This window comes from Pseudonaja textilis, chromosome 17, assembly GCF_049901715.1.
Source record: "Pseudonaja textilis isolate UNSWEBS1 chromosome 17, rPseTex1.2, whole genome shotgun sequence".
In the NCBI taxonomy this organism is placed as follows: Eukaryota; Metazoa; Chordata; class Lepidosauria; order Squamata; family Elapidae; genus Pseudonaja; species Pseudonaja textilis.
Genome location: NC_142006.1, coordinates 368,579 through 470,515, shown reverse-complemented (window position 1 = coordinate 470,515; position 101,937 = coordinate 368,579). Strand labels below are relative to the sequence as shown.

Sequence of the window (101,937 nt, the reverse complement as noted above, 5' to 3'; positions counted from 1 at the left end):
TGTTGGAGCCCAGCTCATGCGGTTTTCTTTTTCTATAATTGTTTCATTGCGTCCTTCCTCTGTGGTAATGTTTGAACACCTAGTGTGGTGCAGTAGTCTTCCCCCACTCCCAGTTGACGCCCCTGGCTCCTGGGGGAAACCGCTGTCCTTCGCATCAGTGTTGTTGTAACCACAAACAAGGAGGGTGGAGAAACCTGTGGAAGAGTTGAATAGAAATGCAACGTTATGGCCAAAGACGGCTAGAGGTGGGAACTGGACTGGTCCTTGTCCTCCAGCAGCCATGCCTCGGGGGTGGGGGTGTTCTCCACCAAGGAAAAGGCGTAGGTGGAGAGACTCCTGATTCTGCAACAGAATCCAGTCCTGGAAGAGAAATTGCCTCCAAACTGGGCGCCATAAGCTTGCCCTCTTCCTGGCCTGGGGAGGTGAGGACTGGGAGACCTGACCTGTGAGAGGGATCGTGGAGTCTTGGTAGACAACCAGTTAAATGAGCCGTATGTGGCAGCAGCCAAAAAAGCCAAAGCAATCCGAGATTACATTAACAGAGGGATACAATCAAGATCAAGGGATGAATACCACTCTATAAAGCCTTAATAAGGCCACACCTAGAGTACTGCATCCACTTTTGGTCACCACACTATAAAAAAGACATTAGGAAGAGGGCAGAGAGGAGCAACTAGGATGATGAGGGGACTGGAGATGAAAACATACAATGAACGGTTGCAGGAACCAGGCCTGGCTAGTCTAGGGAAGAGAAGGACCAGGGGAGACAGGAGAGCAGCCTTCCAATACTTGAGGGGCTGCTCCAGAGAGGAGGAGGAGGGGGTCAAGCTGTTTTCCAAGGCACCCGAAGGCCAGAGAAGGAAGAATGGATGGAAACTGACCAAGGAGAGATTCAACCTGGAAATAAGGATGAATATCCTGACAGGGAGAGCAATCAACCCATGGAACAGAAGTTGCCTTCGGAAGTTGTGGGAGCTTCATCACTGGAGGCTTTCAAGAGGAGATTGTTGTGCTTTGTAGCCTTGCTGACAGATCAGCGTTAAGTTTGGCCTGACAGTGCAGACTGCTGGGGGGGGGGGTGGGGTGGGCATGGGGGGCAGCCCTTGCTTAGGGAATGTGGAGCCCGGGACAGCGGTGGCCTTGCCTCTCTCGCCTGTCGCTTGTTGGTCTTGGTTGCCTTGTGAAACACTGGGGCTCTTTGGCAGCTGACCACCAGGGTGCTTGGCCTGGGCACATTGGGTGTCCCTCCACGGGGTGGGGAGACGTCCAGCTGCTCCAGAGGAACCAGGTGAGCCAGACACGAGGGTGAGAAGGTCTTCAGCCCGGCTGGCTGCAGCAGAACATGTCCTTGGGGTGAGGAATCAGGCCAGCTCTGTGCAGCTGGACTAAGCCGCAAAGGCTGCAGATGTTTCAAAGTTTAGATAAGTGGCAGAAGTTCAAAATGACAAGAGGTCATTCAATGCAAGGGAGTGTCTGGTGATGCACACTGGTGCCAAAAAATCCAAATTAATTAACAGGATCTGAGCTGATCAAGAAAGAGATCTCGGAAGCTGTTCTTTATTCGTGTCAGAAGCTTGTAGGTATACAGGTGAAACTCAAAAAATTAGAATATCGTGCAAAAGTTCATTTATTTCAGTAATGTAACTTAAAAGGTGAAACTAATATATGAGATATACTCATTACATGCAAAGCAAGATAGTTCAAGCCGTAATGGGTCATAATTGTGATGATTATGGCTTACAGCTCACAGCTCATGAAAACCCCAAATCCACAATCTCAGAAAATTAGAATATTGTGAAAAGGTTCAAAGTGTCCCACTCTAATCAGCTAATTAAGCCATAACCCTACAAAGGGTTCTTGAGCCTTTAAATGGTCTCTCAGTCTGGTTCAGTAGGAAGCACAATCATGGGAAAGACTGCTGACCTGACAGTTGTGCAGAAAACCATCATTGACACCCTCCATAAGGAGGGAAAGCCTCAAAAGGTAATTGCAAAAGAAGTTGGATGTTCCCAAAGTGCTGTATCAAAGCACATTAATAGAAAGTTATGTGGAAGGGAAAAGTGTGGAAGAAAAAGGTGCACAAGCCTGGAGAGGATTGTCAGGAAAAGGCCATTCAAAAGTGTTGGGGACTTTCACAAGGAGTGGACTGAGGCTGGAGTCAGTGCATCAAGAGCCACCACACACAGACGGATCCTGGACATGGGCTTCAAATGTCATATTCCTCTTGTCAAGCCGCTCCTGAACAACAAACGTCAGAAGCGCCTTACCTGGGCTAAAGAAAAACAGAACTGGTCTGTTGCTCAGTGGTCCAAAGTCCTCTTTTCTGATGAGAGCAACTTTTGCATCTCATTTGGAAACCAAGGACCCAGAGTCTGGAGGAAGAATGGAGAGGCACACACTGCTGGTGTTGGTCCACTGTGCTTCATTAAGTCCAGGGTCAACACAGCCGTCTACCAGGGGATTTTGGAGCACTTCATGCTTCCTTCCGCAGACGAGCTTTATGGGGATGCTGACTCCACTTTCCAGCAGAACTTGGCACCTGCCCACACTGCCAAAAGCACCAAAACCTGGTTCAATGACCGTGGGATTACTGTGCTTGATTGGCCAGCAAACTCACCTGACCTGAACCCCATAAAGAATCTATAGGGCATTGCCAAGAGAAAGATGAGAGACATGAGACCGAACAATGCAGAAGAGCTGAAGGCCGCTACTGAAGCATCCTGGTCTTCCATAACATCTCAGCAGTGCCACAGGCTGATGGCTTCCATGCCACACCGCATTGAGGCAGTAATTGCTGCAAAAGGGGCCCAAACCAAGTACTGATGCTTATCCTTTTCAGAAGTACGATATTGTTGTATGTCCAATCCTTGTTTTATTGATTGCATGTAATATTCTAATTTTCTGAGATTGTGGATTTGGGGTTTTCATGAGCTGTAAGCCATAATCATCTCAATTATGACCCATCACGGCTTGAACTATCTTGCTTTGCATGTAATGAGTCTATCTCATATATTAGGGTCATCTTTTAAGTTGCATTACTGAAATAAATGAACTTTTGCACGATATTCTGATTTTTCAAGTTTCACCTCTATAACCTTTAATATAGAGCAAATAAAATAAATATAAAATAACTCATAAAAGTATACCACGTGTAAAAATTATGTAAATAGGATTTAAACTAAATGATTTGCCCAATATCACATCAACAGCATTTTCTCTCTCCAGCATGAGGTCTTCCTCCGTACATGTTGAAGGACATTGTATGCACTTAGGATGAGTGTTCAACGCAGGGGATCGACAGAGTCTGTATCCACTATAAAAAAAAAGGTCAACAGTGTATTAGGGATAACAAGAAACAATACTGGAAATAGAGATGCCAATCTCATAATGCCCTGATAGGCACCAAAGGCGCATCTGCATCAGGTGTGGCTACACCTCAACGAGATGGTGGAGCTGGAGAACGTTCAGAGGAGGCCACGAACCTGATCGAGGTGGCACAGCTCTTGTGTGAGGAAAGAGGGGTGACGTTTGGGGCCTTTTCGCCTAGAAAAATAGGCAAATCAGCTCCTTTTGATGTGTCGTGACAAATCAAGGGCATGATTGAGGCATACAAAATTATGCATGGAGAAAGAGAAGCTGTTTTCCCTCCCAAAATGCTAGAACCAGGGGTCACCCCGTGAATGTGACTCTTCGAAGAAGCTGGACAAACCGGAGACATTTCACCCAATGCAAAATTAAACTTTGGAATTCAAGGGGCTAGCGCTGGCTACCAACTTGTCTGGCATCAAAGGAGGGCTGGATCAATTCAGGGAAGCCATGGAGATAAACGGGGACTAGCCTCCAGGGCGGTGGGACTACCTCTGAAGGCCACCTGCTGGGAGGTTTGTGGGCTTCCTTGTGCAGCTGTTGGCCACTGTGAAAACAGACTGGTAACTTAGATGGACCAGGGGTCCAATCCAGCAAGGGATGGCTTGTGTGCGTATGTAGTCACCTTCCAGTTGGCTACTGCAATGCACTCGACCTGGGGCTGCCCATGAACATCCCTGGGAAGCTACAGCTGGTCCAGGAAGCATCAGAGTAGGCAGTGATGGGCATGCCTTGGTCATGCCCAGTTGCTGGGGTGGGGTGGGGGAGGCTTCTGAGTACAATCAGAGATTCTGGTTTTGGTCAGGGGAGTTCCTTCCTTCCGTTTCCCCTGGCACAGAAATGGAAATTAAGGCGCTCAGGTGTCCTTCCTGGCCAAGGCAGCATCTGCTGTGCACGGAGTCCAGCCACAGTCCAACCCTGGCCCCTGCACTGTGACACGTGGCCTTCCCCGCCTGCACACACTTGTGAGGTTCCCACCATCAGGGCCATCTTGCTGGGGACAATATTTCGGCCACCACCGTGGAGTCCCATGTGGAGCTAAAGCACGGAGAGACACACGTACACACACACACAACGGACAGTCAGGATGGGAGGGGTGAAGTGGGAGGGAGCCCTGTGGCTGATCTTCCTATCCGGGGGCCTGGGAAGAGGGTGAGGAGGCACCTGTGGGAAAAAGCCCACCTGAAGGGTCAGGGGAGGGAGGGAGGGAGGCGGAGAGGACCAGCCGGTCTTGGGGGGGGAGCCAGACCGGAACTTTAAATCTGGGGCGATGGGTCTCCCGAGGTTTGCTGAGGGGGTGCAGAACCCCCCGCCTTCTGTACCTCGGGCTCCCTTTGGTCGGGCGCAGATACGAGGCGCCCCCCGCAAGGTCCTCTCCGGTCAGCCGACGCGATCAGGCGGCGCTCCTGCCTTTGGCCTCCTCCGTGCCGGCGGCCGTTCAGAGAGGGCTGGGAGACTCCTAGATCAGGGGTCTCCGACCTTGGTCATTTCAGGCCTGGTGGACTTCAACTCCCAGAATTCCCCAGCCAGCAAAGCGGACTTCAACACAACAAAACTGGCTGGGGAATTCTGGGAGTTGAAGTCCACCAGGCCTGAAATGGCCAAGGTCGGAGACCCCTGATCTAGAAAGCTGACCGGTCACAAAAGAGAAGTCCGGAGTGCTGGGGAGGGGGCGCCTCACCCAGCCACCCCCAACCTCCACGGGCGTCGCAGTTCGTTCGCCAGCTGAGCGGGGCGCTCGGGGTGAACGGGAGGTCAAGGCTGGCGGGGGAAGAAGAGGGTAGCCCCCGCCTCCCGCCGGGCGGGGAGGAAGAGGATGCAATGACGTCAGAGGAGAGAGCGCCCATTGGCTCATGTGTGTCCCCCCCGCCCCCCAGTCCAGTCCAGCGCCCATCGGACAACGCGAGCGGCGGATGCGCCTCTCCGTCCCGGGGAGTGTCGCGGGAAGGCGGCTGCGCAGCTCTGTGGACGAGGCAGCCCACGGGGCATCCCGCGAGGAAGAGCGACTTGGGCCCGGCCGCCTGGTCAACGCTTTGCCGCCGAGGCTGGAGGGCCAGAGAAGCAGCTGGGCGGGACGGTCGCGCCTGGTTAGGGGGCTGGAGGCTCGAACGTACGAAGAACGGTTGCAGGGACGGGGCCTGGCTAGCCTGTGGGACAGAAGGACCAGGGGAGACTGGAGAGTAGCCTCCCAATACTTGAGGGGCTGCCACAGAGACGGGGGTGGGGGTGGGTCAAGCTATTCTCCAAGGCCCCCGAAGGCCAGACAAAGAACAACGGGTGGAAACTGATCCAGGAGAGATTCAACCTGGAAATAAGGAGGAATTTTCTGACAGTGAGGACAATCAACCCATGGAAGAGAAGTTGCCTTCAGAAGTTGTGGGAGCTTCATCCCTGGAGCCTTTCAAGAAGAGGTTGGGCTGTCAGAAATGGTGTAGGGTCTCCTGCTTGAGTGGGGGCTGGACTAGATGATCTACAAGGTCCCTTCCAACTTTGTTAATCAGTTAACTGCCCTGCTCTGGCAACTTAACAGCTGATTGCTGGTGGGGGGGGGCATTCATTTCAGGCCTAGCAGGTGGTGGGATTCAAAAATTTTACTACCGGTTCTGTGGGTGTGGCTTGGTGGGCGTGGCAGGGGAAGGAGACTGCAAAATCCCCCTTCCCTCCCCACCCCACTAACCTGCTTTCCAGCTCCGTTCTCCTGGGCATGGCAACCAAAGGAGACCCAGCCGATCAGCTGGGACTCGATGGGAGGCAGAGAAGAGATATGGGGTTGGCGGGGCCAGTCAGAGGCGGGATTGGCCGGTTTTCCAAGCTACTCAAAATTTCCGCTGCCGGTTCTCCAGAACTGGTCCGAAGCAGCTGAATCCCACCTCTGGGCCTCCCCACCCCACTCTGTGAGGCTGTGGCTTGGCTTGCTCCTGAGTGCCCCCGAGGCCTCTTTCGAGCAGGCTTCAGTGGGGGGTTCCTGACCTGGACTTGCTGCTTCAGCCCAGGGGGACGGGATCCCAGGAGAGAGAAGCCTCGGCACAGGGACGACGGGGGATGCAGGTGGGGATGTTGCCTGTGCAAGAAGTTTTGGAAGCCAACAGTTGATTTGGGCAACTTTGGAATATATATACCCCCTTTGGTTGGATGGATAGTGTTGGGATCTAAATACAGGTAGTCCTCGATTTACGGCCACAGTTGAGCTCCAAATTTCTGTCAAGTGACATGTCACATGACCTTGGGATGCAGCAACAGTCAAATATGAAACGGTTGTCAAGCATCTGAATTTTGATCACATGATTATGGGGATGGTGCACAGTTCGTAACTTTGGAAAACCGACATGTCACTTTTTTCCAGTGCTGGTGTAAATTTGAACAGGCACTTTAGTTTTACAGAGTTGGAAGGGGCCTTGTAGGTCATCTAGTCCAACCCCTGCCCAAGCAGGAGACCCTACACTCCACTGCTTACTTCCCTCCTATAGACCCATTAAGGACTACTCGTTGAGTACGTTTGTCAGCCAGTTGCAGATCCATCTGGTAGTGATGCTATCTGTTACGGGTCACCATATATGGCGATAGGGTGGAGTCGGCTGCCAGACTCCACTGATTGGCCCCGCCATTGGCAGGAGAAATAAACTCCCGTCAGTGGCTGAAGCTTTGGACAGCGTCAGCTACAAAAGCTGGTCCCTGCTGCAGCTGAGCGGCTTTTTGCTTAAAAACAAAATAAAAAGAGTTTTACCTGTTCCAGCACTCTCCTGCCTCTTTACTCCACGGACCCACTTAACACTGGTGACGAGGATGGGATCCTGAGCTGAGGAGAGAACAAAGGACACCTCATGGGGCTTCGGACACCATTTCACTGGCCGCCAAAGCGATCGTGATCCCGCCGACCAACATGGCACAACACCCGATGTCAATCCCCTACAACCCGGCAAAGGAAAAGTGGTCCTCCTACATGGGCCGATTCGACCTGCATCTCAAGTCAACGGACTCCAGGCAGCCTCCAACTCAAAGAGGAGAGCCCTGTTTCTGACATACCGTGACTCGGAACTGCACAAAATGGCCAGTGCCCTTGTGGAAAACGATCTGTGCAACATGTCCTGGAACGAGCTACAGCGAGCCTTGAAGGAACATTTCGACCCCTCACCTGGTGAACCCACACAAATTTTACATGAGGAGCCAGAGGGAGGGGAACACGATAGACACCTTCGTGGCCGCCCTTCGCAAGCTGTTGAAGAACTGCAGGTTCCCAGACGCCGAAGGAATGATCAGAGACTGACTCATCCTGGCAGTGAGGGACCTGCCTCTTCAAAAAAGACTCTTGGCTTGAGAAGACGTCTCCTTCAAGGAAGCCATCGACGAGGCCAGAGCCGCGGAATTCTTGGACAGCTCGGCCACGTGAATCAAAGGGGCCGGAATAGTACACGCCACCCAACCGAGATGACTGCCTCCGAAGCAAGTGAGGGAGGGAGGAGGAACACAAGATGAAGGGAGGAACAGGGAGGAACACAAGATGAAGTCCTGTAAGCCAGATGGAAAGCAATGGACTAAACAGTGCGGGGTTGCGGAAGAAACCACCACCACTTGGCATGTAGTTTTAAAGACACTATCTGACAGCGATGTGATTGCAGAGGCCACATTGCAGAGGTATGCCAAGCCAGCCAACCTACCAACAAGGAAACCAGACGAACGTCCTCCCCAGTGAGGCAAAATGGCCACCAAGGGTGGGGGGGAGAGACCCCTGGCAGGGAATTCAAAAAGAGAGATGACGCCAGCATTCATTCGTTGTCTAGGCCCAGACCCAGGTGAGGCACGTCGATGCCTACGAGGCCAACAAAATAATGGGCACAGTGTCCATCAAAGGCAAGCCATGCCTGATGGAAGTGGACTCTGGGTCCTACATATCCATGATTTCGTGGGACACCCTTAAAAGACTACAACGCAATTGCAGCGTGACCAACTGAAACCACAAACGATCATATTAAAAGACTACCAGGGTTGCTGCATACCCGTCCTGGGCATGAAGATAGCCCACATAGAGTATGGTCATTTCCAAGGAGACCTACCTCTCACCATAGTAGGCTGGAACCTGCCAAGCCTACTGGGAAGAGAATGGTTCAAGCCTCTCCAGATCAACATCACTGGCATTCACACATCACCCCCCATGCCTGTCAGAAGACCTCACAGAACTAGAGTGGGAATTCAGTGACATCTTCAACGACAAATTGGGCAAGTACACGTGGACCCCCGTATCATTTAACCTAGACCCCAAAATAGCCCCTGTCCAACTCATGCCGCGGCGAGTCCTGTTTGCTCTCCAGCCCAAGGTCGAGAAACAATTAGATAAGTTAATTGCCCAAGGGGTCCTTGAACCGGTTGACCATGCCAGATGGGAGACCCTGATCATCACCCCAGTTAAACCAGATGGGTCAGTCAGAATTTGTGCTGACTACAAGATAACATTAAATAAGGCCCTCCAGCAAAGTGTCCATCCTGTGCCACCGCCTGCACTCCCTGGGGCGAGGAACCATATTCACCAAGTTAGATCTGGCCCAGGCCTACCAGCAACCACCCATCGATGAGGCAACCGCTGAAGCGCAGACTGTCACCCACCAAGGCACCTTTAAATGCAATCGGCTACAGTTCAGAGTAAGCATTGTCCCCAGCCTGTTCCAGAGCATTATGGAGAGACTATTACACAACATCCCAGGGGTAATACCATACTTTGATGATGTGATCATTTCAGCCAAAAGTAGGGAACAGCTAGTAGAGCAATTGAGGGCAGTACTGGGGAGATTCCAAGAAGCCAGACTGAAATTAAAAAGGAATAAATGTCACCTGGCTGACCCCCAAGTGGAGTTTTTGGGCTTCCTAATTGACGCATCCGGCATCCGACCCACGAACGGAAAGCTGAAAGCAATAAGGGAAGCTCCCACCCCACAAAATAAAGTGGAACTGCAAGCTTTCCTGGGGTTGCTCAACTTTTACAATGTCTTTCTACCACAGAAAGCAACCATCGCAGAACCACTCCGCTCCATAGACTACTAGATAAGATGACCAACTGGACCTGGGGACAACGCGAGGCTGATGCTTTTAAGAAAATAAAAAACATCCTGACATCCAGCAGTGTCCTCATGCAATACAGCAAGACACTACCATTAACACTCACATGCAACGCCTCCCCCTACAGAATTGGAGCAGTCCTCAGCCAACAATGGGACAGAAGCCCCATCGCATATTATTCTAAGACATTGTCCAAACACAATGAAACTAGCCAAATTGACAAGGAAGCACTTGCCGTAGTTGCAGGGGTCAAGCGCTTCCACGAGTACCTTTACAGAAGGCAATTTGACTTAATTACTGACCACAAGCCCTTGCTGGGCATCCTAGCCGGAGATAACCCCACACCGAACATCCTATCACCCAGGATGTTAAGATGGACTCTCTTCCTGGCTGCATACAGCTACTACCTAGTCCACCGCCCAGGAAAAGACGTCTCCAATGCTGACGCCTGAGCCGCTGCCCCTTCCCAGACCTCGCTGAAGACCCAGCGCCGTCCACCACAGTACGTCTAGTGGAGGAACTACTGCCCAGACTGATGACGTCCACGGAAATCACGAGACTCACAGCCCACGACAAAACCATGGCATGGATTTCAAACTGGGTGTGGAGTGGATGGGCAGAATCTATAGAAGGGGACGAATTTAAACCATATAAAAACAGACAGCTTGAGTTGTCAGTACTCAAGGGCTGCATACTATGTGGGGGGAGAGTGGTCACCCCCCCCACTAAGAAATAGAGTACTGACACTGCTACATGAGGGCCACCTGGGGATAGTCTGCATGAAAGCTCTGGCTAGAAGCTATGTGTGGTGGCCGGGGCTGGACAAGGAAGTAGAGACCTGGGTCACCACCTGCACCCCCTGTCAAGAAACCTGACCAGCTCACCCCTGGTGGCGAGCCCTAGGACGTGGGAGACACCCACAGCCCCGTGGGCCTGGATATACATTGACTTCGCTGGGCCCTGACAAGGGCAAACCTTCTTCATAGTGGTCAATGCGTACTCTAAATGGCTAGAAGTAGTCCTAATCAAGTCCACCACCACTGAGGCCACCATAAGAGCCCTTCACCCACTGTCTCCACCCATGAGCCACTGGACATCCTCATCTCCTACAACAGGCCGCAGTTCACCTTGCAGCTGTTTGAAGGGTTCCTAGCCGGACTAGCGATCAGACATGCACTGTCCCTCCCTGCACACCCGGCCACAACGGACAAGTGGAGAGAATGGTCCAAACGACCAAAGAAACTCGGGGGGGACTGGCAAGAAAGGATCAACAGAATGCTGTTGGCCCAACACATCACACCCCATGCAACAACACATTACAGCCCCGCCGAGCTATTGATGGACCGAAGGCTCCGATCAACACTAGACTATAACACTATAACACTGAAACCTACTTTACCGTAGGGGACCTGGTCTACGCTCACAATTATACAGGGGGACTCACCAGCCAAAATCACAGGGATCACAGGCCCAGATCTTACCGGGTAGAGACAGAAGAAAGAAAACTATGGGAAAGGCACATTGACCAAATCAGAGGCTGGGTCCCTATCACAGACTACCGGCCAGAAGCCCGACACGCTCAAACAGAACGGTCCCTGACTGAGGCCCTAACCACAGAACACAACAGGAGAACTAATCGCCAAGTCTCAAACCTGGACAGAACATGGGAACACTTATCTTTCGAAGAGGAGGTTCTGTGGTGTACTTCTGAGGCCTCAGGCTCAATGGTCCCTACCGCAGCACAAGACGACTTCGAGACGGTTCCACAGGCTCAGGTCGCCACCCTAGGAACAAGTGAGGCACGCAGGTCCAGTCGCACCCCTCGAAGCCCCGCCTACCTATGTGATTACTTAAGGTATGCGAGTGCCGATTGGATGGACACTAAGAGGGGAGGGGTGTTACGTATCACCATATATGGCCATAGAGTGGAGTCGGCTGCCAGACTCCACTTATTGGTCCAGCCACTGGTGGGAGAAATAAAGTCCCGTCAGTGGCTGAAGCTTTGCACAGCGCCGGCTTTTGTATGGCAGCTTTGGGCAGCTGCCGCGGCTGAGCGGCTTTTTGCTTAAAAACAAAATAAAAAGAGTTTTACCTGCTCTGGCACCGTCCTGCCTCTTTACTCCATGGACCCACTTAACACTATCTATCCCATTGTTTTCTACCTTACTGTTCTGAGCCAAATCTTGTTCCAAGGCAACAAACAAAAAACGGAGGTAACAGCTAAAACCTTTTAATGATTCTTTCCGGTTAAAAGGCTGTTTCAAACCAATTGTCTCTGATAAAACCGAGTTTTGCCAAGGTTGTGCACGGCTGCCAAGAACACTAGATAAAGTTACTAAGAAATATTTCAAGCACAAAGAGTTTCCAAACACCAACCAAGATATTCTGAATGTCCACAAGGCTTGAGTGCAAGAACTTCTTTGCTTCCTGCAAAGATCTCCAGTTTCTCAGCTGGCTTTTATCTCCTCAGGGAGGGGCCATTACCTTGCAGCCTTACTCCCGAGTCGCCCGTGCTGCTGCAGCTGCTCTTTCCTTTGAGCAACCCTGCGCACACATAGCCTGTGTGTGTGTGTGTGAGAGAGAGAGAGAGAGGAGACCGCTGTTCCCTTACCAGTGCCTGGTGGGTGCTGCAACCCTCTTGGTTAAAGTTTAACTGCCCTCTGTAGCTGCCATGAACTTTGTCTGACATCCAGAGGCAGAAGGCGGGGCCTGTGTGTTCAGATGGATCTCTGCAATGAGCTCAGATGATAGATTAACAGAGTTGGAAGGGACCTTGTAGGGCATCTAGTCCAACCCCCCGCCCAAGCAGGAGACCCTACACTATGTCTGACAGATGGCAGTTCAGTCTCTTCTTGAAAGCCTCCAGGGATGAAGCTCCCACAACTTCTGAAAGCAATTTCTGTTCCGTTGGTTGATGATTCTCCCTGACAGGAAATTTCTCCTTATTTCCAGGTTGAATCTCTCCTTGTTCAGTTTCCATCCATTATTCCTTGTCTGGCCTTGGAAAACAGGTGACCCCTTCCTCCTCCTCTCTGGGGCAGCCCCTCAAATACTGGAAGGCTGCTCTCCTGTCTCCCCTGGTCCTTCTCTTCCCTAGTCTAGCCAGGCCCACTTCCTGCAACCATTCACCATATGTTTCAGCCTCCAGTCCCCTCATCCTCCTGGTTGCTCTTCTCTGCACTTTTTCTAGAGTCTCAGCATCTTTTTTTATAGTGTGGTGACCAAAACTGGATGCAGTACTCTAGGTGTGGCCTTACTAAGGGTTTATAATGTGATATCAGTAGCTGACTTGATCTTGAGTGTATCCCTCTGTCAATGCAGTTCGGATTGCATTGGGTTTTTTGGCTGCCACCGCACACTGTTGGCTCCTATTTTAGATCCTTGCAAGCACCTGCTAACCCAGCATTGCAAGCTTCAAACACTGAGCTTCCTCCCCTCCGTTCAAGTTGGGCCCAGTATCTCTGCAGGCAACCCTTCAAAAACCAGCAACCCGCCGAGCACCCTTTGTGCCCTCCCCGGATGCCTCCGTGTTCTGGGCAGGCCTCCTCTCGTTCAGTGGTGCCTCACTCAGCAGGGTTTGTCGTGTGCTGCAGCTGTACTCTCGCATCACTGCAAGGCCAGGGAAAGCCAAAGGCCGCTCCGAGGCCAGCCTTGGGTTCTGCACTACTCTTTTTAGCACAGCTGCTGGCTGCACGCTGGTGGGCTTTGCGATTTCTGCACAGAACGTGGGAACTTAAATTCCCACTGGCTTTTGTCGATGATGAAAAAGACCAAGAATCCCTCGGCGAGTGGGCGGTCGGTCGTGGAGACGGATTTCATAGAACGGAGAGGAGGCTTCGAAGGGCAACCTCTGGGGTGAAGGGGCAGGACTCACAAAGCGGCGGGAGGGGCCTTCCAAGCATCTCCTCTCTGGGCAGGGGATTGTGCACGCGCGTGTGTGTGCGTGTGTGTGTGTGCACCCCTCCTTGGCATTTGCTTTGCCTCCTGGAGCTGCGGGGGCTACCTGTCCTGGTTGCGACTCTGGGCAGAGCCAGGAGGAGGACCCAATAATCTCCCTGTCTATTTTCCAGCCTCTTGGTTCCTGCCAGTTTGATCAGACACAGAGCTGATTTTTTAAAAAATATCTTTTATTGAACAAAAAGAAACATTTAAAAACAGTGAACGTGGTGTAATCATCCTGACATACCTAATTGTCTTACATATCTATTTAGATGATAAATAATACATATTTACATAGTATATACATCAATATCCACAATTCTTTATACTCCTAGTTATCTTAGCATCCTTATCTCATTTTAGTTTAAATTTTAAGTCCTTCCTTTTCCCCAACCAATGGTAAAATTTTTTCCTATACTTCATAATACTCAGATTAATTAAAAAGATTAAAAAGATACAGACATGCACAGAAATGGATAAATTAACATTGGAATTGAAAAACAAGGATGAATCTAAATCCGACACAGAGCTGATTCCCAAATCCCTTCCCAGGAATCAAAGCGGGGTGAGGGGGCGCTCTGCCCATTTCTGAGGGACAAGAGGAATGGTGGGCGGGCGGGCGGGGGCTCTGGGCCTTTCACTGCAGGCCCCCCCTGCCCCCTGCCCGCCAGTGGCAGGAAGGCTTCAGGAGGGAAGGCCGTGCCCAGAGGATCTTGTCCTTGGGAAATAGCAGCTGTTGCCAGGGGGGCATCTCTGGCCAGGGTCCCTTCTTGCCACCGGACTGGGCAGGCCAGGGCGCAGGGATGGGGAAGGGAACAGCAGGTCTGGCCCAGCAGGGACCGGCCAGGGCCTTTCCTGCAAATGCAATTCAGCTAAAAGCATCAGGGGTGGGTTCCAATTTCACGGCCTCTCCCGTCTTCACTTGCGGACTGTCTCTTCTCACCTGGACCTCTTCCCCAGGAAGCACCTGTCCCAGCTGGATGCTGCCTCGTGTCGTCAGGCTGCCAGGGGAGCGGAGGGGGCCAGGCAGGAAGAGGCGGGCACTGTCAATGGCCAGGGTCCCTCGAGGGCCACGTTTCCCTCTCCTGGAGGGCCACAGCGGGGAAGGTACAGCATCCTCTCCCACCCCGCCGATCCAGACATCCCCTCCTGTGCTTGGGGCTTTTTTTAAGCAAAGCAGGCCTGGTCAATTGATCAGAAGCATTTATTTATAGTGCGTTTATTTTGCTGTATATTTTGCGAAAAGGAAGGGAGGTTTATTTCATTAATGTGTATTGAGAACCCACCATGATCCCGAAGTTTCTGGACTGCAAATACCCACCAAGATAAAGAGGAAACCGTGAGAAAAATATGACCAAAATAAGTAACAAATGCAAGTGAGGTGCCCACAGTCCACTGCATGTGTCCTGAACTCCCTGGGTTGGGTAGAATAAGGTGTGTGACAATGAATCTATGACAATGAATCTCTAGCCTCAACTGATGGTCTTGGTTGGCCCCCCTGGCCCCCCACCCCCACCCCACACCAGCCAACATCTGCTCCATTCTTTTCCCAAAGAGCCTCTTATTTTGCAGCAGCCGGCTTCCCACAACCATCTTACCGCTGCCATCTTGGCACAGTCAACTTGCTGCAGCCAAATCACCATAGCCAGCTCGCTGTGGGACACCTCGCCATGGTTAATCCACCTCGGGACAACTTGCCACAGGACAATTCAACAATTCAATTTAAACATTTAAAATAATCAAAACATTATTTTAATTTTTGTCATTCACATTTCATTTTGGGCATCCGCAAAAGTGTTTTTTTCAAGAGACAACTGGAGTTTCTTGTTTTTTTCTTTGAAGATGTTTCACTTCCCATCCCAGAAGCTTCTTCAGCTCTGACTGGATGGTGGGGAAGGGAAGGAGACAGCTGGTCATTTGCATCCTTTTAGGGGGTTGTTGAGGCCACCTGGGGTTTTATCTGTGTCCTCAGGGTCATCTGAGTGGTGCAAATGGATGTGGAGCCTCCTTGGAACTGCTGAAAGGACTGAGTTGTAGACTGGAGATGGGTGATGTCGTATCCCGCCCCCTCTGTTGAGAGAGAGGGCTGTTCAATTTGGACATAGATGGCCCTTGGACCCCCCTTTCAACCCAGTGTTCCTCTCTGTCCAAACTGTGGACTTTGTTCTCTTTAAAAGAGCGGCCTTCGTCTTTTAAATGCCGGTGGACTGCTGAATCTAGTCCTGATGGGTTGGTTCTCCTAGGTTGCGCCATGCGCTTGTGAAGTGGTTGTTCTGTTTCCCCAATGTACAGATCTGCACATGGCTCACTGCATTGTACTGCATATACCATATTGCTCGGTTTGTGTCTGGGTGTTTTATCCTTGGAGTGGACAAATAAATCCTCCCCTTCCCCACCATCCAGTCAGAACTGAAGAAGCTTCTGGGATGAGAAGCCAAACATCTTCAAAGAAAAACCAGAAAGTTCAGTTGCCTCTTGAAAAAAAAAAAAAGCACCTTTAGAACAACTATGACCTGGAGGACTGAGAATCTCCTTAGACACTCCTTTGGGGTCCTCCTTTAATGATTCTATTTCACTATTTCTTCAATATTAGTGTAACTTTTGTCCCGTGGCAAGTTGTCCCAGGGTGAGTTGGCCATGACAATTGGCCATGATAAGTTGGCTGTGGCAAGTTGGCCATGATGAGTTGGCTGTGGCGAGTTGGCTGTAGTGAGTTGGCCATGGTGAATTGGCCATGATGAGTTGACCATGGTGAATTGGCCGTGGTGAGTTGACCATGGTGAATTGGCCCTGGTGAGTTATTTGCTGTTATACAATAATCCCTGGGTGCAGTCAGCTTCAGTCAGTACTGTAAATTGATCCAATCAAGCTGGTTAAATGCACAAGGACAGCATTGGCTAAGCCCAATTTTCTTCAGAGACCCAGAAGTGAAACCAGGCAGATCTCTTGGGTTGCAACACTCTTCGATGCTCGAGCAAGGAATGTGGAGCAGATAGATGGGACCTATAAAAAGAAACCTGGGTGAGACCTGACCAATTCTGGGGGGGAGGGGAACAAGGACTTCCCCCTGATCTGAGCCCCATGTTTCCATGGATACAGCCTAGGACCCATCATGCTACTGACTCACACGCCACCTGTGGTACACGACAACACTCAGAGACCGTGTGTGTGTGTGTCTTGATAGGTGGTTCTAGAGCTGCTCTCTGTTCATGGCTTTTCTTAGGCACTGTTCTGACCCAAACCTTGTTCCAAGGAAAAAAAACACAAAATGGAGGTAACAGCAAAACCTTTTAATGATTCTTTACGAATTCCATTCATTCCCGGCTAAAAGGCTGTTTCAAACTAATTGTCTTTGATAAGAACAGGCCTTGCCAAGGTTCTGCAAGGCTGCCAAGAACACTAGATAAAGTTACTAAGAAATATTCCAAACACGAAGAGTCTCCAAACACAAACTAAGAGAGTATGAATGTCCACAAGGCTTGAAGCACAAGAACTTCTTTGCTTCCTGCAACGAACTCCCACCTCTGAGGGCTGGCTTTTATCCCTTAAGGGAGGGGCCGTTACCTTGCAGCCTTACTCCCGAGCCGCCTGTGCTGCTGCAGCCCTGCATGTACGCACACTGGGAACAGGCTCCTCGTGGGCCTCTTCCTCATTGCTGCCAGCCTCCACAACCTCCGAAGGCAGCACTCCACTCCCTGATGGTCCCGGCCCCATCCCTGCACCACACGCAGGCCCCTCAGCCATCTGCACCTGCTGCCGGCGAACCACAACAACCAAATGTAGGGTTTTACATTTGGCTTTAGTGGATTTCATCTTGTTAGTTTCTGCCTTTGGTTTCACCTTACCAAGATCCTCTTGAATCCTCTAAGGGAGAGAACTACCACGAGGATCCTGAATCTGTGAAGATCATCTTGAAGGGGAACATCCACACAGTTCGTTTATTGTTTGCTTCTGAGTCAATCGTGGATTCCTGCAGGTTCAAATCCTGTCACTTTATTAGCAGTGTTTTCAGAAGCGGCTTGACGATCCCTTCCCCCTGGTTGGCTTCCATGCCTAATTTCATCCCTCCATCCATCCCTCCAAGCCTTGGGCACCTCTCTGATGAGATCCCCACCTGCCTTTGAACCGTTGCCAGAAGCCCCCGAAGCTGCCTTCGCTTGGCTCAGGGAACCGCATAGGAAGCAGAAAGCCCCAGGCACCTGGCAGGTGTCTTTGTGCCAGACACACACACACACCCATCACCCCCCACCACCACATGGTGTAAATCTGGCCTCTAGTCTGAAGGGGAAACGAAAAGAACCTGGACAAATATTTGCTTTTCCTTCTGACTGGGATATCTGGGGAGGCCCTAGAGGCAGCCTCTCTCCCAGGCCTAAAGTGCTTTTAAGGCTCCTAAGAGTGGAAAAGGAAAAGGAAAAAGCCCACCTTCCCTCCCCAGATCTTCATGGGGGGCCCAGCGGGAGATTTACCTGGCGACAGAGAGCATTAAACTCTGGGTGACTTTGCTCTTGGTGGGTTTGAGGGAGGTGGTTGGCTAGCTGCTTTCCTCCCCCCGAAAGAAGATTCCCCAAGCGCCCTTCCGAGGATATGAAAGCAACAACCTGGATGCTAGTGAGATAAAATAACACCCCCGACACGAGTATATGAAGGGATGGCATTAAATGCATCTAATCCAATGTTCCTTTGACTCGGTGAGGGTCAGGGTGTGCCTCCCAGAGGATAGCTGGGGGTTGGGGGGTATTTCCAATCAGCCCGTTTCCATGATGGAGGCAGCGGACAGGTCCCTTCTCTGCCACAGCCAACACCGCTGCTCTTCCCTTCCCTGTGGGCAGAGCCTTGGAGTGGCTGATCCCTGCCTCCTCCTCCTCCTCTTCCTCATTGCTTTCCCTTGGGAGGAAAGAGCAGAAATTAGTTTCTACTATTTCTTAGATGGTTCAAGAATTGCAGGAACTTCAGTCCTGGGATATTTTAAAATAATATTTATATTAAAAGTTTTAACTACAATCATAACAAAGAATAAAACAGAATAAAAAGTGCAAGAAAGAGAAAATTGAAATTAAAAAAAACTAAAAAAGCAATTTGCAATTTTCATTAGGACAAGCCCAAAGAGTTTCACTACCTCTTCACCTCCACTGAGTTACAAATCTAAAACTCTTCATCCCATAATTCTTACCATGTAACTCTTACGTAAAGGCCAGCCCAAGCCAAAACATCTTTTCCAATCTGGGTGTCAGCAAAATGTCCACAGCCTTAAAATAATCAGTTAACAATGATAAAACTCATCATTCCGTATCTCAATTCCCAATTGTAAGCAAATTCAATACCCAGCAGCTTTTCCAGTCAGATGTCAGCAAGTCCAGAAATGATCCCCCAAATAATAACTTATCCCATTTTAACTACATAAGCCAAGTTTATGTTCTTCCCCCGATACTCAACTTATAACCACAACTGAGCCCAGAATTTAGGTTGTAATTTATTGCAGTCATCAACCAAGGCACCCGGGGCTGCCTCATTCAATGATTACAATCCTGTCTCTCTCTCTCTCTCTCTATTGCAGTCATTAAGTGACTGCAGTGTGCAGGTCATTAAGCGGATGGAGCAAAAGGACTGCGAACTTGAATTTTCGAGATCCAAGCCTCATTTCCCCAGCCCAGCACTGCAGTTTCCCTCATGTCTGCCGCTGAGATCCCACCCCAGGCGAAATCCATCCATCAGGGCAGCCTTTTTGCTCTCAAAGAGGCTGGTGAAGAAACCCCTGCAGGTGGGCCCTTTTCAACTCAGCCTCCCCGACAGCAGAAATGACGCCTGACAGATTGATTTAATTCCACACAGGATGGAGTGTGTTTCAGCCAAGTGAGGTTTTTGCTCTCAAGGGTGAAAAAAAATCCCTCCCAAAATGCAAGTGGGAAACCCCGTTTGGAATTCGTGGGGGTCCTTTTGTAGCCAAGATCCCTGCAGGAGCCAGAGGGAGCCGTCTGGGCAGGCAGCAACGGTTTGCAGCCATCCCTGTGCTTTCTCCGCTCACTTGCTTTGGAAGACAGCGAGGAGGGTTGCACAGGGTGATCACACACGACGGAGGGGCGCGTGGCAACCCACAGCAAGTGCCTGGGAACTGCCAAGCACCCAGATTACAATCACGTACCCAGAAGGCTGTTATAACGGTCGTAAATTTGGGCTGTCGTAAATCCCCTCGTTCAGCATCATCATTATTTTGATCAGTGGCTGAACAAATGGTCCTTGAATGAGGAGTACAATCTTGCTCTCTCTATGGCCTACATCAGAGTTTAAAATCCAGGAAAAGCTTCCTTAGTCAATGGAAGACTTTGAACAATCCAGAAATTGGAAAGCTGTAAAGAACCCACACTGGGTGGAACCCACGGAGGAGCTGGCACCTGGCTCTGACGAAGGCTGGGAAGCATGGAAATCACACGGATACAAGATCCAGAGACCCTCTGAACAAATGGCTTTTGCCCTTTGTGATTGTGGTGACATGCAGACAACAACACAGATGTGTACCCGCCCTTTGTGTCCCGATCAGTGTACACTTAAGGGCCTCATGGCAGTGAAACAGAATAATGTTGCTAGTTTCTGGGCAAGAGCTGTTTAACTTGTGCATATTTTCATCTGGTATTTTAAATTTAATGTAATAGAGCATGCCTTCTTTTAATTGTGATGCTTCTGACACAAATAAATGAACATGAGCCACGGTGGCGCAGTGGTTAGAACGCAGTGCTGCAGGCTCCTTCTGCTGACTGCTGGCTGCCTGCAATTTGGCAGTTCAATTCTCACTGGCTCAAGGTTGGCTCAGCCTCCCATCCTTCCAAGGTGGGTAAAACCAGGACCCAGATTGCGGGGGGCAAAAGGCTGACTTTGTAAACCGCTTAGACCGGGCTGAAAAGCACTGTGAAGCAGTATATAAGTCTAAGTGTTATTGTCCTTTCCTTCCTTCCTTCCTTCCTTCCTTCCTTCCTTCCTTCCTTCCTTCCTTCCTTCTGTGGTGGCGCAGTGGTTAGAATGCAGTACTGCAGGCTAATTCTGCTGACTGCAAGCAGTTTGATTCTCACTGGCTCCAGGTTGACTCAGCCTTCCACATCCTTCCGAGAAGGGTAAAACGAGGACCCAGATTGTTGGGGACTAGAGGCTCTGTAAACTGCTTAGAGAGGGCTGTAAAAGCCCTGTGAAGCGGGATGTAAGTGCTATTGCTATTTTGCTCTTTAATCCATTTAAATGTTTATTGATTTAGCAAATGTATATGTCAGCTCCAGTCTTGGTTTGCTAGATGCCAGCCTGCCATAGACTGGGGGGGGTGGGGGAGTGCTGGGAAGGGGGAAACGAAAGCTACTTGTCGTGCCTTCCTGAGACATCGGCTCTTCGTCCCAAGGCCAGAGACCTGGGAGGGGAATGTAACGGCTCGCCATCTAGGCTGCCAATGCAGGGACTGTTACCGAAATAATTCCTTTGAATGTAACTGGATAATAGGGAGTTAATGGGGGCATGGAGGCTGAAGTGGGGGGGAGAGAGGAACCGGAAAAGGAACGTTAAGTGGGGAACCTTCACGTGCAAAACTTTTAATTCTGGCTTTCCTGTACTGTAACCACTTGGCTTTTAGTAAAAGTATACCTTTCACTCCAATGGAATCGCGGGTCTTTCTTTCCTGAGAACCCAAGTCAGGGCAGGTGTGACAGCCCAACTCACTTGACTCCAGGCAGCTTACAGAAATACAACTCCAAATTCAAAATCCAATAACCCCCTTCCACTCCCCAGTGACAACAATCAAACCAGCCCACTTGGTGGGCTCCACACTGCTCTGCCACAGTCCCACAGCAGGAAGGGGGAGGGGTCTGCCTCAGAGGTGGGTATTCAACCGGTTCTGACCAGTTCTGGAGAACCGGTAGCAGAAATTTTGAGTAGTTCGGAGAACCACCTCTGACTGGCCCCGCCCACCCCATCCATTTCCTGCCTCCCATTGAATCCCAGCTGATAGGCTGGCTCTTCTTTGGTTGCCCTGCACAGGAGAACGGAGCTGGAAAGCAGGTTAATGGGATGGGGAGGGAATGGGGATTTTGCAGTAACCTTCCCCTGCCACGCCCACCAAGCTACGCCCAAAGAATCGGTAGTAAAACAATTTGAATCCCACCACTGGCTCCGCCTACCGCACAGACGGCCTATGAACCTGTTAAACAAGGTTTGATCCTGGCCAGCCGCTCGGTCATTCCAGAGAAGTGCTGCAGCCCATCGCTTGCTTCTTCCTGCCCTCTTTTCTCTGAGGCCGTATAAAAGGGTGGCTCCCCCTCCTTTTCCCCTTCCACAGCCTCCCTGCCAGGTAGAGTCGAAGAGAGGCCAGGCCAAAGTCACTCGTGGCAAAGGAGGGTCACACATGGGGGTCTCCATTCCTGCCGGCCCCAGAGGCTGCTGGGCTTTGGGGGAGGAGTTTTTGGCCCCAAGAGGAGCCGCAATTCCCTGGACGGGCGGCACTAAACTTCCTCCTGCACTTCCAGCAGCCAGACTGGGATCTCCTCCTGTGGCTTCTTCCTCAGATCTTTGCCAGGCCCTCTGCCTGGTTCCCCCCTCCCAGATCTAATAGCAGGCTGACACCCACCTCCCCTGCCTTCTCTCTGGCGGCAGACCCCTCCCCACTCAACCCCAACAAATCTCCAGCCTTCTCTTGCCCCCAGAAGCTGAACGGCTACTAAAAATAATTTGTTTCCAACTGCAAAGTGCAATTGAGACGGCATAATGGCTATTAATATTAGTTACAGCTATCGATTTCCACTTAAGAGGATTGATTTTCAGTGCTGGAGCTGCATTAATGAGTCTCTGCTGAAGATGCGGCGGGGCTGACGGTGGTTGAGGGGCTCGGACGAGACTCGAGGCCTCTGAGCAGGACGGGGTCAGTCAGCGAAAAGCGGGAAGGGTTTGGATTGCTCTCGAGAGAAAAGCCAGAAATTCTCTCTCTCACACACACACAGACAGACACAGAATGATCCCACTTACCAGTTTGCAAAAGAAACCCCTTTCTTTGTGGCTGGAGTTTTTTTGCAACAACTTCTGATGCTACTGATTATTCTGGTTTCTCCATACTTTATAATAAAAAACAGTTTTTTCTTTCTTGCATCTATCTTTATTTTCTTAATTGTGAATTCAATTTTTCCCCTTTTCACAAAGACCTGCATTACCAAAAAAAAAAGTGGTGGTATTATTTGTTTTGTTGAGATATGCCCCATTTTTCACTACAAAGACTGTGCTCAAGTTGACTAGAGATTCAAAGAAAGAGTCCGACATTCGTGAGATGAACAATTGCTGTAGTAGTGATTTCTGCATAGATGACCCAGAAGTTCCCTTCTGACGCTTTCATGCCAAGCTCCTCCTCCTCCTCCTCCTGCTCCTGGTTCCTGCCTGAGCTCCCACAGTGGCACCTGATCTGACAGTGAGGTGCCTGAAGACATTTGGGAAGCCATGCTGGGAAACCACAGAGAGAAGAACTGGAGACAGGCGTACAGGAGCTCAGGTCTCCATGGACTGGAGATGTTGTGAAGGAGCATGAAACGGATTATTCTTATGCAATAGAGGCCTTTTGCACTTACTGATTGTTAAGATGATCTTCTGGAATAATCCCTCCATCAAATATTTATTGATGAATTTCTGTTCAATTACCAATGTTGGTTTGCCCATCAGTCTAAATATTCCTGCCAAGATGTTATCAGGCCCCATAAGCTTCGTTGTTTCCCCATGTTTTTAACTGCTTGTATTATTCCTTTCCACACATAAAAATGTATATATGTAAAAAGAAGTACTGTTTTTATTTATTTTACTTTGACCAAGGTGGTCCCCATTTCCAGGCTGGCTCTGGTTGAGCTTAGATGTTCAAAGGAGAGGGAATGCGAATGAGTGGAAAATGACCACAGGCAGCAGCCCAGCCTTGGGACAAATTGGAATCACTTATGAAATAACCCCTTTTTTCTCGGGAAATCTTTTGATACGCTTTGAAGTGCTATTCATAGTTGGGGAAAAATTACAGTTCTTGTTTCTGAGCTTCTGCCAGAGTTTATATTTTAGAAATCTGCAAAGCTGATATTAATGAATGTTAATGTCTCTGTTGCTTTCTTTCTCCAAGTGCCAGCTGATTACTGTTAGATATAATTCTACTCGTCTGTTTAATATATTCTGATGGCTCTTGGCATGGCTTATCACGTTTAACAGATTAACAGAGTTGGAAGGGACCTTACAGGTCATCTAGTCCAACCCCCTGCTCAAGTAGGAGACCCTACACCATTTCTGACAGGTGGCAGTCCAGTCTCTTCTTCAAAGCTCCAGTGATGAAGCGCCCACAACTTCCAAAGCCAACTTCCGTTCCTCCTTATTTCCAGATTGAATCTCTCCTTGTTCAGTTTCCATCCATTCTTCCTTGTCTGGCCTTTGGGTGCCTTGGAAAATAGCTTCACCCCCTCCTCCTCTCTGTGGCAGACCCTCAAATATTGGAATAAATCATGTTTAGAGGTTCCAAAGGAGAAATACCCAGAGAGGCATTGAACCCAAATGAAAAGGGAGATCTGCAAATGTGCAGGATAGCCGCATCTCTTAGCAAGCCGGCTAAAACGGGCTCTGCTTTCTCAGTTAAAGGCAACATGTTCAGTTGTGCCCAGCTGGGTGTGATGACTGGAAATCTCTACAGACTATGAGCTTTATAGCATTCTCAGTTCCAACTCTGTGCTACACGTGATTCACATTTCCACCTGAGCTACCTACAGACTTGCAAAGGTATTTGTTGTGTCTCTGAGCAAGTCCCACCTGGATCTGGTTTCAGGTCTACAGACGGATCCTACAAAGAACAGAAGGCTCCTTGCCAAAGCTCCAGCAGATGCTTTGCATACCTGTCTGGGTAGACACAAGTAGAAACAAGCCGTCTATAGGAGATTGTGCAATGCTAAATAATATATTGAACTTCTGGGATAAATACAGCAGAGGAATCCATCCAAATCTCTCCCCTCTTGCCACATCATTTTTATAAATAAGAAATTCATTCAGTGGAGAACAATTGGTGTAGATGGCAAACTCCAAATTAAAGTCTTATCTAATAGAAGTATGAGTTTATCTGACCAGCTTCAATACCTCCAAATATACAACATAGTTATCAAAGAGAGTTTTGACTGAGAATCTTCCAAAGTTGGAACATTCGTTGTCCCTGTTTAGTGAATGACTCAAAAACCAAGCAGGTCAAAGATGGGATGATTAAAAGGATGTAGAACTTGAACTCAGCACTAGAGATGCCACCATGGAAATGTCAATGGAAAAACATTAAATTTACTCCCAACATTATACTAATATAAGAAGTATTGCTGTTGGCTTGATTGCTGAAATGGATGGACCATGTTCAAGAGATTGCTGGAAATATAATGAGCAGAGCAGAAGTTTTCATAAATGCTGCCAACAATGCTCAGTTATTATGAAAAACTGTTCAAACTGGCATGAAAGTAATATCAAGGGTTAGAATCCCATTTCAACCCATTCAGTTAACCATATGTCCTCTCAAAATGTACTGAATTAGTTTTTGATAAGTTGCAAGGAGGACATTAGCACGAGCCCTTAGACTGATATACCGCTTTACAGTGCTTTACAGCTCTAAGTAATTTACAGAGTCAGCCTATTTCCTCCAACAATCTGGGTCCTCATAATTTTACCCACCTCAGAAGGACGGAAGGCTGAGTCAATCTTGAGCCTGGTGGGATTCGAACTGCCAAATTGCAGGTAGCCAGCAGTCAGCAGTAGTAGACTGCAGTACTGCACTCTAACCACTGCACCACCGCGGCTTATTGTGTGACTTCTGGTGTAATAATATGGAAGAACCCCCCCCCCCAGGGGGGCTCCTGCCACTCTCAGCCCCCTCAACTGCACCTTTCGGGAGGTCTTGCAGGACAGGCTCACCCAACCTCCGTGGTGTAAAAGGGAGCACAGCCCCTGTCCCCGTTGGATGGGTGGGGTTTTCATTGGGAAGGGTGTGTCTGGGTGCTGAGCACTCCCTTGAATTTCCCAGGAAAGAGCAGAGGTGGGATTCTACCAGTTCGGACCAGTTCTATAGAACCGGTTGTTATGATTCTGCCCAGTTCAGAGAACGGGCAAATGGTGCCCCTGGCTGGCTCCGCCCCTCTCCATCCTCCCCTCCCCTCCCCTCCCCACCCAGTCGGTCCTTATTGCGCAGGCCTGACATGGCTGACTGCGTTCTCCCCTGCCCAGTCCCTCCTTAAGGTCTTTCCTCTTTTTTTCCCCTTCCTGAGAATCAGCTGTTCCGACGATCAGCTGTGCCGGAGTCCCCTTGCTGCCTTATTGCTTGCCCAGGCGGCTTCCCTGAGACCCAGGAGACAAAAAGGGGCACACGGGGGGGGGGCAGGGGGTGTGTGCTGCGCGCCCCCCGCTCCATTTTTTGCCTTCCTGGGCCCCTGGGAAGCCTTCTGGGAGCAAAAAATACCCCCCAAGAGGCTTCCCTGAGGCTCAGGAGGTAAAAAACCAGGGGGTGGGAACTACAACAAAAGCCACGCCCACCCAGTCACATGGCCACGCCCACCTAGCCACACTCACAGAACTGGTTAAAAAATTTGAATCCCACCCCTGGGAAAGAGGAGCTGCCATGGAAGGAAGGGCCCCAAGCGGTGCCCTTTCTCAGCCAGCCTGCGGGGTACGTCCCGTCTCCCAGGAGAGGCTGGCAGGGGGGCCACCGTGAGGCTCTCTTCCCCATCAGGGCCAGCAACTCTGAAGCGTTTCCAGGCAGAGCATTCCCAGGAGATAAGACGGCTGCAGGAGGACAGGCGGGAAATGGACCCTGCCCGGGTTCAAGGGCCAGCTGGCCCTCGCAGCAGCTGCCGTACTGCAGCCTCGCTTCAAGGCATCTTGTTAGGCGAGGGGTGTGCGTGTGTGTGTGTGTGTGCGTGTGTGAGAGAGAGAGAAAACGAGAGCTCTGGGCAAAGGAGAGGGACCGGCAGCATAAGAGAGGGAGGGTGGAAGGGCTGATCAACTGTCTTTGCTCGCTTGGCAAGTTGTGGCAGCCACTTTCCATTCTGCCCCACCTGTGCTGCGCAAAGTGGCCTCTATGGGGAAGACCCACCAGTGGGCCAGGAAGACCCACAAGTGTCCACACACACACCCCCGATTTGCACCTTGGCCTGGTGATGATATGTAGCAGCAAGGAGGGCCGGCCAAGCAGGATAAACCTGAGCAAGGATGACTTTCTGAACATCAAGGATACAAAACGTTTTGGCCAACTTGTGTTTTGGAAAGCCTGGGGAATCAAGAACAGACACGGGGTCAGGCACAGCTGCTCCAAAGCCCATCCTTCCCAGCTCCCAGGGACAGCCTGCAGAGATCCTGCTCACACCCCCCACGCAGGTTTTGCTGCCCTCCCTTGGAGCTCTTGTAAACCAGGAGCTGAATACACGCTGCCCCTGCCCTTCCGGGGTTGGGTGCGAATGACACTATTTCCCTCCAGCAATTTCCCAAGATGGTTTTAGTGCATGGATGAAATATTGCTGATGATTTTCAAACATGTTTTTCTTCTCATTTTTATCTGGATTGTTCACCACCATGAGATCAATTTATAGTTTGGTATACATGTTAGGAATATAAGTCACCTAACAGGTATTTGGGTTAGAAATATATAAACCAGGATAAACATTTTAAAACTGTATCTTTAAGAAAATGTAAAACTGTAATTAGGTGTGGTTTCTCAAACAGCCAGAAGATGGAGCCAGAAACCTAGGTTGTTTAGTCTGAGTCTTAGAAGAGAGTGTGAGTGTATCTCTGTTTCTTTCTGTTGGAAAATATTGCCGTTGCTCCATTTCTTCTAATTGACGGATATTACTGGATTTAATGTAAGTCTGATACTGAACTGTTTTTGACACTGGACTTAGATATTTGTATTATTCCTGGATGAAAACTGACTGATTTTACCTGTGAATGACTTTGGATTGCTTATTTTGGACTTTGCTTCAATAAAGGTTTATTGAAGTAAAAACCTACATTTACTGTACAGTGTATCTGTGTGCTGTGTGTGTATTATTCAAACACTCCTCTCAAATACGTCTCCCTGTATGCGCTCATTCTCCTAACGGGGAATTACCTCAACAATACAGATAAATAATTCAGAAAAGTCTCGCTCCAGCAGAAATTCGTTCTTGTGTGGTGACATTTCTCAGATAGAAGCTCCTCCATTCTCCCACTGAAGGAAGCCTTCCTGCTCTGTTGGGGGGTGAACCTCATAATCTGAGGCAATCCAGGGAGACGCTGAACTCAGCTCAGCTCTTCTGTGTTGGGAAGAGCAGGGGACGCCCCCCCACCTGAGCCGGCCCCCTCTAGGCTCCCTCTGCCTCAGGGTCTCCTGCCCTGAGAAGCCAACAGAAGCCCCTCCAGACATAGAATGGGAGCAAAGTCTGTGGTGGGGCAGAAGCCCTGGAGCCCCATCAAAAGCACCAGGAAGAGAATTGTCTGGGACTGCCTTTCCATGGCTTCCTGTAGTGTGTGTCTGCGGGGGGGGGGGTGTATAGTTGTGCAGAGACCCACAAGATTCTGTGAATGGGAGCGCAGGTGTACACTGAAACGCCGATCTTGCAGGAAGTAGCTCCACAAATTTCTTCCAGGCAGATAAATGGGGCTTTGGCTTTTTGGAGGAGTTGAAGCCAAGCCCCCCTTTTCCCCACCTCTGAGGAGCTCCTGACCAGGAGAAGGGGGAGGCCAGCCCTCGGGTGAGAGGAAAGCCCGAGTCTGGACTGCAGGCGGGGGCCAAGAGTTTACCAGGAGTTACTCCAGTGGTGGGATTCAAGTTTTTTACTACCGGTTTTATGGGTGTGGCTTGGTGGGCGTGGCAAGGGAAGGATATACTGCAAAATCCCCATATCTCCCCCTCCCCCATTAACCTGCTTTCCAGCTCCATTCTCCTGTGGAGGGCAACCAAAGAAGACTCAGCCAATCAGCCAGGACTCAGGAGGCGGAGAATAGATGGGGCGGAGCCAGTTGGAGGTGGCATTGGTCAGTTCTCCGAACCACTCAAAATTTCTGCCACCGGTTCTCCAGAACTGGTCAGAACCGGCTGAAATACCACCTCTGAGTTACACCAAGGAAACCAAAGAAGAGCAGTTTGGCCACTGGCTTTGTGGGGTGGGGGAGGGAGTTTTGGAGGCCCAGGGCTTCCCCTGAATGCAGGGAAGGAAGTGGGTGAGCCTGGCGCAGCGGTTAAAAGCCCTGGCATCTTCTGAAGACCTTGGCTGGCTGCCCTAGAGAGCCTGCTGCTTCCCCCGTTTTCTGTTCTCCTGCGCCACCAGGCCACTGAGATGGCTGTTTCTCACCCATTTCCCACAACGTACATTGGCAGAGTTTCCCTTTGGAAGTCTGGGAGAAGGGAGGGGTGGCAACTGATAAAATTGCCAGCCAGCCAGCCAGCCAGCAGCCCTTGGATAGTGCAGAGCAGAAAGCAGGGGAGACCCCGGCTTCTCTCTCCTCCCAGGCCCCTTGCCAGAAGAGGCCTCGGGCATCAGGGCGTGCCTCTCCTCTTGCACGAGCAGCAGTGACACCGTGAGGCCAGAGTGTGCAAGCGTGCCTCTGTGCAAACGGAGGAGGGGGAATCCCCTGCCTGATTGGCTGATGGAGGGTAAACAGCCTTTGCAAAAGGGAGCGCTGGCATCCCTGGGTGGAGTGCAGGATGTTCCTTGGGGTCTCACAGGTGCCGGCAGAACGGCTCCAGTCCTGAAGAAGGGCTGGCCACATCTCCCCTGGGGAACCGAGCGCAGATTCTGTCTGGCAGGAGGGGGGAGGAAAGGTGACCAGGGAAGGCCTCCAGCTGCCCGCTCTCCCGCCCAGAGCAGAGTTTGTCAGGGGCGTTCATCGGGAGGCGGGCAAAGGAGCAGCACTGGGAATGACCCGAAATGAGCTCTCCGTGGGCGTCAGGAAGAATCTGAGCAAGAGCTGCTCCCAACGAGAGCAGGTGCCTCTTGACCTCTGCAAATGGGGCTGTCAGAGGATTCCTGCACTAAATTCTGATTTGCTGCTCTTCCTCCTATAATGAGCCACGATGGCGCACTGGTCAGAGTGCAGGACTGCAGGCTCCTTCGGCTGCCTGCAATTTTGGCAGTTCAAATCTCACCAGGCTCCAGGTTGACTCAGCCTCCCGTCCTCCCGAGGTGGGTCAAATGAGGACCCAGATTGTTGGGGGCAAGAGGCTGACTCTGGAAACCGTTTAGAGGGGGCTGTGAAGCGGAATATAAATCCCATTGTTATTGCTCTACCCTCTATGTGTCTGTCGGTCTGTCGGTCTGTAAAGCACAGTGAAATTGATTTAACCCTATTGCTATTGTCCTTCCTTCCTTCCTTCCTTCCTTCCTTCCTTCCTTCCTTCCTTCCTTCCCTTCCTTCCCTTCCTTCCTTCCTTCCTTCCCCACTGCCAGAAGTTTGATCCTGACTGGCTCAAGGTTGACTCAGCCTTCCGTCCTTCCAAGATGTGTAAAATAAGACCCAGATTGTTGGGGGCAAGAGGCTGATTCTGTTTGGAGAGGGCTGTAAAGCACTGTGAAGTGGTATATAAGTCTAAGGGCTATCCTTCCTTCCTTCCTTCCTTCCTTCCTTCCTTCCTGCCTGCCTGCCTGCCTGCCTGCCTGCCTGCCTGCACAGTGGTTAGAATACAGCATTGCGGTCCAAGTCTTCCCACTACCAGGAGTTTGATCCTGACTGGCTCCAGGTTGACTCAGCCTTCCATCCTTCTGAGGTGGGTAAAATGAGGACCCAGATTGTTGAAGGCAAGAGGCCGACTCTGTAAAGTGCTTAGAGAGGGCTGTAAAAGCACTGTGAAGCGGTGTATAAGTCTAAGGGCTATTGCTATAATACCTAAGCCCAGGTAAATGTATCTCAAGAGCCAGTTTGATGCACCAGGCTGGAAAATGTGAGAGTGTGGGTTCTAGACCTGCCCTAGGCATGAAGCCAGGGGGATGCCTTAGGGCCAGCCTCCCTCTCTCAGCCCTAGAAGACAGGCAATGGCAAGCCGCTTCTAAAATCTTGCCGTCACCCAGAGTCAACATCAACTCACAAACCCACAAAATGGGGGACAGTTTATCTTCTACCCAGAGAGCAAACCCAGGTTGAGGTGGCCGGCCTCAGGAGGGGAGGCTCCGTGGCCTTTGCATGAGGAACTTTGGAGAAGCTGGAAAAGGGATGCGGCCAGATGGACGCAGACCAGGGAGAAACGGCATCACGTCCGAAAGCAATTTCTCAGCGTGCTTTATTTAGACTTGCCAGTTCTTACAAAACTCAGGGAATGCGAATGCCAAGGAAGCCGCCTCCTCCGATGGCCTCCAGGGGACCCAGAAGGCTGAGAGAGGAGGAAGGCCTCCGGGCTCCTTTGGGTCTTCTGAGATCTGCTTCATAGGAGGAAGGTAAGCAGGAGCGTCCCCAGGATCAGCAGGTAGCAGAGGGGACAGGAGGAGGAAGCAGGGGACCCATTGCAAAGGTCTCTGTTGCAGCAGTGGATCCGGATCCCTGGCAGCTCCTGCTGCTGGCAGTGACGGGAGGTGGCACATCCGCTGGTCAAAAGGACCCCCAGCACCGCTGCCAAAGACAGAGAAGGACAACGAGTCACCCTTGTGTCTGGCAGGCCAAACGCCAGCTGCACTGACAGCCTCTCTGGGACTTTGGCTCTTGGGTTGCAGGGCCAGCTCTTGCGAAGCCCACCCCCTGGCTTGAGACCATCCAGCCATAAGAAAGATTTCACCTGTCCCGTCCCTCCCCAAATAGAGGAAAAATGAGCTTCTCCTGGGACTTCAGGTGTGAATTTGACATTGCAACCAGGTGTTGTGGTTTGCCGGCAGCAAGTGTGGACGGCTGAGGTCTCAGAGAGCGAGGACTCAGGTGAGGGGCCTGCATGGGAGGCAGGGATGGGGCCAGGACCATCAGGGAGTGGAGTGCTGCCTTCGGAGATGGTGGAGGCTGGCAGCAGTGAGGAAGAGCATCCCGATGAGCCTGTGCCCAGTGCGTGTGTGCGCAGGGCTGCTCGAAGGAAAGAGCAGCTGCAGCAGCACAGGCGATTCGGGAGTAAGGCTGCAAGGTGATGGCCCCTCCCTTAAGAGATAAAAGCCAGCTGAGAAACCGGAGTTCTTTGCAGGAAGCAAAGAAGTTTTTGCACTTCCCTTGTGGAAGTTCGGAATATCTTGGTTGGTGTTTGGAGACCCTTTGTGTTTGAAATATTTCTTAGTCACTTTATCTAGTGTTCTTGGCAGCCTTGCACAACCTTGGCAAGGCTTGTTCTTATCGGAGCGAATTAGTTTGAAACAGCCTTTTAACCAGGAATGAACAGAATTCGTAAAGAATCATTAAAAGGTTTTGCTGTTACCTCCATTTTGTGTTTGTTTCCTTGGAACAAGGTTTGGGTCAGAACACCGGGAGGACCAGCTGATGATGATGACAGTTTTGCTTCCAGTAGGTGCAATGTTCTGCTGGGGGGCGTCCCTCACTACAGAACAGGCAGTGGGGTGGGTGGGAGCAGCTGTGCCCTTCCTGAAGCTGCAGAGGCCAAAGTGGCACCACTGACCCACTTTTCACCAGCTACAGCTCAGGATTCCCAGGAAGTCCTTTGGGCTGCCCACCATCAGGTCCCCGGACAGGGAGAGGCCAGGAATGGGCGGCTCGTCTGCCTCAGGAGGCCTGTCCTGTCCTCTTGGCCCCTCCCTGCTTGTGATTGCAGTAGGGGCGTCCATGGGGGGCGGTGTCTCCCAGGACAGCCCGCCCTTTTCCCGTCTTGAGGGCTTGGCAGGGAATTCTCCCTGCATCACGGGTGAAGTTGAACTGCAGCTCTTGCCATCCCCAGACCTGACCTGCTGTCTCCCACCTCTGCTCCTGCCACCCTGGCCTCTGTCATACCCCAGCTGGAATCTGATTCCGAGGGAGAGGGGGCACAGCTGACAGGGAGTGGGAATGTGGCTCTGGTGGCTGTGGAGGAAACTGGGGAAGGGCACAGGCCAGCTGGGCATTCTGAGGAAGACCCAGGCCCACCCCCTCTTCATCCTAGGGCATGCAGGGAGGAACGGATAAGGGAGCAATGTGGTTTATAGGGGAGGAAAGGGCCCTGATCCCCTTCATGGGCTGCAGCTGGGAAGACTGTAAAAGGGCAAACTGCGAATGGCAAAGTTGCTGGAAGCAAAGCATGCATTATCTTTGCCAAGGCTTGTTTGTTTTGTTTTGGTGTCCTCCCACCTGTGGGTGTTGTGTTATCTTTTGGAAGTCTGCAATTGATCATCCTGGCCTGTCATGTTAATTACTTCAGCGTGGTTTGTGTTGTTTTTATTTCTACTTTATCTGTACTTTGGGTTCGGACTGCATTTCTTCCCTTCGTAGACTGTTTTTGGACGAGTTTGATCTCCAGCCAAGGATAACTGGACATTGGGGGCCAAGTTGGAGGCATTAAAGGGAATTAATCTACTTTGGTGACTGTTATTTTTGTGCCACGTCCCAGGTCATCACAGCCTGCCAGTTGTGCTGATGAGTGAGGGACAGGGGGCCACCAGGCTAGAGAGGGAGAAGGATCTCCGGAGAAAGTCATAGCGAGTTACCTTCATGCCTTCATCCTGGGAGGATCCCCAGCAGAATCAGGCTCCACCCGGAGGGACCTTTGCTCCCCTTTGACCAAGAGAGTCAGGGAGGACATGCATCTTGCTCGGTATTTGTGGCCTTTACGCCCCAAACAGGCCCTCTGTTGACCGCCCCCCATCTCTCCCATCCGCTTGCCCAGAGCTGTGGAAGGAGCAAAGGGGAAGGCTGCCAACTCACCGCTTTCCATCTTGATGCAGAACCGGTGCTTGAACCCCTGGTGGGAATGGGGGCAGGTGACCACTTCTGGACTGGAGCAACCGGTGTTGACCGACCGGCTGCCCACGATCACATTGCAGCTGTAGCACTGGAGCCCGGAGGCTGAAAGCGGGAATACAGTGGGGTGTGAGGGAAATTCACTCCTGCAAGAACGGTGGTCCTTCTGTTCTAGCTGTTCTAGGATGGGAGCTTTTAGAATCTGGAGGTTCCAGATTCTTGGCTCCAACCTTGGCAACTTTAAGTCTGGAGGACTTCTACTCCCAGAATTCCCCAGCCAGCAAAGCTTGAAGTCCGCCAGGCTTAAAGTTGCCAAGGTTGGAGACCCTTGTATCTAGTCCAATTCCTGCCCAACACAGGAGACCTGATTCCTAATGGCTGCCCAATCTTTTGCATTGTCCAGGGGGTTAAATGTGGCACTGGAAGAGCCCTGTCAGATTCCGTGTTCTGCAAGTGGCCATTTCATTGTTCATTCCCCACCCACCTTCCCTGGCATGTGCAGCCCAGAAGCGATCCCCATGAGAAATATGGCTTTTAGTTGAACTGTTATTTTAAGAAAATACAATTTCATTGTTTTCTTTAAAAACCTCATAATCAATACATTTCAAACAACCTGGATATTAGATTGCAATGCTGCAGATAAACTACAGTACAACTATATAGTAATAGTGTATAAAAAAGAAAGCTATTGAATAAATGATCGTGTGTAAATATGTGAGACAGTATACCTTATGAATGGTAAATGATAGTAAACTATTCATATAAACTATTATTTAAAGGGAGTTATATGGGGAGAAAAGTGATAGCAGCATTTAGGGCAAGCCCACCTGCTCAGTAACCCGATGAATGCCATCAGGATTCATAGAATCATAGGGCCTGGGAGGGACGTGGGAGGTGGTCTAGTCTGGGGTCACCAACCTTTTGAATCTCAGGGACCACCAAACTCATAATTTTAAATCCCAGGGACCACTAACCGGTTCTGTGGGCGTGGCCTAATTTGTGGGTGTGGTTTGGTGGTCATGTGACTGGCTGGGCATGGCTTGTATGTAAATATTATAAATATTTATATAAATATTGAATTTTTTATAAAAAAGAGCAACTTTTACCCAAAATCAGGCAAAGCAGGCAGGCAGATTGAGTTGCTCACAGAATCACAGATTCATTCAGAAATCTATCTATCTGCCATTGGCTAGCTCAGTCTGACACATAAATTTTGCTTGCAAACTCACAAAATTAACTCACAACACACCATGTACGTAAATATTGATTTTTTTTTCTAAAAAAAGCAATTTTTACCCAAAATCAGGCAAAGCAGGCAGATTGAGTTGTTCACAGAATCATTCAGTGATCTATCTATCTGCCATTGGTTAGCTCAGTCTCTCAAATTTGCTTGCCCTGAGTCTGCACTGAATTTGCTTGCAAGCAAACCTTCAGTCCTAAGGGAGATTCGGCTGTGCTTAAAAGCAGAGGCGAAGATCTAAATACTAGCTAGAAAGCAAGAAATCCAACCATTTCCTGCTTCCTAGCTAATCTAAATCTCCCGGCACAGGAGAACAAATGATGGTCGGAAAAAGGAAAAATAGCAATTTTAGCAAGCAAGTTTGCCAGGTAAGGAATGAGTGGGTGGGGAGGGTTCCTGCGGGCCACGTGGGCAGCGCAGCCTTGTGCTTCTGCATAGCCTGGATTAATTGCTTTGGGGAGGTGCTCTGGGGATTTCTCTGCGGCCCACCAAAATTTTCTCAAGGCCCACCAGTGGCCCGCGGCCCACTGGTTGGCGACTGCTGTTCTAGTAGGTCTTGGTCAGGGGGTTGTTTATTGCATCCTTGACCAGCGGGTGTCCAATCTCTTCTTGAAAACCTCCAGTGTTGGAGCACCCACAATTTCTGTAGGCAATTGGTTCCACAGGTTGATTGTTCTCACTGTCAGAAAATTTCTCCTTAGTTCTAGTTTATTCTCTCTTTGTTCAGTTTCCATCCATTATTCCTTATGCTTTAGAACATAGCTTGACCCATTTGTCACTGTAGCAGCCCCTCAAATACTGGAAGGCTCCTCTCCTGTCTCCCCTGGTCCTTCTCTTCCCTAGACTAGCCAGGCCCGGTTCCTGCAACCCTTCATCCTATATTTGAGCCTCCAGGCCCCTCAATGCTGCTGGTGGATGGATCCTTCTGGGCAGCACATTGTGCAAGAGAACCTCACCGGGGTCTCAATCCGATTGAGCAAAGGTGGCATGAATTTCTGGCTGCCAGGCAGTTGGAGGAGGAGCTGAAACCGGTTTTCCAGAGTTTGAAAGGGCCAGAAGGGTCTCCCCTCCCCCCCTTAAGGACCGGGGCCAACGCTGCTCTTCGGGTGCAGCCCGTGGAGTCTTCGGGGTCCGTGGGGGGAGCTGCCAGTCCTGCAGCCCCAGAAGAAGAGGCCGACCTCAGCTGGGGGCTTGTGCAGGGCTGGTCTTCTCGGGCAGAGGAACCTGGAGCCTGGGGGGTGGGTGGGAGCTCAAAAGGAACCCTGTCCAGGACCCTCCGGCCACCGGGGGGGGAACACACCTTCCCCCAGCGGTAGCTCGGGACGACCTGGACGAACAAGGCTCGACCTGCTGATCTCGGGGCGCTGCTGGCTTCCCCGGGTCAGCCGAGCTCTCCCGGCCTTGGGACCACCGGCCCGGGGTTTGAGTGCAGCCGCGGGAAGCTGCAGAGTCGCGGCTGGAGGGGAGGGGGTGGGAAGGGACCACGGGGAAAAAGTGACCCCACCCCCACCGCCCGGAGAGGGAGTCCCGGCTTCTGCAATTCCAGATCGGGCGGTTCTCCCGAGATGCCCCGAAGGTGGCGAGGAGCGGCCGGGCAGCGGAGCACGCCAGCCCGACTTGAGGGACGGGACAGACCCCCACCGACCCCCCCGGTACTTACTGGTAGCCAAGAGGAAGGATCCGGTCAGGAGGCGGAGGGTCCCGCCGGCAGCGAAGCCGGTCCCGCCGAGCCCAGCCATGGGGCGAAGCATCCGCGGGGGGACCGAGGCTCCAAAGCCCGCGCGGGGAAGCCGGGCTGGGAATGAGCAGCCTCCCGCTTCTCTCGGTCGCCTCGAGAGACCCTCCGGCGTCCGGAGTCGAGCCCGGGGGTGGGGTGGGTGAGAGGCGGCGTTTCAGCCCAGCTGTTCCTGTCCTCCTTCCCGCGATAATTCTCGGCTAATACAGCTGTGCAGCAGCTGATGGAAAGGCATCTCTTTAATCAAGGTTTAATTCGAAATCCAAAGCGAAATCCCCTAGTTGGATTAGAATGGAGGAAGCTGCTTTTCTTTATTAAGCTCTCCGCTCGCCTTTCACGAACAGGAGAACCCCCCCGCCCCAAATAATAATAATAAAATAAATAAATTCCCTTGCGTTGAATGCCGGGCAGAAAGAAGGCGAGTTTGAAGCCTGAAACGGTGACATTCAAAGAGTGGAGGGGGCAGAAAAGGGAGGGACGACCCGAAGGCCAGATAATTCGTTCAAATATATGAGGCTTTTTTTTTAAAAAAAAAAAAAAAAAGCTTAGCAATATTGGAAAATAATTTATTACCGGAATGAAACAAGGGTTACACGTTGGCTTCCTTAATAACCTGCCACTTTTTGAACTAAACCCAGATTAGGACCAACCAACGTACTGTCAACAATCAGAGGACCCGGATTGTTGGGAAGAAGCGGCTGACTCTGCAAACCGCTCCGGAGGGCTGGAAATCCCAGTGGGGCGGTGTATATGTCTCCCTTCCCTCCCTTGTCAGAAGGCAGCGGTGCAGGCTGGCTCTGCCCACGGAGCCAGAAGTTCGATCCTGACCAGCTCCAGGTTGACTCAGACTCCCGTTTTTCTCAGAACAGTAAAACGAGGACCCGGATGGTTGACGCCACTTCGAGAGGGCTACAAAGCACTGTGAAGCGGTATATAAGTCTAAGTGCTCTACGTTCCTCAACGGAGGGCATGCGAAGAGCCGCAGGGCCGCCTTGGCGGGGCCAACGGGGGCCCCTTCGGTGGGGGGCCAAGCAGCTGGGCGGGGAGGGCAGGTAGCGGGCCAGGAAAGCAGCCCCAGTCCAGCCACGGCCAGGAGACCTCGGGACTGGCCTGGGGCTTAAGCAAGCGGAGCCCAGGAGGAAGAGGAGGAAGGAGAGCCGCGGCAGCTGCAGGGTCCCGCTGAAAGAGGCGGCGCGGGGGTTCGGTTTCTTATGGGTCGGAAACGATCGGAGCCCCGTAGTGGCTCCAGCCTTGACTTCTTTGGGGCTACCTGTGCCCGGGTGGAGGCTCCGGAGTGGGTGGGAGCCAGGAGTGGGGTGCGGAGCGGCTAAAAAGGCAAAGCCGATCTCGGGGTGCATTTTCGGGACTCCCTTGCTCGGACCCTGGCCGGGGTTGCCCGAAGATCGCCTCGAAGCAACGCTGAACGAGACCGCCGAGACTCGGCCCGGGACTGAAATGCAGAAACCGGCTGCCCCCCTCCCCGCCCCGCGTTGCCTTGCCGGGCAGGAGCCATGCGGGAGGACCCCCCGCCCAAATGCGGGCAGGTGAAGGGGCGCCCTTTGCCGAGGCTCGGATGCTGCTGGGGCGGGGAATAGCGCGGGTCCCAGTGGGAAGCCGCCCAGAATCCTCTGCCCTGCGCAGAGGGAGGGTGGGCCAGATGGACCCTAAGGGGCCCGTCCGGTTCTCGGATTCCGGCAGCGTAAGCAGGTCTGCCCTCCTTGGCGCGGTGGGCGGGGAGAAGCGAACTGGGGGGCACGGGGGCAGCAGAGCAGGGGAGGAGGGTCGCGGACAGGAAGGAGCCATTTGGATCAAAGTGGATGGGGCTCTGCCCATCACCCCTCCGGCCCAGAAAGACCGAAGCCCACCCGAGAGAGCTGGAAGGGTGGTCGGGGGTCGCTAAGCAGGACCCCCTTGGCGAGGTGCAGCCGGGCCCCTCCATTGGGGCGGTGCCAGTCCGAGAGCTGCTGCCCTGTTCGGTAGACGGGACCCCCCCACCCGGGGTCGCCTTTCCCCGCCCGCCTGGCATCCTCCCCGAGGCAGTCAGCGACCCCAGACCACCTTCAGGGGCCACGTTGGATTGGATGTAGGCCGGGGTCCCCCAACTCCCCCCCCCCCTTGCCTGGACCCCAAGTCTCTTTCCGGAGCAGCCCCGGAACGGGGGTCGAAGCAGCTCCTGTGACCGAGGCCGGGGGCGGGGGGGGTGGAAGTAGCGCGGTGGGACTCGAACTCGGGGTTCCTGGCGCCCTACGTTCCCCTCGGCCACCATCTTGGAAAAGGGCAGGTGAAACCGACGCTGCGGGCCCGAGGACGTCGGTCTTTTCCCTCGGCCGTGATTTCTCTTATCGCGAGGCTTCGTCCCCGAGTCAATCAACATCTTGCCAAAGAGGCCAAGCGAAGACGCGCTTTGCCTCCCGATTGGATAAACTCGTGCATATATTATCGCGGGCTGCATGGGAAAATAGTCATTGACGGGAACAGAATCCTATTGCCTTCGATTTACTAGCTATGTTACACCGAAGATATGCTCTAGATTGATCACATAACATTAGGAAACATCTAAAACGGCCGAACCTCCTTGCCTACGTCTCACTTTTCTTACCGTAACCTGGAAGTCTACCTGTCTCAGAGGTTTAAATAACCGTGGAGTAGTATTCTTGCACGTGTTGTATGAAAGGAGAGAAGGTTAGCACTCCCCTTGATAAGGATGGAAGAGGCCCTTGTGGTCTTTGCAACACGCATATGGTTAAGGCGCTGCCACTTACGTCGTGGCATCTAACCAGTTTTTGGGGCGTGGCCTTGCTTCCTTTTCCTTTTCCTTCCACGCAGGCGGTCCTGCCGCGGGCAACCAGCTCTCCCCTCCTCCTCCTCCTCCTCCGATGGTTGTAGCTGAGCAACACGGGCTGCTTGGTTGCCTTTCTGAAACCGCAGCTCTCTGGAAAGCTGGGCAGGGCTGGGCCTTGCCAGGGCCTGGATGGGAGACCCCCTGAGAGAGTCCCAGGGCCGCAGGGACCAGAAACAGCAACCGGAAACACCTGCCAACCCCTTGTAGGGGCACCTGTGACCGCCTGGCAGCCGAAGGCTACCTGGGGGTTCCTGTCCACTTTTCCCTCTGTATTCCCATTTCCTTAACCAGAGAATCAGCTCTGGGGTCACTTTCAAAAGACCCACAAAAGCGGCCAGGTGTTCTGGTCGGGATGGGCAGGGAGCCGCAGGTGGGTGGCTCTGCATCCCACCGATTCCTTCGCCTCCCCAGCTGGGCTCCTGGGTCCTTTTCTCCTGCAGGTCTGGAGGCTCAGCCTGGCCGAAGGGCCCCAGTCACCCTCCCGCCATCTGCAAGGGGAGGGGAAGCTTGCCCTCACCTTCCGTGTTTAAAGGCCCCAAACACGTCTGCTTTTCTCAGGAGGAAACGGGGTGGGGTAGAAAGCCCCTGCCTCACCACTGGGACTACCCTGTCTCCCCCCCACCCCACCCGGGGAGGGCAGCCCACATTGGGAGGGAGGGGAGGGAGGCAGGCCACTGGTGCTCCAACTCCGCAGCTGCTTTGAATTGTCACCCACCTCACAGCCTTCCCATCTTACTGGCCAAAGGAGGGCTGGGGTGGGGGGGAAGAGCAGAGATTAACCCCTGGGTGGCTGGGACCCTGAGCCTTCCTTGGGCGGGCTCCACGGGCACCTTAGAACGCAGCTGGAAGGGGCCTTGGAGGTCTTCTAGTCCAGCCCGCTGCTTAAGCAGACAACCTTATACCGGGGTGTCAAACTGGATTTCTTCAAGGGCCAGACCGGCATTTTAGTTCTCTGCCGGCTGCCACTGGCAGGTGGGGAGGGCAGGACGGATGCCCCCCCTCATGGGGCGCTGAGGCCTCCCCCACATGGCCTCCTGCAGCACAAACAGGCTGCATTTTGGGGGCCTTTTTCAGCTGGCAGAGTGCTGCAGGAAGCCATGGAGGGTGAAAATGAGGTGTGGACTGGGTGGGTGGGGGGTTCACGTAGCCAGTGTTAGTGCCAAGGGGCACCGTGGACCAGTCCTTTGATAGTTCCAGGCCAGCCTGCGGGCCAGATCCAGCTCAGGGGCCTCGATTCCGACAGCCCTGCCCTAGGCCCCCTCAGACAAGCGGCTGTCCAGTCTCTTCTTAAAAGCCTCCGGCGATGGAGCAGCCACGATTTCTGGAGGGAAGCCCTTCCCCTGGTTAATTGTCCTCCCTGTGAGGAAATTCCTCCTTAATTCCAGGTTGCTTCTCTCCACCTGTCGTTTCTTGTCCTGCCTTCAGGGGCTTTGGAGAATAAACTGACCCCCAACTCTTCTTTGGGGCAGCCCCTCAAATACTGGAATGCTGCTATCATGTCACCCCTAATTCTTCTTTTCTCTAGACTAGCCAGACCCAAATCCTGCAACGGTTCTTCACATGGTTTCGTCTCCAGCCTTCTTCGCCGGGACCAGGTGACTGGTGTCCCAGGCAAAGCGGCTTGGATGACACCTGAAAACACTCACGCCAGGCAGCCAATCCTGCCGTCAACCACATTAAATCCCACTTTTTATTCTGCCTTAACGGTCACTGTCTGGGATGCGCAGGGCACCAAGGGAACCATCGAGAGAGGAAAAGGAGGAAGAAGCGTCGACGCCAGAAAAGATACAGTCATACTATTAGCAATACAAGTTCATACAGAGAAATTTTCCAGATAAAAAAATTCTTTACACTTAGGTAACTGTACACGTATTTGTGAAATTTGCCAGAATGGTTTTAAAAAGTAAAAAAAAAAAGGGGGGGGGTTTCCACAAGAGCTGGTTCTTTTTTTGGGGGGGGGGGGAGGACAAGAGGGGGAAAAAAAGCCTTGGAAGATTTTCACCGCAATAGCATCCATCAGAGCGCGTCACAGCAGGCGGGAAGGCTCTGGAAAACAGGGACGGGACCACAACGGGGCACATGGATTTGGTCGCCATGAAAATATTCCCTCAGGAGGCCAATCGATAACCCCCGGGCTCTTCCGCTGAAGGGCTGGGCCTTAGATAAGAGCCTGATAAGATTCTCTCTCGATGCGGGGGAACAGAACACCCCCCCACTCCAAGCAGGGGGACCCGCCTTCTCTGGGAAAGCCGCCCGAGGGCCAGGCGCTTTGCTTCTCCCGCCAGCCGAGGCTGCCCCTCTTAACCTCGCTCTGGGTTTCCTGCTACTGCGGCTGTGAAATGTGGGTAGTTTTCCTTCTCCTTTCCTTTTTTAAAAAAACACAAACACGAAATACCCTCCAATTCTATGGACAGCCCCACCCGCAACAGTCTCCACGGGATGCCTGTGCCCAAAGCACTTAACAGTCACTCTTCCACAGTTTAATCGTCTTGTCGTTCTCTAGGGCTGCAGAGGCAATGATGTTTTCGGTCGGGTGGCAAGCCGTGGAGATCACGACGTCTGTTGGGAAAAGAGGGACCAAGATGCCCACCGTTACCAGCCGGCACCTGCCTGGCTCCGCGGGAGGGGAAGCCCACTCGGGGCTGCCAACCCAAGGAGCCCTGAGGAAGGGCACCGCCCACCTCCACCCTTAGCCGTGAAGGGCTGGGTTCTTCCTTGGCTGGCATTAGCTTCCCTGCCATGGCCAGAGGCCCCGGGGGCAAAGAACCACGACAGGTGGGCACCCCGCAGCAGCTTTGCCAGTGGGAGCCACTTTCCCTCCCCCTGGCCAGGAGGGGGGCTGCACAGCCACCAAGGAGCCAGTCTGGCCAAGACTGGCAGTTGCAACTGGACAGTCCCCGCAAGGGTGTTACTTTTGAGGGCCAGGGGCATTGTGTTCTCAGGCTCCTGCTCAACGAAGGCCCACAGCACCACCTCTGTCTTTATCAGCAGGGACGCTATACTCAGATCCGGCGTCAACAGTCCTGGATCCGGGATGGGGGAGGGGCAGGCACAACTACGAGGGACCCCCCCCAATATTCCCACCCAGCCCAAGGGCCAAGGAGACCCCTTGGGTTGTTTGCAGCTTTACGGCAGGGAGAATCCCAGCCATGGGAGCCAAGCCCACGAAGGCCCTGCAATCCCTCCCTCCAGGGCGGAAGATGGATTCCTTAAGCAGGATTGGGCCCCCAAAGTTCCAGGCTGCGGCAGCAGGTCCAGACAGGCCTCTTGAAGTCTGTGCTGGGCATGAAGCCGAAAAGGCCCATCCCCCAAAGCCGCAGAGCTCGTTCCGGCCAGGCGCCGATAGCCCAAGTGGGGGCCCCGTGCAGCCTCCATCGCATTCCCAGCCACTTTTCAGGCAGCCCGAGCGCTCCTACCTGTGTGCCCTTGCAGCTTCTGTACAATCTCTTTCGTTTGGAGGTTCCAAATGTAAACCAGGTTGTCCTCCGAACCAGACACGATCCACTAAAGGGAAGAAAGGCCTTCAGGAGAGGAGCGGGGCGAGCATGGCTGGCCCAGGCGGACAGGCAGAGATCCCGCCGGACGGGGCCGCTTCTCACACTCCTCCTTCCCACCAACTACTATCGGAAATGGGAGCCCCAGAGCCAGTTTCCCAAAATATCAAGACCTCAGTAAGTCTCATCTTGGGGGAGGAGCATCCTAAGGAAGGCAGCAGCCTCCATGCCTCAAAGTCGACAGCCTGCCACTACTACGCCCCGCCAGGCGCCGCTCCATGGCTGCCACTTGATGTGGCAAGCCTTCTCACGTCAGACCTGGCGCCAGCCCTTAGATCAGGAGTCCTCAAACTTGGCCACTTTTAAGACTTGTGGACTTCAGCTCCCAGAATTCCCCAGCCAGCTAGGCTAGGGGAATTCTGGGAGTTGAATTGGAGTCACCAAGTTTGAGGACGCCTGCCTTAGATCCTGTTCCCGGGAGAGGCGCTGCTGCTGCCGCCTTACTTGACCTTGTCCCCTCACCCAGGCCCTGCCCCGGAATTCGAATGCTGCCCGTTCAATCTCAACTCCGGTGGCCTTTGCACCGATGAGAGAGACGGGTTCCTCCCGTGCAACTCAGAACTGAGAGATCCTCACCTTCCCGCCAGTAACTGAAAAGTTGGCAAAGATGCAATACTTCTCGTTCTTGTGGCCTGTGTAGGTCTTGAGGCACTGGAAGAGAGAGAAGGCCAGAGCCACCTGTCACACCTCGGCGGGAGAGCCCAGGCAGGGGAAGGCCCTCTTACCTGAAAGGCCAAGGGGAAACTTCTGCCCCGGATTTAATGCCTGCACCCTCCTCAACTCTGCTGTCTCCTGAATTTTAGTGGTCCGGGAATATTTGGAAGCTGGAGGCTATTTGCCAGGCTGCATTGATTTCAAGGGACGGTTGAACTAAGCTTCTATTGTGGGAAGTCAGCAGTCGGCGTGGTTAGTCTGAGACGGCTTAATCCATCCCTCCCACTGAGGAGAGAGAGCACAACTCGCCTCTGCAGGAGGAACCGAGGGCCCGGGGCCAAGCAAGCTTTCCGGGGATTTAGGGGAGCCTCTTCTGGGTTAAACACAGGCACTCACCTTCCCTTTGCTGTAGTCCCAAAGCTTGAGAGTGCTGGAGGGAAGGAAAGACTCTGGTTAGAAAGGTCCACGGAGGGACCCACCACAATTCCCCCAAGCTCTCTTGGGGCCCGTCTTCCTTTGCTCCCCACCAGCCCGGAAGGGACTATTTCTCTCATATTCTTGCCTGTATCTACCTGTTGGTTCACACCATCCGTTTTTCCCCTTCTTGAAAGTGTTTTAAAACCACACCTGAATATATATATATATATATATATTTGGGGGGGGAGTTTATTCTTTACCTAGCCCCTTCATACTTTGGGGGGTCCTAGGCTGCTACCCCTAAATGGAAGTAGAAGCAAAATAAAAGCGTTGTTGGAAAAATAAAGGGAGAAATGAAGCCGGGAGGACTCCCCAAATTGCCCGAGGGGAGAGAGCTGCAGGCCGAGGCCTCTTTGCGGCCCGCAGGGGAGTTTGGGCCAGGGGCTGCTCCTCAAGGGGGACCAGGCAGCGCCAAGAAAAAAAAGCTGAAGCCATTTTAAAAACTATTATTCTCCAGTCATGGATTTAAAATCGTTCCCTTTCTGACACTTTTAGAGTTTGGCAAAAACTTTTGGAGGTTTGGGGGGCAACTCGACTCCCAGGGTTTTCCCGCCTAGGAAATCTAGAAGCCCAGTGGGACCTTCCTCCCCCATCGCCTGGGACAGCCCTTCCCCTCCTCCCTCGCCCCCCATTTTCTTTGGAAAGTCAGGATTCTTCAGCTCTTACTTATCCAGAGTTGCTGCTAGAATGTATTTGCCATTTGGAGAGAATTTCACAAATGACACAGGCGGATTGTCGTCATCTGAAAGGGAGAATGAAAGAGAGGCCTGTTTCAGGACCACGTGGTGAAAGGAGGATTTGCCTGAGCCAATGATTCCCTTTGGGAGAGGAGCCAACTCACCAATCAACGTTTTCAAGCACTGGCCGGAAGCCGTGTCCCAGATCCGGCTGCAATGCCAAGGGAGTCACGTTAGGCAGGCAGAATAGTTGGGGGGATGACAAGATGGACGGACACAACACGACACAAACACACACACACACACACACACACACACACACGGAGCCAGGGCACTCTGAACAGAAACGGCAGAGACTCTGGCAGCCGTGTTTCATTGGGCTTAACAGGGAACTCAGGCCTTTCCATCTGGACCGGGGGCTGCTTCACAGACCTTCTCAAGCACTGGCACATTTTAGAGCAGGGGTCTCCAACTCTGGCACCTTTAAGCATGGTGGACTTCAACTCCCAGAATTCCCCAGCCAGCAAAATCGCCAAGGTTGGAGACCCCTGTTTTAGAGCAAAGGGTTCCGGAATGTCTTTTTAAAATAAGGGTAAACTTTCAGAATTCCCCTCCATAAAAACTTGTTCTGAAATGGAAACCAGGAACCACGTGAGGCCAGAGGCAGCTGAGCGGAGAATGGGGAAGGGCTGGGGCGATCAGGGGGGCTGAGCTCAAAGGGAGGCACAGTGGCCGGCGGAGGGAGGGGCTCAGGCAGGCTGAGGCTGAGGCTGAGGGAGGGAGGGAGGGGGCCAGGAACACGTGCTCCCCTAAGACCCTCTGGGTTTTTCTCAGAGGAAACCAGGGGCCAGTAAAACATTCCAGGCTTCAGTGTGGCCTGACCACCACCCATCCCACTCCTGTCACTGAGCCACGGGCGAGGAGGAGGAGGAGGAGGAGGAGGAGCCCATGATGGCTACTATGAGAGATTCAGGGGTGGAGAGATTCTGATTTTATAAGCTTCCAGCACAGGGTTGGGAAGGAGGGACAACAGACACACCATTTGTTGCCACTGAACCACGGCAGTTTCCCCTCTTCCCTCCTTCCTCTCCACAGGCACCAGCCCCACAAGAGGGACCAGAGCAGGAAACCCAGTTCCCAGGAAGGCCAACGCTGCTTTCACTGAAGCCGGCCCCAAGGAGAGAACCTGGGGGGGGGTCTGTCGGCTGCTCCGCACCGTTGGCTGACTCAAGGGAGGCCTCTGCCAGAGCCTCTTCTGAGCGTTTCTCAGACCTTTAAAAGGTTTCGGCCCCCTGTACCTTGGGAAGGGTCCCTGCCCATCTCCCCCAAGGTCGCCTTCTTCCGTCCACCACGGTCGTTAGGAAACTGGTGGCCCCTTGAAGAAAAGATTGTGCAACCCAGGAGCACCAAGCAAGGCTGCTCGCCAACTGCTCCCCTGCCCCGGCTCCGAGGATGCCCTGACTCTCTCATCCAGGAAGCTGTTGATAACGACACCCGCCGGGGCCCCCCCAGGCAGCTCTCTCTTCTCGGGGCAGGGGGCACAGCTGCTGCCAGCGTCCCTGGCTTCGCAGGGCGGCTCACCCTATCCTTTGGCAAGGTTGGGCTTTCCGTGTTTTTACTCATTTCGTGCGGGGCTTTTGGATGTAGCACAATTTCCCTCTGCCCCGCTCTTCTCTCTTTGGAGTCAGGGGGAAGAGTTTTTCCCTCCCCCCAAATTAAAAGTTTTCTGCCCAATAATGGAACCTGGTGCTGTGATCTTTACGATCCCCTCCCAACGGGATCTCAGGAAGGAATGAGGAATTGACCCGGGGGGGGGGGGACGGGACGGGACACTGCCAATTCAGAAGAGAAGGGGAGGGGATGAAAGAGAAGCCTTGGTGTGCGATGGGAGAGGCTGGCAATGGGGGCAGGGCAAGAACAGGCCCCATCCTTTTTTTGGGGGGGGGGGAGCCACCACTCCACCCTACACCCCTTTCTCCTGCTTGACCGATTGCTCTTCAGAGGTTGGGAGGACGGGCATCCCCTCCGCCAGCAGGGAAAGAGCCCGGAGTGGAAAGGGGAGAACCAAGCGGGGGAAGCCGAGGCGGCATCTGGGGTTCAGGGGGGGCCGGAAGGCTTCAGGTTCCAGTTACCCAAAAGAGCCAACCGGCCCAGGATGGGGAAGCCTCTGGGTCAAAGGCTGAGGGACTCTTGGACCAAGCCAGGTCCCAAAGCTCCCTCCTGGCAAGGCGTCCTTTGCTGCCCCAGGGCTGTCTGTCTGCCGAGGGTCTTTGCGCAGCACAGAAAAGGCAGCTTCACCCGTGTGTGTGTGTGTGTGTGTGTGTGTGTGAGAGGAGACAACACAAAAGAGGAACAACCGACAGCCCTCTTCCGAAAGGACTTTCCCCCCACCAATAAAAGCCCCCCCCACCCTCGATCATCTCTGGGGAAAGAGCCAGAGTTGGAAATGAGGCCGGGGTTGTCCAGTTAAGTTCAAAAGGCCACGTTAAAAGATCCACCTCTGCAGGAGGAGGTGCCCCAAACCAGGCCAGAGAAGGTCCAATCTCTCTGGGCAGAGGTGGGAAGCAAGCCTGTGTGCCTCCACCGGACTTTTGCCGTGTGGCAAGGATGCCCACTGCCCCTCCTTGAAACTGAGGGCAGAGTCACCGTGTTAATTCAAGGGACACCACGCGCTCCGGCACTCCCAGGCCAGGCCTGCCAGGCCCCGTCCTCGCGGAAGAACGGCTCGCAGGGCCTGCTGTGCCCACCCCGGCAGCTTCGGCTCAGCCCTGCAGGCCTTTCCTTGCTCCCTACTCACCACAGACCATCGTAGCTGCTGGACACGATCAGGGAGCCGTCGCGGTTAAAATGCACCTGAAGGCGAGAAGAGAGCCGGTTATTTGGGGGACAGCAGAGGGAGGAGAGGGAACCGGCTCTGGGGGCCCCCCCTCTTCTGCCCCGGAGATGGAAGACCCTCCCCCAAAGAGAACCTACGGCAGAAACGGGGTCCGAGTGGGCTGGCAGCGTTTTCAGGCACTTCCCCGTTTTGACATCCCAGATTCTGACGCTTTCGTCAAACTGGAAACGGAAAAGAGAAAACGGTCAGAGTGGGACCCCTCCCCCAACACCCGAAGGGCTTCTGCTTCGGCAGGGCAGCATTTCCTGCCTGCCTCTCCCTCCCCCGAAATGGTCCCTCTTGAGGAGAACAGAGCAGCCCCTCCCTCCCTCTCCCGGGGGCTTTAAGAAAAATCCCAGAACAATTGTCTCTTTGTGCCATGGAGCTCAGCTTCCAGAGGGTCCTTTCCAGTGGCCTGCTATCATCATTTAACAACCCCATAATCCCTTGTGGGGCGGAGTCTGGGCAACTGAATGGAGCCAGCACGGTGTTGAGTGGCCGGATGCCCTTCCTGTCACCAATGCGGAGTTTTGTTCAGAAGATATATTCACAGTGTTCCAGTCTCCTGCTCTGGAACCCCCAAAAGCAGCTGTTTCTGGCTTGGGGCGCCCAGAGTGCTTCCATTTCACACAGACTTTCCCCATGGCCCGAGAGACAGATGGGGCTCGTGAAGCCCTTCCTCATGCCCCCAGGTCACCCTAGGGCTCCCTTCCAGTAGCAGACATTGGGGGGCGGGGGGGCACTAATTGGAAATGCCAAATGCCCCCCTGTGGAGGAAGACACCCATGAAATGGCTAAAGGGGAGAGGAACCAATGAAAAGGGCTGTAACTCATGAATATTTGACCTATAATTTTCAGAATAAAAAAGGGGCCAATCAAAAGTCTAGTGGAATAAAATAGAAAGTAATGGGAGTATTTTGAAAAGGTTATTTTGCTGTAAAAATCACTCATCTGATATCTCCCATTCTATTTGTTTACATTTAATTAATAACCTTTTATCACCTATGGAGAAAGAGAGGGGACGCCGGAAGTCATAGGAGAGCCTCCTCCTGCCGCAGAATGTCCACCTGAGGCTGGAAACCACAGGATCTCTTTGACCAAGAAGAATCCAGAGCACCCCCCACCCCACCCCTTCCAGGGCCATGGGATGGGGAGGGCTAAGCTTTGGGGCCTCCAAAGGCAGAGCTGCAGCTCTGGAAAGCTAAGGAGGCCCATCTGGCTGCAGGTCCTGAGAGCCACCGTGGATTCCTGCCTGAAAAAGGGGGCAGGTCTTGCCCCAGCCAGATGCTTACCGATCCTGAGACGATGAGGTTTGACTGAGGGTTGAAATTGCAGCAGAAGACGTAGTTGCTGTGCCCCTTCAGAGTTTTTAAGCATTTTCCCTAGAGTGAGAGAGTGAGAGAGAGAGAGAGAGAGAGAGAGAAAGAGAGAGATTTTTATAGCGTGCTCTAACCGCACTTTGCAGAAAGAACCAAAATGGACTCTGATGATAAGTGATGCTGAAAGGGGGCTGGAGAAACCATTTCCCCTCTTTTGTTAGAGCTCTGGGTGGAAGAGCAAATGTATCCAGGCCTGCCCAAATTTCACTCCTGAAAAATGGGAGATGGGGAAGGCCTCCATCTGGCCACCTGACTACTTTGCAACCTGGAACTGGCAGATAAATCTTGACTTGGGCTCTGGGCGGGCATCTTTCCTCACAGAATTTGGCATTTCTTCTCCCCTCAAAACAACGCTATAGGGCACTGCACATCAGAACCAGGCACAAGGGCATTTCCCCCCCCCCCCACATGCCATCACTCTGCTAAACAACTAATTCCCACAACACTGTCAAACTATTTAGTAAGACTCTATTAATATTATCTTTCCTATTTTCTACTTATGACTCTTTGTTGCTTCTACCTTTATGATTTATATCGTTTTAGTTTCCTAGTACGGCTTGTTGATTGCTTATTTATTAACCCATGATTGTCACTAAGTGTTGTATCTTATGATTTAGGTAAAGAATGTATCTTTACCACTTTTATGAACAATGAGAATTTATCCACCTTGTGTGTCCAATCACTTGGCCAATAAAGAATTCTCTTCTATTCCATTTCGCTTGGTGCACTCACACCACAGGGCCCCTGGAAGGAGGCTGCCCTGTTGGACAAGCCACACAAGGCTCTTCTAACCAGGCAGAATCAGAACTACAGGCTGGCTGGGCAAGCAAGCAAGACCTCCCGAATACCAGCCCAGCATCGTCAGTCTGCCCCTTTATCTTCAGCTACATCGATCTTGGTTGTTTGTCCACAACATAAGCATTATGCAAGGGTCTTCAAACTTGGCAAGTTTAAGACTTGTGGACTTCAAGTCCCAGAATTCCTGAGCTAATATGACTGGAGGAGGAATTCTGGGAGTTGAAGTCCACAAGTCTTAAACTTGCCAAGTTTGAAGACCCCTGCATTAGTGCCACACTATCAGAACCCTACCTGGTGTAATGAACAGAACCTCATTCAAAATTTTCAGATGGGGAAATGGTCAAAGATCAGCCTTGACAATTACATGTCTGCACCAGCTCTGTCCTTTTCACACAGTAAAAATGCTCTGTGGGTTTTGTTTTTGCCAAAATACAGAACAAATAACAGAATAATAGGGTTGGGAAAGACTTCAGAGGTCTTCCAGTCGAAAACCCTGCCGGAGCAGGAGCCCTTATGCCATTCCGGACAAAGGGCTGTCCAGTCTCCTCCTAAAGGCTTCCAGCAAGGGGGTACCCACAGCTCCTGAAGATGAGGTGTTCCCCCGATTTTAACCATCGTTCATGTTGCCTCTGCTAATCCAGAGTGATTTCAAAACAAAATACGTTTTGGGGTCTGCCTCGTGTCCTTTGACCTTCTCTTTTTTATATGCCTTGTATGGTGTGGAATCCCAAGACATCCTCTCCAGGTGAGCAAACCACTTTATTTTTCATTTTTGTACGTAATTTAAGATTGGTTCCATGCCAATTCTTTCTCATTCCTGATTTTATCTCTTCTGGTCGCTCCAGCAGACAAATGATTCTTAAAAGTCTCCAGCAATGGAGCACCCACAACGCCAGATGACAAGCTGTTCCGTTCATCAATTATTCTCACTGTCAGGGCGTTTCTCCTCAGGGCCAGGTTGGGTATCTAGCTTATTGCTTCTTGTTCTGTCCTCAGGTGCTCTGCAGAATAAGTCAGCCGCCTCTTCTGTGACAGCCCCTCAAATATTGGAAGGCACCCATTACGTCACCCTAATCCTTCTCAACAGGCTAGACATACCTAGTTCCCTTCCCGATTCATCGTATGGTTTAGCCTCCATACCCGTAATCCTCTTTGTTGCTCTTCTCTCCAGTCTTTCTAGGGTCCCAACAACTTTTTTGTATTGTGGTGACCAGAACTGGATCCGTGCAGTATAAAGCAGGATTCTCATTTCCTATGACTCCTATGCTCTCCCTCGGATGATAGAATCTAGGACTGCACTGGCTCTTTTGGCAGCTGCTGCACGCTAATTCATACTTAAGCGGTGGTCTACTACATCCCTCTCAGAGTTACTACTAGTGAGCCAGGTACCTCCTATTGTGTACCTGTGCACCTGGTTTTTCCTAACGGCAGGGCCTTCTTTTTCTTGCCTCTGAAGAACTGAATCTTTTGAATAGGGCCCAATACTTAATTCTGTCAAAATCGTTCTGAATCTTGAGTTTGTCTTCCAAAGTGTTAGCAATTCCGCTCAACTTGCTATTGCCTGCAAATCTGATGATCTCCCCTTCTCTCCCTTCATCTAAATGTTGAAGAATACCGGGCACAAGACGGAACCAGGAGGTAACCCGCTGCTTACTTCCCTTCACACAGACTACGCACTGAGTGTGGTTAGTCAGCCAGTTACGAATTCATCTGAGGGCCAGGTTTTCTACCCCACATTTTTCTATCTTGCCCAAAAGTAGGCTGTGGTCTCCTTTGTCAAATGCTTCACTGAAATCAAAATGTACTATGTTCGCAGCATTTCTCTGGTTTGCTAATTTAGATACTTTGTCAAAGAAGAATGTAAGGTTTGTTGAGCGTGATCTGTTTTTAACAAACCATGCTGGCTTCATTACTGATTTCTAAGTCTCACAAATTTGCTATTTGATTGTCTTTTTTTAGGATTTCCCCAGGTATCGATGTTGTATACTGGCTCGCAACTCTCGTTTTACTCTCCTGAAGCATCGTTTTCCATACTAACCAATCTAGACCAGAAGCAAACCAAGAGGGAGCAGCCTCTGCCTGCCCACCCTCCCCAACCTCCTCCTGGAACAGAGGGCAGGGGAAACGAACAATTCCCCTTCCATGTTTTCATATACACATACAATAAGGTTAAACACCTGTGAAATCGTCCATTCTCTTAGTTAACCGATCCTGGAACCGCCACAAGAAACTCCCTTCAGGTTGTACATTAAGACAGAGAAGGGAAAATGAAGCACTGTAATTAACCCTGATTTGGACAAAAGGGGACTTTTTGGATCAGGTGTGTCTCTCCAAAGTTCTTGGGCATTGAAATCACACACTCAGTAACTTCTTACCGAGCTGACGTCCCAAATTTTGAGAGTTTTGTCATCGGAGGCAGAGACAAGAAGGTTAGAATCAGATGACCAGGCAACATCAGAGATTCCCTGCAAAACAGAAAAAGTGCCTCTGGAATTACTTCTTCTTCACCCAAAGTTTGGGCTGGCATCTTGGGAAATGTCATCCCTCCCCAGCAGCTGGCAATACCAACTGCCTTGGGTGATCAGGAAATGCACTTACAACCTCAGGGCTGTAACTGACATTTGGAAGTTTAAAACAAAATTGCAGAGAGCAGCAAGGCCTACATGGATATCACAAAGAATTAGCTTGACTTGGAAAAGCCTTCGCTCCAGAGAGGACAGGTGCCCAGGTGTACCTTTCCATAGGAGGGTGACAGGACACTCTTCCAGCAAATGCTTCACTTGATACAACTCCTGATGTGTCCAACTACTCCTCAGTAGTGATTTAGGAAGTGCTTTCAAAATCTGTCTCTCTGTGTTTGTGGTCAAACATTGTTTAATCTAGAAATCTCTCTTCATCCCTTTATGCTTTTTGTCCCCAAAGTGTGATCTGTCTAATGTTATGAGTGAGAGGCCACCTTAGTGATAGGCCTGAATAATTAAGCCAGACTGTAACTTCCTCCTCATGGCTTATTACGATGCCGCCGTGGGAGCTGGAGAAAGGGAGTCCTATGTCTTGGGACCATCTCAGTTAAATTTGCAAGGACCATCAAACTCCCATCCCACGTATCATACTTACCAGTTTATGTCCAGACATTGTTTTTTCAAACTTGCCATCATAAGCACCCCAAATTTTAATCAGCTTATCAGCCGCTGGAGGAAAAAAGTGAAAATGATTGATTATAAAAGTCAATTTGCCACCCATAATTTTGTTTCCTGCGAACGCAAGTAGACTTCATTTAATGTTGTTATCATTTCAAGTTATTATGGTACTGAAAAAGGGGTACTTATGACAGGTAAGTGGCCCTCAGAGTGTCCCTGAAGTCACATGATTGAAATATGGACCCTTAGCAACTGGCACACAATTTATCAGGGAGACATGATAACCGTCTTCCAATATTTGAGGGGCTGCCCCAGAGAGGAGGAAGGGATCAAGCTATTCTCCAAGGCCCCTGAAGGCCAGACAAGGAACAATGGGTGGAAACTGACCAAGGAGAGATTCAACCTGGAAATAAGGAGGAATTTCCTGACAGGGAGAACAATCAGCCAATGGAACAGAAGTTGCCTTCAGAAGTTGCCGGAGCTTCATCACTGGAGCTTTGAAGAAGAGACTGGGTTGCCATCTGTCAGAAATGGGTGCAGGGTCTCCTGCTTGAGCAGAGGGTTAGACTAGATGACCTACAGGGACCCTTCCAGCTCTGTTAATCTGTACCTAACCCAGTGAGAGTTCGGGAAGACAGGGCAACGGCAGCAGCTTCTTTTCCACTGGGATGATGAGAGAGGCGGAGCACTGCAAGGGAGTCCAACCGGCAGGGCCAGCTATCAAGTATTGTGAACACGGAAATTTCACTTTCATCTTTTCCAATGTCCAGCTGACAAATCCATTCACAGTGAGCTGTGATAAAGAATTCCAAAGTTCAGGGGCTTCCGCTCGCCTCTGTCCAGTCCAGGTCATGGAGAACCAGAGTATGTTATGCAAAATTATGTAATGTTTACACCAATCATAAAAATAGCCTTCCTTGATACAACATTGAACATATAAACAGCCTTAAGAAATCCAAATTCTGCCAGCTTCACAGATGTTCTGAAATGATGTGACCGCCTACTGTATTAAGAACTATTTTTCTTCGGTTAAAATGTCATGTATAACTTAAAAGAAAGCACAGGTAACAAATGCACAATTGAAATAGCAATAAGAAGTAGAGGGCCAAACTCCTCCATTTTAAAATATGGCATTTTATTGATTTTTTTTAAACCATTCAGCTATCCGAACCTGATACTCAAGAAGAGAACAAACGGGAAGCCTCCCAGAGAGGGGAGATTCCACCGCTGGAGGCCTTGGAGGGGAAAACAATGTGACCAGCTGCTGCAGCTGCAATGGTTATAAAGGTCTGACGGAGGACAAGCCAGGCAAACTGCCTTCTCTGGAGCCACCCCGGTCAAAAAACCTGCACTCCCAAACCCATCGCCAAGGACACTGGTGGACTTCTGAATAACAACTTGGTCAGAAGGAAGCCTGATTCACTCTGCGACACAAAGATCCATAAATGTAAAAAAAAAAAAAAAAACAACCAGACATTTGGCTTCCACTTTAAAATTACCATTTTAATTTTAGTTCCTTTCACTGGAATTATATACTTTAGAAAGAAAAGGGAATAGAAGGATACTTACAAGAACTAGCCAGCCACTCCCCATTGGGACTGAATTTTACGGAGGAGACAGCTTTGGTGTGTCCTGCCAATGTGAACTTCAGGGCATAGTTCGGTTTCACAGGCGCAGGCTGGCAAAAGAAAACCATGTTAGGCAACTTGTCCTTTTTACAAATGGCCAAGCCGGAGGTGGGTGGGCGGGTGGGGGTGATATGTAGTTCTTTGGCCACCACTTGCCAGGATCCCACCAAGCCTGCTCTCTTTGTACCTCCCTCCACTGCTAGGACAAATTGACTTTCAGGATCCTTTTATTAGGACTGACCAAATTAGCAGAGAAGTATGTGAAAACAAAATAGTGCAAATGCAGGTACCTAGTCACTTTTGAAATCTTCTCCTAAAAAGTGTCTAAAAATTCATTTTCAGAAGAGAATTCTCCATTCAGAAGCCATGTATCTGCAAATGCCAACGGCTGCCTGGCAGGGAGGCAGTGATATTTGTACCCTCCCAGCAAAGCAGCTGGAAAGCAGAGCTGGACCAACTGGAATGAAGCCTGATCCTAAGGAATTAAGTTCCTTTGCAACGGCATGTTGTGATCACCCGGCAAAGCTGTTAACTGTCACAAATCCAATACTGTGTGGGAGTATCCAATACTCTTTAACATTTTTACTATCCTGATGAAGATGAATTTATAAGCTACTCAGATATAGTTTGCATCTTTCCAAAACTTTTTAAGAAAAATACTGCAGCAGAGTCAGGCGCACTTGAGAATGTTACAGGTAGGGCTCAGGGCTCAGTTCTGGAGCACAGACTTGATACAGAGAATCAAAGAATTATGAATAAAAGAATTGTAGGCTGCATTGCTGGAAAACGTCCATTTGTAGATACTGTTCTATTCTGTTGTTGACATATACGTTGTTTTATTTAAGTTGTGCTTTGTTCTAATGATGGCAGATATAGGTAGTCCTTGGCTTACAATAGCAATTGGGACCAGAACTGCAGTCATTAAGTGACACGTCATAAAATGGGACATCATGTGAGTATGTCACTTAGCATTGGCACTTCCAGCAGTCCCAGCTACAATTGTTAAGTTGCGATTTTGACTTCCTGCCAGTTTCCTTATCGACTGTGCTTGTGGGAAGCCAGCAGGGACCCTGTAACAAACATCATATTTTTAAAGTACCATTTGCTAAGCGAATGATCATAACTTGATCATAACCTGTATCTCAAAGGTTTGATCAGTAGTTAAGATAGAAATGAAGGTCTATTTTTAATATATGGCATATTTTCTGATGCTGTATCCATCTCTTTACATTGTAGTAGAACCTTTTTTTATATTTCCCATATTTTTTTCTTTATTTGTATCCTGGATTTATGTTACTTGATATTGCTCAAATCAAAGTTCTAGCAAAAAGTTACTAGAATATAAATACGCAAATTCAACGATTGCAAAGTTGTTGTTAAACCTATCATGTACTGGAACAGATGGCACAATAGCCTGCTTCTCCTGTCACAAATGTCAGAAAAGAAGGACCAGGGGGGACATGACAGCAGTCTTCCAATATTTCAGGGGCTGCCCCAAAGAAGAAAAGGGGGTCGAGCTATTCTCCAAAGCACCTGAAGCCGGGACAAGAAGCAATGGATGGAAACTGATCAAGGAGAGAAGCAACCTGGAATTAAGGAGGAATTCCCTGACAGTGAGAACAATTAACAGGTGGAACAACTTGCCTCCAGAAGTTGTGAATGCTCCAACACTGGAGGTTTTAAAAGAAGAAGTTGGATAACCATTTGTCTGAAGTGGTGTAGGGATTCCTGCCTAAGCAGGGGGCTGGACTAGAAGACCTCCAAGGTCCCTTCAAACCTATTATTCTATTCCTAAATATTGTTTATGCTTAAGTGTGAGCCACTAAATTCTACAAGCAGGAAGAGAGGTATTCCAAACCCTCCTCCTTAGCAAAATGCAGGTTTTTCCATGCTCCTCGAGGAATTCCCCTTGGACTTCCAGGCAGCTTTCCACTCACCTTGCTCTGATTGGTTGAGGAGGAAGGAGCCGACTGCGGTTTGGCTGACTCCGCATCAGGTTTCTTCTCTTCCGTAGCCATGACGGAGGGAAGGCCAAGCCAGGATTAGGCGGTCTCAAAGGAAAGGTTCACCTCTCTCTGGGGAGAGAAAGAAAAAGGAAGGGCATTTTACTTACAGGCACCTGAGAGCAGCAAAGCAGGTGGAGGGGGAGGGCGCATCCCAGGACATTGTGAAGCCGCCTAAAGGCAGCTGAGCTTCTGGCCAGCACACCAGAGCCCTACAACAAAGCCCATCAGCAGCCCTGGAAGGCAAGTCCCACCCGGCAAGGCAATCAACGGCAGGGCCAGGCTTTAACCCGGGTGGCCTAGGCCAGGGAGCTCCAACCACAGCCACTTTAAGCCTGGCGGACTTCAACTCCCAGAATTCCCCAGCCAGCAAAGTCTGCCAGTGGCCGTGGTTGGAGACCCTAGGTGGCACAAATAATCCCCCCCCCCGCAATAACAGGAATGGGACGTGGCTTTTCCCTGGGTTACTCAGGAGGGGCCCCAAGGGAAGCCGGGCAGCCCCCTTCCAACGGCTGTGTGCCCCCCGCCCCAACATGGCACTTGAAAAAGGGGGAGGGGGGACTCCGATTCCCACAATTCCCCAGCCAGACAGTTGAGGGATTATGGGGGTCGAAGTCCACCCTCTTCAAGTGCCAAGGGGGGAACGGGGCTCCCTCACAGCTTCCCCCAAAGAGGAGGGGGGACCCTCCCGCAGCCACCAGAAGGGGCCGTTCTTCAGGCCAGGGCCAGTGAGGGGGGTCTTTGGGGGGGGGGGGCGGCCTTCCCCTCCACGGTCACCGCAGCAGGGAAGCCCCCGTGGCGGGGGGGGCGGCGGCGTAAGGAGGCCTCCTCAGGACCAGCAGCGGCTCGAGGGAAAAAGCCTCCCGAGGAACCTCCGGCGGGCGGAGGCCCCAAACGGACCGCCCGCCCAGCGCCGCCGCGTGGGAGGGATGGAGGGCCCGGAGGCTGCGGCCGGCCCATCACGCCCGCCCGTCGGCGCGGCTGCCGGCTGGACTCACCGCGCCGCCGCCTCCTCCTCCTCCTTCGCGGCGGGTCGCTCGGGCTCCGCCGCCGCCGCCTCCCTGCGGGCCGCCCGGCGGGAGGGAGGGAGGGAGGGAAGAGGGAGGGGAAGCCGCGCGAGAGTCCTCGCGCAGGCGCACTGAGGGCGGTCAGGCGAGGCAGGCGCGACGCCGCGCTTGGCGCCGGGCTGGCCCTGCTCGCGCAGGCGCGGAAAGAGGCTCACGGCAAGGCGCGCCGGGACAACGCCGGGCGGAAACGCCCCTCGCGGCTACGGCGGGCCTACAGGGTCAAGAGGCGCAGGCGCGTAGCCGGGTTCGGCGGGAACTTCCAAAGGAGGGAGGGATGCTAGCTGCTGCCCACTTTCTTTCGCAGGCGGGCTGGTCGGCTTCAGGGCTTCTTTGCTCCCGGCGAGGGCAAAGGCTTTCTTGCCCCGCGCACGGCAGGAGATCAGTTCCCGATGAAACTGAATCGCGCGAAAGTAGCCCGGAGGATCGCGGGCAGAGACCGGCAGCATTCAGAAGATGCTGGTTCACAGAGGTGCAGACTGGATCACAGAGAAAGAGGGGGGGGAAGCGGGGGGAGAGAGGGAGAGAGAGAGAGACGCGCGCGCGTGTTTATTAATGCACCAGAATCCTTTTGTGGATTCTGCAGGGGTCGCCTGACTCCAGGGCGACTCTGCATGCGCAGCTCACGGACTGAAACGTCGTATCTCCAAACTCCAAACTTACGCTTGCTGAAGAATTCTGGGAGTTGAAGTCCACAAGTCATAAAGTGGCCAAGTTTGGGGTCCCGTGCATTAGAGCAACAGGAGAATCCGTCCAACTGCGCGGAAAAGTGGTCCACGAGGGCTCCCGCTGCCTAGATCTGTGGCGGGGCGGGGTGGGGTGGGGGGATCCTCCCAGGCGCTGCAGTGGACCGTAACCATGTTTAGTGGGACCCTAGAGATGAAGTTGCTTAATCCAAGGGAGTCTGCAAACTGCCAAATCAGGAGGGCAGGTGGTCTATCCAGTAGCCAGGCACTGTGTGAATTAAGGCTTCACAGGTCACAGTTTGACACACACCCAGAAGAAAACGGACCACTGGCGGAGTTCACAAAGCAGAAGTGCCCATGGCTGCCACATTCTTGACCAGAGGAAGTTTCTCATTCATTTGGTCTTCCAGAGCATCTTGAAGCCCAGGTACTCCTTGGCTTACGAATGCTCAGCAGCCATTTGAATGTATGAGTGGTTGTAGAATGAAGGGACTGTCAGGGAAGGTCAAAAGCCGCTTCCTTTCTCCTGTCCAGTGTGCTTGTTCCCCTCCCTCCCTGGCCCAGAAAGTTAAAGAAGACTCTCCGGCCCAGGGAGGGCAGGGGTGATTCTGCCACAATTAAATGCAGTATGCCACCACCACCACCTGGGCTGTAAAGTTAGGCCCCTGGGGGGGAAGTGGGGGAAGGAGAAAGGGAATGGATCCTAGGGTTCTGAGGTTCCTTTCTCTGGCCCAAAGTGCTGGTTCTGTACATGGAGCTGCAAAACTGATTTTGCTTGGCATCTGGGAGTGCTAGGACAGTGGTCATTGAGTGAGGCAACCAGGCAGGCAATTCACCTAACAACCACAACTTATGATTGTAGTAGGGAGATTTTATTACAGCCCTAAGTCGAGGATTATCTGTGTAGCATTCTGCAATTGTGGGTGTCTAGGGCAGGACCCAAGTCAGGCTAATAGGGGCCAACTCTTATCTCATCCTGTGCTTGGTTCAGCTGGTGCTGTGGGGCTTCCCTGATTTTCAGACTTAAAACTATTCCATTTTAAACATCTTGTCAACCTCAAGATCATACTTAATGTAATTCTACATGTAGCCAATCGTTTTCTCCTCTTATGAATAATCATAAACTGAATGAGTGAACAATCTTTTGATTTTATTACTTTACAGTGACTGTTCCAAGAAGAAATTGCAATTGTGGAAATAAATCAGTGTTGGGTAGACCCAGTTAAACAGCAATAATATATACCATGTATACTATAATGATAATGTATTAAAATTGCAAGCCACTCAATAACTCAGGGCAGTTCATAGCAAAGAAATTACTATTACAGTAAAAGATAAAACCTAGCCAGTATAATGAAGTCAGGGATGTGAAAGTAACTGTGGGAGACTGGAAGACGAGCCACAGCCTAGAGAAGGATCTGATGAATGAAATCTAAGTCTGAAGGCAGGGGGTATCAGAAGAGACCCTCCCTACTTCACTGAAATGCGGGGTGTGGAGAACAATCCTTTCAGACTTGCAAGGTTATTATTGTAATCTTATAATAAGGATTTTACAGTCATTGAAGGAGTCCTTGGTTAACAATGATTCCGAGGAATTTGTCCTTAAGTGGTCTGTTCATAAAGTGTGATACCACTTTCCAAACCTGACATTCGGTTGCCAATGTTAAGCAAGGATTGAGTCTCAGGTATTTCACAAGCAGGTTGGCAGGTAAAGTGGCTGCTGTCCGATGGGGAGGGCATGTGGGTGGCCAGCATGGCATGAGAGCAATGAGCATGTGGGGGAGAGGGAGATTAACTTGCCAGAGTGAGTTGCCACCTGCCCTGCCAGCTTTCCCATTGCTTGTGAGAAACTGGCAGGAAAGATGGCAAATGTCTGTCACCTGACTAAGATGCTGCCAACGGTTGTTTAACCCAGCTGCCAGGTGCCCAGACTGCAGTCATGTGGCATTCAGGGCTGCTGGGACAGCCAGAACTTTTGAGGACCCATCCTGGGTATCACTGAGTACCACTAACTTTGGATGGTCACAGGAAAAGTGGTCATTTTAGGAGGACTACCCAAATTTATGGCCTTGGAACCAGGTTTTCTGTGGCTGTTGGAGATGCCGCATCAGAGGTTCTGGGTAGTCCCCATGGGCAGCCCCACATGGAGCACGTTGCAGTAGTCAAGCTGGGGAATCATCTGATGCAGGGGTCTCCAACTCTGGCCGCTTTAAGCCTGGAGGACTTCAACTCCCAGAATTCCCCAGACAACAAAGCTTAAAGCGGCCATGGTTGGAGACCTCTGATCTGAAGGTTCCCCGACCCAGGGAGTCGTGCAAAGGCCTTCCCTGAGACTCCGGGCGAGAGCGGCCGCCCCGTCCGTGACAAAGACGGGCCCGAGGAGAGGCGCTCAGGCCGCCCCGGGGGGAGGGGGTTCCGCCGGGCCTTTCGCGGCCTGCACCTCGGAGGCTTCCAGGGCACTAACGGAAGCCGGCCTTCCAGCCGTGGCAGGCTCCGGGCCTCGCCACCCCGCCGGAGCCTCTCGGGACTGAGGCCTACCCGACCGGGCCACCTCCTTCTCCGCCAAGCGCTTTGTTGGCGGCGCGGGCGAAAGAAAGGCGGCGCGCGCAGGGCTGGGGCTTGTAGTCCCCGTCGGGGCGGAGCGCCGCCAAAGGCCGCGCCAGCGAACTACGCTTCCCGGCGGCCCCCGCGGCCGGCGCATGAGCGCTGCGCTGCGCCCCGTCCGCGCATCAGCCCGACTGGCCTCGGCGGGCGGCAGCGGACCGGAGCGGCGGCGGCGGCGGCGGCGGCAGGAGCGGCTTGGTACGCAACGCCAGCCAGCCAGCCAGCCAGCCTGCCTGCCTGCCTGCCCGCCCCGCCGGCCTGGCGAGGCGGGGGCAGCGGCGGCGGGGGCGGCGGGCCCAAGTAAGCGGGCGCGGGCCCAGGCCGGGAGGGGAGGGGGGGCGCTGCGGGGGCCCAACCGCCGCGCGGGGGAGGGGCGCGACGGCAACAAAGGCGGGAGGCGGGGGCGGGCGGGCGGCGACTCCTCTCCGCGCCATCTTCGCCGCCGGCGGCGACCACACAAAGGCCGGCGCCATTCGGTGGGCCCGGCGAAGGGGCGCCTCCGCGGGCGGTCAAAGCCCGGCCGGGCTCCCTCTCGGCGGATCTTGCCCCTCCGCCCCCTCCCCCGGGGCCGGCAAGCGGGGTTCCGGAGGGCACCTGGAGGGGCCTCTTCCCGGGTCCCCGCCGAGCGACCTTCTTTGGGGCGGGGGAGGTGCGCCCCTCCTCGCGGTCTCCGCTGCGGCGCTTCCCCCGAAGTTGGGGCGGGCTCCCCCCGCGGCCTGCCCCGGATGGAGGGCGGCTGCCGGCTCTTCTCTGCAGCAGAGGGGGAAGAGCGGGCGCCGGCGAGAAACACCCCCCCCCCCCAGGGCAGCGCTCTCCGGCTGCTTGGGCTGCGGAGTCGGTGCGCCCCCGGCCCGGCTGACCTCTGCCAGGCGGGTGCCGGGATGGAGCCGCCGCCATTCCCGACCGGGCTGGGCGAGACAGGCGGCCATTCATCGCTGGGTGGTTCGGCTGCTTGCCCGGCTCGCTTGCTTGTCCTAGGAAGCTCAGAGCTGCCGAGGTAGCGCAGCCCCTTCTTTGCCCTGATGAGACAAGACCGGCCTTGGCAGCCTGGAAGAGCTGGCAGAGAAAGTTAAGTGACACCTGTCAAAACCTGAGGAAGATTGGCAGGTTGGGGGTTCTCCCCCCTCCCGGGCTGCTGGTGTCCCAGCTCTCAAGCTGGACTGGGAAGCCTGGGTGGAAACGACAGCTGCCTATTAATGCCAATGGTGAATGGATTTTGCCCAGAAGGAGACCTGAGTGAAAGTTATGCTAAGCCAAAGGTTGCTAAATATGCCATAATTGATTGGGGGCAAGACCCTAAATCCAGCTCTGAAACCAGGCTGGGGTCCGATTGCCCAGATCACAGACCCCTGGGAAGCTTGTCTCTTGAGTCCGGCAGAAGAGGCCACCAGTCCCATTAGGAGGTCTCCTCTGCCCCATCCTTTAGGGCAGGGATCCCCAAACCTGGCAACTTTAAGACTTGTGGACTTCAACTCCCAGAATTCTCCAGCCAGCATAGCTGAAGTTGAAGTCCACAAGTCTTAAAAGTTGCCAAGTTTGGGGACCCCTGCTTTAGGGAAACGGTGAACGTGCATTTCTTTCATCAGGCTTTGAACTCTTTAATTGGTTTTGATTTTATGGGTGGGTGGACTTCATATTTTGTATTTTGTTCAACTTGCAAGCTAGCTTGAGCGCGTTCCAATAGCAGAAGGGCAGGATGCAAATTTCATCAGAAATGCCACGTTTTGGAGGAACGATTGTAAACCCTGGCTTATTTAGTGGGCAGCAACAAAGCTATTCTATGGCTGAACGCAGAGTGTGGTTTGAGCCAGTGTTTCTCTGGGTATTTCTTGGTGCTGATGGACTTTGGCCCAAGGCAGAAAAGCGGACACACACACAGCCAGTGCAGTATTGAAGTTTTGTCCACTTTTAGCTTCCTTAAAGAACAGGTACCAGAACGAACTAACCCAGTTCTCAGGAGGGGACTTGAGGCTTTTAGGTTGCTGTAGGAGAGGTAAAATGCTTCAAGTCACTTTGCTCAGCTCTGGGTCTGAAGTTTGGTTTCTAACCTGTAACTCTCTGGAAAGTCCTACTTTCTAATACTTATTTAAAACACTTGGAGGATACTCTTTGGATTGCAGTACTAATTGATTGGAGTTCTCAAAAAGCAGAAATCCAATAACTAACTGGGTGGAGGCATATATCAATACTTAAATGCGTACTTAGGAATAAACCCATTTGCCTATAAGATTACAATGGCCCTGTGATCGCACATGTTTTGGTTGTCAAGTAGTATTTCCTATTCCTGCCCAGATGACACTAAACTGCTAAGCCCAGCCAGCACAGACGTTGTTGTTGAAGAAGTTAAGAGAGATGCCTGTGCTCTCTCTTCCCAGCCCTGCCTGGGGAAAACAGGTGAAAGAGAGAGAGGGCCTCTCATAACTTGTGGGTGGACTTTGGAAGCAGAATGTATGCTTTGTTAGCCTGGTTTGGTACTTAAGTTGTGTGCCCCCCCCCCACCCCCAGTGGATTTATCCAGCACTGAGTCTGATAGAATAGCCTCGTTTCATAGTATGCAGGCTTCAGCTATAACCTTTGAGGCGTTCTGTGACTTGGTCCATACACTGTCTAACACATTGTTTTCTTAGGCATGGCTCATGCAATGAGCCATGATTGGTTAACGTTTGCACATCAAGCTATCGGAGCTTTACCAACTGCAGTTCAGTAGCTGGTTCATAGAAAGCAGCTGAAATGGCTTTGCATGCAGAGATGCAGTCAGTCCGACTTCAGCCATCTCTTCTTTGTGGGCTTTTATGTGTAATACAAACAATGGCGCCTAACAGTCGAGGTTCCATGGAGTCCTTGGTGCTCTGTAAGCTGGGTTGTTTTCTTTCAGACCTTTCATGACCTAACATCAGTACTACTAAGGAGTGCTGTTTGCTGTCAGTTTATATTCTGGTATCTTTCCCTGTCAGTGTGGATGGGGACAGTTAGAGATTCTTTGGTTGGGCTGTTTACTGATGGCTCCTTGGCACATGTATAAATGTTAAAAGTTTACGATCTTGTGGGGCTGCATCACTAGCTTTGCAGGGCTGCGGGTTGGGCATGCCCGGTGTAGGGAGGGGGCTTTGCTCTCGTTTTATATGCCCCTGGCTTGCCCTGTCGGTGTGGGTGGAAATGGTCTTGGTGGTTCTTGGTTGTTTATTCTCAGCTTGTTTGTCTGAGTTGGGGTTCCATTGCAGGGTATTGAATTTAATGTTTCCCTCCTATCAATAAGCTGGAGGTGCAGTGGAGGCTTTGCGTCTCTGGAGGTCTCTGTTCCTATGCTGGAGTTTGGGTATTTGAACAGCCCGCTCTGCCTGAATCACAGGAAAGCAGCTAAGCTGGTTCATGTGCTGCGAGCACCTTCTTCATGAGGATGTCTAAGCTTATTCCATGGAAGTGTGCAAAAAGTTCCACCCAGTGTGCAGAAAAGCCACCACTTTGTCTGTTCCCAAAAACAGCTCAGCCGGCTGAATGGCTTTCTAGAATCACAGACTTTGTCATTACTTGCCTTCCCCAGCAACAGGTTGTAGAAGGAACTTGGGGTAAATCACCTGATTCCCTGCGGCCGTTTTGGCCTACAACTCCCTAGTCACCAGGGCCAGAGACGATGAAAACCCTACTTGCCGGGAGGGCAGCATGCCAAAAAGTGGCTGGCGGAAGTGGCCGGGTTGACCTGACTCCCAGGGTCTTAGAAGGACCCTCTGGATGGAGGACAGCCGTTTGAGGGGAGCAGCGGAGACAGAGGGGGGCACCGCCGTGCTGCCCCTGGGATTGAACCGAGAGGCTTCCGGAATGCAGCGGCCTCTGAAAGTTTCACTGAGGAGCTGAAGTAAAGCGGTGCTTTGTGCCTGCTAGACACCCTCATTATTTGGAGGCTGCTTGACCTCTTACTTGGTTTATTTGCAGCAGTAAAAACGGTCAGTAGAATTGCAGCCATTTTTCTGTCATTCAGGCTTATTGTTTCTGACAAATATAAAAACTGGATGCCTGAAAACGTTCTTGGAAAAAGTCCACTTTTTCTTTGTGGGACTCAGAAATTCCCCCCACTTTTTTTTTCTTGGCAAAGTACTTGGTGAGAGCCAATTTGGTGTAGCAGTTTAAAGAAACCAGAAGAATGCAAATTGCCACCCTCCCTTAGGGATGGAAGCTGGATGGGTGACTTTGGGGCAGGTGCTCCCTCTCCCCAGCCTACCTCCCAGGACGGAGAAAATGGGAGGCATTAAAGCTGCAGAGGCTGCCTTGAATTAAAAAATGAAAGCAGGATGAAAAGCTAATCCCCACAATTGCCAGGTCTCAAGCAAGGTGACCCGCTGCTGTTTGCTGCCTTCCAGAGCCTCTTTTGTGATCTGCCCTAAACGCCACTTCTCGGCAGGGGGACCTGGCAGGTTGGAGGGCACCGCAAGGTCTTCTCCAGCACCAGGGGTGTCCCTGCTCCTCTCTGGCTCCTGGGCTCTGTTTAGGGGCTGCTTCTCCCGGTCCTCTCCAGCTCTGGCAGGGCAGTCGACATCCACCGTGCAGAGAGAGCGCTGCCTGGTTGAAGAGCAGCCGCTTTCCTTGAGGCCCGTTTGATGGGCTTCTTGGGAGCGCCTGAGTTCTCATGCACGGTTTCAAAGCATGGACTTGTTGCGCTTGATGAGAGTCAGGCGATTAAGGCTTCAGCTTAGATCCAAGAGGAGCAGCCTAAGCATCTGGACTCCACCTGATGACTGAAGGAAGAAGCCGGCATCCTGCTCTGCTTTGAAGCAGAGACCTGGATAATGAGCGGGGGTGGGGCCCAGGAGGCGCCCTGGGAAAGGTAGGAAGTGGCTCCGTGATTTCTGCATTACTCATGTCATTACTGGGCTTGTATATAACATTTACAGGGAGGCTGCTGGAATGAGCTTTCCGGAGCTCTTGCATCTCTTCAGGAGGGAAAGAATAGGAAAAAAAAAAACCTCACACTTTTTGGTTGTTAACACACAGGTAGTTGCAGCCGAAACAGAACCAGAGAGTCAGGCGATGAGTTATGTGCAATTGGGAGAACTTACTGGATAGTTTCCCATCATTTATAGCCAGGAGTAACTTTGCAAATTCTAGGCTGTGGGAACTATTGTTTTAATCTAGTCCAAAGTTTTGGGGATTGATACCCAAGTATAAACTGTTGTTCTGGTGATGAAAAACCGCTTCAGAATATTAGGAAAAGGTGGGATTTGTGGCGCCTGTGAGGGGGGAGGTTTTGCGAACTGTCCCCAATTTTGTCCCCCTCCAGGGAGATCCAAAGTGGTGGAGCTTCCTAAAGATGAGAAGGTCAGTTGAAGAAGGCGGCTGCCTGGGCCGTCTCTTCTCTTCGCACTCTCCCTTCTGGCCACAGGGATTGTTTGAGGAAACTCTTGGTTTATTGTTTGGAAGTTTTTATTTTTACTCCTCCCTCAGGAAAAACTTTACTCTTACCTGACTCATCTCTTCATGTGGAGAGCTCTGTGACTATTAAACACTTTTCCCAGTCGCGGGAGGCTTTGGGTAGCGTTTGCAGTTTTCACTGGGAAAAAAAGAGAGTCACTCCTGGAATTAGTCTGTTGCCTTCCTTAGGACAGCTCCCATATTTAAACAAATTATACCTTGATTTCCTATGTGAATCCTTGAAAAGATCAAATCTTTATTCACTTGAAATGACCAATGGTATAAAAATTGGTTTTTGCTCTTTGTCTGTTGCTTTACTTTATTGTCAGAATGAAAATGCCCCCAGACCCTCATGGTTAGTAGTTTTAAATTAATACTCCCTTTGTTAATACTTTAGTTCACATTGTCTAATGTAAAATGTAGCCTAATGTAAAAAAATAACGTTTAGCTATCTTGAGCAAACTATTGTTGCTTAGTTTCCTTACGCATGTTAAATGAAAACCAGGTCATAGTAGGGCTTTCTACATGTATGGTTTGAGCCACTGTCTTTGCACCCAGTTGCGTGCACCAGGGACAAAGAGCTGAACAAAATCAGTTATAGACCTTTGCTTCCATCAAGAAACTACTAGTAAAGACTTATTTGGAGCAAAGATTCTGACCCAAAAATATGGGATCCTATTTGCCATTTTGTACTTGGCTAAGGCAGATGTTAACAGACATCAATTTCCAAAAGAAGAAAAATCATTTGTGGTTATGGAGGTCCTTGGTGCTCTGAGCTTGATGGTTTCTTGCCGACGTTCCTTTATCTTCATTGATGCTTGTAGGATTATCCACTCTTTCTTCAAGAGGCAGGCATTGGCAGGACTCCAGTTCAAGTTTCACTTGAGGTTTTGTGTAACACACTAGATGTCGCCAACCCAAAATGCTTCAGTATGTTGTGGGAATCCAACCCTCGTTAAACCATAAAGGCCCCCTGTCCTTTGGGCCAGATCTTGTTATTTAGGCACAGCCGTTGGTAAATTGGGTTTGAGACTTCAGAGTGTCTGCAACTTTTCCCTCTGCCTGATGGGAAGAACTAGCTCTGGCCTTAGAAAGAGGGGATGTGATGGGAGACACACACCCCCTTTCCCTGATGTTTGTAATTGTCAAGGTGGCACCTCTGAACCTGTGGTTGGTAGGCGGCAGTTTACTGGACTTAATAAGCGTATCACGGACGGACTCTCTCGGTATCTTTTGGAAGGTTCTGTCCTGCCTGTGGTTTTTCTTTTATGTAAGGCTGTTCATTTGAGTCATAAATCTGGATGGCTTGTGGTCCTCCCAGAGTTGGTTGCCTCTTCCTCCGCTCTGGGGTGAGCGATGGGGATGCAGATAGGAGGCTGAAACTCTTCCAATGGATTCCTTCATATCTGGGGTGCCAAGTAATCATGGAATCTGGAAAAAGAGGTTGGATGCTTTGACCACAAAACATTTTGCCATCTGTTTTTCCCACTGAAGAAACTGATGTGCTTTTTCTCCTTATCCTTTCCAGGCTGCATAGCTGGTCCCTGGAAATGGGATGCCTGTCCCATGCGGGGAGCATAAAAGGTGGCCCTCCTCCTCCTCCTCTTCCTCCTCCCTTTGGCTGCTGCTGCTGCTGCTGCTGCTGCTGCTGCTGCTGCCCTCAGTGAAGCCAAGAGGCGGGGAACCATGTCTGCCCTTACATCAGCCATCCAGGCCCCCCAGGGGCCAGTCAATCCTCCTCCTCCAGAGGTCACCAACCCTACCAAGCCTGGGAGGAAGACCAACCAACTGCAGTACATGCAAAATGTGGTGGTGAAGACCCTGTGGAAGCACCAGTTTGCATGGCCCTTCTATCAGCCCGTTGATGCCATTAAATTAAACTTACCGGTGAGTGATATTTCCCATGTGTGCGTGGCTTTCTCTTTTTTTTTAATGTCTCTGTCAAGACATTTAGCGTTTAACTTCTGCACCATGGTTAAATTTATAATCAGGGCAGTGGTGTGTTTCAAATCTTTTTACCACCGGTTCGATGGGTGTGGCTTGGTGGGCGTGCTTTGCACGCATGCACGAAATGTGCACTTTGCGCAGGCACAGAGGCGTTTTGCCTCGCCTCCTGCAATCCTGCACCCTCCCTGTCACTTCAGCAGCCGTGCGCAGCAATTGCTGTGCCGTGCAGAGCAGCCACGCTTCCAAAGCAGGACACAAAGGTTAGTATGGGAGCCCAGGTGGGCCCAACACAGAGCATCGGAGAGAACCGGTTTGATCTCCACTGCTCATTGGCACTACCGGCTCGGCAGAACCGGGCCGAACCAGAAGAATACCACCACTGGATCAGGGGTGTCAAGCTCAAGGCCCAGGGCTGGATCCGGCCTGCAGGGTTCTTAAATCCGGCTCATGGGGAAATATCTTGGAAATATCAAAGGATCAGCCCATGGTGCCTCTGCTGGCCAAAACACGCCACGAGTGGCCCCCGGCCGCCCGTTTTCAGCCTCCCTGGCCTCCTGCAGCACTCTGCTGGCCAACAATGGGCTGCACGGGGGCCTTGGAGGCCTCTATGCGGCCCGTTTTTGGCCAGCCAAGTGCTGCAGGAGGCGTCCGTCCCATCTGCCCCCCCTTCCTCCCCCCCCCAGCTCGCAGAGGAGAATTACGATGTTGATCCAACCCTCAAAGCAATCCAGTTTGACACACACACCCCACCCCCGGCTATAGATCATTTTGAAGCTCTCTGCAAACAGAGTTAAAATTGTCACTTGAGGTGCAAAGGAAGATTCAGGAGGTTTACTTGGCTCTTTGGTTCCAGCTGAAGACCGTGTTTTTGATAGGCACGTGCTCCCTAACACAGCCACGGTTTCCCTGTGCAGGTGGAGTTTGGGCCTTGAAGGGGCAGTCAGAATCCTGCCTGCTAAGAGAATTCTCTAGTCCCTCTCTATGTTCTTGTGCTGCTACATGGTGAGATTCCCATCCCATCCCTGGGGAGTAAACATTGCATCACCTTCACCATAACAGCAAAAATAACAGCTTTCTGATGCCTTGCAATAGGCTTCCCGCCTGTGTTGAGTCGCTCAGATCCTGCAGGGTTTTGCCTTAACTTTCCAGATTCCCCAAGCAGAATAGCTGGCCAGCCTCATTTCTTTCTCTCCCCAGTTAATTTTTTATTTATTTATTTGAAATCCAGAAGAAAATAAGGAATCCTCTCCCCAAATATTGTTGAATTTTAGCCGAGACAAACATGACCACTCACATGGAATGATGGCACTTTGGCTCTCCATCTCAAATGAAGCAAAGCCAAGTAGAACAACTGTGACTATCAGTGTGGCTCGACATCTTGTTTCTGATAAAAGCCAGGAAAACACAAAATGGCCACAGCAATTATATCCTGCTTCACAGTGCATTTACAGCCCTCTCTCCTTGGTTTCCAGAGCCAGCCTCTTGGCCCCAACAATCTGGGTCCTCATTTTACCCACCTCGGAAGGACGGAAGGCTGAGTCAACCTGGAGTCAGTCGGGATAAAACTGCTGGCATTTGGTAGAAAGAGCCTGCAATGCTGTATTCTAACCACTGAGCCACCTGGGCTCCATAAATTACGGTGTTGCTGCTGCTCTTCATCCATGGCACTCAGGAAAGGAGATATTTTCATTTTATAGTGTAATTTTTTCCCCCGTTTCTATAAATTCGTTGCCCGTTTTTTGAAAAAGATTTTTTTCGATCATCATCATGGAACTAGCAGGGACCTTCTAGGCCGTCTTCTAGCCCAACTCGCTGCTCAAGCAGGAGAACCTACAACATCTCAGACAAGTGGCCGTCCAGTCTCTTCTTCAAAGCCTCCAGGGATGGAGCAGCCACGACTTCTGGTGGCAAGCAGTTCCCCTGGTTAATTGTCCTCCCTGTCAGGAAATTCCTCCTCAGTTCCAGGTTCCTTCTCTCCTTGATCAGTTTCCACCCTTTGCTTCTTCTCCTGTTCTTTTGTGCTTTGGAGAACAATTTGTCCCCCTCCTCTTTGTGGCAGCCCCTCAACAACTGGAAGGCTGCTATCACGTCACCCCCAGTTCTTCTTCTCTCTGGACTAGCCATGCCCAAATCCTGCAACCGTCCTTCACATGGTTTAGCCTTGTGGCTGCTTTTCACACTCATGACCGCTGCAGCATCCCCACGATCACGCAATCCAAATCCGGGCACTTGGGATGTATTTATGACGGTCGCTTTGTTCCAGGGTCCCATGATCCCCTTTTGCGACCTTCTGGCAAGCAAAGTCAGTGGTGGGTGAGCCAGATTCACTTAATGAGAGTTTGTTAAAATCAGCTCTTTAAAAGGTTTAAGACACTGGCTGGAATCTTTTCTATTGCTTGTGTTTGCAGTACATTGAATTCCAATTCCAATATGACGTGGTCGCGCTCCCCCAAGGTTACAGCAGCTTCCACTCCCTCTTCCACTTCTTCTCTATTAGTAAGAATTAGGTCCTGTACAGTTTTTCCTCTAGTTCCCTCCTCTGCCTTTCGGATGACACAGTTGACAGCTAAGTTGGTTAGGAATCCGTTCGATCTCCCACTTGCTGCAGAGTTTGTCTCCCAGTTGATATCAGGATAGTTAAAGTCACCCATTACTACTGTGGTATGTTTTCTACATACATTTGCTAATTGATTAGCAAAGAGTCCATCTATTTCTTCCGCTTGGTAGTATACATCTACAGCAATGTCATTCCTTTTTCCTTTTTTATTGACCCATATGGATTCTAGGAGGTTTCCATTCTTGATTGTTGGTTACCATATAATATGGTATGGTAATAGTGGTTACCATATTTTGTGCAAGAATATTCAGTGTATTTATACATTTTGCAAAGCAAATATATCCTATTTATGACAGTGGGGGGTTTCAGGGTGGTTCAGTGGGCATGGCTTGCTGAGTGCGCTTTGTACACACACACACGCACACTTTGCGCAGGAGCAGAGGTTCCCCTACTCGCCTCCTGCACTCTCCCTGGAGCTTCAGCAGCTGACGCATGGCAATCGGCTGTGCCCCGCAAAGCGGCTGCGCTTCAAAAGCAGGGAATAAAGGTCAGTATGGGAGCCCCGGCGGGCGGGCCCAATGGCAGTCCAGCGGAGAGAACCCATTCAGTCTCCACTGCTCATCGGCCCTACTGGTACACCAGAACCAGACCAGAGCGGTAGAATAGCACCACCGATTTACGATGGGAAAAGAATACCCAGGTATTTAGTGTTTATTGTCAAAACTCCCCATCATCATATTTATCTGGGGTTAATGATGCTTCTGATGGATTATTAAGACTGTCTTCCTGTCTTGCTGGTTTTCATTGTGTTGTGAATGTGATTGTTTTCCTTGCTCTACACCTAGGAATAAGATTAATTGATAATTACATGCTACCATCGCTGCAGGAATTGAGAATGGATAGTCTAGACTAGAAAAGAAGAAATAGGGGGTGACATGATAATGGTATTCCAATATTTGAGTAGTTACCCCAAAGAAGAGGGGGGTCGATCTATTCTCCAGAGCTCCTGAAGGCAGGACAAGAAACAAGGGATGGAAACTAACCAAGGAGAGAAGCAACCTGGAAGTAAGGAGAGACTTCCTCACAGGGAGGACAATGAACCAGGGGGACTGCCTGCCTTCAGGTATTGTAGGCGCTCCATCCCTGGAGGTTTTAGTTTCGTTTGCTTTATTGTCATTGCACCCCGTACAACGAAATCAAACACCATCTTCAGTGCACATCATGACCATGAAAATAAACCCAAACACACATCCTTCACCCTCCACACATTGAAGCGAAAACCCCTGACACCAGACCAACACTGCACTGTACAGCAGAATTCAACAGAGCTCCTGCCCTGGGATAGAAGCTGTTTTTCAGCCTTTTTGTCCTTGTTTTTATTATTATCCTGTACCGTCTGCCAGATGGTAATAGTTCAAAAAAAGGTTTCCCAGGAGGAGATGGATCTTTGAGAATGTTTTGAACTTTCTTAAGGCAGCGGGAGCTCTAAAGGTCTTCCAAAGAGGAGAGAGGACAACCAGTGATCCTCTGGGCAATGACATGAACCCTCTGGAGCGCTGTCCTATCTGCCTAGCTGTGCAATTGGCAAACCATACAGAGGTGCAGTAAGTTAAGATGCTCTCTCTGGTGCAGCGGTGGAAAGTCACCAGCAGTTTCTCATTCAGTTGTTGTTTCCTGAGAAGCCTCAGGTAGTCTAATCTCCGCTGGGCCCTTTTGACCAGGGCTGCAATATGAGCATCCCAGGTCAGGTCCTCTTTTAGGGTAACACCCAGAAACTTAAAACTGGCTCCACTCAGTCTCCATTGATAAGCAAGGGCTGGATGTCTGATCTGTTCCTTCTATAATCCACTATAAGCTCCTTGGTGTTATTGGTGTTGAGGACCACGTTGTTATCTTCACACCACGAAAGCAACCGGTCCACCTCATCTCAGTAGGCAGACTCATCCCCCCCCATAGATAAGTCCCTGTGCCCCCACTGTTGTATATCTGCAAATTTAGCAATAGTATTACTAGCGTGAGTGGGAATGCCGTCACGCACATAGAGAGTGTAGAGTAAGAGACTCAACAGCAACCCTGTGGAGTATCAGTGTTAAGAATAAGAAGAGACTGGACAGTCGCTTGTCTGAGATGGTATAGGACAGTGATGGCTAACCTTTTCAGCTTGGTGTGTCGAAAATCGGGAAAAAGTGTAGCCTTCCTCGGGTCGTGTGTCACTTCAAGAAATATCAGTAATTTGGTTTATGACGGACCGGGCTGGGGGGATCACACAGGGCCGTGAAACTCGTCTCCCTGGTCTCAGGGCTGCAGGTGCAGGATGTGGGGATCGGAAGGCCACCTTACAGGGCTGTGAACCTCACGGATCTCCTTTCCTCCTGCAGCGTTCCTGAGGTAATGAAACTGACCAACCTCAGTTTATGGCGGTTAAAACTGGCTCTCTGCCGCAAAGATCTCGCGGCAGCGGTGACACCACGCCTCCACGCCACAAGCAGGGAGCAGGGATTGGAGCAGAGCACAGGCAGCCTCTCAATGTGCAGGTTTTCCCCACACCAACAGGCGTGTCAGTCAAAGTGCCTCGGCGTGTCACGAGTGACACGTGTGTCATAGGTTAGCCATCACTGGTATAGGGTCTCCTGCTTGAGCAGGGGGCTGGACTAGAAGACCTCCAAGGTCCCTTCCAGCTCTATTCCGATAGATTCACGAATTGCTCCATCGACCAGGTCTCTCCACTGTCAGAATGTAGGGCTTCCCTTGACCTGGCCTCTCTTGCTAGCCGTCTTCTAAGGTGGGATGCCAGTGAAAGGCTGACTCGTTTCCTCTCCCCGACAGGATTACCACAAAATCATCAAGAACCCGATGGACATGGGCACCATCAAGAAGCGCCTGGAGCACAACTACTACTGGAGTGCCAGTGAATGCATGCAGGATTTCAACACCATGTTTACCAATTGTTACATTTACAACAAGGTAAAGGATCTAGTCCTCTCTTTTCTGGGGAAGCCTCGTGACACTTGCAGGCCATGCTCAGAAGGTCGTTTGGCCACTACCAAGCGGGGGTGTTGGCTCTGAATTTTCTCCCTTGGGCCCAGGCCCTCTGAGGCCCAATGGCCTCTGTCCCCCCACCAAATTAGCAATGAACGTGTGGACATTTGTATTTCAGTTTGCCTTTGGCCTTTTGGGTTATTCTGTCTTTCCTTCTTTTTCCATGCCTCTCTGCCAGCCAACGGATGATATCGTCCTCATGGCACAAGCCTTGGAAAAGATCTTCCTGCAGAAAGTAGCCCAGATGCCTCAGGAGGAAGTGGAGCTGCTGCCCCCCGTGCCTAAAGGCAAAGCTCGGAAGATGGCAGCTGGGACCCCCAACCCAGGTCAGGGAGGAAGACTGCGCTTCCCCATTCATCTTAAGATTGGGATATATATATATATATATTCCCTATTGCATTATGGAAAGGAAATAGGAAGTACTGACTGCCATATAGTGATTAATTTTAAAAGAAATATGTAGAAGAACAACAGATAGAGCTGGGAGGCAGAGTTAAGCGGATTGATGTCAGGCTCAAAGAATCCGGACCATTCAGTAAAATTGCAGCATAGAAGATTTATTCAAGCCCATAGACAAGATTGGCTGATCAGCTAAAATTCACTAAATTGGCACTAGATAAGGGTCAGTGGAATCCAGCAAGAGCACCTGTGGGAATGCAGTGACTCTAAACTGATGATGTACTTAACTCTACCTCCCCAGTTCTGCCTGAACTCCTACAAAATACTCGGGAAATAAAGTACAATAATTAAGATGAAGTTCGATCGTTAGTAGATAATAGCATGGTTATACAGAAAGACTTTATATGCAAAATGCCATAGTCATATTACATAAGTCTATGTTACCCGTCACACTTCTTTAAAAAAAGCATGTAGTAAACTACTTTTCATAAAGATATCAAAAGAATCCTGAGAAATTAGAACGTCTTCTCTGGTGAATATAAATAGTTATGGAAGGTAGTGATAACTTGTATTAATGTAAAATGAGAAATTATCTACTCGTTGAAAAGGTGAGTAACTTAGAGACAGATTAATTAAAAACAGATGAAATGGCTTAGATATAAGCAAAAAAAATCTGATACTTCATATTAAATAGGAGAAGCAAAACTTTCTAATGCTTAGTATTAAACATTAAAACTAGAGCATGAATGTTCTGTATATACTCGCAGATAAACTGACACTCAAATTTTTAACCAAAATACCCTAAAAATGTGCTACCTTCAGATAAACTGATCCTCGAAATTTGTTGTTTTCAATACATTCTGAAGGACTTTAATTGTTTTCATATTTTGCATTCTTAAATGTTGTTTTCCAGAATAGATTCTGTTTTAAATTTTTGCCATGAGCATATCTGTGGGGTGGCACTGTTTATGGCATTTTGGTTCCGTTTATCCATACAGCTGTGTGAAAAAGTCCCGAACACTTTACAGTTTACGGTTTATGGCGTTTTTTGGATAGGCCATTGATTTTATGATATTTTATGCTAAGTGCTATGCAAATATTGTTATATTTAAATAAATACTGGTGGTTTTAAGTGAAAAGCATAAGCTTTTTGCAATTTGGTGCTGTTTAGATAGGGATTGTGAATTTTCTTGCATGCTTGCGATGCATGCCTACAATGACTAGGAAAACAGATTACCTGATGCATCATACCCAGTGGCAGATGTATTACAATGACTAAGGCCGATGCTAGTGTTTTGTTAACATTTTTATTGTTTGTGGCCCTGAAAAGGACCGTTTAGGTAACCAAACATGTTTGCTAATATGAAATTGGCCAGCCCTTATTGCTTATCACCAGGCGGCATCGCTTCGGCATAGACTATACAGTATGCCAAGTGGACCAACAAACAATAGGCTGAGGTCATCTTCAGTGACGAGAGCAATTTCTGCTTGACTGGGAATCAGTGCAATAAGTGTGTCAGAAGTTTTCCAGCTGAAGAATTTAGGCCATGCTGCCTGAATCTATCTGTGAAGCATCCATTGCACGTGATGAGATCTGGGGCTGTATTGCTGCTTCTGGTATTGGTCGGATACAAGCCGTGCAGGGAATCATGAATTCCGAGCCGTATGTTGAAGTCCTGGGAAAGGCCATGCTCTCTTCAGCTCAACAACGTGCAGGGAAGGACTTTTACTTCCAGGACGACAACGCTCCTTGTCATCGAGCCAAGTCCGTCCAGCAGTGGATGAAGAAGCATTTTGTTTGACTCCTGGATTGGCCAGCTCAGAGCCCAGATTTGAACCCAATTGAGAACTTGTGAGCCAAGATTGGTTACAAAATAAGCAAGAAGCATCCGAAGACCAAGCAGGAGCTGATTGGATCCATTACTGCAGCCTGGCACCACACTCTCACCAAAGATCACGTACAAAGGCGTATACAGTCTATGCCGAAGCGATGCCGCCTGGTGATAAGCAATAAGGGCGGGCCAATTTCATATTAGCAACCATGTTTGGTTACCTGAACTGTCCTTTTCAGGGCCACAAACAATAAAAATGTTAACAAAACACTAGCATCGGCCTTAGTCATTGCAATACATCTGCCACCGGGTATGATGCATCAGGTAATCTGTTTTCCTAGTCATTGTAGGCATGCAAGAAAATTCACAATCCTCATCCAAACAGCACCAAATTGCAGAAGGCTTATGCTTTTCACTTAAAAACCACCAGTATTTATTTAACTATAACAATATTTGCATAGCACTTAGCATAAAATATCATAAAATCAATGGCCTATCCAAAAAATGTCGTAAGCCGTAAAGCGTGCGGGACTTTTTCACACAGCTGTAAGTATGTGTGGCTATTTTTAAAAGAGGATCACGTATATATTCGAAGATGAGCCCATTTGCAGATAAGCCAATCCCAATTTGGGGGATGTATTTTCCAGCCTGAACTTCTTAGTTTATGCATCGGCTTGTGAGTCATTGAATTCTTCACGGTGTTTTTACATTTGCGTTACTTTTCATTCCCCTTTTTGTATTTGTATTCTTTGCTGTTTTTAATTTTGTAAGTGTCTGTAATATAATACAATTTTTCTGAGTTGATGGGGGGGGTGGGGGGAGAATTCCCATGCCATCCATTCCACAGCAAAGAAAAGCTGGATCTGCCCGGCTTTCCTCTCGACGTCCTTGCTTTCCTCCCGGCAGGGACCCAGCACCCAGCAGCCACGGCCGTCTCCTCCGCGTCCCCCCCGGCGCCCTTCCAGAACGTCCTTCCATCGGTATCTCAGACGCCCGTAATTGCCGTCACGCCTGTGCCAACCATCACTGCGAACGTCACCCCCATCGCTGCCCCCCCTGCGACACCCGTGCTGCCTCCCCCCCCACCTGCTGCCCCAATCATGGCTGTTGTTCCGCCAACACCGCCCATCGTCAAGGTAATGGGGGCCTCCCCCCTCCTCCAGGGCAGGGGTGGGGCTGGGGGGCTGCTTCCCCCACTACCCCTTCCTGGCAGAGGTTGGTCTGTTTCTGGCCTCAGGCCAGGGTGATGCCGCCATCTTTCTGGCGCCGACCCTCCTTCTTGGGGGGCTCTTCTCTTCTCCACCTGCCCCCCTCCTTAAGAGCTGTGTTTGAATTTCAGAAAAAGGGGGTGAAGCGGAAAGCGGATACCACCACGCCCACCACGTCGGCCATCACGGCCAGCCGGAGCGAATCTCCCCCACAGCTGTTGGACTCAAAGCAGGCCAAAGTGGTGGCTCGGCGGGAAAGCGGTGGCCGGCCCATCAAACCGCCAAAGAAGGACCTGGAAGACGGGGAGGTGCCCCAGCACGCGGGCAAGAAGGGCAAGCTCTCGGAGCACCTCAAGTACTGCGACAGCATCCTGAAGGAGATGCTCTCCAAGAAGCACGCAGCCTACGCCTGGCCCTTCTACAAGCCGGTGGACGCCGAGGCCCTGGAGCTGCACGACTACCATGACATCATCAAGCACCCCATGGACCTCAGCACCGTCAAAGTAGGTCACCTTTCGGCCCCTCTGGGTTTCAGCCAAGCCCCTGAGCGTCTCGGCTGAAGGTTTGCCCACCAGAGCTGGAAAGAGCTGCCCTTCCTTCCCTCTACAGGTGACTCCTGTGGCAGGTGGCACTTCGGGAGCATACAGGGTTAGTCAGATACAGGCAGTTGGATCACAGCTGGGACTGGAAATTCTGTCCCTAAATGAGACAGTCTTTAAGTAGGCTGTAAAATCATGTCTGGTTTTATAGCCTTTTTCCCTTGGCCCTTTAGCAAATGGTTGTTTGGTAAAACGTGCGATTGTTAAGCGGACTCTGGTCTCCCCCGTTGGCATTTTCTGGTGGGAAGTCAGTCACGTGATCTCAGGATGCTTACCACCATTTGTAAGTACTTGTTAGTTACCAAGAGCCCGAATTGAGACGCTGGGATGGTTGGAAGTGCAAGGCGCCATAACTTTGAATCAGAGTCATGAGACAAATGGTTACGGGGGAGAACCCCCCCCCCGGCCCTGTGCCTCCCCCAGAGCTGCGTTCTGCCAGTCTCTTCCTCTCCCGGAGCGGAGAACATGCCCGAGGGCTGCCCCGTCCCATGATTGTTCTAAGCTCAGACAAACCAGAACATCCCTCTTGGGGCTTCTGGGTCGAATGGGCCCTACCTCCCTGCGAGGGGAGGGCGGGGGGGCAGCCCCAGAGAACTCCAGAGCCAGGAGGACACGATCCACCTGTGGCAATTGCACGGAAGGGTACCATTCCCCAACTCCAGATCACCACCCGAGATAAAAACCAGAAGCAGGTGCCACCCCGGCAAGTTGGATCGGGCCCGTCTGGCCAGACTCCCTCAGCCAGGTGTTTCCCCGAAAATAGGATCTACTCCAAAAGTCCTAGCTTGATTTTTACAGGTTCACCCAATACAAGCCCTAATTAAGACCCCGCCCACTCCAGGGTGCACGGGTTAAAAAAAAAAAGGATGGCGGGGAATCTGCCCCGCTAGTTGCCTTTGGACAGTTGCAGCCAGGCCTCACGCACATGGGCCCATTTCTTCTGCAGCTGGCAGGGCTTTCCTGAAGGCCTCTGTAGCCGATAACGGAGCTCTGGATCGATCCACAGGGGCCTCCAGGAAAGCCTCGCTGGGCAAAGGACTTCCTGAAGGCCTCTGACACAGCGCAAAGGAGGCTGGGGTGATGCACGCAAGGGAGGTGAGTCCGTGGACAACAAGAAGGCCTGGTGCCTTTTTAGTGGCAAAAAAAATATAAGACAGGTCTTATTTTTGAGGAAAGACGGTCGCCGCTGCCAGCCAGTGGCTGCTCTGTCCCTCTCCTGAGGAGACCTGGAAGGAGGAGTGGCTGGGTCAAGGTCAAGAGGAGGGAAGGAGCCAGGCCAGCTCCTCTCTGCCTCGCCTTCCTCCAGGAGGGGGGGGGCAGGGGGGCTGCCCTGCCCGGCAGCTTGGGAGGAAAAGCCCCGGTTGCCCGGTCTTTTGTGGCTTTATTTGTTACTGTGGATTTGGATTTATATGCCCGTCTCACTTGTAGGGCAAAAGGAAACAACGACAAAAGGTGTTCAAAGTTGTATAAGTAAAGTGGAAAATAAATATATAGCAATGAAGTACATAGTAAGAGCAGTAAAGTGGAACACCCTTTAAACCAAGGTCGTCATCGCGAGGGAGAGCACCGGAGCCCGGGCCAAGAGGCGCCAGGTCCTTCCCAAGAGGTCGGCCTCCCCCTCCCCTCCAGGGGGTCTGTGCCAGGGCGGCAGAAGCTCTCCTCCGTCCCACCTGCTGGAGTGCCTCTGATGGGGCTGGTGGGATCACCTGGACCGAGGGCCCTGGGGCCTTAGAGGCCCACGCCCAGCCCCTTGAAGCCGGAGGCAAACTGACAGCCAACGTAGTTCGCGGAACAGAGGGGTAGCTGATGTGCTGGTCTCGGGGAGCACTTAGCCGCCCTCCCCGCCCTATTTTGCACGAGCAAAAGGCTCCCCTGCCCCCGGATGCTTTTCAAGGGCCGCCCCAGGTAGGGCAGTCTTAGAGTAATCCATCCGGGAGAGGAGCAGGGAGCGGAGTCCCAAAGGACCTCCAAAGGCTCCTGCTGCGTGTTGCTGCTGCCCCAGTGGGCCCCTCGGCCCGCAGGGAAGGCAGAACCCCTCCTCCCCCGTGCCCTGCCCCCGACGGGCTCAGCGGGCAGCGAGGGAGGGTCTGCTTGCCACCCACCCACAAGGCGGGCTGCCTTGGAAGCCCTGCCAGAGGGCAGGTCCGTTGCCATTCTGAGCTTTGGACCGGGGCCTGGGATTTGCGTTGGGAGGTGGGGCTGCTGCAGCGAGTTTGGGGGCCCTGACTGGTGCCCTCCCCCGTTCTCTGCCTTGAGGCGTCCCCTCCACTCCGGCCGGGCCCCGTGCTCTGTACCGCTCAGGAATCTGTGCCTGGAGGGGGATTGCCCCCTCTGCCCCACCCAGGCTGCTCTGTCGGGGGCTTCTCAAGCGGGGTGGAGGGTAGGAAGGTAGGTAGGTGACCAGCACGGCTTCGGGGGCATTTTCCTGCCCAGCGGTTTCCTTGGACGTCGGTCCTCGAGTGGCCTGGCTCCTCGGTCTCTCCTGAGGGGGTTTTTCCCTCCTCACCCCTCCCCGTCTAATCCTGCCCCCTTTCTGGGCTCCTCTGCAGAAAAAAATGGACAGCCGGGAATATCAGGACGCCCAAGGCTTCGCAGCAGACATCCGGTTAATGTTCTCCAATTGTTACAAGTACAATCCGCCTGACCACGAGGTGGTGGCCATGGCTAGGAAGCTGCAGGTAAGGGGGCTCCCTGCCAGGCAGGGGGGGAAAAGAAGCGGGGAGGGCTGGATTTGAAGCAGAGCAGCCCCCGTCGCCAGCAGTGGGTCTGTGGGGGTCAGCGAAGGGCTTGTGTGGCCGGATTCGGCCGGTCCTGCCCCTGTTTGCAAGGGGGCCGGTCCAGAACCAGCAGGAGCCCAGCAGAGATGCTGCCCCCCTAGCAAGCTCTCCGTCTCCCTTCTCTCCTGCTGCCTTAGGGTTGCCCCGGAGGTCCCTGCAGGAGTCAAGGCTCTGGGGCTGGGGCCTCGGGGCCTCTCCTGCTCCGTGCAGCCTCCACCCCAGAGGCTCGTAACTGTGGTCACAAAACGTTCACAAGGCCTGACAAGCAGTTCTCGCAAGGGAGACCAACTGCTCTGGATTCCCTCCACCCTGGAGTAAATGACAGGCGGGGCTGGTCCTCAGGGGGAAAGGTTTTCATGGCTTCAGGCTTCCGTGGCGATTTGCCTGAGGAAAGTGTGCCTGGAGCTCTTGGGTCACCCCGGAACTTCTGTCAGGCTCCCCTGATCCTGGCTGTGTTATCCATAAAATGTGTGGGTCCTGCAGTTTCAAAGCTCCAAAAAGTTCCCCCAAAACAAGAAAGTCTGTAAATAGCGTGTATGTTGTACACAGAGTTGGATAATCGTGTACAGTGATGCAGGTTTTCACACAGATTGCTAAATTATAAGGTATGCTGCCATATTTGTTCCGCTCGTCCTTTGAGTCAAAGTTGCCTTTACTGTTCAAAGGAGCTGCCTTTAATCCGGGCAGGGGGTCTTCCTCAGCCCCTGCCTCCTTCGCGGCCTCGGGGTCAAGGGAAGGGGCCACTTGGCTGGCTGCCCTCCGTTTTGCCATCGCAATTCCTTCCCCTCCTGCAGTGGAGGATGGGCCAGTTGGTCTTGGTAGCTGAAGGACGCCCGGCGTTTTCAGAGGGGGCCGTAAGAGTCCTGGGGCAGCGGGCCCAGACTTGGCACCTGCCCTGGGGAGCGGGGCGGTTGTTGGTTCTGCCTCTCCCAGGGAGGTTCCCTCGTTTCCAGGGCTAGGTGGCCGTTCTGATGGGGGTCCCAAGCCGCCCTGTGGGGTCCCCCAGTCAGCGTGGGGGTGGGGTGCCTCTCTCGCTCTGGGGGCGCCTTGGCCCCCCCCTCCCAACCCGGCTGTTCCCGCAGGACGTCTTTGAGATGCGGTTTGCCAAGATGCCGGACGAGCCTGCCGACCCCCACCGCCCGCCCTGCCCCCGCCCCGTGGTCAGCAAAAGCACGGAGAGCAGCCACAGCAGCGAGGAGGAGGAGCTCCTCGGACTCGGACAGCTCGGACTCGGAAGAGGAGCGGGCCACGCGGCTGGCCGAGCTGCAGGAGCAGGTGGGTGGCAGCCGGCCTCTGGAGCGGTGCGGGGAGCCTCGGCCGGGGCCCTGCGGAGGCTCCCCCTGGCCTGCTCCTCTGGACGGACCAGAAGGTCCCGCTTTCCTGATTAAAGAGAAAAAAAAAGCACCTCCCGGTTGCTAAGAAGGACGGTGAGGCAGCCGGAAAAGGCAGGGCCCAAAGCGCGAAGAGAGGCAAGCAGGAACCCGCCGGGCTCCCGGTGGTGGTTGCACAGAACAACTCGGTGCCCACTCTGCGACCGGTCGTAGGGAAGGAACTGCCCTCGGTCCCAGCAGCGGCGACTAGAGAGCCGAGGCCCAAAGCGTCCCAGAGAGCCGGAGGTTCTGTGGATGATCTCCTCCCGCTCCCCTTCCCCCCCGGACTCAGGGTGGGGCCTGGACACCCAATTTGCTTCCCTGCCTGTCTTCTTGTTCACACAGGACCGTTCCCGATCATTGAGGCAGTGCTACAAGGTCATTGACTCCCGAGACTGGAATGGATGGAATGTATTGGCTTATTTTTTTTTCTCCCCCCCCCCCCCCCCCTTTTATAAAGTGCTTTCCCCTCCTGTCCTGTGAGTGGAGGTGCGCAGGTCGCCAGGCCTTTCCAGAAACGCTTCATCCCAGCAGTCAGTGCTGGCCCAGGAGGGCTTGTGGGGCGGGGTAGATGCAGGAAGGCAGGCGGGGGGTGCGGGGGGGCTCTTCTCTTCCTGGCCCTCCGGCGGCTCTTTCCGGAATCCCGCCTGTCGGGAGGGGGCAGCTGTGCTGGGGATTGGAAGTGCCCCCACGGGACGGGCCAGGTGTGGGGCTGGCAAAGCCGGCAGGGCGAGTGGGGCTGCTCCGGGCAGGTGGGGGTCTTCCCTGCCCCGCAGGAGAGATCTGCCCCTGAGCGAACAACCCCTGGGCCGCCTGGGAAGGGCTCACGAGGGCAGACCCTCCCTAGTTGCAGCCTTCCTCGGGCGGGGGTGGCCCTTGTGGGTGTGAATGCTGCTTTTGCCCCTGAAGGAGGCCTGCTCTTGCCACAGGGTTTTTCTGAGAATTTGCTTTAGTTTTCACTGGACAAGTGTCTAGTCCTCAGGAATGTGGGGAATAAACAGCCACGCTCCTTCTCTCCCCCATGCCTCAGAATTGCCTTGTCTTTCTTGGAACCACTCAGAGGCAGCCAGCTGTCAGACCCGACTTCCTTGAAGGCTGCATCGGGGTTGTGTTTGACCTGGGGGGGCGGGGCGGGGGGCGTGGTCAGGATGGGCGTGGCCAGCTCAACGTCACTCGTGTTTGGGGGGGGGGGGGCACCTGTGATGGCCAAGTGCTAAGGCAGGGCTTCTTCCCTGAGACCCTTCCTCATTCTCATTATAATCTCCCTTCCTTTTCTTCTTTTTCCTTCTCTCTCCCTTCTCCTTTCTTCTTCCTTCCCCTCTTTGCTTCTTTTCCCCTTTCCCCTTTCCTGGCCCTTCTTGCACGCTCAAAGGCAACCGGGGAAGCATTTCTCTTTTTAGTTTGTTTCGATAGCCCTCTGCACGCCCCCCGCCCAGGCCCCGTTTTTGGCCGCAACGGCCTGCTGCGAAAACGCGACCCCTGAGCTCCGTCTTCACTGGCAGAGGGCCGCAGGAGGCTGATGCTGTCGAAAACGGGGCCCCGTGTGGCCCTCCCGAGGTCCGTCTTCACCGGCAGAGGCACCTGGGGCCCATCCTTGGCTGTTTCCAGGGGGCCCCATGGGCCAGGTCTAAGCACCTTGCGGGCCCTGAGTTTGACACCCCTGATATACACAGTGTGTAGCAGCGCCTGTTTTATTTTTCGGTTTTTGTTCCATCCAGACTTTAGAGTTGGGCTGAATTAAAACCAAAGCAAAGGAATAGGTGGCTCCAAAGGGACGGGGCCTGGCAATGTGGAGGCTGGATCTTCGTTTGGGGGGCGGGGGGGCGTGCTGAAGAGCCCTTGCTGGGAGACCCCGGGGGGAGGGGCCAAGGGAACCAGAAGGGCAGAAGCCCCCAGAGGACCCCCTTCTCCTCCTGGGGGTCGACACGGACTGCGGCGTCTGCACGCAGCCTGGTCAGGTAGGCCAAGGGGACAGCTTGCCAAAGCTGCCGGGGAGTACCACTGCTGAGCGAGGATTTGAACCCGGCTCCCTTTAATTGCAGAAGCCGTGGCTGTGGCCCTCCCTGGTTCCACTAGCCTGATGCCCCTTTGTGGCCCTGAAAGCGCCCAGGGGCCGAAAGAGGAGAAGGTTGGCACCCCCGCGCTGGATCTTCTGCCGCAGGCGGTGGGATCGGTGGGCCTGCGGGGGCCTCCCCCTCCCCGTGGCCCCTGCCTTTCCCCTTCCTCTCTGGGTGGAGGAGGAGGAGGAGGAGGCTCCACGGAGCCAAGGCTGGCTCGTCTCTTCCGCCTGACTCTCTGCTCCCGGCCGGCTGCACAGTGGGCATCCCCAGCGGGCTGCCTCTGTATGCTGCAGGCGTCCCGGGCCAACCATGGCCGGAGGAGGCCATCCTTGGTGGGAGAGGATCCTTTTCGGCTAGATTGGATTTGAATTTGCTTAAACTTATTTATATTTGATCTGCACGGCCACCCATCTCACCTAAGTGATTCCGGGCACCTCACGAGAGTTAGAAAACTGCAAATCCAGCAAAACAAATCAAAACCAAGATACAAACGACCAGTAACCACTTGGAAATAAACGAGAGGAAGCAAAACATTCCCACGGCCCCCGCTTGCCTCTTGGCTCCCATCCTGTGTGGTTAGCCCAGGTCAGGTTGAAGCCAGGTGCCCTGGCAGTGCCCGTCTCCAGCAAGTAAGCCGTGCCGTGGCCCAGCGGGAAAGCCTCATGCAGGCAGCCCATTAAAGGAAGCAGCTCGTGCCCGTCCCTGGCAGCCTGGGCTGGGGCTCTGGGCCAAGGCACCGGGCCCGGCAGCCTGGAAAGCTGGGAACTGCTGGTCCCATCCACTTTTCGCAGCCCTGAGCGGGCCGGCCCGCCTAAAGCCAAGGGCAGCCGGGGGCATGGGGGAACAGTTGCTGCCGCCCCCACCCTCTCACCAGGCGTCCGTCTTTGCCAGGGGTTGAGTGGGGCCGAGGGCACCAGGGGTCAGCTGAGCTTTTCTCCTCCGCTTCCCTCTCAGCTGAAGGCCGTCCACGAGCAGCTGGCTGCCCTCTCGCAAGCACCAGTGAACAAGCCAAAGAAGAAGAAGGAGAAGAAAGAGAAAGAGAAGAAAAAGAAAGAGAAGGAGAAGGAGAAGCACAAGGCAAAAGCCGAGGAGGAGAAGAAAGCCAAGGCGGCCCCGCCAGCAAAAGCCCCCCAGCAGAAGAAAGCGCCCGCCAAGAAGGCCAACAGCACAGTTCCCGTTAACAGGTAGGGGCTCCAGGACGGGGCCGAAGCTTGTCGGGGCAAGACTGGAGTGGTAGTGGGCGAGGGAGGAGGAGGAAGTCGCACGGCTGGCCAACGCAAAGCGGAAAGGGGTGCCCAAAGGACAGTGGCGTTTCTGGCAGGGCTGCGCTGAGGGGCCCCTGGGTGCCTGGAGCCCCTTTGCCCAGCCCTCCCTCTGGATCCCTGGCAGTGGGCTCCCTGCCGAGGGTCGGCCCGTCCTCTTGGGCTGCCGGGCTGGGGGTGGGGTGGCGGGAGGCTCCAGAGGGGGCCTGGCCGGGTGGGCTTGTAGCTGCAGCCCCTGACCGCTCCCCTCCTGCCTGCAGGCAGCCGAAGAAGGCCGGGAAGCAGGCCTCAGCCACCTTCGACTCGGAGGAGGAGGAAGAGGGCCTCCCCATGACCTATGACGAGAAGCGCCAGCTCAGCCTGGACATCAACCGCCTGCCGGGGGAGAAGCTGGGCCGGGTGGTGCACATCATCCAGTCGCGGGAGCCCTCCCTCAGGGACTCCAATCCCGACGAGATCGAGATCGATTTTGAAACCTTGAAGCCCACCACGTTGCGGGAACTCGAGAGATACGTCAAGTCTTGCTTGCAGAAAAAGCAGCGGAAGCCATTTTGTAAGTGGGGTCCCTTGGGCTGTAGAACCAGTGGGGCCACTTCCCCGGGTCCCTCTTAAGGCTGGAGCGCCAGAGAAGGAGCCCCCCGGGGGTCGAGGAAACGAAGGAAAGGCCGGCTTCTTGTGGGGCCATTTCGGTTGGACAAGGGGGAAATCCCAACAGCCCAACTTTGTAGTTTTCCGAGCCCCGAAACGGTTCATCTATTTAAAGCAATAGCCCTTAGGCTTCTATCCTGCTTCAGAGTGATTTTACGGCCCTCTCTGAGCGGTTTACGCATTCAGCTTTTTGCCCCCAACAATCTGGGTCCTCATTTTACTCATCCTGGAAGGACGGAAAGCTGAGTCAACCTGGAGCTGGTGAGAATCAAACTGCTGGCTGTGGGCAGAATTAGCCTGCAATGCTGCCTTCTGACCATTGCTGCATCTCAGCTGATGGATGGATGGATAGATAGGTAGATAGAAGAGAGAGAGAGATGATAGCAATCACCCTTAGACTTATATGCTGCTTCACAGTGATTGTACAGCCCTCTCTAAGCGGTATTTACAGAGTCAGCCTCTTGCCTCCAACAATTTGGGTCCTTGGAAGAATGGAAGGCTGAGCCAACCTTGAGCCAGTCAGGATCAAACTCCTGGCAGTGGGCAGTTATGGAAGGAAGGAAAGAGGGAGGGAGGGAGGGACTTAGACTGATCTACCGCTTCATCGTGCCCCCGCTCTGAGGATGGGGTGCCTTTCAGCTGGTCTCGGCCAGCATTCAGGTGACTTTTCTGCCCCAACAACCAGCCCAGACCTGTGGAGCCCTCCCAGGGTTTCCTGCCTGCTGCGGGGTGGAGGGGGGCTTCAGTCCCCTCCCTGACCCAGGTGGGAGAGTCCTTTGCAAGGGCAGGTGGTTTGCGGGGGGGGGGGGAGGGCACCGCCACTTCCCTGTTGCGCCTCTTTTCAGCCGGGATCTTGTGGGCCTGGTTGCTGCCCCAGCGATGGGTATTGAGAAGAAGGCCAAGGCCAGAAGAGGAGACCCTCCTGGTCTCAGCTGCCCTCGAGAGCTCGCCGTTCTGGTTTCCTTCCCACCGTTGTGTGTCATTCCTGGCCTTTTCAGGTAGACCACCTGGGAAACGGGAGCAGATGAGCCGGTTCTGCTTGATTGTAGGGCTGCATTGATGGAAGCTGGAAAGGGCAAGTTACCTGCTGTCTCTTTTTCTGCCCTAATAATTTAGGGAGGATCCTTTCTAGACTTCATTCTCTGTCCACTGGGCAGCCCCTCCTCTCCTTCCCCAATTGTTCCCCTAGTCACTCTCCCCCCCACCCGTCCCCAGGTCACTCCTTCATACTAAGGTAGTCAGGTTGCTCCTTCTCCCACGATTAAATTACAGATGAATGCCAATTTACCAGATGCAACTGAGCCTGAATCTTTGTCTGAAGGTCGTCCTTAAGAAGACCATGAAAGCACCCAGCCTCTGTCGGGGGGACTCAGCAGGAGTCAGGCCAGGTTCCCTGTAGTGGAGCCGTACAGGGAGGACGAAAGGCAGCCGTTTCTCTGGGAGGGAGAAGGCAGCCAGGGTCTCCGTCTCCTGTGGCCTGCGGTGCTTGGGGGCTGGTGGCGTTCCTGGTTTTTGCAGCAGGGCCCAGCTTAGGGCGTTGCTTGGGAAAGAGGCCGAGGAGCCCAGAGGACTAGCCTGAGAAGAAAAGGTCAAAGTTTCAGATTTAAAGAAGGGAAGTGCTACAGCCGGAACTTCAGACGAAGCCCCTCTTTCTCCCCCAGGAGGAAAATTAAGCAAACCAGCCCAACGTAGGAGGCAGAAGAGAGATCCTGCACTGCCGGAGCTCAGAAGCGGCTTCCAGGTTGCCACAGAAGAGGAAGGGGGCAGAACAGGGGGTCCCCGAAGAGCAGAGGGGGTGCGGAAGAGAGAGTCAGGCTGCTGCACGCCAGAGCTGGGAGGGGGGGGGGTGGACATCCCCTCAGGCCTTCGCAGGACCAGCTGCAGTGGCCGCACCCTGAAGGGCTAGGAAGCAGCCAAGAGCCGGGCGCCTGAGTGGGATTCTGGCCCGCCATTTTCCTTCAAGGGAACCCAAAAGGTGAACGGTGGGCTATTCTGGGACCCTCCCCTGGATTATGGACTGCCGGCACGAGGATGGCTGCATCTGGCAAGGACTAAACTACGCCTGTTGGAACAGGGGACGAAGACACTAACGTGAGAACCTCCAAGGAGGCTTCTGTTGTCTAGCATAGGGGTCTCCAGCCGTGGCAACTTTACGACGGGTGGACTTCAACTCCCAGAATTCCTCAGCCAGCTGGCTGAGGAATTCTGGGAGTTGAGACCACCAGTGGCAAAGTGGAAGACGGTAGGATCGGGATTTTGAAGCCCCTGCGTGAGAGCTCAGGAAGGGCGGGGGCCTCCTGAGAAACCCCCACTGGTGCATGGGTTCAGAGGGGAAGGCGCTGAGGAGACCCAGGCCCACCTCAGCCCCTGGGACGCTTCGGGCCAGCCACCCGCCTTCACCCGCCCCACCTCGCAGGTGGCTGCCGAGGGAGCATCCTGGGCCGTGCCTTGAGCTCCGGAAGGTGGGATATAAATCTATAAAGGAGCAAATCAATACGGACAGTCCTCAACTTAACGACCACAACTGAGCCCAAAATTTCTGTTCCTAAGGAAGACCGTTGTTGAGTTTGGCCCCGGTTTGCGGCCTTTTTTTTGCCACGGTTGTTAAATCACTGCAGTCATTAAGCAAATCCTCCCCCCCAAAAAATTGACTGCTTGTCAGCAGGGTTGGGAAAGGGTGTTCCCCTTAGGGACCCCGGGACAAGGTGGCTGTCCCAAATACTTCCCAAGTGCCCGAATTTGGATCCCAAATGTGGGAGTGCTGCAACGGTCATGAGTGTGCAAAGCAGCCACGAGGCTAAATACCACGTGAAGGACGGTGGCAGGATTTGGGTTCGGCCAGTCCAGAGAAAAGGAGAATCGGGGGGGGGACAGGATAGCAGCCTTCCAGTATTGGAGGGGCTGCCACAAAGAAACGGGTTGTGTGTGTGTGTGTGTGTGTGTTCAGCTATTCTCCAAAGCACCCAAAAGCGGAAGAAGAAGCAACGGGTGGAAGCTGCTCAAGGAGAGAAGCAACCTGGAATTGAGGAGGAGAAGCTTCCTCACAGGGTGGACAATCCACCCGTGGAACTGCTTCCCTCCAGAAGTTGTGGCAGCTTCATCGCCGGAGGTTTTTAAGAAGAAACTGGACAGTCACTTGCCTGAGATGGTGAAGGGTCTCCTGCTTGAGCAGGGGGCTGGACTAGAAGACCTCCAAGGGCCCTTCCAGCTCTACTCTTAAGATTCTAAGTCACTTTTTCCAGTGCCGTTGTAACTTTGAACAGTCACTAAAACGAATGGCTGTAATTCGAAGGCGCCCTGGAAACATGAGACGGTGGAAAGTGAGCCTGAATTCCTTGTATCAGAAGGGAAACGTCATCGCTCAACGGAGACTCTTCGGATGAGCAGAGGGATACTCTGAGGACATGATACTCAGATACTAATAAAAGACTCATAATGCGGCTGCAGCGGCTGAAGGATCCCTTCGTTGGGTGGGAGGAGCAAGGAAAGAGTTCCACTGGGGGGGCAGAACGTTGCCCTCCTCCGAAATCCAGCCTGGTGAAGGTGTTGAAACTATTTGGATTAAACTAAGCAGGAGCAGATACGCCCCCCCCCCCCGGCCTATCCAACCAAGGAGAAGAGGGGGCCTTGGGAGGAGAGGCCAAGCTAAGTTGCATCAAGGGAAGACGGCTGCATCTATTTCTCCATCATCATCCTGAGTTAACGGGGGGCTTCACAGTGTCCCAAACCAATGGCTGGCATCACCCTCTTGCATCTGCTCGGGGCAGACCGAGAAGGCTACCGACACATCCACTGGCCAGGGATGCTCTGACATCCCCTAAATTCCGCTGAAGAAGTTACCTACCCTGGCAACGAAACGTTCGGACACGAACCCGCAAGCTCAGAGACGGAGTCTCCACCCTCACCTGCTCGCTCTCTAAGAAGAGAGATTTATAGACAGGAGTTCCCGGGAGTTCATTTCCGTGGCTGGTGGGGCTTGGGAAGCATGCTGGACCTCCCAAAGATCAACCGGGGCATGCAGTCGTCAAGATCACAGTGTCCACTTAGGTTAGCCCCAGATCCAGTGACTGCCAGCTTCCTTAAAGTCAAGGGAGCGGAGTTTCCTGTGGCCACCCCTCCCCCCCTCGTGTTGGCCTCTCTGAGATAGCTGGGTGGCCAGTTCTGGAAGCTGCTCGCCCCTTTGACCTCCTGTCAAGCTAAGAGTGCGCAGGGGTATCCCAAGGGTCTCGTGGGGGCCTCCTGGAAAGGCAGAGGGAACCAGGGCTTGAAACAGTCCTTTACAGGTTGGGGTGTCCAGGTTGGAGCACCTGGAAGTCCTCTCCTGCAATCCTAGGCACTGCGAGCCGAGGGGATGCATGGCTTAAGGGCGCCGGAGAGTCCAAGAATGCCAACATGGTGTAGACATCCTGGAACTCAAGTGGTCGGACAAGCCCTTGCCGTTCTTTCCTCTCTCGGCACACCCCACTCAACCACAGCAGGGTCCCCTTGGGAAGAGGAGGCACAGCTGGGCTTCCAAAGAGACGTCAGGCTCTCAAGACGGGGCCCAGGCCTCGGCCCGTCTTCTCAGTCCAGGAGGCGGTTTCAGCCACAGCAAAGTGATGGCAGGGCCTCTTTGGTCCCCGCTTGGACAGGGCACAAGTTCAGAAGTTTGGGGCGAGGTCCAGAAGAAGAGTGTGCTGGGGCAAGAGGGAAGCCTAAGGCTGGAGTGACCACAAGCGTCCCTGGTCAGTTATTAACAAACCGGTTAGCAACTGCCAAGGAGACCCCTGGTGCTGCCGCCTTCCTCTCTGCCGGCCAAGCAGTGTATACGGCAATCAGTAGGGAGATCGGTTGTCGCACGCACTTCATTTCCTTCCCACGTCACTGTTCCATTACCTGTTTTGCCACCAAGGGTCACCTCTGGGTTTGTACAAGATAGTCCGGAATTCAGCCTGGGTGCTTTGGCATTCCCCTTCTCTCCACCCGTGACCCCCATGTGCCTGAGGCTGGGGGCAAGGACCCACTTGAGAAGAAGGAGCCCCTTTGACCGTGGGAGGAGGAGGAGGAGGGAGGGGCCGGTCTGGAGGGAAGGGGGGATTCTCTTGTTGGGCGGGTTCCGGAGGGGAGCTCTGTAATTTGCATTCCTTCGTGGAAGGGGCGGCCTGCAGGCCTCGCCCCCCATTAGCTCCCGTGGAAGGAGGGTGGATCTGGCTCCCGCCCTTCCTGATCTCCTTCTGGCTGCTCAGGCTGGGCCCCAGGAAGGCCCCTGCGGACCCTGAGGGAGCCTCTACGGCTCGAGGAGCCTCACCTTGTCCTGATCAGTGAAATCCTGGGACCCAGTGCTGGGCCCCTGCCCTTTGTGGCACTGCCCCCCACTCACAGGGCCCCCCGTCTCTCTCATGGCCCTGGCATCACCTTGAGTCCAACGCTAACGCCACGCCTGCCCCGGGCAAGCCTTTCGTCCAGTGCAACCTGACCGGCCATGCTGGTCCTTTCCTCCTGGGAAGTTGGGATCCCGCCTTCCACCCCCCTCTGAGCCCCTCTGCTTTTCTCCCCACAGCCGCGAGTGGGAAGAAGCAGGCCGCCAAGTCCAAGGAGGAGATGGCTCAGGAGAAGAAGAAGGAGCTGGAGAAGCGCCTGCAGGACGTGAGCGGGCAGCTGAGCAACAACAAGAAGCCGGCCAGGAAAGGTAAGCGGAGGCCGCCTCCCTCCCTCCCTCCCTCCCTCCTTCAGCTCTGCTCCAGCGGGGCCGGCCGGCCGGCCCCCAGGCCCCTTCCCAGGAGGGCCTGTGCTGGGCGCTCTGGAGCAGGGCTCCCCATGAGAAGCAGAGGGACCCCAGGCAGCTCATTCCCTCGAGGTTTTCTTCACGGACCAAGGTTTTATTTATTTTTTTAGGCTTCCATTCCACCCATTCGGGGGGGGGGGGACACAGCGGTGCCCCCCAAGCCCAAAATTCCTTGGCTCAACCTGCCTGTCATCTCGGGGGTCTCCAAAGAGGGCAAAGCAGCCCTTCCGTGGCCAGCCCCGCTAGGCGATCTTGGCTGCCTGGTGGTGCCCGGGTGTTGGTAGCAGGAGTGCCAGGATGCTTCCCAGAGAGGTCAAAGAGGCCCTTGCTAAAACTGTGAGCAGGCCAGCCTTGGGGGCAGCAGAGGCGCCCAGCCCTTCCGCCTGCCTTTCACGGTCGAAGTGGGGGGGCCGAGGATCCCACGGGAGAGGCTCGGGGCCAGCAGGGCGGGGGCAAAGATGCCAGGCTCCGGAAGGGGAGCCATTCTGAATGGATGTTTGGAGGGCAGAATCCGCTCCCTCGCCACCGCCTCCTCCTCCTCCTCCTGCTGTCTCCAGTGGGAAAGATTTTGTCAGAGCGTTTGGCAGCGTGGTTACCTTTACTGAGGTAGCCCAGGAGCGACACACAGCACACAGAGACGTTAACAGTGGTTTAATATTCAACAGATATATATATACAAATAATATACACGTGGTGGCAAAATACCTTTACAATCAAGCTTTCTTCTTCCTAACCCGCGGAGAACTTCTGCAGTGAACACTGGCCACGAGGAAAGAGAACCAAGCCCTCTAATGGCTGCCTCGTATATACACACCTCTTAAGGGGGTCTTCACTCTCCAGCCTTAAAGGGAAATAAATACCCAGACTCTGCTGAGTCCCTCTTGTGACCTCAGCCAGACTTCCATCAGATCCGCAGCATCTAGTAGCTACTCACTGCTGGTCAGTTCTTAAATCTTAACACCTTAACAGATCTGGCCTTCCCTCCTGTGGCGGCTGCCTCCACAGTCCATCTCCCGCTTCCCCCTCAGCTTCGCATCCCCGTCTCCTCCGCCCTCTTCCCCGGCAGGCTCTCACATGGCAGCTGCACCCTGGCTGTCCCACTCGGCCTCTCGGTGGGCCTACGAGCAACACTGGAGACGCCATCCCAACCCTTGTGTTAGTCTTTGGGCAGGGCTGGTCTCACCTGTCTTTTGGGTGTAACTGATGCATCTGTTTAACGTGTGTTAAATCATCAAAGTTGGACTTGCAACTGCAACTCTTGAGCTTCCCAGCCCTGGGATCTCTTGGGGGTCTCCCATCTGAGGACTGAGCCAGTCTTTTCAAGTATGAACCCCTCCACCTCCGAGGCCAGACTCCCAGGCTGCTTTCTGCAGGGGCTTTGAGACCCCTTCCCGGGTGGGGGGTTGCTGCCCAAAGAAAGGCAGGGACGGGTGTCAGGCCCGAGACCCCGAGGGGAGGGGAGGGGAGAGGAAGGGACAGGAGGGTCTGGGGAGGGAGCCGCCCTGCCAAAGCTGGGGCCAACAGCCGAGGCTCAGCTGACCACTCACCTCTCTTCCTTTTCTTGCTAGAAAAATCGGGCTCCTCAGCGCCGTCCGGCGGTCCGTCTCACCTGAGCAGCAGCAGCAGCTCCGAGTCGGGGAGCACCAGCTCCAGCGGCTCCAGCTCCGACAGCAGCGACTCCGAATGACCAGGGGGGACCCTCGGCCCGCCCGGACTGGACTCTGTCCCCCGGCTTTATTTTTCTAACGGTTCCTCTCCCCCCTCGTGACCAAGTCTGCGTCGTTTCCCGCTCCTTTGCAGCCCTTTTCCAGAAGGACTCGGCGTTACAGAGACGTCCTCTTCCCCGCGGAGTTTCCTCCTGCTTCGATTAGGTCAAGCGCCAGACTAGACTTGGGGGCAAAATGATTTGCATCACTTCAAGTCTCTAAACCCCTTTTTTAAACCCGAGATGTCGAGATGCTGAAGGAGAACTCATCAACAGAGACTCTTCTGCCCGCTCCTGCCGTGGCCGGAGCCTGGAGGCGGGGGGGGCGACTCTGCCCTTCCTGGGGGCTCCTTTGGCCAGGCCTGAGGGCCGATCCTCTCCGAAGACGAGGAGGGGAGTGGGGGTCCCAGCCTCGGGAATGGTACTGCAGTGGGGGGAGGCCAGAGCTCCAAGGCCGGCCGGCCGGCCAGCGTGAATGTTCTAATCTTCTGCTGGTCTGCCAACCCCCCCCCCCCCAAGCCTGGCAGCGCCCCCCTTCTCCACTGAGATGAAGATCCTAATCTTTTTTTATAGATAAGAGGGAAAAAGCTCATGTACTGTGGATTGTTTTTTAAAGCGTACCTTTTTAGATATTTCTTTTACCTTTTTTTAATCAATATATAGATTCATGCTCTGGCTGCGAGAACTTCCTCAGAGGTGGCCGCCCTGCTGAGGGCGGTGGGTGCCCCCGGAGGCTAGCAAGGGGTGGCCCAGCCGCCTCCTTGGCCGGGCCTCGGGTCTGCCTGTGCAGGTGGAGCCCGTGGAGCCCCATTGCTCGGGGTCTCCCAGCCGCCCGCGGGGCCTGGGCTTCCATCCGCACCCTGGCATTGGGCAGCTTCCCTGGCAAGGCGCCCCCGGACAGCTGGCAGCCCCCAGGCCTCCCCCGTGCCAGGAGAACGTGTGTGTCGTGCGAGTGCAGGTTTCCAAATAATCAAAACTTTTACCTCAAGGTATGGTGGGAGAATATGCTTTGGGGGGAGGGGAGGGGTGGGCAAGCGATGTTTTTGTAAGATTCATCCATTTTTTAGAAGCTTTTTTTCCCTCCAGCCTGCCCTGGAGGCCTGCACTTTGCCCACGACGCACCCGGAATCGAGTTACCCTTTTTCATGTACATAGAAATACTTTATTTATTAACTCCAGTGGTCACTTAAAAAAAAAAAAAAAAAAAGTATCCTACGTTTTGAAGAGCAGCAGACAAAATGTAGGTTTGTGTTGTTTTTAAAACTAAGCTCTGAAAAAGAAAATTAGGAATCCTTTTAATTTAAATGTATTTTGACTTTTTAACCAACAGGTGCTATGGACCTTTGATAGTTTCCTGTTCTGGTGCTTATTCCTTGTATGTTGATTCAGTTTTGGGGGAATGGGATTGTTTGGGATTCTTTGGGTTTCTTTTTGTATAGACTTTGAACTTACAGGTATTGGTAACTTCCAGATAAAGCATGTTTTATTTGTATATTCCTAGTCTTCTCCCATGTCCGTCTTTTTCTCTGTATCTTGTTTTAAAGTAGAACAGTTGGGAAAAAAAAAATAAAGCAACAAAGACCCATTTAAGAGCAGGTGCCACTTCTGTCCTTGACACACCATAACAAGCCTGGGAGCAGAAGTGAGAGCCCAGATGCACTTTATTGACAGATGCAGTTTAAAAGGAAACATGCTCAACATTGTCCGGTGCACCTTCAAAGCTTGCTCCTCCTGGGTCCTCACTGGCATCACATTTGCGGCATCACGGAATGAATGTGAAAGGGCCGGACTGACCACTGTTTGCCCAAGATAAAATACGTGCAAAGAGCGGCCAAAGGAGGCCGGCTGCCCAGAATTGGAGGGATTCAAACTTGGTTCTCCCATCAGATGCGCTCAGCTGTACAGTTAAAGGCACCGAGTGGAGGCCGTTTCCTCGAGCATCGTAACTGTGCCAGTGCCAACGAAATGCGTCTGGGAAGCCCAGATCATGGAACTGGCCCTCAGCCGACCGTGTCACCTGGAACAGGGTTTGGCCTCCTGGTGCCGCCTGCTTTCATTCTTGGGACCGACGGTTCCAGGACAAGTGTCTCCATTTCTGTGTAAGCCCAGTTTCTCCCAGCTGTCAATATGAACACGGCATCCAAGCTCAGCTGGCGGCTTTGCCACGTGCCTGCAGTCCGGAGCTGGGCGAAAATCTGCTTGGGATTGGGAGCAGCAGCCCAGGGCTCCAGCAACGCTGTGGCCAAGGCCAAGAATGTGGAGACGTTGCTACCCAAACCCTTGGAGGAAATCCTGGCAGGCCTCGGGGTGAACAGGCCTTCAGGCCAGATTTCAGCAAGCGGGTTTTGCCCACCCTCTCCAATTGCCGCCCCCCGCCATCAGAGAAGCCAGCCGGGCCTTCAGGAAGCCCAAGCGGGAGGAGGGCCCACAATGCAACCCCCACACCAGCAGCCGAGAGGGAGGCAAGGCCAGGGCTTCCATTGGAGCCTGCGGGAATCTGAACACCCTGCTGGAGCCCAGAAGGAAGCTGGGGAGGGGGCTCTGGAGTAGCTCCATCCCGCCCAGTGGAGGAAGCCAGAGGAGACCCTCCCCCAGCGTCCCGCAGAATCTGCATGTCCCCCAAGAAGCGACGCCACCCACCTTGTCCCAGGTTCAAAGCAAACTTCAGGGTGCCTCTTTGGGGTGGGGAATGGGGTCCCGACTGGCCTCGTGGTCCTGCGTGTGGAATTCGGCCTTCCCCACCTTTCCATCTCTGCCTCACCCAATGTGGGTGGACTCCAGCTCCGGGCACTTTAGGGATGTGGGGAAGGGCCTCCTTTTCTCCCCCTCCCAGTTTCCCGAAAAGGCCCCGGGCTGGGAGCCCCTAAAGTGAGGGAGGAAGCTGAGCTCCTGCCCCACTGGGCTCCCCTCCTTCCTCACCCGGAGCCTTGGTCCATCGGGAAGGCAGGCTTTCTGGCCCCGAACAGCCGTCGGAACAGCCGGCCACTTGAGGCGGGGCCCCATGGCACGGAAGCTGGTCCAGGGGACCGCCAGCTGCTTCCCGGGCGCAGAGACCGCGCGTTGCGGGCGAGGCGGCGGGTCACATCAGGGCGCAGAAGCGGGACTGGCCGGTGTCGCGGGCGCCCTCCAGCTTGCCCCGGTCCCGCACCAGGATGGCCTGGTTGCCGTACTGCGCGTACCAGGCGCTGCGGCTGCGGCTCAGGTAGGTGGCGGGGGGCCGGCTCTCCAGTTGCCGCTGCTGCTGCTGCCAGATGAGCAGCGAGGCGTCCCGGTAGCGGAGGCGGCCGTAAGCCTCGGACAGCGCCTTCTCGGCCAGCGGCGGCCGCGCCGACATCGCCCTCGGCCCGCACGGCTCGGCTCGGCTCGGCTCGGCTCCCTCGGGCGGCGGGCGGGCGGGAGCCCCGCGGCGGACCCGCCTGGAAGGAAGAAGGGGAAAGAGGGCAGCGGGTGGGAGAAACGTCCCGGGCCGCGGACCGGCAGCGCCTCCCCCTGCGGCCCAGCGAGCACCGGATCGGAGCAGCCAAGCCGCGGCCGGCCGGCTGCCCGAGAGCGCCCCGCTGCAGCTCTCCTCCCCCGGACGCGGCCGCCCTACCTGGGCTCCGGCAAGCCGCGGCCGGCGGGCGATCGGCGAGGCTCTCCCCGCCGGCCGCCGAGGCTGCCCGCCGCCACCCGCCTCCGCCTCCTCCTCCTCCTCCGGCGTCGGCCCGTCTCTTCGCTACGCGGGGCGGAGAAGGCCGTGACGGGCGGAGCTCCAGCCGTTGCCGGCCCCGCCTCGCCGCTGGGCAGCGCGCGGGACGGGCGGAGGGCCCGGGCTCCGCGGGCGGCTCGGGCGGCGGCGCTTCAGTCCCGCAGGCCAAAGGCTCCCGAGAAAAACGGCTCGAGAGGAACGAAGCGCCTTCTCGGCTCCGCGGAGGCTTCTCTGAACGCTCGGCATCAAAATGTGGACTTTAAAGGCCTGACGCGGAACGTCAATCCCCTTGGAAAAAAGAAGAGGAAAATCATTTCGCTGCTTGAACAAAATTGAAACAAGATGGAATTCGTGAGAAATGCACATTGGAAAAAAGGGCTTTTTGCTTCTTTACTTGCTTTATTAAAAACAAAAACAAAAAAACAGGGGAAGGGTTTATTGCAGCAGGAACCAAAAAGAGTAAAATGGCGTTTAACTGGGAAATCCGTGAAGACGGAACTTTCGATGCACAATGAGATCAACCCTGCCGGGCTGACTGTCTGCAGAGACTTCTCTGTCCTCCAGGTCCTGGTTGTCCCAAAGGTGCTTTTTTTTTTCTGGTTTTTTCTTTGGAAGACGTTTCGCTTCTCATCCCAAAAGCTTCTTCAGCTCTGACAGGATGGTGGTGGGGAAGGGAAGGATTTATATTTCTTGCAGACAAAGCTAGTCATTGGCATCTTTTGAGAGGAGGGGTCTTCAAACTTGGCAACTTTGTGGACTTCAACTCTCAGAATCCCCCAGCCAGCCATGAGATTTAAAGTCCACAGGTCTTAAAGCTGCCAGGTTTGGAGACCTCTGTTTTAGAGGGTCTTTGAAGCACTTGAAGATTTATCTGTGTCCTCAGGGCCACTTGAGTGGTGCAAATGCTTCCTGTAGTCTGCAAATTTTGCTCTGGAAATCCATTCCTCCTCCCACACCTTTCCAAGGGGGTTCCTCCCAAGTTGTATATCCTGCCAGAAAGGTCTACGCAAAATGGTTGTTAGGTTCTGGTGGCTTTCCTTTATAATTGCTTGAACTCAGTTGCGTCGCCTTAAAACAATAATATTTTGATCTAGATATGGAATCTAGACACAGCTTATCTAGATACAGAAAAAAGCAGATTAACAGCTACGTAAAACACCATGATTCTATATATTTGAAAATCACAAAAAAGTAAATATTTAGGAACATGGTTAACAGCAAAGTGCTCCTCAATAAAAGAAGACAATTACACCAAATTATTCAATCAAATTAAAAAAGATTTGGAAGTATGGGGGACTTGACAATTATCGTTATTAGAAAGAATAGCAACCATAAAAGTGAATGTTCTGCCAAAGATTTTATATTATTTCAAACAATTCCAACAAAATTAGACAATAATTTTTTTAGAGAACTAAAATTTGTTTGGGCAGGCAAAAAAGTGTGAATAAAGTTAAAAGATTTATAGGATAGTAAGAGCAGAGGTGGCCTTGGGCTTCCAGATTGGGAACTATACCATAAGGCGGCAATACTTGTATGGATACAAGATTGGATTAATCTAAGGAAAAAAAGAATATTAACCATAGAAGGAATATTAACCATGACATACAAAGAGGATGGCGTGCCTCCCTGTGGTATAAAGAAAACAAACCGTATCTATACTTCTATAGACATAAAATAAGAAATGTACTGATACAATCATGGAGACAAATAAAGAATAAATATTATTTGAAAATTCCAAATTGGGTATCTCCCTTGGAAACAATAATCCACCCAGGGGTGGGTTTCTATCGGTTCTGTCCACCTCTGTAGACCTGGTAGCTCTGAAGAGCGGCAGACATAGAACCGGTTCTATGTCTGCTGATGTTTTTGCCTACCTGCCCACCCAGGCTCTTACCTGACCTTTATTTCCTGATTTTTTTCAATTTCAGCTGCCGTGCAAGGCACAGCTGCAGTTAAAAAAGCAGGAAAAAAGGGCTTTTTGAAAGGCTGCTTCTCTGCACACAGCATGCTGATGACGATTTACAGGCACGTGCGGGCAGCCTGCAGGGAAGCACATCCTAAATCACCAAACCTCGTAAATGACTGAACTGGTAGTTAACCCTGCCAGATCCCACCCCTGAATCCACCCCAATATAATGGAGGTTAAGAAAACAGCCACGCATAGGGAAATTTTAGAGGACCAAGGGAACTTAAAGAGTAGACAGAAATTGGAAGAGCAGGGAATAAAACTGAATTGGTGGACCTATATGCAATTCAAACAAGATATAAAAAAAGACAGTGAGGAATTTGGAATAGATAATGAATTACAAAAACTAGATAAAATCTTGATTGGCCTAGATGAGAAATTATTATCAAAGTTGTATAAACATTTATTAGAATTTGGAAGAGCGGAAGAAATTGTGAAAGGAACGATGATTGCATGGGGTAGGAACGTTGGACATACTATTGATCTGGAAGAATGGGAAAAGATCTGGAATGTGAATTATAAAATAACAAAATAGAAGGCATATAAGGAAAGCCAACATAAAATGTTCTATTGTTGGCATTTGGCACTCTCAAGACTGGCTAAGATCTACCCAAATTTAAAACCAAATTGTTGGAAGTGTGGACAATAACAAGGTACCTTCTTTCATTCTTGGTGGACATGCCCCAGAGCGAAAAAATACTGGAAAATGATTCGAACGTGGTTAGAAGAGTTAACAAAAAACAAAATTGATTTTGTTCTGGAATTATTCCTTTTAGGAATAATTAAAAAAATTGTAACATAAAGACAAAGTATCTTATATATATTAACAGCAGCAAGAATTTCATATGCTCAGTACTGGAAGAAAAACTCCATACCACCTGAAGGCTTAATCAAAAAAAAATTAGAGTGTGTGGAAATGGTTAAATTAACTATGGAATTAAAAAAGAAAGCAGACACAGAATACAATGCAGTATGGGAAACCTGATTTATTTGGATTGATAATAGATATAAGAAGAGAAAATGTAAATATTGTATATAACAGATAAGAGGGTATGAAAGTATTGTGTATTGTAAGTTTTGATAGGACACATAAGTGTATATATAATGTCACAGCACTGTTTAATAACTATTGATATTATGTATAAATGGAAAAAACTCAATAAAGCATTATAAAAAATATTTGAAAATTCATTGAAAACTCCTTTTGTTAACTATCTATTAAACCTTTGGCCAGGTGGGATTGTCTGCTCCTTCCATTGGGTTGACACGTGGCTAGTTCAGAGGCCGAGGGGGCCATTTCCTAGCAGCCACTCCTGTATCTGGGACAGGCTGGCCTTTTTCTGTTCCCAAGAATACATATTTGCAGGAGATCCAGAATTCTTCATATATAAATGAGCATGGGAGATCCAGAATTCTTCATAAATAGATACACTGCAAATTCTAGGAATATGATTTAATAACATATAGTACTCAGTTCTTTAAATTGTAACTTTCTTACTGAAACCATGTTAACCCTATTAAGAATATTCAAGCGGTATATAACAGAGGGAGGATCAAATGGTACATATTAAGGTACCCCCAGACTTGTGGATCTCCAGCATAGAATAGTAGATAGGCCACCCTTTTTAAGAACACCCTGAAAATTGGCTTGTGAAAGCTTCCCAGGAGTTGACAGGCGGGTGGACTCTGGCAGTGATTAATGCTTCTCTACAGGAGGGGAAGGTGCCCCAGCGCTTTAAGGAGGCTGTGGTCCGCCCTCTTCTGAAGAAGCCATCGCTGGACTCCACCCGGTTGGATCATTTCCGATCTTTTGGGGGAAGGTGGTTGAGAAGGTGGTTGCACAGCAGCTCCAGAGGTTTCTGGATGAAACGAATTATCTTGACGCCTACCAGTCAGGATTCAGGCCTGGATTTGGGACAGAAACGGCATTGGTTGCACTTTTGGATGATCTCTGGCAGGAGCGGGATGGGGGTAGTGCATCCATCCTTGCTTTACTTGACCTCTCAAAATCATTCAAAAACTACCGCAGGTGCTAATTGAACAGTGGATCCAGTTGTCTGAGGCCTTCATGGCCAAAGGTCACCACAAAGGTACCCCCTTTACCCTTCTCAAAGAATTTGTGGCCCACCAGGCAACATCGTGCAACAACCCCCAGACTCGCAGACTCAGAGCTGTTAGTCCTCCAACTGAAAAAAGATCCACCAGCAACTATGTGCCATCCACAGGCCCTACGCACACTGCAAAGGGAAAAGCCTTCATGGTTGTCCATAAGACCAAGGTCGACTTCCCAACCATAAAGAGTTTGGCCGCTAACTCGTCAGCCTCAACCCAATCTAGATCTCCAACTACAAAGAGAGTTGAGCTTTGTCCTTTGCACAGCTCTCGACACTCGCTGAACAGGTGCCAAGCGTTTGCACGGAAACCTCTGCACCAAAGGAAGGATTTGTTACGGGAGTTCAGATTCTGCTACAAACGTTGCGAATCTTCTAAGCACGCGCCCAAAGACTGCACGGCCAAAGGTGCAATGTCATCTATGCAACGGCAACAAGCGCCCAGCCGCTCTGCATCCAGAATCCGAGCCTTCACAGCAGACAACACACAACCCTCCCCCGACCAAGGAGCCTCAACGTGCTACAGAAGCACACCCAGAGCCAGTGGTGGGGGTCAATTGCATGGCGGTGTGCGATAACTCACCAGCGCCTTGCTCGTGTCATCAGATCTGCTTAGCCAATGTCTACCCCGAGGGACGCCCAAAAGAAGCAGTGAAGATGTACATAATACATCTTCGTAATCGTAATCCTGAGCAACCGCTTGCTGGCAAGTTCTGCATTCTTCGACCTGTTTGATGTTCTGAAGGAAGAGGTGCACTTCACTATATCAACGTGCACCACACCATGAAGCACGGCGGGGAGGAGAGCTACCGGACTCTGCATAGAGTGATTAGGTGGGGTTCCCGATGCCCACTGCCGCCTGTGTTAGAATGGGATGGGATACCAAGTGACCGCAGCCAGATTGCAACACCAGAGGTAGCAAGCAACATACATCACCTGCAGCATCTGGCTCATCACTTTCCCGCTCTAGATCTGGAGGAAGATACGTTGCTGGCAGTTAGTGCCCCATATGCCTTTGCTTACTCTGAGTTAGTTGCAGGCCTATATGCACCCCAGTGGTCCAAAT

General features: G+C 52.3%; 4 protein-coding genes and 1 non-coding gene across 8 annotated transcripts; 2 read left to right on the top strand and 3 right to left on the bottom strand.

The window, feature by feature from the left end:
- Positions 1 to 30,587: 30,587 nt before the first annotated feature.
- On the bottom strand, positions 30,588 to 38,773 carry LOC113448484 (uncharacterized). 3 transcript variants are annotated; one of them, XM_087914770.1, is made up of 4 exons: positions 36,814 to 37,635; positions 36,081 to 36,375; positions 33,145 to 33,285; positions 30,588 to 30,930 (listed from the first exon to the last, which is right to left on the bottom strand). In XM_087914770.1, the coding sequence occupies exons 2-4, from the start codon at positions 36,169 to 36,171 to the stop codon at positions 30,746 to 30,748; spliced, it is 417 nt and encodes a 138-aa protein (XP_087770896.1). In that variant the 5' UTR covers positions 36,172 to 36,375; positions 36,814 to 37,635; the 3' UTR covers positions 30,588 to 30,745. The 3 variants fall into 3 exon arrangements, 1 of the variants encoding a protein (XP_087770896.1); XR_015739786.1 differs by lacking the exons at positions 36,081 to 36,375; positions 36,814 to 37,635 and adding an exon at positions 38,755 to 38,773; XR_015739785.1 differs by having other exon boundaries at positions 36,081 to 38,425.
- Positions 38,774 to 38,815: 42 nt separating this feature from the next.
- On the top strand, positions 38,816 to 38,940 carry LOC113448487 (U6atac minor spliceosomal RNA). The gene has a single exon (XR_003375749.1). It is a non-coding gene; the product is annotated as a U6atac minor spliceosomal RNA (small nuclear RNA).
- A 1,838-nt stretch (positions 38,941 to 40,778) lies between these two features.
- Positions 40,779 to 57,398, bottom strand: WDR5 (WD repeat domain 5). 2 transcript variants are annotated; one of them, XM_026719191.2, is made up of 14 exons: positions 57,181 to 57,398; positions 56,117 to 56,254; positions 54,121 to 54,229; positions 52,529 to 52,602; positions 51,787 to 51,876; positions 48,527 to 48,616; positions 47,333 to 47,416; positions 47,157 to 47,212; positions 44,524 to 44,570; positions 44,349 to 44,424; positions 43,602 to 43,635; positions 43,128 to 43,202; positions 42,414 to 42,501; positions 40,779 to 41,556 (listed from the first exon to the last, which is right to left on the bottom strand). In XM_026719191.2, exons 2-14 carry the CDS (start codon positions 56,195 to 56,197, stop codon positions 41,456 to 41,458), a joined length of 1,005 nt encoding a protein of 334 aa, XP_026574976.1. In that variant the 5' UTR covers positions 56,198 to 56,254; positions 57,181 to 57,398; the 3' UTR covers positions 40,779 to 41,455. The 2 variants fall into 2 exon arrangements, with proteins under 2 accessions (XP_026574976.1, XP_087770474.1); XM_087914348.1 differs by having other exon boundaries at positions 56,117 to 56,248; positions 57,181 to 57,310.
- A 3,254-nt stretch (positions 57,399 to 60,652) lies between these two features.
- BRD3 (bromodomain containing 3) lies at positions 60,653 to 94,691 on the top strand. The gene is given in 14 exon segments (XM_026719184.2): positions 60,653 to 60,836; positions 67,468 to 67,826; positions 73,270 to 73,407; positions 73,661 to 73,808; positions 76,620 to 76,849; positions 77,053 to 77,424; positions 80,070 to 80,198; positions 81,380 to 81,499; positions 81,501 to 81,572; positions 82,013 to 82,078; positions 84,682 to 84,911; positions 85,250 to 85,542; positions 91,177 to 91,305; positions 92,970 to 94,691. Coding segments are annotated over 13 exon segments (2,247 nt in total). The 5' UTR covers positions 60,653 to 60,836; positions 67,468 to 67,625; the 3' UTR covers positions 93,089 to 94,691.
- On the bottom strand, positions 94,692 to 96,829 carry BRD3OS (BRD3 opposite strand). Its single transcript, XM_087914347.1, has 2 exons — positions 96,699 to 96,829; positions 94,692 to 96,522 (listed from the first exon to the last, which is right to left on the bottom strand). The coding sequence occupies exon 2, from the start codon at positions 96,438 to 96,440 to the stop codon at positions 96,186 to 96,188; it is 255 nt and encodes an 84-aa protein (XP_087770473.1). The 5' UTR covers positions 96,441 to 96,522; positions 96,699 to 96,829; the 3' UTR covers positions 94,692 to 96,185.
- Between the last annotated feature and the right edge of the window lie 5,108 nt (positions 96,830 to 101,937).

What these genes read in the sequence shown, in the direction of transcription:
- BRD3OS (XM_087914347.1), bottom strand. Translation starts at nt 96,440, where the DNA reads ATGTCGGCGCGGCCGCCGCTGGCCGAGAAGGCGCTGTCCGAGGCTTAC.
- WDR5 (XM_026719191.2), bottom strand. Translation starts at nt 56,197, where the DNA reads ATGGCTACGGAAGAGAAGAAACCTGATGCGGAGTCAGCCAAACCGCAG. An exon ending in CAATGTCTGGACATAAACTG is followed by an intron (nt 51,877 to 52,528) that starts GTAAGTATGATA and finishes TCTGTTTTGCAG; the next exon opens with GGAATCTCTGATGTTGCCTG. An exon ending in AAATTTGGGACGTCAGCTCG is followed by an intron (nt 48,617 to 51,786) that starts GTAAGAAGTTAC and finishes CTCTCACTCTAG; the next exon opens with GGAAAATGCTTAAAAACTCT.
- LOC113448484 (XM_087914770.1), bottom strand. Translation starts at nt 36,171, where the DNA reads ATGCTTCGCCCCATGGCTGGGCTCGGCGGGACCGGCTTCGCTGCCGGC. An exon ending in ATCCTTCCTCTTGGCTACCA is followed by an intron (nt 33,286 to 36,080) that starts GTAAGTACCGGG and finishes TCCCGCTTTCAG; the next exon opens with CCTCCGGGCTCCAGTGCTAC. An exon ending in CTGCATCAAGATGGAAAGCG is followed by an intron (nt 30,931 to 33,144) that starts GTGAGTTGGCAG and finishes TGTCTTTGGCAG; the next exon opens with CGGTGCTGGGGGTCCTTTTG.